The 119390-nt window shown below is 53.0% G+C and overlaps 1 protein-coding gene across 1 annotated transcript; it reads left to right on the forward strand.

Annotated features, from left to right (window-relative positions):
* The first annotated feature begins 17537 nt into the window (after positions 1–17537).
* PGBD5 (piggyBac transposable element derived 5) lies at positions 17538–102827 on the forward strand. The gene is made up of 7 exons (XM_069484576.1): positions 17538–17871; positions 74160–74587; positions 80696–80830; positions 92157–92339; positions 95735–95930; positions 100283–100388; positions 101832–102827. The coding sequence occupies exons 1-7, from the start codon at positions 17538–17540 to the stop codon at positions 102025–102027; spliced, it is 1578 nt and encodes a 525-aa protein (XP_069340677.1). The 3' UTR covers positions 102028–102827.
* Positions 102828–119390: the final 16563 nt, after the last annotated feature.

Here is a 119390-nt window from a genome sequence, read left to right on the forward strand (position 1 = left end):
TTTATAAATTATAAACTTAATTTATAAATTTATAAATTATAAACTTAATTTATAAATTAAGTTTCTATTTAATTTTCATGTCATCCTTTAAAATATTTTTTTTTTTTTTTTTTTTTTTGAGACAGAGTCTCACTCTGTTGCCCAGGCTAGAGTGAGTGCCGTGGCGTTAGCCTAGCTCACAGCAACCTCAAACTCCTGAGCTCAAGCGATCCTCCTGTCTCAGCCTCCCGAGTAGCTGGGACTACAGGCATGCGCCACCATGCCCGGCTAATTTTTTTCTATATATATTTTTAGCTGTCCATATAATTTCTTTCTATTTTTAGTAGAGGTGGGGTCTCGCTCTTGCTCAGGCTGGTCTCGAACTCCTGAGCTCAAAGGATCCGCCCACCTCGGCCTCCCAGAGTGCTAGGATTACAGGCGTGAGCCACCTCGCCCGGCCTTAAAATATTTTTTGTATGTCATTTATAATGCATATAATAATTTAGTGCAGCAGTATGTCAATAACCTATAAAAACACAAATCTGCATACATAAATAAATATGCTTACATTATTGGTATATTCTCAACAAAAGTCTTTTTGGAACGAGGTGCATGATAAAAAATGTTTGGAGACACTGCAGTGTGGACCCAGGTATAACTTCCCCAGGCCCCGTTTCCCTCTGTCCACGGTGTGAGTCACTAGAACAGCTTCACCACGACACCTGCTCCCTGAAATGTGTCCTGTGCAGCTTTGGCACCTATCTCCACTCAGGCCGTCCCTGCAGGCTGTGCCGAGATTGCCCTAAGGACAGGGACGGGCCAGGTGGGCGTTCCCTCTCACCTCCACCTGCACCAGGGTCCCACACCTTGAAAGGCCAGCTTAGCCCAGTGTTTGCAAACATAGACTCTGAAACCAGAGTGGGTGGAGATGCCAGCTGGTCCCTCTGTAGCTACGGGCCCTTGGGAGAATTGTGTGACTTCTCACAAACTTAGAGCTCATGTGTAACATGGGGGTGAAAACAGCACGTCCCCCGTGGGCTGCTGGGAGGACTGTGAGGTCTGCCAGTCGGAGCTCAGCAGCCCTCGGTGGACGGAGCCGTCCCCCACCAGCAGCTGTGGGCGCTGCGGTCATGATGACTCACGTAATCATGATGGAGCCCATTTGAGATGACTCCAAGGCAAAGTCTCTGGCTGGATTTCCGAGATTAACCTGTTTTCGGATGAATTCTGCTCTGTTGGGAAGAGTGACTCAGCTCGCTGCCAGCGGGTTTCTCTGGAACCCTTTCTGAACTGCCGGATCCTTCCTGCAGAAAGTTCTCAAGGGAGACAAAGTGGAGAGATACTCTCTTTTCAAAGGAAATGGGGAAATGGTTATTTGGCCAATTAATAGTGCCTTGGACATAGAAGATGCTCAAGAAATATATTTTATTTGATAAATTATGGCTTTTGAATGAAGCCTGTCTCTCATATCTAAAAATAACACAAATAGTAATGATAATTTCAAAAAGGCACATTGTGGCCAATGACATGTAATTAACCTGATCTGCTCTATGAAACCAAGAGCTTAATTAGGTTTGGATGATTGAGTAGAGTATGATTAAAAACAAACACTAACGAGATGCCCAAATGCACGATTCCTCTTTTCCGTTAATTTTCTGCTAGAACAAAAGAAAGGCCCCAGGGAGGTTTATGTTGCTACTGAACATAAGGTGGCCAAATCCCAGACTAGGAAGGTTTGGCGTTTGTTTGATTGCGGACGTGTGGAATTATATGGGCGCGCTGTTTGTTTATTCCAAAGGATGTTTCCCTGTAAGATTGCAAATAATCTCAGTCTTTCTACTAAGGGGCACAAAAAAAATGATTTCAGTTTTTTAAAATGTGTTGAAATTTCTATTTCAAGTGCAATTTTGCCTACTGTTATGGGCTGCATGGTGTCTCCCCAAAATTTATATGTTGAAGTCCTAATCCCCCAAATTTAGAACGTGACTGTATTGGAAGACAGGGCCTTTAAAGAAGTAATTAAGTGAAAATAGGGTCATTAGGTTGGGCACTAATCCAATATGACGTATGTTCTTATAAGAAGAGGAGATTGGGACACACATAGAGAGACCATGGGGGACACAGGGAGAAGATGGCCATCTGAAGCCAAGGAGAGAGGCCCCAGGAGAAACCAACCCTGCTGACACCTTGATCTTGGACTTCCAGCCTCCAGGACCGTGAGATAATGAATTTTGGTTGTTTAAGCCCCCCAGCCTGTAACTGTCCCGGCAGCCCTAGCGCATAATACACCTCTGCATCAGAAATGGTCTCTCTCAATTTGAGGGTCTCTCCCTTTATCTAAGGTTTTGTTTCAGTGGGGGGGCCTGGGTACCAGGCGGGCAGGAGCTCACCGTGTCTGCTCCACTGGGCCATCCAGCCACCGCACAGCTGTCCCCAGGGCTGGCCGCAGCATGTGCAACCCCACTGCAAAACCAAAATAGGAGGCCCTTTGCTCAAACAGCATGAAAAAAGCACTGTTAAAAGTACCAAAATAGAAAGCACTTTCCTTTCTTCTGCAGTCTCTCTCTTGGCTTGTTATAGTGGTTTTTATTTGCTATTTAATGTCATTCTAAGTAAAGAACAATTTTAAATTTTAATTATTGGCATGAATTTTACCATTCATCTTCAGAGTTTACGATGCTAGTTCTTAATCACTCGTATGTGGACCCGCCAGAATTATGCGATTCAGTTTCACGCAGGAAAAGGCGTACGTGTTTTGTTCTTGCTACATAAACCCTGCCCAAAACTAACTCGGCCACTTTCATTTCAGCTCCTGATGCCCACACCTTCTACCAACGAGCCTGCCTTGACTGATGGGTGAGCGAGGAAGGGCTGGAAGGACAGGAACGGTGGCTCCTTTCCTTCACGTGTCACCACTGCAACCCCAAGCTGTTGGCTAACACGGGGACGTCACCTGCGTGAAGAAGGACACGATGGGGTTTTTGGTTGTTCCTGCATCTTAGAACGCCATGGCCTTCCTTCTGAGTTCAGTGCACGTTCCAGAGTGCGGGGAAAGCGTGGCCTCTCGCGGTCCCTGCCCACATTACTGAGTCGCAGCTGCAACTCACTGCGTCAGCACCCGCTGCCTCCCGCACATCCTGGGTCCGCGAACGCTGCACTCACCACGAGGAACTCGGGACATGCATCGCCCTCCCTCTGCTATTGAGGCACGTGCTCCCCTGTCCCACAAACTTCACTCCAAACGCAGGTTCAAAGGTAAAATCACCGGGAGTGTCCAGACATCCACCAGAGAGCATTAAACCATGCTGCGGGCCCCTCCGGGGACAGGACTCTGTGTGACCGGGGTGCCCTGCGGTGCAGCCGGCCCTGCCAGTCTCTCCGTTTCCTCCCCAGCCACCCTCAGGCCTGGAGAATAGAATCAAAACTACAGGAATGTCCAGTCGATTTACCGCGGTGAGATGTGTGTTTTCAATATGAATTGACAGTTTTTTCTCAGTATGTTTCAACCCCCCTCCCCCCAATGCCCAGGTTTTGCCTTTAAGTAATAGCACAAGACAGGACATCGCGCGCTCCAGGACTGAGGGAACAGAGAGGAGGGCAGGGAGCGAAGGAATATTAGTCTAGTCTCAGCTTTTGTTTCCAAAACTTAGGCTCTTAAGCCAATAGAAACGAGTGGTGGCATAGACAAGACATTCGGGAGAAAACATGTTGATTAAGAGTTGTCTTGCTGGTGCGGTGACACACACCTTAGTCCCAGCTACTCAGGAGGCTGAGGTGGGAGGGTCGCTGTAACAGCAGTTCGAGGCCAGCCTGGGCAAGAAGGAAGAAGGCAAGGAGACTTCGTCTCCTTAAAAAAAAAAAAAAAAAAAAAAGAGTCGTCTCCTCGCCTGAAAAATATGATCATTCCCAAGCAGAGAGAGGATGGGGGTTGCAGGGGAACCCCCAGAAGGCAGCCCTCAGAGGTTCCCCTGGAAATAGGCCCTTTTCCTTGGGCTGAGCCTGGGGAGTCCGCAAGGGTCGTCCACGATGGTGCTCATCACAAAGACCACGGTGGTAAGAGAACAGCCACACACATGACAGGCTGAAGGTAACTTAAGGTAAAAGCATATTTGAAATATATTTTCTTAAATCAAAACAAATGGTAAAGCCAGGATACAGAGAAGATTCTGGAACACGCGTGTGGTCGGTTGAATAATGACCCCCTGAGATGTCTTTGTCCTGATGCCCTGAACCTACGCACGTGACCTCACATGGCAAAGGCGACTGCAGATGTGACTGAGTTGAGGATGTTGCGGTGGGGGTTATGCCGGCTTCTCCAGCGGGGCCGCAATCCAGAGATAAGGACCCTCGCACGAGAGAGACGGAGGAACATCCGCCTGCAGACGAGGAGAAGGCGACGTGGCGATGGCGGCAGATACCGGAGTGAGGCACTTTGCAGACGGTGGAAGGGGCCGCGAGCCCGGGGACGCAGGCGGCCACTGGGAGCTGGAAAGGGCAGGGAAGTGCATTCCCCTGGAGCCTCCAGAGAGGACCAGCCCTGCCCACACTTGGCTGTAGCCGGGCGAGCCTGCTGCCGGGCTGCTGACCTCCAGGACTGTAAGAGAACACGAGAGCTGTGTTGACGCTGCCGAGTTCGCGGTGATTTGTTACAGCAGCGGAAGGAAACGAACGCAGCTCGTACGTGTGATCACTGAAGGTGGCGAGAGAGGTGAGCCTGAACGGTTCCTCTGCGACGCACGCCTGTGTGTGCTCCCTTCCCGGGCAAAGCCCGGCGTCTCCTCCTGGACTGGTCTCTCAAGGGGAGGAAGTTATTACGAAACCTCAGAATGAAGGAGCCGCACAGGGTGTGTGGGCGGAGGGGACAGCGGTGGGTCGCACAGATCACACGTCCTTGCAGCAGAACACCCCACTCACTGGCTTTTCTCTGAGCCCTCTCCCCGGGCCGTCTCTTACAGAAGGGGGCGTTTGCTGCTTGCTTTGCGTTGCACTCGGTGGGCTCTGCGTGGTCTCTGGACCTGCTTTCTCAAGGGAGAGGTGCCGAGGGTGCCACCCGGCAACATGCGCCCGATTGGTGGTCCAGTGACTGTCCCGTGGGCTCTTTGCCCCGTAGCCAGGCAGGCTGAGACAGTCAATTCCCAGCAGACACGAGCCTCGTACTGAAGAGGGAGAGGACCACGATGAACATAGCAGCTCTGTTCTCCATTCTCAGGTTTCCTTCTAGATCATTCCTGCTTTGTCCTTGGGAAGTCTCTGGCAAGAACGGTTTGGGGATGCGTAGATCCTTCCATGTCAGCGCTGATTTGGGGGGTTGGAGCAGAGACAGGGCTGGGAGGGGAGGAGGCCAGAGTTACTCCGTCTTGTGAAGATCTCACACTGTGCGTTTTTTCAAGTTTCTCCCAAGGTGACCTGTCTCTGCCCATGGAAGGGACACTTTCAGATGAGTCAAGTTGCCTGGAAAAAAAATTTTAAAAATCTACTTCACCATCTGCTGTAGCCCTGCGTGAGCGCCCCAGGGGTGAAAGCTCTTTGTGCTGAGGCAGAAAAGTTCCTCACAGGTTGCTGCTTCTGCACCAGCAGGAGCTCACGGAGCCCACAAGGCCGACCCTGAATCTCACCGGGACGGTTCCCGAGTCTGTGCAAAACCCACCGCTGTTGGGGAGGGGAGTGCTGCATCTTGAGATGTATACAAATATGTATGTTAGCTTTTTATGCATACCTTTATATCTATATTTACATATATTTATATGATATTTACCCATGTAAATATAAAATATAAATATTATTGAAAATGTTGATTTGCCCTCTATTTTGGCAAGATGGGACCCATGGTATCCAAGAACACACAGCACTCTTCCCAACTCCGTGATGTCCACATAACATCGCTTAAGCCTCACACCCTTCCCACCTTTGAGATACTGCAATTAAGGCTCAGCGAGGTCCAATCACTTGCCTGAGGTCAGACACCCAGTACGTGTCCTCTAACTTCGGTTTAGCAGCCCACATAGGGGGTTTCGCTTGGTCTCCTTGGCTGGGGGATGGGGGGGGACAGACACACTGGGGTGGAGTTGAGGGCAGGTCTTAATTGGACTTCCTGGGCTAAACAAAGAGAGTCCGGCCACCGAAGGAGGAGACATCCGCGCTGGTCCTGACCGGGCAGGAGCCTGAGAGCAGAACTCTCGGAACTGGGTAGGGTGGGCACGGGGGCATCCCTGGGAAATGGGGGCATGGGCTTCTCCCCCCACAAGTGTCAGAGGCTCCCTCTCACCTGGTATCGTTCTGCCCACTCGTCCCTTTCCCCTTGAGCAGCATTCTCAGGAAAGGGTATTTCAACCGCAGAATCACAGCAAGTGGCGTAACATACGGACCCATCCCGGGAGCCTTTGATGGTTCCGAGGGGCAGGTAATCCCAGGACAAATTCATGCATTTCAGGCACCAGCAAAATGACTCCGGTGCTAATGTGAGGGCTGGCGATCATTAGATTAGAAATATTTCTGGGAGTTCCTCTTAACCTGCCTCCTCCTTCCTTCTCTCTGAGTGCTATGCACTTAGGTTTTCTGAAAGAATACGGACGGCACAGTAGACTGCGAGACCCCTGCAGCTCAATTCATCCCTGAACAACAATTAATGTTACGGACCTCACAGTTCTTGGTCCCTGAGTCCACAGAAATTGGCACAGAGACTGAAAAAGGCGTATACACAGGTGAGGCTTCATGGGGGCGGGGGGTGGGGAGCAGTTTTCGGGAACAAAAGGGAAAAGGGCTGATTAAGGAGCAGCCAGACTGGCTCTCCCAGCAAAGGGCTGGGGGACTTTTAAAAGGGAGAGAGAGAGAGTTTGACGCCAGCACTGAAATCACAGCATGTAGAGGCGGAGTTCTGATGGCAGCCGCCCACGGGCGATCATGCTTCTTCATACATCACATGTCTCATTAGCATGTGAAAGCTTCACCCTTGGGCGTGATTTTTAGCATTCAAATGAGGCAAAAGGTCTAGGGGCGGTCAACTATTGGCTTCATTTTGGCGGTAACCAGTGTGCGCTGGCTTTGACTGGGGCCGGGGGACCCTGTTCCAACGGTTGCCACGTCCTGTTAGAGAGCAGGGCCACCCTCCACTGAAGCCAGGTGTTCATCAATTCAAAGCTTTCTGCTGTAAACAGACTGAAGCTGTGGCTCAAGGCTCAGGCCCCTCCTATACTATCTCATCCCCCTTGAGAGACTTTATCCTCCTTATTCTTGGGGGAATAGAGTCAGAGGTCTTGTCTTCTGTGTCTGCTTCCTGCTAACAGTAAGGCATCGACCTGCCTGTTTTTGGAGGTTATAAAAATCTCTCTCTGCCTGATCTAAAGCAGTGAGTGGACTTGGGTCTCCCTGAGCTGGGCTCAATGGGGGTTCTTGGGTCTCCATTGTAAGTCCCCCCACCCGAGCTGTGTGCTGAGAGCCTACACATGGTGTTGTTAGCCCGAGAAAGGGGACTCCAGATATTTAAGCAGGGTGGGCAAGGAATAGTATCGGGCGCATCGTGACAAAGGACTTCAGTCCTTACGTCCAGCAAGGGTAAAAAGATTCTTTTCCCAAGGGAGGAGGTTAAGTGAGGTGACAGTAATAGCAAGATGCTTTACATGACAAATTTTATTCTTATTATCCCCAAAGCAAGGACCACACCACTTATCTGACAGTGGCCCATTTCCCCGGGGAGCCTCACAGGCTCACAGGGATGGGCCGGCTCTGGCTGGTCCAGTTGGTCGGTGGGGACTTTTTGAACAAACACTTAAGGTCTCTTGCCAGCTCACAGGTGTGCCTGGGTGGCAGATGCTACCTGTGAAAAGTCAGATGAGATTGGCTTTATTCTAGTTCGGTGGACCCAGCTGGGGTTTCCTTGCACTGAACAGGTGGCAGCTGTTGGGGTTGCTGGGATCACCTGGTAGGGTCCTTTCCACTTAAGCTGTAATCGGCCTTGTGATGACCCTTCTCTCCAGGTGTGAGTAATAATACTCAGCACCCTGGTTTGATTGGTGGGGGAGCATTCGAATCTTGAGTAAGGGCAGGTCATATTTGGTTCCCATATTTTAGAATAGCCCGCTGAACCTGTCCCAAATTGTTTACACATTGCAGCTTTGCCTGCGTTCCTCATCTACTAGAATATCTGTAGTAAGGAAAGGTCTTGTGTACAGCATTTCAAAAGGACTTAGTTTTAAGTTACTCTTAGGGGTGGTTCGTTTTCTAAGAAGGGCCGTGGGGAGCAACTTAATGCAAGATTTGTGCGTCTCCTGGCAAAGCTTAGCGGAAGTTCCTGTAGGATTTGTATGATCTGCCTTCTCAACCTTCCCAGAAGACTGAGGATGCCAGGAAGCAGGTAGTCGGTAGGTAATTCCTAGAGAGGAAGAAAGTGGTTGGGTTATTTTGCCTACAAAAGAAGCTCCGTTATCACTCTGGAGATATTTGGGGGTCCAAACTGAGGGATCACTTTCTTTAAGAGATATTTACAAGCCTCCATTGCCTTCTCGGTTCTGGAAGGGAAAGCCTCAGTCCCTCTGATGAAAGTGTCTGAAAACACCAAGAGATATTTAAACCCTGCTGGGGGCGGGGATTTGAGCGAAATCCATTTGCCAGTGCTCTCCCAGGTAGATCCCCTGTGTTGGACCGGCTGGGCTAAGGAAGCGGGAGTTGGATGGTTTGGGAGATTATTTTGCAGACCCAACTTGCAAGCCCAACCAACTTGTTTCACTCCCTTTCTAAGGCTTTTCCCAATAAAGGCTTTTTGTACAAGATCCCAGAGTGCATCCCTCCCATGATGAGTGGCTTCATGTACACGTCTAATACTTTGCCATTGTTCAGCCTCTGCAATAAGGACTTTGTGACCATCACTGAGAATATATCCTAATATTTCTGAATTTCGCCTCTCTGGGCCTCTGGGGACTTAATACCAGGGCCATAATTGTAAGAGTTTTGCAAATTTCAATGGGAGTTTGCTTCTTGGCTGCCAACTGTGCTGTTTTGCCAGCCTGCTTGTTACCCTGGCGCACTAAGGATCCATGTCGTTGAGTTGATGGCCCTTGCAATGGATTACAGCCACCTGTTTAGGAAGTTGTACCACCTCCAAGAGAAGTAGAATTAAATTTATATATTTGATAGGGGAGGTTTTGGCCATAAGCATCCCTCTTTCTCTCCATGTGGTAGCATGGACATGGAGTATAAGAAACCCATACCTGGAATCAGTGTAAATAAATATGCAGGACCTTGTCCTTCCCACTGCAATGCCCGTACTAGTGCCACTACGTCCGCCTTCTGGGTGGAAGTGTGGGGGGAAGGGCTCCAGCCTCCACTACATCACGTGACCCTATGATTGCATACCCGCCTTTCGGGTACCTTCTTTCATAAAACCACTCCTGCCAGTATACCATTCTGCCTCAGGGTTTTCGGGAGGTTTGTTTTTAAAACCTCACCTGCTGGAGTGTGTTCTATGGTTTCCACACACTGGTGCTCCAGGTTCTTTTGGTTGGAGTAGGGTGGCCAGGTTTAGGGTCGGGCATTCTCTTAGAGCCATATCAGGGGTACCTAATAGGAGTGCTCGGTATTTGGTCAATCTTCCCGCAGGAAGCCAGGGATGTCCCTTAGCTTCTAGCATGGCCTGGACTTGGTGGGGTGTTTGCACCTCAGTGTGTTGTCCCAGAGCCAACTTGGAGGCCTCATTAACTAGGAAACAATGGCGGCGACTGCTTGCAAGCAACTGGGCCACGCTTGGGCCACGGAGTCCAGCTGCTTAGAGAAGTAGGCCACTGGCCTGGGTACTGGGCCCACCTTTTGGGTTAAAATGCCCAATGCAATCCCAATTTTTCCTGTACGTAAAGAGCAAGTGGCTTTTCTAAAGTGGGGAGCCCCAGGGCAGGTGGATGTCCCAACTCAGTTTTTAATGTACCAAATACCACCTGGTATTTTCTGGTCCAACACAGAGGCTCTTTCTCTTTAGTGCTTCACACAAGGTTTGGCTATTGAGCTGTAGTTTGGTATCACATACAGCAGAAATCTGACATGCCCCGAATCCTCGCAGTTGCTTTTTAGTTTCTGGGGTGGCTAGGGAAGGGGCTGCTCTCTGATGATCTGGGACCGAGTGTGGGCTCCTGGTGTCAGAACAAACCCCAGGTACTGGACCTCTTGAAGGGAGGTTTGTGCCTTGGCTTGGGGTGCCCTGTGTCCCTGTTTTGCCAGAAAACAGGCTACCCATTACACTGGGACCATACTTCCCCAGGGATTTAGGGACAGCCCTCATCTCTTTGGCACCTCCCTGGCTAGGGAATTAAGGGAATTACCTGTGAAAGAGGGAACTTTACTGCAGCATGTAGATGACTTATTATTAATATTTGTTAGTTCAACCAAACAAGACCCAGACTATAATGCTATAACTACTCTCAATTTTCTGGCAAAACAGGGACCCCAGCCAAGGCACAAACCTTGAAGAGAAAGGGACAGAGAAAGTTTGACGTCAGCATTGAAATCAGAGCATGTAGCGATGGAGTTTTGTTGGCAGCTGTCCATGTGACAATCATGCTTCTTCATACATCACATTCTCATTAGCATGTTAAATCTTCACCTCTGGGCATGAATTTTAGCATTCAAATGAGGCAAAATGTCTGTCAACAGTCAACTTTTGGCTTCATCCTGGCAGTAACCAGTTTGTGCTGACCTTGACCGGGGTTGGTGGACCCTTGCTCCAACGGTTGCCACGTCCTGTTAGAGAGCAGGGCCACCTCTTAGTGAAGCCGGCTGTTCATCAGTTCAAAGCTTTTGCTCAGCATTGTAAGCAGGCTGAAGCTGTGGCTCTAGGCTCAGGGCGGTAGCCACAGTCCACCTCCTGTACTATCTCATTGATGCTAACGGCTCGAAGGATGGATTCGTGCCTGGGCAGACGAAAGAGCTGAAGCAGAACGTATGCGTCAGCCCGTCCACCAGGGTCTGCATGATGGAAGCCAGTGGACACCATCATGCACAGCCCCTGCGATTAGGTACTGCTGGCTGTCCTTAGATGGGAATAGGCTGGGGAGCAGGTGACAGTTAAAAACCTGTGGGCAGCCAACATGAAGAGCTCAGTCTGGCATGAGACTGCCTGAGTGCTGACTCCATTGTCTACGAGCTGTGTGATCTTGGAAAATTAACTTCACCTCTCTAAGCACATGTGTTGCCATCTACAAAACGGATCATGAAAACACTAACCTCTCGGGGTTTGTTGCAAGGATTAAATCATATACTCCACATAGACCACTGAGCACAGTTCCTGGCACACAGAAGGCGTACATAAAAGCTGACGATTATTTTTATGGCTCTCCATTTTTGTTTAGCCTTCAGTAAAGAACCAAATGTTGTTTCTGAAAAATATCCACTACTTGGAATGTCATGAGGAAGACATCTCTATCTGTGTCAAAGTGGGGAATTCTTTTTGTTTCAACCTTGTGGAGATTTTTCTAACCTCTGTTAGTAGTGCTGCTTTGGCAATGAGAACAGACATTAGAGAGCAATGTTTTTCTGATAATTAAGTTGCTCATTGTGACCAAGGGCATGTTTAGTCCCAACATTAATGCTCATGAAAAACAATTACTGAATTGTTTCTCAGTAATAAAGATAGAAAAATGGTTGGCGGTTGTGCTACGTTTGATGAAAGTCCCGATACGAGTGTTTGTCCTCCTGGTTCTCTTCTGTCTCCTACAGCGGTCAGGCAGACGGCCTTCGACCTGGCTGGTGGCTCCAGATTTGCTATGTGAGTTTTGGAGGTGACTGGCCTTTCGCAGACAATTTGGTAAGAAGCATTCTTTAGTTATTCTCATAGTAAGAAACCTGCAGGACAGATGCAGCTTTATACTAAACCCACAACAACATATCCGTTCTATAATTTAGATAGAATTTGACCCTGAAGATCCAGTGTATACTTTAAATTGTGTCCATGCCAGCACGGGTTTGTGGATTTAGGAGGGTTGAGAAAGCCTCCCAGCTAGCAGGGAGCTATGCTCTCTCTTTTTGAAAACACCTGAAATTCTACCACTGAGCAATCCTTTCATTTGTGTTAAACACCAACCTCCTCCTGCAGTTTCCCTTTTAAAGGCAAATGCACTTGGGGGATGGTACTCTATCAGACCCCTCTTTTCTCTGGAGAGCTAGTGCAGCGGGGGTGGGTGTGCTTACAGAGGGAAGATGTTGCCAAGAGAGCAGGGAAGAGACACAAGACAAATGTACAAAACTGTGGAAAGGGCTTTGGAGACAACACCGACTCACTGACGTATCCCATTAGCTAAGAATAAGAAGATTTCACTTCCGATGTGTATTTTCTTCTTTGCTCTAAACATCTCATGATGTTCACTGGTTGGGAAAAGAGGTAGGTTGGAACACTAATCAGAGCTGTTTGTGCTGCTTTGCAGGGGTCTAGCTGCCTGAAATTAATTCATGGAAATGTTAATTATCACTGGAAGAGAAAAAAATTCCTGTGATTAGAAGCTATTCACCCACCTCCTTTTTAGTGTTCTTTAATCCTCCCCCCAATTTCCCACGTGCCCCGCTGCTGTAGACTCCACGCCCATCACTATGGTCGCTCTCTGGTTCCCTCCAGCTCTGCCATGTGCATTCCTGTCGAAACGCCACTTGGGTAAAACCCAGCCTTCTGTTGACACTGTGTCCGCCCCTGGCGACTGAACATAACTGGAGGCAAACACAGTGATGCTGGCCCACTTCACATTAAATTCTCGACTATAAATCCAGATGTGTTTCTCTGGCCACCTAAGTCTTACTCTCCTGGATAACCACTTCCACTGCTCTTCACCTCCTTTCCTCTAACTCCTAGCCCAGGGACCCTCAACTTGGCTGCGCTGTTGAGTCACCTGGAAACCTTGAAAACACATCTCTGCCAGGGACCCACCCCCAGGGAATCTGATTTAGCTGATGTGTAACCGGGCCCTGGGTGTGAGTGCGCTTTTAAGACTCTCCAGGTGGTTTTGAGGTACACACAGCCAGGACAGAAAGCTAAACACCTGTCCCCCTGCATCGGGGATAGCTGATGATCTGCTTCCCATTTCACTGGGGAAACCAATCAGAGAGGAAAGGATGCTGCAGACTCCCACTGACCCACGAACACGCCTGCACGGAGTCTACCCTGCTTCCTCTGCGCGAGGACCAAACCTTCCGCTAGTGCGTGCCAGCTCACCGCCTTTCCAGGCATCGAGGACCTGCTTTGGCAACTGTTCCCTTTCTCACCAGCATCTCTCCTATAGCCTCTCCACAGAATCATTCCTACAACCATTCAAACATCTGATTTAGAAAAAAAAAATCTCTTCCCCCACCGCTTATCTTCTTTGGAACCTCCCCTTTCTCTCTTCTCTTTGAAGCAAAACTCTTCATAATTTGTCTTTACTCAATACCCCCATTTCTTTTCCCATTCTCAAATCCACTCCAATTGTAGTTTTGTCCTCTCGTTGACAAACCCAGTGGTTAATTCTCAGCCCTCTTACTACATCTCTTAACAGCATTTGACAGTTAGTTATTCCCTTTCTCCTTGAAATACTTCCCTAGCCTTTAGGACCCTGCTTTGTTCCCAGTTATCCAACCTTCTCCATCTCCTTGAGTGATTTCTTCTCATTTCCCTGATCTTTAAACACAATGTGCTCCAGGAATCATCCTCGGACCTCCTCCCTATCTGTGCTCAGTCCCTGGGGTGGAGGTGGCGGGTCTCACCCATTATGTATCTGCCATCTATCTGCTGATGACACTCACATTTTTATCTCCAGCCCAGACCTGGTCCTTGAACTGCAGATTCCTGTCTTCAACCTCCTGCTTTCCAGACCCGGATGTGTTAAATCCTACACATCCAAAGCCACGCTGTTGTTCCTCCCTCTAATCCTACTGCTCTTGCAGCAGCTCAAGCAAAAAGAACTACGGAGTTTTTCTGAACCCATCTTCTCACACTTTCATATTTTTTCTTTTTTAGAGACAGAGTCTCTGTCATCTAGTCTGGAGTGTAGTGGCACGATCATAGCTCACTGTAACCTCCAACTCCTGGGCTTAAGAGATTGTCCCACCTCAGCCTCCCAAGTAGCTGGGACTACAGATGCACGCCACCATGCCCAGCTCATTTTTTAATTTTTATTTTTTGTAGAGGTGGGGTCTTGCTATGTTGCCCAGGCTGATCTTGAACTTCTGGCCTCAAGCGATCTTCCTGCTTCCACCTCCCGAAGTTTTGGGATTATAGGCATGAGCCACACTGCCCAGCCAGGAATTGTCTTATAGATGGTTCTGGGCAGGTGGAAATCCCTGTGCAGTTCGGCATTATTCCTAGGGCATGCCTGGCCTCATCACCCCTTGATGTGCCAGGCCACAGGCCTTCTGAGGTCTCTTAGAAGGAGGAACATAAATCTAGTTATTGTGTAAAAACCTTGGATTAGGTAAAACAAAACAGAACACAACAAAACACCAGCATCAGGCCATGCATAATGAGAGGCCAGTTGCTTAGATGACCTAGGAGCACTGTAGTAAGAGACATGGCATCCCAACAGCTCTGGGTGACTCAGAGAAGCACATTGTGGGAAAATCCTGGGCATCAACAACTCTGAGTTAGAAAATAAATAAGGATAGTGAGATTATGAGTGCACAATTAGCAAAATTTTAACCGATTACTTTAACTTACATTTTTATATTTATGTATGCATTAGAGTGACACATAAAAAAAATCTGTCCAACTAATTATCAAAGAGCTTTCTCAATAAGTTTAAATTAAAATTAGAAGTAAAAAGAAAACACTGTATCACAGTTTTCTATGGTAGCACTTTTTCTTTTAGTGATACAGAAAACAATTGTGCATTACACCATGAATGGAGGCTTAGGCTTAATGAAATATGGCAATTAGGCCCAGTTATGTGAAAGTAAGAACCACTGGTTTAACAAAACCTAAGGAATCTACTACACAATGAATTGCTTTTACTACCTAGTGCTCTTTGGGAAACTCATAAACCAGAAGCTCAATATCAAGCTAAAATTATTTAATTATATTTTATAGTTAAATTATTTGGAAAATGTTTTCAAATAACTCAAAGTTAAAAGACCTCAGTGTAATATGGATTCTATAATTATCCTCACAATGTTACTAATAAAAATGATGTAGAATGATAATGGCAACATCATGTAGGAGGATGCCAGCCAGATGAGAAAGTTTTTTGTTTTCCAATCGTTTTGTCTCCTCTCCCCTCCTCTCATCACAATGAGAAGCAGTCACCTGTCTTCACAGGTTGGAATATTTTTACTTTTCTTGTTTGGAAACACTTGCTTAAATAAAGTAACATGCTAAACAACTCTAAGCTGAAATAGACATCTAATTTTTATTTGACAAGCTTTGAAGCAACAATTTGATTTATCAGTGGGTTTCTTTTGTGACCATATAATCCTGTTCTCAATGTTGCATCCCGTGTGAGCTACAAACATTTGTGAGCCTAGGAAACACAAAGGCAACACAGTTTCCTTGGGATTGGTACCAGACAAGTGCGAATTAGGGACAATCCTTATAACTGTTACTGCTTTGCTCTCTGCTTGCTATAGGTAGCAAAGCAATTCATTGCTTTTAAAACACACACCTTAGCTGCTGACTTTTTCACTGGCTAGCTGGAGAAGAGAAGAAGGAACTCATTCATATAGATTTTAACTCTCTGGATCACGTTCAGTTATTTTTAATAGATAACATGAAAACTTGTAGGAGTTTTACCCAATTCCTAATCGCAAAATTTGAACTCGAGCTATAGAGTCTTATTTTGCTCCTGGCATCTTCAACCTATGTTTCACCATGACCCTTTCTGATAAGTCTTCAAAATCTTCAGGATGGTTATTAGCACAGTATATAGGTATGTTGGAAACCAGCCCTTTTCTGTGGCCTAGTTCTTCCAAGGGGGTTGAAATGCTTTGCAAACACTTTATCAGTCAATCCATACAGCCAGCAATGGATGTGTGTCCTTTCCTGATAATATATTGTCTGTTAGTGATTATCCTGAAGGCACGCCTGTGTAGAGCGCCTTGTTTCGGGAGGAGGACCCACAGGGACTGGAGGGGGGGCGTGCGCGAAGGTTCCTGTTTGACACTAGGATTGACCTCATGGTGGCAGGATGGTCCTTCATCCTTTCATGCCTGTGTAGAAGTAGCGACATGCCTCTCCCTTTTGTGTCGTTGTTATTTAGTTAATGCCCAGGAGGATTGCAAGCCCTTTACATCTCCACGGATTTATTTTATTTCAGAGTGAAAGTGACTTTATGACCCAATTACCATTAACGCGACTCCCTGCACTATTTAGGGGAAGGGGAGGCAGCACGCAGACAAAGTCTGATCGATGTTTGGGCCGTCAACAGGATGACCACACACGTCCCTGCCCAAGAGAGAGGGCGGAGGGAACATTTCTGCTCTATTGTTCATCGAAGCACTGGAGCCCGGGTGACCGTGCAGTATTTTAATAGATGAGTGTGTCAAGTGTGTGTGTGAAGGAGACGTTCAATAGATGTTTTCGAGTAACAGATATTTGGTAGTAATGAATATTTTGAGTTCAAGACATGTCAAACATCAAAGATGATGAGAAATGACTCTACCTAATTGCGTTGCTGCCACCCTTAAATTATGTGGACATTGAAGCGAGACTGAGTTAGCATCTGACCCAGAAATGGACCGGCGAGGCCGGCTCCTAACGAGGGCAAGACTCCGGGAAGCCCGACAGCCCCGGTGTTTACAGGAGCGCGCGGCGCCGCGGGGGTGACCCACGGGAGGCAGCGGCAGCAGCGCCAGAGGTGACCCTGGGACCCGCGCCTACCTGGAGCGTCTCCGCAGCGCCTGGTTCAGAACCACCGGCGCGGACAGCTCCCCGGCCCGGCGCGACTGCGGGAGGACGGACAGCCCGGTGGGCCGCGCTCGGGTCCGCGGACTGGCGGCAGGAAGGCCCCGCCGAGCACCCCCTTCCCCGGCCCTCCCGGCCCAGCCCTCCCGACCCGGCGGCAGCGCGGGGCCTGCGGTGGCCGTCCTGCGCGGCGCGTCCCGCAGACCCGCCCGCGGCCTCCGCCTCCGCGCCTGCCCGGCCGCTCCCCGCCCCGCCCCGCGGAGAGGACGGGCGTCCCCGGCGCAGGCCCCGCCCCGCCCCGCCGGCCCCGCCCCGCGCCGGGCTCCCCATTGGCCAGCGGGCGGAGGTGCGAGGGGGCGGGCCCGGCGCCGGCGGCTCGCGCCCGGGAAGGTCGGCCGGCGCCGCTGCGGGAGGGAGCGCGGAGCGCGGAGCGCGGCGGCCGGCGGCGGAGCCAGGAGACGCGGCGGCGGCGCCCGGTCGCGGCCGCAGCCCCAGCCCCAGCCTCCGCCGCGGCGCGCAGCCCGCGGTGCCCGAGCTCCGAGGGCGCTTCCCGGGCCCCGGGCCCGCGGCGGCCAAGACGGCGGGCCGGCCGGGCGCCGGGCGGCGGGCGCTGTGCTGCGGGCTGCGCTGGTGGGGGGCGGCGGGCCGCGGCGCGGGCCCGGGGCCCGGCGCGTGCGGCTGGGAGGCGCTGTGGGGCGCGGGCGCGCGGGCGGCGGCCGGGGCCATGGCCGAGGGCGGCGCGGGCGCGCGGAGGAGGGCGCCGGCGCTGCTCGAGGCGGCCCGCGCGCGCTACGAGAGCCTGCACATCTCGGACGACGTGTTCGGCGAGTCGGGCCCGGACAGCGGCGGGAACCCCTTCTACAGCACCTCGGCCGCCTCGCGCTCCTCCTCGGCCGCCTCCTCGGACGACGAGCGGGAGCGCCCCGGCCCCCTGGGGGCCCTCGCCGCCCAGCCGCCGCGCTCCGCGGACGCGCAGGGCCCGGAGGACGACGAGGCCGGCGCGGGCTGGAGCAACGCGCTGCGGGACCGCCCGCCCCCGCGCTTCGAGGACACCGGCGGTAAGGGGCGGCCTGCGGGGCGGGGTGCAAGGGCGCGGCGCCGGGACCCCCGCTCGGACGGCCGGGGGCTGCGCCCGGAGGGTCGTGGGCACGGGCGGACGGACTCCAGATGCCCCCGGGGCTGGCTTGACTGTGGCGGCTGCGCCTTCGAGAAGCAAATGCGGTTTCGGGAGCGGGGATTTAGTTCGAAATTAGTCTGGCCTAGGGGCTCCACATCCGTGGGCGGAGGGGATGAGACGGAGGCCGTGGCCGGCGCTTCGCCGACGAGGAGGGTCTGTCTGCCTTCCCTCGCTGGAGTGTCCCCGTGTGCTGCCCTGGAAGCCAGTCACACCTGTGGGGTCGGACTTTAGGGGACGCTTAAAGTTAGGCTGTCCTAGTGGCGGGGATTCTGAGCCTGTCTTGGCTGGGCTGGGGGAGAGAGGGTGGGAGGTGTTTTGCAGTGATGGCCCCAGAGCAAGCCTTCCCCAGGTGACCCGGTGGGTGAGGCAGGTAGCAGAGCTGAGGGAGGGGCCTCCCATGGCGCCTTTATTGGGCTTAGCGTTCTGTTAATCTCAGAAACTTTCCCTTCTAAGAACCCGGAGGAAGGAAGGGACGGATGCAGCAGCGTTGATGCAGGTGCATGCTCTTGCCCCAGCAGGTCCCGTCCTGTGTGCTCTGCCTACCACTGTGGTAATAGCCCAGCCCAGAACACCTGGAGAAGGTGGCTGAGTGCAGGCAGCTGCGGCTGCCCCGAGGCTTCCGTACTGCTTGTTTTTGTGGGAGTTGGCTTTATAAGAACAGTACTCAGCGTAAGCTCAGCAGCTTCTGCCTTCTTTGAAAAAGGTGGAGACCAGCCGTCTGCAGCCACCCTCGGAAGCTATTTTCCTTGCTCCACGGCCTTCTGTGGCAGGCCCGTGTTCCTGCACACCATGTTCTTCCGTGGAAGTGCACGCAACCAGTGTTGATAAAGGCCAGGGAGTGGCCTCTGTGGGCTTTGTGCGGCTTTTCCTGTGGCTTTCTCTGATTATTGTTCAACCGGTCAGGAACATGGCACACAGAAGAGCAGGCCCAAGGGACCTCCGGTTCTGGGACTTGGATCTGGACATGATGCTGCAGCCTGCTGGGAGGCTGGGAGGGCTGGGTGGACTCTGTCAGTAGGGAGTGGTTTGCAAACCTTCGGCAGACTACAGCTGGGCTTGCAAAGTCGGAGTTAGCTGTGCAGTGCTGTGGGGTGGGTAAATTTTAAAGCATGTGCATTTGGGCTGTGGTTAAGAGTCTGGGAATTTTCAGAATCACTGTGTATGGTCCTTTTATACCACCATACATTTTCCAGGATGTGATTAAGTTCCTCCTGTGCTGGACAGCTGTTTTCCATATTGGCTCTTTAAGAATTGTACCAGTCCAGAGCCCTGGTTTGGCAGACTTTATGCCTTGAGTATCTGTGGTACAGTTTTGGTCTTGGAACATTTGAGAGACAAGTCCACCTGGGAGAATATGGCAAGTCTGCTTGTATCTCAAGGCAAAATAGGGAACGTGTGCTAGGTTAAGCCTGGTTATGAATAAGAATCATGAATGTGCTGGTGCAAAAAGGGTGAGCACACTGAAATACCTTTAAAAGCAATCTTATATTTCTTGGTAACCTTTAAATCGGTGAAATTCTGCAGCACAGACATTTAATCTGGCCACTGCAGCACTTATGGTCATGAAGAACAATACTGTGTGTCATTTGGCGTTAGGCTCCAATTCTGCTTCCCGCAGATGCCCACTGAGTTCACACCTGGACCTAAGCATCACGGTGAAGCCCTTTAACCAAAGACTTTAGTGGTTATTTGTTTTTTATACGCAGTTTCGTTTTCCCGTCCTGTGTGGGAGCTTGCCTTTTAAATCCAGTTCTAATTTAGAATTTCTTCTTTGCAAATTTCTCCCTGAGGGAAATTTGGGGTGAGAGGGGTGGAGAGATGAGGTTGATGGGTTGTTAAGTTTGAATTCAGTCTTCCCTGAAACACTGGAATATGACTTATGGGGGCTGAAAATAGATGCAGAAGTATGGGGTTGGTCAGAGAAAATCTTTGCACCTGCCAGCGTGGAGAGAGATGGATGTGTTTGTCAAGAGGCTGAGAGCTGCACCCCAGCCGCTCTGCGAGCCAAGAGGCTCAGCCCGCTAGGTTTACCAGAGTGCCGTATCTAAGACACTCCAACAAGCAAGCGTTCCGTACTTGCAAGGAATGCAGCCTGGATCTCTCTTCCATCTTGCTGCCCCAGTTTATTAACCAATCTCACTGGGTAGGTAGAGTGGGGTGGGGAGGAGAGTAAACTGGTGACATTTCCTGTGTAATCAATCAGGCTTTATAACAGAAAATTTGTAATCCAAATAGCTATTGCTTCTGGAATCAAATGAGGAAAGCACAGGATTCTAGATTTATAGAGGAAGCTTCTTGCTTTGCTCCCACTGTGAAAACAGGTGTGCGTGTACGTACATAAATGTGTATTTTATGTAAATGTGCATGTAAGTAAATGTGTATGTGTAACTGGATCATATGTAAACTTGTACTGCTTGTGCTAGTTTGGGCTAAGCAGGGTTTTTTTTTTTTTAAATGAGAAAAAGGTAACTGGTATCTCTGAGCTCTCAATGACCTAGAAACGTTTGCAGAGAGTGCTGTGCATGAGGGAGGTAGACACTGAGGACCAGTGTTGGAGCCACCATATGCCCCGCCTTGTGGAGGGTGTGCGTGCAGTGGGGATGCACTTGGTGCCCAGCAGAGAGGAGGAGGGGGAGGGATACAGCAGTTCTAGATCCTGTGCCAGCCCTACTGGCAGCATTTCTGTACTTGAGGCTGGAAATCCCAGCCATTCCTCAGGCTGTTCCAGTGTTCCCAGCCACTTCCTTCTGTTTTCAGCGTATTTTGCTTCCTAGATCAGCCCCTCGGGAAGTGCAACCAGCAATTACTGGTGGAGAAGGGCTTCTGCCACCCCTCTATCTCCTTTCTCGCCTCCCCCAGTTTCTGGCTCTGCATTGAGGTGTGGGTCCCCTTGGGATGACTTAAATACAGTGCCTGTGCTTTCAGGGCTGGCTTGACAGGCTCTTAACCCATGCATGGACGGGGGTCCACCTGGGAGCTGACATGCTGACTGGGAGTGCGGAACCCATGACCCCTCCCTGAACCAGACTTGCTGCACATCCTTCTAGAATAGCCCCTCAAGCTGTCGGCCGCCTGCCCACTGCTGATAACCAACACAGCATGGGAGCTCACTCTTTGGAAACAGCATGAAATTCAGGCCCGGCTGCTTTTTGAGCCTCTGCCCTTTTGGTTTCTTATTCTGAGCAGTCTTGTGATTTGGAGGAGGCAAAGGAACTGACAGATTCACAGATGCTCAAGGACTCTTGTCTGCTTGGCTCTGTCCGTCCTTTGTCGTGACTGGCTGGGATCCGAGCTGTTCGCTCTTTCTATTAGGGATTGGACTTCATAGAAGAGGTTGGTTCTGTTGTTGTTTTGGTTTTTTGCCCAAGCACCATATTGGCAACCCTCTAATCATTCAGCGGGGAGGCATGACCTTGAGAAGCTGGAGAGGAACATGTGGCTTTGGAGATTCGCATGGTTGGATGTTTTTTCTTTAGAGTTTGATTTATGTGGTTTAAAGGCATTTTGACAAGAAGAAAAAAAGGGGTTTGTAAGCTCAGAGACCTGGAGCCCTGTCTGTGGTGTGAAGTATAAGCAGCTGCTCCTGCCTTTAGCTCTGTGCCACGTTCTGTGGTTCCAGGGAGATCTTTGAATCCTGGTGAGCCAAGGCAATGCTACATAGTAATTAAGCTCAAGCCGGTGTCATCTTGCAGCGGCCACGCAGAATTCAGAGAAGGCAGCTTCCTGGGAGAGCTGTTTTGCGCTTTTCCCAGGAGTCTGTCCGGGTGGGGGTGACCCTTGAGTTGCTGCCGCTGCTAACAGCAACAGTTCTCGTTTGTCACTTGCGTTTTCACGCGTTGTCACACTTAATCTTCGCTAGGAAGTACTCCATACTGAGTACTCATCACCCCCACTTCACAGAGGAAGGACGGAGGTGTCTCTTTGGTCAGAGTCTGGGGGTGCTGAGATTACCTGGTTAAGTGATCGCTGTCCTACTAGTCAGATTCAGTAAGTCAGGAAAGGGAATGCTTTTTTTTTTTTTTTTTAACTAGAACTTTTTCAGTCAAAAAGATTTATTTTCATAGTTAAAAATGATTGCTTTTAACTTTCTGGGGGGAAGGGTATATCGTTCTGTGAGCTTTGACACATGAATGGATTTGTGTAATCAACACTACAATGAGGATACAGAAGAGAAGATTCTAGAATTTTATCTAGCTCCTTATTTAATCCTTGCTAATCTTGAGCCCTGCTGGTGGGAGCTCAGAGCTGTTTTGCAGGAGGTGGGGCTTTGAATACACTGGAGCAGAGTGGTTCACTTGCGGTCTGATTCACGATTTTAGCGTCCGAAACTCACGTTTCTTTTTTAGAGCCGTGATTATATATTTTTTCTTATTAGTAATATACATTTATTTTAGAAAAAATTTAAAAATACCATTATCTTTCATTACCCAGAGATAACCACAGTTGACATACTGAACATATACTTCGTATATCTTAGGTTACATATTGTTGGGTTATCTGATTTTTAATTATAATTAATATACTGTGAACATTTTCCATTTAAATTTTAAGAAGGTATTTTACTGAATCTGTAATACTCTGCAGTTCCCTTTGGTTAGGACTGAGTTTATTGCCCCACTTTCCCCCTCTCTTTTTTTGCTATTAAATCAATGCTATGATGAATATTATTGAAGCTTAAATTTGTGTACACATCCTTAATTTATTTCTTAGCATGAAATGATCAAAATAGAATTGAAGTAAGGATTTTGCACATTTTTCGAGGCTTTTGATATCTGTTGTGAAAGAGCCTTCCAGAAATGTACCTGCCAATGCTCCTGCCAACAGTGTACCGGAGGGTCTGTTAGAGCATCCTTTTGCTTATGAGGCAGCAAACCAGTGTGTGATTCCCACCAGTAGGGTGGCTTGTGGAGGCTTCATTTGAGGAAGCTTATCGGGGTATAGCACACAGATAGTGCATGAGTCATTAGTGCACAGCGCAGTGAATTCTTACATGGGTACATCCAGGTCACCACCACCCAGATCGGGGTAAAGAACATTCCCAGCACCCTGAAGGTCCCCCCTCGTCCCTCCCCACTCATTACCTCCCTGCTCCCAGAGGCAGCCATTATTCTGAGTTTCATCACCATAGGTTAGTGTTGCCCATTATATTGTTTTATCTGCAAGATGCATCCACATTATTGCGTGTAGCAGTCGTATCTGTACATTGCTGTGTGGTATTCCATTGTGCAAATATACTACGGTTTATCCAGGATCTCATCAGTGGGCTTTTGCGTTGTTTCCAGTTTGGGGGCTTTTATGAATGCAGCTGCTGTGAACATCCTTGTACGTGTTTTTTTGATGGACGTACGCATCATTTCCCTTGGGCGTATGTATATAGGAGTGGGATTGCTGGGGCATAGGTTAGGTGTATTTCAATATGGGCGTGCTGACATTTTGGGCCAGATGATTCTTTGTTCTGGAGGGCTGTCCTGTGCATTGCAGGGTGTGTAGCAGCATCCTGGGCCTCTGCCCGCTAAATGCCGCTAGCACCCCTTCTCCCCAGTTGTGGCAACCAAATACATCTCCAGACGTTGCCAAATTTCCCTGGGGGGCAGAATCACCAGTTGTTGAGAACCACTGCTTAGTAGATGCTGCCAAACAGTATTCCAGTTTATACTCCCACCAGCAAGGTGCCGGGCGTGCCAGGCATTAATTCAGCAGCACGTGAACCCTGCTGGGGTAAAACAGTAAGTAAGAGATGCCTCCTGGGGTCCAGTCGGAGAGACCAAGTGAAGAAAAAGAGATAAGAGTCTCTGGTGAATGCTGTGATCAGGGTAAACACGGATTTTTACAAGATTCCGGAGGTGAGACACCTCCTGCAGCTAGGCTAGGGAAGAGGCAGTATTTCTAGCCCCTAAGCTGCATTTTGAAGAATAAATAAAAATTAGGTAAAGAGAAAGGAAAAGTGTCTCCAAAAGAGAGCAGTTTGGGCAAAGGCAAGGGGGGTGGAGGGAGGAGAAGGTGTGTCACTTTGCTCGTCGACAGCTGCTAGCTCTGTTCCCCACCAAACTGAGCTTCCTTTCTTGAGGGTCTTCTTGGTGAAAAGGTCTTGAAATTTGACACTTGTAATTGTTACCATTGCAAGTTGCTGCAGCAGGAATCCAAACTCCAAGTTCAGGTATTGATACAGATTTACCTAGCAAATGCTGGATCCCGTGGGGAGGGGGCTTTGGCAAGTTTCTTGAGAAGTGAGTACTTTGGGTGGAATCGTGGAAAAGCACTGGCGTCCTTCCTTTAAGGAAGGAAGACAGAAAGTGACAACAAAAGGAAATGTGATAAAACCTTTATTCCTTTATTGGTGAGAAGAAGTACAGTATTATCTTCTGGGGTTCGTGAGGGGATGTCATGCTGGAAGAATAATAGAATATCTAAAATACCTTCTATGGAAAGGTGGCATTTGCCCAGCCTCGAATGTGGTATAAAAAGCTTTCTTCCCCATTATTTGTGAGTTCCAGGAAGAATTATTACAAAAGGATGAACAGCTGGCCAAATTTAGATATATATTTAAGAAATCACTTTTTCTAAGGAGCTTAGAAGCACAAGTCCTTCTGCTTCTGACATCGTTGCCGTTGCTGGCGGCTGTAACCAGGGCAACACTGCCCCTTGGCCGGGCGGCTGGAGCCTTCGCCTGCTTGGATTCTCGGCTCCTGCTTGTGCCCACCGCCCAGCCCCGTTTCTCTTTCCCCAGGCCGCGGTGGAAAATGATGTTTCACAAACATGAGTCCATCCACTCCCTTCTCTGCTTAAACCCTCCCACGGCTTCCTGTCCAAGCCAAAGGGAAATGCAGGCTCCCGAGCGTGGCCTCCAGGTCGCCAGGCCCACCCTAGCCTTCCTCTCCAGTGTCACCTTGCGGCACTTGTCCTACCATGAAGTCGATCCTCTGTCTATCTCAGAGACTGTGCCTGCCAGGCCCTCACCTGGAACGTTCTTCCTGCTGGTGTTGGAATGGCAGCGCTTGCTTGCTGGTCTGGTCTTGGTTCCAGTGTCACTATCTCTGTGGCTCTAAAAGCGCCACCTTCCCTCTGGTCCCTCCCAGCACCCCTTGCCATCCACCGTCAGCTAGTTCACTTTCCACGTGGGCAGAGACCGTGGGCGTTGTGGTCACGGTGAGAACGTGGTCAGTGCTCAGCTTTTGCTGAACGATTGAATGAACGAAAGAATAGATAGTGGAAGCAGATTTTTAAAATGCATCTGGGAACTGGCACTGATAAAGAATGTTTACAAGGAGCTGAGCATCTGTAACACCCCAGATAGCAGAAGAGCGGATGAGGCAGCTTCACAAAGGACTGAACTCCTTATCCTGGAAGCACCAGTGTGTGATACGGGGATTTCTGTCTTGGATAGAGGACCGAACTTTCAGGAACAACCCAATCTTTGGGCTTCTACCACTTGCCTACTTGCTAGTGGCCAGAGACCCCCAAGACAGGACTCTATTAGGGTCCTGTCGAAAAGGGTACAAGCCAGCTGCTGGTGTGTGTATCACTCACTGTGCCAGATGCTGTTCTAAGCACTTTCTAACCTGTGTAATCCTCATAACCGTCTTGTGAGCTGAGTACTATCATTGTTCCTATTTTTAAAATGAGGAAACTGAGTCACAGAGTGGTTAAGTGACATAGGGTAGGCTGGGTGCTTTGATTAGGGTACTAGGCAGGATCGATGAGGAGGACCAATGAGCAGATGGGTGAATGTGCGACACGGTTTATGCAGGTCAGACTGGCTAATTAATAATGAGTCCCTTGCAAGGGGCTGTGAAGCACAGATGATCACTGTTCCCAAACCCGTCTCCCCTGGGTGCCTCCCACCCCAGGCAATGTCAGCACCTTCCCAGCCCCTGCCGTGAGATGGGGCTGCTGCCTGGATTGTGGGCAGTGGGGAGCGAGCAGAAGTATGGAAGAGAGACCCCGTGGGCAGGTGGCTGAGACCTTGGTGAGACGTGGTCACTGCACTCGCCCCTGCCTGGTCCCATCCTCTCCGAGGTGGTGGACAGGAAACCAGTGGATAACACAATTTTGACATTTCAAAGCTTCCAACATGGGCTGGGTACAGTGGCTCACACCTGTAATCCCAACACCCTGGGAGGATGAGGCAGGAGGCCAGGAGTTTGAGGCCAGCCTGGGCAGCATATCAAGACCCTGTCTCTACCAAAAAAAAAAAAAAAAATAGCAAGGCATGGTGGCGCACACCTGTAGTCCCAGCAGCTACTCAGGAGGCTGAGGCAGAGGAAGATCACTTGAGTCCAGGAGTTCGAGTCTGCAGTGGGTCATGATCACAACACTGCACTCCAGCCTGAGTGACAGAGCGAGACCCCATCTCAAAAAAAAAAATAAATAAATAAATAAACACCCCCCAAACCCCAAAAGCCTCTAACAAGCTTCCATGGCAAAAGCAACTGAAAATGGAGACCTATTTTCTCAAGTTTGAAACAGGGTTACAGTGAGACTAGAAAGGATCAGGGTAGAGGACGGTTTTCTGGGAGGAAAGAATGTCAACAGGTGGGATCATCCACAGAGTGGTTAGTGACAGTCCTGGTTACTCGAGCACTTTGTACCTTGAGGAAGGCGACATCTTCCGCCAGTGCCGTCCTAAGTACGTGTTCCCAGGATTCCACTGCTGAGTTTGTTGGGGGAGGGGGGGTTACCTGAAGATCTGAGGTTCTATCAGTTCACATTCACTTCAGAACGCACAGGACAAGCAGTGTACACCTCCTTCCAGAATTTCCTGTTTTCCTTGGCTGCGTTTTCTTAGGCGAGCTGCGGTGCTGACCACAACCTATGGCATTTTAGGGGGACGTGCATTTGGAATGCCAGTGGAGTCCTGGAACAGAACCTATTTGGAAATCAGAGACAATAGTTGCTTTTCTTTAAGATTGAAAGAGATAAATTTTAGGTAAATGATAGCAAGGGTGAATTCATGCTATGTATTGTAAATCTGTAGACTCATTCTGTTTAAGAAGTATAGCAGATAAGAAATACAAAAATTTCGGACAAGATTTTAATAAATTCAGGAGGACAGCAGATTCTATCAGGGGAATGGGAGCATGTTAATAGTTGAAAGAGTACAGCCCCCATTTCTGAAGGTTGCGTGCAGGATGCTTTGGTGGGAAGGAGTGACGATCTGCCTTCGATTCCGCCTCTCAGAAAAGCATTGTGATGTGCACAGAGCTTTGGAGACGCTGCCCCCTGGATCGCCTTCTCCTGGAGGGGCAGCTCCAGGCGCCACATGGGATCGTGCAGTCCCTACACAGGAGGCCTTCAACTAGGTGCGCTTTCCATGGTCTCTGCCGGGCTCCTAAGGGCCAATGTCCCGCTGCCGAAAGGCAAACCCAAGTCGTGTGCAGCGTGGGGAGTGCTTCACCCCATCAGTTAGTTTATCAGTAGCGAAGGTAGAAATTTTAAAGTGAAATTGCCTGGGAAACTAAAGCAAAACAGCCCTGAAAATAAAAGTTTTTGGGCATAGACTTCACATCTTCTTTTGAGTACACTTCATACATTTGGCAGATATTTATAGAGTGCCTGCTGTGTGCCAGGCACTGTGTTAGAAAGTGGGGCTTGAGAAGTTAATAAGAGATCCCCGCCCTTAAGCATAAATCCTGGTGGCGAAGACAGGCAGCTGGTCCACAAATAACTGTGATGCAGTGTAACAAGTGCTGTCGTAAGAAGGGTGTCCTGGGTCCTAAGGGAACCCCCAGAAAGAGCCAGCGTGAAAACTTCTTTAGGGCCACAGTCAGCGTGGTAGATGCAGCTGGTACCCAGGGAAACCAAAGGGTGGCTTGCTGCAAAGCCTGCTCCTTTACGTGTCTAGAGGATCTCCCTCTGAGACAGACCAGCAAGCTTGGCGAGCCGGGAGCCTGCTCCGGACGGGGGTGTGGGTGGCTCTGCCTGAGTTCTGACCTGCAGCCGGTACTCCGATTGACATTTCCATCAAGGAGTAGAACTGAGGGTAATATTGCAAAGAAGTACGGTAAGTCCTCTCTTAACATCAATAGGTTCTTCGAAACTGTGACTTAAAGCAAAATGACATAGCACAGGCCCTTGGATAATGTTTCATTATAATGTTGATGAGGAAAAAAATTGGTTTTGTTATAGGTCATTTTGCTTAAAGTCACGATGTCCAAGAACCCACTGATGACATCAAGTGAGGACTTTTTGTCCCTGAAATTTGGCCTGGGAAGGTACGTGATGGCCGTGGAGTTAGAAAAGAAAGGAATCCCTTTTTTTTTTTTTCTCAGCAGTTTTAATATTGTGTGTGATCTTTTCAAAATTATTCATGTCAAAACATACACAGTCGACCCTGGAACAACACGGGTTTAACTGCGTGGGTCCACTTATATGTGGATTTCCTTCCGCCTCTGCCATCCTGAGACAACAGGAGTGACCCCTCCTCTTCCTCCTCAGCCTGCTCGGTGTGAAGATGATGAGGATGAAGACCTTTGTGATGATCCACTTCCACTTAATGAACAGTAAACATATTTTTTCTTCCTTATGATTTTCTTGATAACACTTTCTTTTCTCTAGCTTGATTGTAAGAATACAGTACATAGTACATACAGCATACAGAATACAGTACATAGTACATACAACATACAGAATACAGTACATAGCACATACAACATACAGAACATGCGTTACTAGACTGTGTGTGCCATTGGCGAGGCTTCCAGTCAACAGTGGGCCCTTGGTAGTTAAGTTTTGGGGGGATCAAAAGTTATATGTGGACTTTTGACTGCTCCGGGGGTTGATGCCCTAATCCCCATGTTGTTCAAGGTCAGCTATAATTTTAATGATAAGCATTAAAGTAATACTATAGCATAGTTCTTGACTGGAGTCCTTTTCTTACACTTTTCCCTTTTGTGTTGGAATTCCCCTCCCTTCTCTTTCTCTCCGATCTCTGTCCGTATAACCAGTTGACAACTTGGTGCTCATACACAGACGCGTTTGTTTGGGTTTTCCCTACCCCACCGCCCCCTCCCCCGCAGACACACTTGTGCATACGCATACGTGTATAGTTTTTTTTTGGTGGGCAGTGTCATTTAACAAGGGCTCATTTTGTACACCTTTTATCAACCGCTTCTCACTCAATACTTCATGAATAACTATCTTCTGTTTCTGTTTTACTTAATTTTTATAAGGAATGCCTGCTAAACTTTTGTCAAATGCCTCTTTAGCATTTATTGCTATGTTTCTGTAGTTTTTTCCACATTTAATGTATTGAGGAAGTAAATTTTATTGATTTCCTGGTGTTGAGCTATCTCTGTAGTCCTTGGATAAACCCAGGCTGGTCTCAGTGTGTATCTCTTCGGTATACGCTTGAATTCTGTTGTTGGCTAATATTAGTTCAGAGTTTCTGTAACTAAGCCATCATAAGCCTGATTTGTTAATAATTTCTCATCTCTCAAGCTTGTCAGGTCTGGGCATTAAAATTCCGCTTGGCTTTTTAAATAAGTCAGCTTATTTTTAAGTTTCCTGTTGCCATGTAACCGAATTATGGGTTAGATAGAACTTAGGTGTGAGGCTGCGTGGTCTTGGTGCCTTTTCTGAATTTTTCTACTTCTCAAGTCAGTTGGATGATTTGTTCTCCTGAGACATCATCTGTTTCTTCCAGGATTTTCAAATCCGTTGGCGTGAAGTTCCATGCAGTATTTTTTTAATGATTCTTTCAATCTCTGCTGCGTTTGCTTTTCTCTGTCCTCAACAGTGATCTTGTCTGTCTCTGCACATCCGCCCTCTTGCCCCTTTTCCCTTCACCCTGTCTTCTCTTCCTTCTCTCCCGCCGCCCACCTTTGCTGTTTCTTGTCCTTATCTGGGCACAGGACGTGTTTTTCTATTTTATTGATCTCTTCAGTGCCCCAGCTTTGAATTTATTTGTCCTTTTTATGTTTTTTATTAGTTTGAACCTTTATCTTTTTAAAATAACTTCTTCCTTTTGATTTATTGAGCTGTCCTTTTCTAATCGCTTAAGATTAGTACAAAGTTCCTTTTTATTTTTAAAATATTTTCTCTACTGTTTAAGGCGTTTGACACTAAAATCTCCTCGGAGTACAACGTCTGGTGTGTTCTGTAAGTTTTGATACAAGTGCTCTCTTTTCCACTGCTTTCAAGGTTTCCTGCAGTTCCTCTTTTGACTTACTCTTTGATCTAAAAGTGTGTTTCTTAATTTCTGAGTACTTAAGATTTTTTTGTTACCTGATTAATTATTCCTAATTTTATTGGATTCTGATCACAGAAGTCTCCTTTAAGTCTTTAATTTGAAAGGTTTGTAAAGGTTTTCCTTGTTACCAAATATGTAATTAATCTTTACAAATGTGCCATAGGTGTAAGAAAAAAATGTGTGTTCTTTATTTGAGGGAAGTGAGGGTATCTGTTAATCTATTCATCTTCTTTTTGTCTTTATTTTGTTCTCTCTGGGAGATACTCTCATTTGAAGAGAGAAATTTTGACCATGTTCTTGCATTATTAAGAGTTTTTAGTTGCTCATTGTTTGGTGCATACATATTTATACCTTTTATATTTTCCTCCACTACTGTGCCTTTAATAACGTCACTCTTTAAAGTCCAGTTTGTCTGCTATTAATTTTGCCATTCCTGCCTTTTCCTTCTTTGCATTTGCCTGTTATCTCCTTGTCCAGTGTGTTATTTTCAGTCCTTTTTGTCATTTTAGGTGTAGCTCTAGAACAGCACACAGATGGATTTATATTTTTAACACTACCTGATAGGCCCTTTAATTTAGTTGGACAGATCAGTCTGTCCACATTTAAAGCAATGACAAACAGGCTTGATTTTATTTCTTCTGTGTTATCTTATTGATTTAGCTTTTTTTTTTTTTTTCCCTCTTTTCCCCATTTTTTTTTTTCTTTCTGAGACAGGGTCTCGCTTTGTCGCCCAGGCAGTTCAGTGGTGCAGTCATAGCTCACTGCAGCCTTGAACTCCTGGGCTCAAGTGATCCTCCTCCCTCAGCCTCCCAGGTAGCTGGGACTACAGGTGCATGTCACTGTACCTGGCCAATTTTTTAATTTTTTGTAGAAATAGTGTCTTGTTATGTTGCCCAGGCTGGTTTTGAACTCCTGAGCTCAAGTGATCCCCTCACCTTGGCCTCCGAAAGTGCTGGGACTGCAGGTGTGAGCTACCATGCCTGGCCTCTTTTAACCATTTTTGATGTTTTGATCAAGTTGCAGTTGTTCATCCTTTTTGTGTTGTTGTTGTTCTACTTGATAATGTGAATGTTCTCTGTTCATTTTTTTAGTAACAGCTTTATTGAGATATAATTCAAATGGCTTCACCTATTTAATGGGTACAGTTCAATGGCTTTTAGTATATTCCCAGTTTGTGCAACCATCAGCGTAATCAATTTTAGAACATTTTCATCATTCCCAAAAGAAACTTTAGTTATTACCCCAAGCCCTAGGCAACCACTAATCTCCTTTCTGTCTCTATAGATTTGCCTATTCTAGACATTTCATATAAATGGAATCATGTAATATGTAGTCTTTTGTGGCTGGCTTTTGTATCAGTATTTCATTCCTTTTTGTTGTTAAATAATATTCCACTGGGCTGGGTGTGGTGGCTCACGCCTGTAATCCTAGCAATCTGGGAGGCCGAGGTGGGTGGATCATTTTGAGCTCAGGAGTTCGAGACCAACTTGAGCAAGAGTGAGACCCTGTCTCTACCAAAAAAATAGAAAGAAATTATCTGGACAACTAAAAATATATAGAAAAAATTAGCTGGGCATGGTGGCGCATGCCTGTAGTCCCAGCTACTCGGAAGGCTGAGGCAGGAGGATCGCTTGAGCCCAGGAGTTTAGGTTGCTGTGAGCTAGGCTGATGCCACGACACTCACTCTAGCCCGGGCAACAGAGTGAGACTCTGTCTCAAAAAATATATATATTATTCCACTGAATGGCTATACCACATTATATACCACAGTTTATTTGTTTATCAGTTGGTGAACATTTAGGTTGTTTTTACCTATTGGCTATTATTTATAATAACCAAAACCTTCATATATAAGTTTTTGTGTAAACATTGTTTTCAGTTTTCTTGGATATACCTAGAAGTAGAATTGCTGGGTCTTATGGGAACTCTGGGCTCAACATTTTGAGGAACTACCACGCTTTTCCAAAGTGGCTGTCCCATTTTATAATCCACTGGCAATGTATGAGGGTTCAAGTTCCTTCACATTCTCGCCAACGCTTGTCTTAGGTTTCGGTTCTAGCCATCCTAGTGTGTGAAGTGGTATCTCATTGATTTGTATTTGCTGAATGACTCGTTATTTTGATCATCTTTTCATATGCTTATTATCTATTTTCATATCATATTTGGAGAATTGTCTATTCAAATCTTTTTGTTAAATTGAGTCATTTGTCTTTTTATTATTGAGTTGTAAGAGTTCTTTATATATTCTGGACATGTTTCTTATCAGACATATGACTTGTAAGTATGTCTCCCATTTAGTGGGCTGTCTTTTCACTTTCTTGATGGTGTCCTTGGAAACACAAAAGTTTGACATTTTGTGAAGTCCCATTTACCTATTTTTTCCTTTGGTTGCTTGTGCTTTTGGTGTCAGAGCTAAAAAATCATTGACAAGTTCAAGATAATTAAAGTTTATCCCTGTGTTTTCTTCTAAAAGCTTTATTGTGTTAGCTCTTACATTTATGTCTTTGATCAATTTTGAGGTATGTTTTATATATGGTGTGAGGTAAGGTTGCAATTTTATCCTTTGCATGTTGGTATTCAGTTGCTTCAGCATCATTTGTTGAAAAGATGATTTTTTTCCCCATTGAATTGTTTTGACACCCTTGTCAAAAATCAATTGACTTTATTTATTTTCCATTTTTATAATTTTTCCCTTTCTCCTCCCCACCTCATAATTAAATGTGTATTTCTCTATAGTCATTTGAAAATAGCCTGCTGTTTCCCCAACTAAGACTGTTTTTCTCAGAACAAGACCTTCTGTATCAAGAATCCTTATTAAACTTTTTGTCATACTCAATCCCACAGATTTACTACTATCTTTTTGTATTAAACACACACACACACACACACACACACACACACAGGAGATACACCAAGTATACATTTTGTCCAAATGGCTACTGAAGTCCAGACTGAAGCCAACTGTAGAACGAACTTACAGGATACAAGAGTACTGTCTAAAGTTTTGTTTAAGAAATCTTATACTTTATTAAAGATTTTAGGAGTCAAAATTCCAAAGGTTGACAGTGTAGTACAGAAATAATAATTTCTCATGATGTCAGTGGCTTGATTGCACCTGTGGACACTCCACTGCATGTTTGTGAAAATGAAGAGGTGTTCATTTCAGGCTGGGCACTGGACAAGGCATTTTTTACTATATCTGTTAAAATAGGGTATTTCTACCAGTGATGTCCTCACCCTCCTAATAGTAGCTCTTGAAGGTAAAGGCTTACCTTCTTTTCGTCTCCTATACTCGAGGATTTGGTCAGTTCATAAAATGTTGCAATTTCATTGACACAAACCCATGAAGTAAATCTTGGCTCACCACTTAAATGTGTTCTTTGGATATTTTTAGGAGTAAACTTGATATGTTGCCCTCACTTACAATTTTTCCTTCTAACATTTCTGCATGCAATGGCTACTTCCTACAGTCACTTGAGAAAAACTAGGAATGTGGCAGTGGAACAGTTTATTTTTCTTTCAGGATAACAAAATTATTTGGGAATTTCTGTCTGCACCTCAGATGCCAGTATACGAACATCAGTTTTGGTGTCTTCCCTGAGGGGACGACAGATATCACATACGGAACTCTTGTGCTCTCCTGCCACATCCGTTTGGTCACTCAGAAATCCCTGGCCAGCAAACCAGCAAGGCAGAAACGTGGCTGAGTTCCTCAGTAATCCAGCAAGCTGCAAAGCCTGGATATGTTTGCGCAGCTTGTCTGTTGTGCAAGACACAGAAGGAGCACGTTAATTCAGGGCAAAATTTTTTTCAGTAGCACATTTTCCAGGAGGAACTTAACAACCAGGATTCATAGTTTGAGCAAATCTTGGCAATTCTTCATCTTCTAACTACTGAAAATGGCAATTTGTCCATGGCAATCGTTTTAACATTCATTTCGAGTATAGTGTTAGTCTCCATGGACTGAAAACTCTAGAAATTGTTTTCTTAAAGCATTCTTGTAACGTCTGTTATTGTAAAGTTTGATTTATGAAAACAAAAGTTTTCTATAATACTTTTTTCTTTTCATGCTCTATATACTCTCTTTTAGGTCTAGATTGGAAGTGATTCATTACGCATGTTGTCATACATGATTGTGAAATTTTTATCTATTCCTGAATTTCTAAGGTGGCACTGTTGACTTTTTGCTTTTAATTCATTGTCCCTCGGTGGAGAATTCCCAAATAGGACATTTTCTTGAAATAGTTATAGCCTGAATGAAATTAAATGACTGTAAGATTACATTAAATTCTTAAGGGCTATTTAGCTTGGTTATGAAAGCTAAGACATGAAATAATTCTGCAAAGATTATAATTATGATGTAAACTAAACTCTATTATTCTGCCTTGTGTCATTATTTAAATTTTATAACTGTCAGTTCTAAAAGGATAAATACTCTTTTTAAAGTTATCTGGGCAACATACTCATATTATTTGTCATATTTGTACTAACTGTCATTGTATTACTCAGTTTATGTAGTCGAAAGCCCTTAATTTCTTAATACTTTTTGTTTTTAAAATTAGCAGCTATTAGAGTCTTTAATTATTATAACATTTACTCTTGTAATAACTGAACATTTATACTTTAACTTACAGAATTTTAACCTGTAAAGCACATAAGTATATTTTCAGTCTGATGAGTTATATCTAGAATGCTTAATTATATGTGAAAAAATTAATTTAAAAAATGAATTGCATGTCTTGTGCATATCACTGAGATAGTTAAAATGCTTAGGCATGACGGAAATCTACATGCTTAAATGACATTGACCACCCATCAGATCAAGGGCGTCAGAAATGACATTGAAGGCCCAAGACCCTTTGCCTCACTGGTCTTCAGTTTTCTTTCCTCATTTCTCACCATGGAGTCTTGGTTTTGGTCCATGTGTTGTTAGAGACCTTCCATTGTTGTTGTCCTCAGCTGTGGGGCCTGTTGATATGTGCAGTTGACCCTTGAACAATGCAGGGGTTAAGAGTGCCGACCCCCTCCCCGAGTTGAAAATCTGCGTATAACTTTTAACTCACCAAAAAGTTAACTACTAATAGCCTACTGTTGACCAGAAGCCTTACCAGTAAGATGAACAGTCTATTAATACGTATTTTATATGGTGTATGTCCTACATACTATAGTCTTACAGTAAAGTGAGCTAGAGAAAAGAAATGCCTGTAGTCCCAGCTACTCGGGAGGCTGAGGCAGGAGGATTGCTTAAGCCCAGGAGTTTGAGGTTGCTGTGAGCTAGGCTGACGCCACGGCGCTCACTCTAGCCCGGGCAACAAAGCGAGACTCTGTCTCAAAAAAAAAAAAGGAAAAGAAAATCATAAGGAAGAGAAAATGTACTTACTATTCATTAAGTGGAAGTGGATCATTGTGTAGGTCTCCATCCTCCCTGTCTTCACGTTGAGTAGGCCCAGGAGGAGGAGGAGGAGGAGGAGGAGGAGGGTGGGCCTTGCTCTCTCAGGGTGGCAGAGGCAGAAGGAAATCCACGTGTAAGTGGACCTGTGCAGTTCAAACCCGTTTTGATCAGAGGTCAGCTGTACTCTGAATTCTTTTCTTCAGGTGTCTTTTATCTTGATAGCTGAATGATACCTTGTCTGGGGAAGCCACGCTGGAGAGCCATGGTCCCACCATTCAGCTAGTCTGTATCCATTCCTTTTTACGTGTGAGTTCATTCTGCCTGAAAGATTGCCTTTCCCCCCTTTATTCTTAGGTTCAGAACCTCTGCTAGCGTGTGCCCCTGTGTGTGTTTTCTTACGGCCCGTGCAGAACCCGGTGCCCGTCACCGCCCCTCTGTCATCTGTCCCTTCTGTTCCTGGGTCTCGGGATGCAGCCTCAGTGTCCCAGCGTGTCCTTTCTGCCCCCCGCCTCCTTGTGCTTCTCTCTGCTCCGTGATTCCTTGGTCCTGATCTTCTGCGTTAGGGATTCAAGAATCCTATATGACCACCTTCACCTTCTCTTTGTCTGAAGAGCTGTTTAGTTGGGAAATCATGTTTTCTGGTTACAGGAAAGCTGTTTTTTTTCCTCCTGTGTGTTGCAATAGAATCCCTTTGAGCACTATAATTATTTTAATTAAAATTCAAGCCGTCATCTGCATCCTCCAGTAGCTTTCTCTTTCTGGGTGTGTGTTATGTTTCTTCTGAGCTGTTTTCCTGTCTGTGTTGCTGAGACCCTTAGCAAGGGGCTTATCACTCTCTGTAGGCTCACGGGGTCTGCGTCTGGTGGAGTACTGGTGGGCTTGGCTGGCCTGCCGTGGTGATAGAGAGAAGCCGGCCCTCCTGTGCCCACGGTGGACCCCTGCCAGGCCTCCCCGTGCTGCCTGTGCTGCTGGCTCACGGGCAGGGTGCTCCGCCTCCGGCCCAGCTGCTGCTTTGCCTTCGGAGCCTGGGACCCTAGACGAGCACTCAGGTGGGGACCGCCTTCTTCCAGGGTCCACAGCTCTCCTGAGACCCGTGGTCCTAAGATCCCCCCTCTGGGGCACTGGGCGGCTCTGAAGCCCCACACCGGAGCTCTGCTGGGAACCACAGCGTGTGCACCCAGCCACCTCTCGTTCTCAGCACTGGGGAGACGGAGTGGGGACAAGTGGAGGGAAAGGTGCAGTGTTGGGGGCACCACCTTCATCCAGAGAGACATGTGAAAGGCTTGATCTCAAGGCAGAAACATTTATCGGGTAGCACTTTACTTAAATTATTTCATTTCATACTTGCATATTGCCACCCCCATTATGCAAATGGAACGGACTTCGGGAGATCAAGTAATGTACCCAGTGAGTATTAGTGATAGAGTCGGGAATTGAACACTGTGCTGAAAAGCCGCTCGCCTGCGTCTGGTGGGGAAGGGGCTGGAGGCGAGCGTGGCACACGCAGCAAGCGCCGTGATGTCGTGCGGGACTCCGGCTTCCTCACAGCCAAACACCTGCGGGGCTGGGAAGAGCGACGGTGTGATGGGTGGGTTGTACTCGGATTTCCAAGCTCCTAACACAGACTTGGTCTGGCGCATGCTGGGATGAAGACCAGGAGCCCGTAAGGGCAGATGTGTCCCGGATCAACCTCGTTCTGAAATGCCAAGTTCAGTGGCTGTGCAAGTGGTGGCTTGAAGCTACTGTACATTGGCAGAGAGTGACCTGTGTTCTGCTCGGCTAAATGTGTCATAATTGAGACATGTTAAGTGTTGCTGTCACGATCATTAAAGGCTTTTTGTCTTGGGCTTTTAAGATAGTTTCTTACTTTCTACCTGGGGCTTAAGAGACCAAATCCTCGAAGTCACGAGGAGGTGGCCAAGGTTTTCTGAAGTTTTGCCTTGGCCTGGTTCAGTGACCTTCACCCAGCCACGTGTCTGCATCAGCCAGATAGGTTAATGGGGCTAGATGCAAGGGAGTTGAGGCAGTTTCTAACTTTATGCTGGGTTAAGGTTGAGAGTGTAAAGGACGTGGATTTTTGAGTCAAAATTCCTGAGTCTGCTTCGAGTCCAGCCAAATCCTTTGAATTCTCAGATTTCCTAGGCTCTACTACCTTACTTGGCAAAGTAACTTAACCTGAGCCTCAGTTTTCTAATCTGTAAAATGGGGGAATGATAAATAAATACCTCACAGCCTTGTAGGGATGAATCACATGACGTAATGTTTATAAAGCATCTGTAATGTCTGGCGTGTAGCCAATCCTCTGTGAGTGTACTCCCATTCTCCCCCTCTCTCTGTCCCCTGAACTCTTGCTGAACGTTTCTTAAGGGTAAAGAGGGAGATGTCAGGCCACGTGGGCTGACGTAGTTGCTTAGTCAGTGGACTCCTCCGTCCCTCCTTTTAGGGCCGTCGCTCGTGGGGACGTGGTTGTTGGTTTCATTTCATATCTTGGGATGTGGAGCTCACAAGAAGTGTGGTTATAGAATATGCTTGGTAACGTTTGGCATCATTTCTTTTTTTAAGGAAAGACTGGGACAATCTGAGACTTGAAAGGTTTCAGCTGGACTCGAAGGCAGAAGCCCTTCCCGCCCACAGACACAGACACACACACACACACACACACACACACACGTCCTCTGTCACGTCATCGCTTCCTGGCAGTGGCTTTGGCGTCTGAGGGTCCAGCTGTCTCCCAGAGGGAGGCAGTTCAAGAGCCTCCCCCCTCCCTCCCCCAGCTCACATTCCTGTCCGGAGCCCACTCAACTTTCAAAGGCCGGCAGGCCTGCCTCTCCCGGTCAGCCACGTTAGCTGCCGTGTGCCAAGGGGTGTGCCACGTGGGGGGAGCCATCAGGGCATCTGCCCTATAGCCAGGGGGCCTCCAGACAGACAGGCCCCCCACAGGTGAAAGCCTGACCCCAGGGATGAAAGGCTGGTGCCTACAGGTCAGCGAAAGTGGCCAGAGGCGTGAGGTCTCGAATTTGGGGAAAGCCCAGACAGCAGCAATCCCAGAAGGTCAGGACATGTGAAACCTGGTCATTCGCTAAGGTGTTTCCAACGGTTCTTTAACCCTCTGGAGTCAGAGGTGAGGGGAGATTTTGTACAGACACTATTTTTCTCCTTCTGGGTGTTGGTGCCTTTTGAACCTGGCTTGGGACAAGAGTCTGCTCGTGGGTCCGTTCTCTGAGCTTGCGTCAGGGCTGTTGCTGCTCAGCTTTCGCTCTTGCCGTGAGCAAGGGCAGTTGGTCCTAAGGTCGGGACCTCATGTGACAAGTCAGGAGCATCCCGTGAGAAGAGCTACCGAGACGCGGATGAGCAATCATTGAGCACACACTGCATGCCGGACACTGTGTCATACCTGTTCTCACACCCTGACCTCACCTGTGTCCAGTGTGCGTTGTCCACGTGCCACAGCGGGTGGGGGTGGAGCCGGGATGTGTGCCCATGACCCCGGTGCCAAAGCCAGTGTCCTTAACTCATGCCACAGAGCCCCCTAAGGGTGAGTGCGGCCCAGTCGCTGCCTGCCAGTCTGCAGAGGACCACCCTGCTGGGAAACACAGGTATCGGTGGGAGGGACAGCGAGTGCGGAAGGGGACGGGGTGCTTCCTAGGTAACCACAGACAGTACGTGTGCTTCTCAGGGTGGTGCTAGAATCTCACGGGCTTCAGACCTCGGTCAGAATCCTGAGTGTCCTGAGTCAGTGTTCTCCTTTATCAAGTGGAGAAACTTCAGCCTGACTTACAAGGTGATCATGAGCATTAAATTGTGCAACTTTTTTGTTCGTTTGTTTTTGGAGATGGGGTCTCACTATGCTGCCCAGGCTGGAGTGCAGGGGCTATTCACAGATGCGATCAGTGCACACGATAACCTTGAACTCCTGGCCTCAAGTAATCCCCCTGCCTCAGTCCCCTGAGGGGCACCACTGCACCTGGCTTAAATTGTGCAACATTGATAAAGCCTCTTTCATAGTGCCTGGCACGTAAGAGGCACTCAGTACACGTCGGCACTTTTCATGCTGTTGTTCTTACGTGTCCACAGGATGGCTGACGAAGTGCGTAAGTATTAAGTCTTTATCGAGCTCCGTTGTGTCTCAAGCTCTGGTTTAGGCTCTTGGAGTACAGCGCTAAACAGCACAGGTTCCTTCCTTCGTGGAGCACGCGTTCTAAGTGGCGTAACAAGGCAGCACGTAGTGAACACCGTAAACAGACGGCTGTTAGGAAGGAGGGTTACGGAAGAAAGACACAGTAGATAGGATTCAGGGGGCATGAGGGTGATGGAGCGGGGAGAGGGCTCAGGTGCAGGATTAAATAGGGTAGACAGGCCTCTTGAGCAGGTAAGATCTGAGCGAAGACTTAGAGGAGGCAAGGGGGTTGGACCAGCTCATACGTGGGGAGCGGACATCCCCCCCCTTCAGGCAAAGCCGCTGCCAGCGCAAGGCCCGGGGCAGGAGTGCGCCTGGGGGGCGAGGGACAGGGAAAGGAGGTTGGAGAGCTGCAGGGTGGAGGCAGGGTGCGGGGGGGGGGGCCTTATAGGCCACTGTAAGGACTTGCGTGTCCTTTGAGTGAGGTGGGGAGTCTTTGGTGGTTTTTAGCAAAGGGGTGACTTAGCTCAGTATAAATTTTTTTTTTTTTAATTAGAGACGAGGTCTCGCTTGGTTGCTCAGGCTGGTCTCAAACTCCTGGCCTCAAGTGATTCTCCCGCCCCAGCTTCCAAAGAGCTGGGATTACAGGCGAGTGCCACCGCGCCCGGCCCCAGTATAACTTTTAAAGAGAAGCCACGGGTGCTGGGTTGAGAATGGACCAGGAGGGGACAAGCGTGGGCTGTGGCTGCTGCCGTGATCTGGCAGGAGATGGTGCAGGCGGTGAGGGGTGTTCAGATTCTTGGTGTGCTCTGAAGCCAGAACCTGCCGAGGACCCTGACGGGCCGAGTGATTTGGCCTTGGGAGCTGCATGTTGGAGGCATCTCTAGCAACGTGGGCAGGAGAAATAGGCATCATTTCGCCAAGTTTGGGTTCGGCATCGAGTACAGGAGCTCAGCAGCGTCACTTGACCCTGCACCTACTGTGTGTCATTACGCGCTGTGCTCGCTGGTGACGGTGGGAGCAGTGCTGGCAACAGCTGTCTGTGGGGCCAGACCAGGAGGCCTGGAGTACGGCGTCCATGAAGGCTGAGTTCAGGGGCGTCGAGGAGACGGGGCATAACTGCTTTCTCCTGTAACGCGAGCGTAGGTAGGGGGTCACCAGACCCATGGAAGGCTCTAGAAGGGGGTGGGGCCAAGGTGAGGGGTTGCCTCTGCTGATGGTCCCCTCCTGCAGGGATCGGCTCCCCGGCCCGGGCCATCCCTGGCAGGACCTGCTGCTCTGAGCGCTGGCTCCTGCGGGAAAGCAGGTGCCAGGTGTGCGTCAGCAGAGCAGGGAGGGCCGGCCCCGCGGAGTGGCGTAGCCAGACAGAGCACAGGACACCAGTGAAATCTGATTTCAGACAATAATCTTTCAATGTTGGCTGGTCCCAAATATCACATGGGCCATACTTATATACGAAAAAATTATTTGTTGTTTATTTGCAAGTTCAATTGAACTAGGCATCCTGTATTTTAATTTGCTAAATCTGGCTGCTGTCTTGGTGTAGGCTTGTTTGTTGATGAGCTGCACCTGAGACTTAGCCTGCCACCTGAGTCACCTGTCAGGGTTGCCAAGAAAGAGGACTTTGAAAGAGTCACGGGTTCTGCCAGGCTCCTGGGTCTGTCTCTCCCTGTCTGAGCTGTGAGTCGGAGCCCGACGCCGCACACTCCCTGGAGCGCTCTGCTTCCTGCCCTTCCGCTCACAGACCAGCTCCCCAGGGACTCCACGCTGGCCCACGGCTAGGTTTGGACGTGGGCGCGTGGGCCCCAAGGGAGGTGCTGCTGAGGACTAAGAACAACACACCCAGGTTCAAGGTCTTCAGCCCCTGTAAACTAGTCCCGAGGGCCATGGGGCTGGGCCAGTGCCAGGAGCCCAGAGGCTTTAGGTGATCTCTGCCCACTAGGGGCTTAGGGTCTGTCCTGCTGGGGAGATGGCTCTGCCCAAGACCCATGTTTCTGGTTCCGTCCTGAGCATCTGGTCTGCTAAACATCACCTCCTATCTGTCACGGCCGAATTGTGCACCCCCCAAATTCCGATGCTAAAGTTCTAACCCCCAGTGCCTCACAGTATGACCTTACTTGGAGGTAGGCTCTTTAACAAGGTAATTACGGTAAATGAGGTCACATGGGCGGGCCCCAATTCCATGTCACTGGTGTCCTCGTTAGAAGAGGAGATGAGGACACAGACCCACACAGGGGGAAGACGGCCGTCTGCAAGCCAAGGAGAGGCCTCTGGAGAAACCAACCCTGCCCACACCTGGATCTCAGACACCCAGCCTGCAGGATTGTGAGAAAATGCAGTCCCGTTGTTTAAGCCAACCCTTCTGCGGTGCTTTGTTTATGGTAGCTCAGCAAACAAAGGCGCCGTCCTGCAGGACAAGACACAGAAAACCAGGCAGGGAGGCTGGACGCCAGGGCCGAAGGTGCAGTGGTCTCAGCTGTGTGTGCCGCCCAGCTCTTGGCCAGCTGGCCCTGTTTCCAGATCCCAAAGCAGTTTCTGGGGCCAGATGTGCCATGTCAGACTTGAAGGTGATCCATGGAGGCTGCCCCTGCAGATCTGTGGGCGCGGAGTGAGCCCCTCTCTGGGGCACAGCCACCCGCTGGGCGGCGATGGCTCCTGAGCTGGGGACGCTGCCCCTAAGGGTGACTGTGCTCTCACGTGTTCACGGCTTTGGAGCCAGATTCTCCCTGGCAGATCTTGTGGTTAAGTGCTACAGAAGGCAAGTCACACAAGGAAAATGTCATCCTGCCCGGAAACCACGAGCCTGCCGATCTTCCTTGAGGTCTGACTGCGTTGTTTTCTGAGCCCCAGCGTCCCTGCAGACGACCACAGCACCTGCAGTCACAGCTCGGCGATTTGCATGTGTGTGCCCACGTGCTCCTTGAGGAGGTCTGGAAAAATTAGCCTAGAGCTATCACTGCTAAATGGCAGTGCATAATTAATTTTTATATCATTGTTCGTAGCCATGAACTTGAGAAATATTCTTAAATCCCCTCTGTTGCTTGGATTAATGTGCCATTTAAAGATTTGTCTTCCTTAAAAATGTCACCTCAAATGTCAAAAAACTAGGAATGAGATGACTGGGTGTATTTGAGGAAATGACCAAAACTTGATTCTGGGTAATTGGTTTTATTATGCTTTAGAACTTCAGATTATAAAATTTGTGTTTTTTCTACTTGAATGTTGTCACAGAATTTTTGCTTTGAATTCCACAGTCAGGGAAACGAGTAGAAAAATTTAGCCAGCGAGGGAGGCACCGCCAGCGTGGTGGTTCCCCTTGACCCGTCGGTGTGGCGTGCGCGGTGGGTCCCTCCTCACGGATTCCCGAGCCGGAGCAGCGCGAGGGTTTCCTCGGCAGCGGCTCAGGCGAAGGTTGGGTGTGAGCGTGAACACGGCCTTCGTGTGCAGGTGGACAGTGGGGGCGGTCGATCCCCACGGAGCGTTGATTCCACGGAGAGGTGAGGGTTTGGCACAAACCAAAGTGGAACGCTCTCTCTGGTGGCACCGGTGTGCCTCCCAGCTGTCCTGAGAAAGGACCCCAGGGTGCGACTCCCAACCCCTAGAAAGGGCCTGTAGGTGTGGAAGTTTTAAGGAGCCTTCTGCTTGGCAGCGTGATTTCAAGGTGTGAGTGACTGTTCTACATGTTTTGGTGAAAAGCTAGATGTTCTTTGAGAAGCCATAGGTAGAACTGAATAAGAGAAGTCCAGCCTTCTGCAATTTGCATAGCCTGGTCGGAGGCAGACAGCCGGGAGGGAGGGGGAGGCAGAAAGCAGAGCCCGTGCTGGGGCTGGTGGGCGGGGTGAGGGCCGGCTCTGGCCCCCGTCCCCCCCAGTGGTGGACTCTAGAGCAGGAGCCAGTGGGGACGGGGAGGAAGAGAATGCTTATTCTAAGGTAATGCTTACTATCTTTCCATCTCCCTGCACAGCACCTGCCCCTTGGGGGTGATCTCCATGCAGGCAGCCCCTCCCCCGTCAGGCCCGCGACCCTGGGCAGAGCGTGACAGTGAAGCCTGCGCAGTCACCCTCACGAACCCCAGCTAAAGGTTTCCCCGGGGACCAACTGTGACTCCTCCCCCTCCTCCTCCGCAGCGGAGGGGCAGCTGTCCCCCTGCCATGCTCCAGGCTCTTTGGCGAAGCCACAGCGTCAGAGCTGCCAGCCGGGCCTTGTTCCCGCAGGCAGGGTGACTTTCCTCTTGGCTCTGCCCCTTCCCAGGCCACAGCCAGCACAGTGGGCCAGCATCTGGCATCGTGGGGTGACCATCTGGGCCTTGTCGGGGAGTTCCCCAGATGACAGCCGGAGCAAGCTGGAATGTGGGGAGGGGACAGCGGCTGATGAGCCATCCAGGCCCTGGGGACACATGGTCACACCTGGACTTGGGAGCTGAGCAGGGGACACAGGGTCACGCCTGGACCCGTGGGCTCTGCGGGCCCAGTGGGAGCCAGGGCCCGTGGAGCAGAGGTTTTGGAGGTAGGAAATCTAGAGGATACTCTGGCAAAGGACACGGTTCCAATGGGCCCCGAAAGGAGGACAGACAGGAGGATGAAAGGGCTGAGCAGCCTCGAAGTCCCAAAGGCGCCGCCCTCCCGGGGCTCCTGCAAGCCAGAGATAACACGACAAAGCTCTGGATGCTTTTTAACTCAGCTCTGGAGGGGAAAAGAGCTGCCTGGAATTCAGTGACATTTGAAGCTTTCCCGTCAAATAGGCTGTCATCAAAGCCTCTGTCTCATCAGCCGGGCTTCGGGCTCTGGCCGTCCAGCGTGACTGTCACCCCGCGGGACAGCATGGGGCAGTGGGCCGCAGGCACCCTCCTATCGAGACACCCGCCTCCCCCAGGCCTCGGCGCAGCCCCTGCGCGGGGCGGGCCCGGGAGGCTGAGGCCACCGGAGCTGCTCACCAAGGTGCTTTAGGAGAAAAAAAAATCAAAGCCAGTGAAATCTGGAGATCTGGGAGCGAAACTTCACAGTCCTAGTAGCATCAGGCCAGCCTTCTCCTATAAAAAGTTTATTTCATCTCCTGTTCCTTTCCAACCACATGATTAAAATGAGCGGATGTGGAGCAGGACTCCTGAGTCGGGCTCCTTGGGGGGCAGAAGGGCTGCTTGGCCCCCTTCTCCGGGGAGGCCCAGGCCGCGCTGAGCGTGGAAGAAAGGCTCGGAGCCTGGGCTCATTTTGTCTGGTCTGACAAAGATCAGGGCCTAGTGTTCGGGCTGCTCATTGATTGTGAAGCCTCTTCTATTTATTGGCTACTAGAAATGGCGGAATGAGGTTTCTGTCTCTGGAAATAGCACGTTCTGTTAATTGCACCAAAAATACAATAGGAGCTGCGTTTTATGGATGAGCAAATACAGCTCTGTGTCCTCAACATCTCACTGTTTGGTTCTAGAAATTGTTTTACTGCAAGAAGCAAATGCTCGTTTCTTAGCCTATAAGGTGTCGAGGAGGAGGAGGAGGAGGGGGCGAGGAGAAGGTGCGTGATGTCACGATTGCAGAGAATGCTAGACTTGCCCGGGTCCCAGCACCCATACATGAGTGGCACCTCAGTATGTACCGTTTAGCAGTGATGCAGCTTGAGAAGTTCTCTGTCTGTAAAAGCTCCGTTTCGTCCCTGCCGGGAAGGAGACAGCAAACCCGTATTTTTTCCCAGGGGAGAAAATGAGGAGGCAGAATTGGAAAGTTGCTAAGCTGGAGTCCCTGCCACGTGCCGCTTCTGATTCCTTCCTACATGCTTTGATGACTCGCAAGTGGGTGAGTCAGGACCGTGTCTTGGACCCTCACGTGGAGATGTTGCCATCAAGTCCCCACCTTTGGTTCCAGATGTGGACTGTCGGCAACTGTGACAGGCTGGGAGCAGCTCCCCTGCCCAGGCCGGCTGTCCGTCTGGCGCTGTGCCAGCGCTCTCCTGGCGGACGGAGCCCAGTCCTGTGACAGTCAGTGTGAACTGGAGGTGGGTAGAGACGGGCACGGAGCCCCCTCGAAAGCCCACAGCCGACGAGTCACAGCCAGCTTGTGGCCCGGTGCTTCTGCGCTGCGGGAGCGAGCCAGGCCTCGGGAGAGGGCCGGTCGGGCGGGTGGGATTTGGAGACGGTGATTGCGATGCTACCCCCACCCTCGGGGGGAGACGCCCAGCCTTTGACTTGGGCTTGCCCCCACCTCAAAGCCCCCTGGAGAAGACCACCGGGAGCACAACTGCTCGCCAGCAGACGTAGGTGGCCTCAGTTTGCCGCAGCCCAAGAGGACGCACAGCGGGAGGGCAGTGGGGTGTCCAGGTGCGAGGGGCCGGGAGGAGCTGAGCATGGGGGAGGGGGGCTTCTGCAGGGTGATTGGGGGGGCGGGGCGGTGAGGGAGCCAAGGCCAGGTCTGACTGCAGGCTGTGCAGACACAGGGGCACCGATGGTGACAGAGCATCTGGCTCCTTGTCACCTGCCAGAGAGAGGGTTGCCGTGGCTGATGGGCAGCAGTGAAGAAGCAGTGGCCACCCACTTGTGGACAGCGCGAGGGGTGCTCAGTTCTTACGTTTGCAGGGTGCTCCCTCCCTGCTGTGTCCTGTCGTGTCACAGAACAGTCTCATCTGGTGGTCACTGCATGTGGGACGTTGTTTGTGCTCACTTCCGCCTGCCCCAGCCTGGCTGTGAGCTGCGAATTCCTGGGCCCTGTTTTAGTTTCTCACCCTCCCACCTCCTGGCTGTGTGATTTGGGCAAGTCACGTCTCCCCTGGGCCTCAGTTTCCCCCTTTATAAGAGGGAGGGGGCTGGGATGATGCCTTCCCTGGCCTGGCCGCTCTCACTTTGGGAAGGGGTGATGTCCCCGGGCCCCCTCCAAGTTACTGCAGACTCATTGCGTTCTCCCACACCCCAGGCCACGTGTGAATTCTACACAGTGTGTGAGCTGGGTTGCTGTCGACCAGTTGGCGTAAGGCTAAACTTTGTATTTTAAGCAAATATTTACTTACTGGGTTTTTCAATCTACTTTTTGTATCATGGAGTCAATAAAACCGTATTCCAGACTTGCACATTTCCATGGGCCCTTCTCAGCTTTAGTTTCTGGACACGGTGCGTGAAGTGCCCAAGGAGTGAAAGGACCTGGCTTCCGCCTGCAGACAAGGTGAAGGCCGTGGGTTCTTACAAGGCCAGGACAAGGTTTGGGGAGTCCTAGGAACCCTTAATATTTTACGGAAAGTTGTACACTCACATGTGCATATGTATGTTTGTAAGAGGAAGAATGTCATTCTGCTTTTGCGGAATCTCCAAGGGTTTTGCGTAGCAGCAGAGGTTTGCGTCAAAGCCTTGTGACACGCAGAGGTCAAGGGCCAGGCCCACGCTGCCTTGGCTCGTGCTCCAGCTGCCGAGCCCAAGCCGCGTCCGCCCGGTGCTCCCAGGATGGCGGGGCTGAGTGGGCCCAGGAGAGAGCCGGCCCGACAGGAGCCCGTGTCTGGGCCCCCAGCCCCTGCCCCCTCCGGCCTGCAGCCCAGGAGGCCTCTCCTTTCCCGTTGCTGTGGCCTGACTCAACCAGAGCTCAAGGTGGTGGAAGCTCCTCTGCTGCTTTTCCTTCCAAGGGGTCCCGGCCTCCCTGAGGGTGATACAGGTGGCTCCCCAAGAGGGCAGCCTCGCCCTCTCTGGAGTTCATCCTTGGCATTTTAAAATGTGGCCGCCCAGGGGAGGCGGCAGTGGTCCTCAGGTGCAGCCCAGAGGACGATGCGGTGCACATTCTAGCGCAGGAGCAGGGCTGGCCCCACAAGCCCAGCCATCGCTGCTCGGCCTGCGGGGGGGCCAGGTCCGTCCTCGGCCTGCTGGAAATCCACACGCCCTGCCTGGGCGCAGCGGGGAGAGCGCCACACTGAGTTGTGTCCAGTGTGCTGGGCAGCGGGCAGTGGCAGCCTTGGTGGCACACAGTGGCTGCCTTTGGCCTTTGGAATGAAGTCAAGACTTGTGACCCCTCCCTTGTTGCTACGTCCCTCCTCATAACTTCTCCAGTTACGCCAGCCTCCTGCCTGTGCCCGACAGCGCCCTCCACCACCTGCTCTGTTTGGCCAATGCCTCGTGACCTTTCTGGACGCACTTGCACGCGGAGCCCTCCCCTAGGAGCTTGTCAGAACTTTCGGAATAAGGTCATGGGACAGTTCAGGCGCCGTTGAGACCTTAGCGATTCCACTTCTTCCCGGGGGGCTGTGGGCCTCCTGGCCCTGCTCACCACCCTCTCCGGGCTGTGGCCTGTCTCTGAGTCTCTGAAGAGGTGCAGAGTATTGTTGAGGGCAGAGCCAGGTACCTGCCAAAAGAACAGCTGAGCCTCTTTCCCTGCCAGCCCCTGACCAGGGGCCTGCCCAGCCCCCGGCACAGCCTGCGGGCCTCCCTGCCCGCACACGGCTCAGTGAAGTTGCAGGTGCTTCTGTGGAGCCCACGGGCCATTTTGGGCCGTCTTGTATTCTGCTCCCTGTGTCCTTTATTCTAATTCTGAATCTAAACCACAGTGACTCCTTAATAAGTAATGGAATCAGGGTCAAGATAGAAAGGTGCCATCAGTAAGCCTAATTTATTGTTGGCTCAGGAATAATGAACCCTGGAAATGAGTTATAAGTAAGGGCATTTAGAAACATGAGCAGCTTTAGAGCACATTTCTTGCGTGCCTCTGCCTGCTCGCCATTTGGAAAGCTTAAATTTTTATATCAATGACACTCTACATAGTACTGCCTATCTGCTAGACTCCAAGGTTTATTAGAAAAGTAAGCAGTGCTTCTAGTGCCGTGCTCTAAAAACCCAGCATCTGAAAATAACTCAGTGAGGTTCTTTGGGCCCCTGAGGTCGCAGGGACAGAGCGTCTTGGTTTAGAGTTGGCAGGTTAGGAGCTGGAGCTCACTTCTCCCGCAAGCAGTGATTTGTTTGCAGGTTCAAGGAGGAAGGGCTCTGTGTTGCATGTACCATCCCAGTTCAGGCTTCCCTTGCCAAGTCCCTTCCTGCCTTTGGAGCATAGCCCAGTGCTGGGCAAGACACAGTGTTTGAAATTGGGACGATATCTGTAACACATTGCAAAGAGATAATGTCTAAATATATAGAGATTTCTTACAAAATCAAGAAGAGAAATGATAATCGCCTCAAAGGAAAAACCAACAAAGGACCTGAACCATTTATATAATCCAGACAAAAAGCCAGTAAGTACATGAATTTATGTTTAGCCACACTAGTGATCAGACCAGTTAACCGTTGGTGGGGAGGTACCATTTATTTCTATTAAGCTATCAAAGATGGCTGGGTGTAGTGGTTCACGCCTGTAATTCCAACACTCTGAAAGGCCTAGGCAGGAGGATCACTTGAGCTCAGGTGTTCAAGACCAGCCTGAACAAGTTCACGACCCAGCTGTCTCTACTAAAAATAGAAAAATTAGCCAGGTGTCGTGGGCCGTGCCTGTGGTCCCAGCTACTCAGGAGGCTGAGGGAGAAGGATCGCTTGAGCCCAGGAGTTTGAGGTTGCTGTGAGCTAGGCTGACGCCATGGCACTCTAGCCCAGGCAACAGAGTGAGACTCTGTCTCAAAAACAAACAAAAAAAAAATCAGAGATTTACAAGGATGGGTAACTGCCAGAACTGGCATGAGAAATAGGCACTGAGGCTACTGAGCAAAGTTTAGGAGCCTTCATCAACTCTTTTAAGCGGGGCACCCTCTTCTAGTGTACCTGAGGCAGGTAATCAGGCAGGACAGGAAGACGTTTGGTGTGAGGATGCCCATCACAGTACTGATTAGAAAAGTGAAAACTCATGTAAAAGCTAAGTGTTCAGATGGTAAGAGATTATCTAAATCATAGCACCTTTACAGCACGCGGTATGAGGCAGCTGCTTGAAGTGACGTGGCTCAGTGCTCCTGAAACTACAGCGCACGGCAGTCACCAGGGATCTTGTTAGAATGCAGATTCTGATTCGGCAGGTCTGGCGTGGGGCCTGAGAATCTGCATTTCCAACAAGCTCCCAGGCGATGCAGATGCGCCGGCCCGAGGACCACACTTTGAGTAGTGAGGATGGAAATGTGTATTTACTGACGAAACACTTGTTTACTGTTTGCTGTTAAAATGTTGTAAAAAAATAAGAGCAGCAACTCGTCTTTAAACTACACACATGCACACGCTCTTATACTCTTCCATCTTATCTGGAAAGATATTTACCAGAATGCAAACAGTATGTAGCTGAGAGTGATGGAGATTTAGGGTATTTTCTTTTTGCTTATTTATATCATTTCCTCTGCAGTAACTGAGCCACCTTTGTGTGCTCGGACGGGAGCGGAGGCAGATCAGCACTGACTCAGCACAGCTGCGACACCTGGTGCCCGTCCAGACGGGCCTTTCTTGTCTTGGCTTCGTGTCCGCGGAATCTGTCGTGGGTCCTTTTGCATCAGGGAGGGCTGTGGAAGTACTTTAAGGAGCATTTCATTTTTCCTGTCACGTAAAAGCTGTGTGTCTGGCTCTTTAAAATACTGCTTAAAATTCTCCCTTAAAAAACAAGGCAATTACTTGCCAATCCCCTGCTGTAGGAAGGAAGCCTTGTAATTGCCAAGCATCTGTCTCTCAATTCAAGTCAAGGCCCCACAGCCAGAAGACGTTGTGATTCAGCAAACAAGAAGGCAGAGTGAGTTACGGGGGAATCTACATCGAAATCCTAAAATACCACGTGATGGAGACTGGAATTTCAGCCCCAGGGTTGGGCATGTATACATCATATGAGAAAAAGAAAGCCTCTTCCATGTGGCATGCTAGGCTGACTGGCAAAAGAAAAGGCAGCAATTTTACTGTCACCTTTGCTAAAAGCAGAGTTGAGTTCGATGACTAAAAACATATCAAAGACAGTCCTTTCACCAGGCTCCTCACGACAGCTCCGGGAAGAGTGAACAAGCCATGGCAACCGGGAATCGGCAGCCCCTGGGCCGGCACCGGTATTTCTGGACTCAGCTTTTTAGAGCAATGGTTACGTCCTCCTAAAAGAGGAAGGGAGGGGTGGGGCAGGCAGCCAACACTGAGTCAAGCCCCCGTGTACAGAGAATTGCGTTAACGGCTTTCAAAGGCTGTTGCTTATAATCACAACACCCGTGTTGCAGGAACTGAGGTGGAGAGGCAGCGTGGCATCGTGGGAGAGTCAGGCCTGGGGTCCTTGTTCTGCCCCTCGCTACCTGTGTGGCCTTGGATGAGTTACTTCTGTCCTTTAAGTTTCCATTGATTTGTGAAATGTGGGTGATAAAACCAGCTCCCGTACTCATGACGCTGTGGCCATCGTCCGGCAGCGTGCCCAGCGCTGGGTGGGCGTTCGGCAGATGCCAAGCACCACTAGGGGGGATCTTTCCTTCTGCAAGGGCCCTGTGCAGCCCACATACCAGGGCCGGGATTTGAACCTGGTTGGTCTGTGCCCGGAGTCCCTGCGCACTGTGTCACTGCAGCGTGCTGTGTGCCCGGCCAAGTTTCCGAACACGCACCCTCCAGCGGCCCTCTCCCCTCCCTCGTCTCCCTTCCCTTGCAGTCCAAACCTGCATTTCACCGAACAACCCAAAGCTAGAACATCAAAAGTGCTAGCATATGTTCCCTCTTTTGACGACTGCGGTTTCTTGTTTTTGTTAATGTGATATTCAATAATACTCTAAATGGAATCTAAACGTTGAACTGTGTGATCCAATACTTCCCCAGTTGCCATTCCCCGGTTTCCCAGTGTTGGAGAGAGGGTTGCTCTTTCCAGAAAGTCTTCCCCCAGAGAAATCAGGAGTCTTTCTGTCCGCACAGCAGACGGCTTGCTAGTTTAAGTTGGGAAGCTTCTCAGCTGGGCCGGGCCGGGCCGGGCCGAGTTTATCTCTGCAGTCTCAGGGGACGACGAGCCTGCTCTGCCCTCTTCACCTGGGCTTCTCTCAGCCCCACCATCCGTGTCCTCTGCTCACCGCGGCTGCCCACGCAGCCTTGTGTCCGAAGGCATGAGCAGGGCGCGCCTTCCTCCGGAACAGGTTTTAAGCCAGAAATGGAGGCACGAGCCAGGGAGGCCAGCAACGGCCAGGCTGGAGCCCTCAGAAACCCACACAAGTCGGGCCCTTTTGGAGGCCCAGACGCTGTGTCCCTGTTGCTCCCCAACTTCGAGGCATTGTGAGTCTCGAGACGGTGAGGCGGCACAGAGCCATTGCGCGGACAGCTGCCCCCAGACTCCAATTGGGGAGTTTAAACGGAGCCGGCTTTGGACCAGTCACAACACACGACGTTTAAGGAGCCCTGCACGCCGGCACACGCTGCCACAGCTGACTCGTCTCCTCTCCCTCGGGTGACCGGCTGTCCCCGTCCGCTCAGGACTGTCCTGGCTTCAGAGCTGGAAAGTCCTGGGCCCAAGGAAACCCCTCGGCCCCATGCAAGCCTGGACAGCTGTCACCCTGTCCCCTCGCAGCAGTGGATGAGTGAGCCAACCGCGTGACATCATGCGTGTCCGAGATACAAAAGCCAGAGCTGCCCCTGCGCACTGTCACCGCGGCCCGTCCAGGCCAGACCAGGCCCTGACAGCACTTCTTCCGCCAACGTGGAAAATTCCCCACGAGTGGACGTTCCCGAAATCCCCTCATTAGGAGTTCATTCCTCTGGTTCAAGATGCTTGTGTCGTGTTGAAAACTAAAATACTTCCAAATGCTCATGTAGACGGACAAACCATCAGATTTACCTTCTCCAGTAACCACAGGTAGTTCCGCAGCAGGCGCTACGGGGCTGCCTCGAGCGGGCACACACTGGGCTCCCGCTGGACCCGGAACCGCGGTGGGAAGTGACCGTGCGGGCTCACAGGAAGCGCTGGGCAGGACCACAGCTTCAGTACCAGAGTCAGGAATGGGAGTCTGCAGTAGGAAGTTAAACTGTGTGGGGGAAAGACGTATAGTGCTTGAGAATCCAGAGGAAGCAGTGAGGTTTTTGCTTGTTTGTTTGTTTTTAAGATGTGGATGACAAGAAAAGTTCCCAGAGTCACAAGGGAAGATGGCAGCGCGGGAGGAGGCTCGGGGGACCCTGGGCGAGGAGGTGGCTGGGGTTTGGACCAGGCACAGAAGGGCTCCCTGCTTACACAGCAAGGAATTCAGCCGGGTTGGCAGGAAGGACGCTGATGGCACAGAAGTAAGTTGTGGTTGGTGTTCTTGTCCCACTCTGCTAAGTGCCCGGGCCAGCCAGGGAGTCTGCCTAGGCAGGGACGGGGGAGCCCAGGCTGGCAGAGGGACAGCGTCTGCCCGGAGTTGGGGTGCACGGCTGCTGGGCCACCTAGGAAGGAGGCCACAAGGATGGGGGAGCCGCCCCAGCATCCAGGCAGGAGCTCTGTGTGCCTTGTCCCCAGGGAAGCCCGGAGAGGAGGCTGTTGGCACCTGCCCGGGAGCCCAGTCTGCTCACACCAGGATGGTGCTTTGTCTAAGTGCATTCACAGTCTGACAAAGGGACGTGTTTTCTGTCTCCAAGCCTAGAGAAAGTGCGCTGGGCTTGGAGACAGACAGCCCAGGTTTAGTGCTGGCTCAGACTTCAATTCCTCAGTCTCCTCAGTTTCCTTATCTCTGGTGCAGGCAAAACGATGGGAATTTCAGAGGTGGTTGTGGGAACAGTGTGTGACGGCGGTTTATAAACGGTAAGCATTGTGCGCGTGGAAGGTGTTTGTCTCATCATCAGTCCTCTCCAAGGGCTGCTGGCGGCCACCTGCTCCTGAGCTGTCCCCTCTGGAGCCATCTGTGTCCCTGGGGGCCTGGCGCTCTTTCCTGACTTTTCCTTCTCCCGTTTCTGGGTTGATTTGACCCATTGCCGTCTCTTGGGCCACTTGAGCTGCTCTTATCTTTATCCCACTTAAACTCTCTCTTCCTCTTGACAGTTGAGCCCCTTGGTGGACAGAGCCCTGCACAAGCTGCCGTTGAGCGCGAGGCTTCAGGTCTCGAGGGCAGAGCTCGTGCGCACGGGTCTTGGGCGCAGCCGTGGCTGCCGACTCGCACAGCTGCCCGCTTCTCTGGCTGCGCATTTGCTCGCAGGATTTTCTTCAGGAAGCCCAAAGCCATGACCCGTGCCCGGCGTGAATGGCACATTGCATCTCCTTTCTACAGATGCACAAACTCTTGGCCACAAGGGTGAGGGGCTGTGGCTTAGGCGTCTTGGAGACTGGGGAGGGGAGGGGGTGCTGGGTGGAGTTCTGCCCAAGAGGGTGGCGGTGGGTGTCAGTTTTCTTCACGAATGACCCACCTTCAGAGTGGACTTCTGGAGGGACCTTGCAGGGTGCGGGCCCCACCTAGGTGTGCCCAGCCCAGAGCGCCCAGTGCAGGGAGGCAGAGCTCTCTGTACCTGCCAATGACACTGATTTGGCATCTGAATGAGGAACTCGAAGCAGGGTTAATTTCTCTATGTAATTAACTAAAGGAAAATGGCATGAAAGTATTGCCTTGTCTCTTCCACTTGGGGTTTTGTTTTCCGTCCTGCAATTACAGGGGAAGCCCATTTGGTTTAATTAACTTGGAAAGTACAGAGCAGGCCCACTCATTTGGGGCTGGCCTCCTGTCTGCTGTTGGACAGACGCCCCTCCAGCTCCTGTCAGCTTTGTGTCATTTTCTGGGCTCTGGGTCTGCAATGTAAGTAGCACATGTTCCCTGCTGTGCAGAACTGCCTGGCCTTGTAGTAGATAAACATGGAATCAGTAAGTGTAATCAAGTGTGCTGAGGGTAGTAATTAAGAAATGAGGTACCGGTGCCAGACTCCCTGGGTTCAAATCCAGCCACTTAGGCAAGTCACTGGAATCTCTGGCTTCAGTTTCCTCCTTTTATACAATGGGGATGATGATAGGATCTTACAGAGAAGGATGAAGATTAAGTGAGCCTATCTGTATGTGTCAGTGCTTAGCGGAGCACCTGGCGCTGTCAGGGGCGTGCTCTGCAATTGCCGGCTCTGTTTGTCATATTAGAGGCATGGGTCGATTGCTACAGCAGTGCAGAGGAAGGAGTGACTGCCTCTGGGGTGCCGACGGCTAGTTGGGCTGGGTATTGAAGTGGGAATGAATGTGCCGACGGGCTAGTTGGGCTGGGTATTGAAGTGGGAATGAATGTGCCGACGGGCTAGTTGGGCTGGGTATTGAAGTGGGAATGAATGTGCCGACGGGCTAGTTGGGCTGGGTATTGAAGTGGGAATGAAAGTGCGGAAGGTGGGAAGTTAGCGATGCAAGAGCAAGGGGGCCTGAGGGACATCTGAAGGATGTCGCTGCTGATGAGCATGAGTGTTTTCGCGAGGCTGAAACCTTGGAATAACAAGAACAGAAAGTGGAGGTAGCCGATGAGGAGCCCATGGGGCATTCCCAGTAGGGGTGTGGCGTGGTGAGCATTGTGTTTTAAACATTAATTTCAATAATGAGGGTGGAGACGGGAGGGCCAGTGAGAGGGCTGTTAAAGTCAGCCTGAGGAGATGCAAAGGTGGGAGCAGGTGTTCTGGGAGGAGAGAGGAGGCTTGGAGAGAGTGGTTTGGACATGGAGGTGAGGGAGAGGCAGGGTTGCCAGGAGGGTTCCAGGGTAGTGGCTTGAACGACTGAGCGAATGGGGTGCTAGTCACAGGCGGGGGAGCAGGTTGGGCAGGTGATGGCAGGTGGTGGTTTGGTGTGCTGGCTGTGATCCTGCCTCCCTCCGAGCTGGACATCTGGGGCTTGGCTCAGGACGGTGGCTGGACTCGGAATAAGAATCGAGAGTCATGTGCACGTAGGCCGTGGTTGGTGATGAGGCACCAGATGTGTTCCTTCAGGGCCCCCTGGTCCTTGGGCTGGCTTTGTGGACCAGAAAAAGGTCCCCTGAGGGCAGCTGCTGCCCCGTGGGCTTGTGGCTTCACCATCAGATCCCTCCACCTTGTACATACGTCACCTGGGAACCTTGAAACACAGTTGCTGTCTTTGGGTTGACTCATCGGTGTCGTCATAAAGGAGAATAGTGTCAGCCATACTCCTGGGGTTATCGCAAAGATCAAAGGAATGAAGGTCTGCGAGGGGCTCCGCCTTTCGTACAGACACATGGTCTTTGTGCAGTTTCAGAAAGCGTTGTCCAGTTTCAGAAAGCGTTGGCCGTGCCGAGATCTGGCAGGCGGCAGGGGAAGCCTCCCTGCTCAGGGCTGTGTCGCGGCTCAGAGGAAGAGCTTTTGCTGGGGCATTTGTCCTTGCAGAGAGCAGACAAGAAGCAGGCGGGCGGTTCAGATGGGGCGGAGAGAGCTAGCACCTTCATCCGGAGAACCACACACAGTCGGGAGAAATCCAGCTCCCCTAACTCCAGGTTGGACCCCTGGTGCCCTTTTTCCCCAGATCCTAAGGCATGCACGCGTGTGTGTAGGTGAGCACGTGTGAACCAGCCACGCGGCTCCAGGTGACAGGGAGATTCTTGAATGCACAGGGAATCGGTAGGGGATGGGCAGTAGGGAGAGGCTATTTTGTTTGCTTTGCAATCAGCATCAACTTGACCGCAGATCCCGCGTATGAGGGAAGCACCCAGTGACCATTTCCCTGAGATCCTGCAGAGGCGATGATGTGATTCCTTAGTGCTGTGTCAGATCCCGTCTCTAACGGAGAGGTGAGGGGAGGTGGGTGCAGAATTTGTCTAATATCGTTTCCCGGGTGATGGTTTAAACTCATCCTCGTAGCCCCAAGGCCCGTGAACAGTGGTCCCCAGAACGACCTCAGCCACTGCCGGTTTCAGCAGTGAGAGCGTGTGTGGTGTGTGTCTGCTGATCTGTGACGTGCCCCGCCGAGCTCCCCGCACTTGGACTTGGAGGAGTAGCCGGAAAGAGATGTCAACGGGGAGTCTGCGTTTTCCATTACTGGCCTCTGTGGGTGTCGCATCCGTCCTCCTCAGACTCAGAATCAAGCCAGAGGTGCATCCTTCCCTGGCCGCCCCGGTCTTTGAGAAGGAGCCTCAGACCTAATTCCCGTGTCTGCGCCGGGAGGCTGTGGCCGGAGCCAGCGCCCGGCAGGCAGCACCGGTGGCGGTCAGAGCCAGTGCTCCTCCCACGCTCAGGGGGTCCCCGACGCTGCCCTGTGCCTCGTGCAGACCTGCGTCTTATTCCCACGGTTTCTCTCTGGGGTGGGTGCTCTAACCACCGCGTTTCCCAGGTGGGAAGTGAAGGCTTTGTGGGGTTGCGCCTTGTCCCGTAGGTCGGCGTCGTGACTGCAGAGCCCAAGCTCCCGTCGTGCAACGTGTCTTTGGAGACTCCGGGGGCCTGGGCCGCACCTGCTCTGTGGTCAAGCGGTCCGTTCCCAGGCAGAGCTGTGCCAGCAAGGCCCTGACGGCTGTGGGCACCAGGTCCTCCTCGTCATTGCGTCATCGGCATCATCGTCATCACGGCTGCTGCCTCTGCGAAGGACGTGTCATGTGTTGGTGTCCTCACTTTGCCCGGATTGCCACTTTGTGCCTGTGGTAGTCCCTGCTCACCTGCCTCTCTGATTCTGCAGACCACAGTGGCTCACAGGTGGGACTCAGGACCGAGTCACCTGCAGGCCGTTTGTCCCTGTCTGCTGTTGGAGGTAAACCACCGTCCCCATCTCAAGGCGTTTGCTTCAAGGGAGTCAGAACTCAGCACCTCCCACCTGTGCGTTTGAGCTCTCACTCCTCTGGGGGCTTTATGCACCTGGAGTTAGGAAGGGCCTTTCTCCTGTGCCCAGGACTGACCTCATGCTCTGCACCAAAGGCCGGTGGCTGTGCCCTCAGAGAAGTGCTCCTCCTACGTGAGTGGGCCCTTACTTGCTAGCTGGCCATAATTGGAGCCACTGTTTATTGAGCACTTAGCTTGTGCTGGGTGCTGTACTAAGCATTTTACAAATACCACCCTGTCCTCTTTCTGACAGTCCTGTAACTGCAGGAACAGTAGCAATGAGGTTAGGGCCCACTACTTGACTAGGGAAAGCAATTTTTTTTTTTTAAAGCCAGAAAGAACCTTAGTTATTCTTAGTCCAACCCGTTTATTCTGCAGAGGAGAACGCCGAGTCGTCTGCCCAGCGTCACGCTGTTCATTGGTGGCGAAGCTGGACGGGGACCCGTTTGTCTCCACCCGCGGTTCCCCTCTGCTCTGCTGGGCCCATTTGCTGTCTGAACACCCACCTCTGCTGCCCACCCCGGCCCCCGCCCCCACCCCCGCCCCCGCCCCCAACCCCCAGGACAATAGTCTGCTGGGTCCCACCCTGGAGCTGTGTGTTTGCAGTGAGCCTTGGGGTTAGAACGAGAATTTGGAGCAGTGGTGATAGGACAGACCATTACATGGTGACACTGGCCGCCCTGGGGCGGCTCTGCAGAGGGCAGGGGCTACCCAGCAAGAAGCCAGGGCCCAGGACCTCAGCTTGCCCACTTGCAAATGAGGGTTTGGGTGGTGATTCTGTTTTCTGTAGTCGTCGTGGACCTCAAAGTACAAGAATCGTGGAGCTCAGCTAGAGCAGGGAAGAGGGGCTGGGTATAGGAAGGTGGGATTTCTCTAAAACGTGTTAGATAAGTTAGGGAGCAGCCTCCTGTCCGCCTGGAATCCTCTCCTTAGCAAAGTGTGCTGATAAAATTACACAAAGCGTCTCCTCTCTGTAAAGTATTCCTGTGGAACTGCGCCTACCTAGAAAGGAAGGGGTCGGCACGTCCCGGTTTGGACACTCCGTGGCTCTGCCCACGCTCTGCTCTCTGTTGACTCCGCATCAGACAAAGAGGCTGACAGTGAAAGATGGGATGACAGTGAAAGTAAAAACAGCAACAGTCAGAACAGCCGATATTTCCTGAGACGCTCACACGTCCAAGCCTTCCAACTCTGCAGGGTGGGTGGACGGGGGCGTCTCACCCAGGGTCACGCGGCTCACAGGGGCAGATCCACACCCAGGCTGTTGGTGCAAGAATCTGCACTCTCAGCCGCTCTCGTGGCCGTGGGAGGATGGAAGGATTTTAAGAACAAATCTTCTGTGGAAACGCTCCCGACATCTGCTGAGACTGGTGCTTGTCGGGGAGGGAAGAGAGCTCTCTCCTGCGCCTGCCAGCGACCTCCGGGATGTTTTGCTATTTCATTGTGAGGTTTTATGTACATACATATACGTCAAATAGGAAGCTCAGATGAGCTTGTGTCTTTGGAAACTCAAAATCTAACCTGACCATCTATTTGTTTTGCATATAAGGGCTTGAAGGATGCAGAGTTATTTTCCTTTGTACACCTGAAGCATCCAATTTAGAAATTTCACCTTGCATTCTGGGTTTAGGACCAGCTCACAGCTAATTGGGAGACAGGAGTGCAGTGGGGGGGTGTGACTTCCTTTGGTCTTTGGCATTTAGCTGCTGCCCCCCCCCCCCATTTCACACCCCTCCAAGCAGGGGATGGGGCAAGGGGTGGGGGGGAGGGCCTTGCTTGCATTTTGTCAACATCTGCCAACAGCTCCTTTTCCTCCTGGAAGACTTGACAAGCAGTACCCTTGGTTACAAAGAGGACTGTTTATAACCAATGGAAAACACACACAATTGTTTGACTACCATATTAACATTTTTGAGGATTCTTTTATTTTTTTCAACCTCACTAAAAATTCATGCCTCCCTCATCCCCAGGTCTGTACTGCTTTCAGCCTCCACAAATTGAGGTGCTTTTACTTGTTTGCTTCCTTATTTCTTCTGGGAAACTTAGGGGGAGGGGGAATTCCCCGAAAAGAAAGCCCTGAAATCTCTGAAAAACTTTCACCCCTGGGGCTGGGCGGGGAGCTACTTTGGGTGGGGGGCTGTGCTGGGGGCTGGACTCCAGCCTGCTCTCTCCTCCCGGACTCTTGTGGCCTCCTGTTAAGGAATAAGCGTTTATTTAAGGAATGAGGGTTATTGCAAGGATGCAAGCTGGTGCTGAGACAGGCCACGTGCACACTGTATCACAGACCCCCGATCCCGCTCTGCGGTTCCCAGACGAGACCGGCCCCTTCCCTGGAAAACGGTTAGAATATCAGGACCTCTGGTGCCCGTTTCTGTAAAATGCACTTGCTGTTCTTCTTCTGCCTACAAAAGCCACATATTTCATGATACCAATTATTTGCGAAAATCATTCAGAAAACCGTAAAGAACAAATTGGAGATCACCTGTGATCCCGCCACTCGAAGGTGGTCGTGGTTACCTCTGCCTGGTACCCTTTCGGTTACTGTGGTTTCACAGGCACAGTTTTTGAAAACTCTAAGTAAGGTTGGATCATACTGTTTGTATTGCTTTGTAATCTTTGTAAAGATGTTCTCATGAACGTGGGCTTTTTTTTTTTAATATTCTTAAATATTCCCAAAGACCATTCCTTTTAATATATAGAGAGTTCCATATCATGGATGTTCCAGGCGTTTTTTTTTTGTTGTTGTTTTGTTTTGTTTTTTTGGCAGAGTCTTGCTTTGTTGCCCGGGCGAGAGTGAGTGCCGTGGCGTCAGCCTAGCTCACAGCAACCTCAAACTCCTGGGCTTAAGCGATCCTACCGCCTCAGCCTCCCGAGTAGCTGGGACTACAGGCATGCGCCACCATGCCCAGCTAATTTTTTCTATATATGTTTTAGTTGTCCATATAATTTCTTTCTATTTTTAGTAGAGACGGGGTCTCGCTCTTGCTCAGGCTGGTCTCGAACTCCTGACCTCGAGCGATCCACCCGCCTCGGCCTCCTAGAGTGCTGGGATTACAGGCATGAGCCACCACGCCCAGCCCCAGGCTTTTTTCTATTAGTTCCCTGTGTGGGGACCTTTCATTTATTTGCACTGTTTTGTTATTGTAAAACTCACTTGCATCTCTGATTATTTACTTAGAATAACTTCAGAGCTTATGAACATTTTGCAAAGTCATATTCCCCTCAGAAATGCTGTGCCTGTTTATACTTCCACAGACACAGACTACGTTTCTCCAGCTCTGCGTGGCACCGGGGGCTGGTCTTTAAGCCCAAATGTCTGGGGAGAAACGGAGTCTTCCCGGTTTGCCTCCCCGCTGCGCACGGCGGGTCCACGGCCCCCGCCCCCGACGGGCTTCACAGTCCTGCTCCGTCGCGTCCGCAGGCAGCTCCTGACCGCTGGGGCTAGCACAGGAGCCAAACCTATTTGCCACGTCTGGGCGAGGGACTGGCACCTATTCTGCAGCGCTGTGCGAAGTTCTGCTGTATTCAGTCCTGGAGGGGTGAGTGTGCAAAGCCTGGGAGATACGGGGCTGGCACCTGCACAGAGTGGTTCTGGAAACACCCTGAGTGATGTTTCTGTGGGCACCAGAGCAAGAACCCAGATCCACAAATCGTAGCCTTGCTCGCTGTCATTGTCCATGCCTCGTGTCCACCCTGTTCTCACCCCCCCCCCACTGGAGTGATTGAGGAAGGTGAAGCCCTTGATGTTCATGAAGCCTTTATTATTAGAACGAAAGCTCCCTTGGGAAGAGGCAGATCTGAGGTCTTTATCCACCGGTCTTTCATTCTCAACCCGGCTCTTGGCAGAGCTGCAGAGTGTGAGTGATGGGTGACGTGGGGAGGGGGGTCACCGCAGAGAAAGGCTGGGCAGGGAAGGAGGCAGGAGGACCAGGACCACCTGCGGCAGGGCCAGCCGTTGCCCAGCACCTTGGTTGGCCCCAGTGAGGATCTCTGGAAGGACACACACAGCACGTCTGCTGATCCACTTCTGCCCAGGAAGCGCCCGCTGGTGTGAAGGGAGTGAGTAAATAGCTTCCATCTCCATCACTTTCGCTAACAGCGTCTACTGAGGAAGATGGGAGATAATTAGAATTCATGCAGAAGTGGGACAGCCTTTCTTGCTGCATCCCTCACAGCTGGAGAGGTGTGTTCTGTGACCCGAGCGTTTCTGTGGGGTGTGCCCTCCGGAGCAAGCTCTTCACCAAACGAGGGAACATCCGTGGGATGATGGTGGGCAGGACGTTTATCTTGCATTTGCTAGGTGTGGTTTATGGTGTTCTGAGTCTCCTAGCAGCCGTCGCTTTTAATTGTTCACTCTAGATTTTTTTGTCTTTTTGCATAGAGATCAAGAATGATTGTGTGTGTCCTTTGCAATTGACCCATACAGCGTGGGATCCCCTTCAACAGGAAGGGAATCTAGAAAAACCCGACCGCGAGGAGACTGCTTCTCAGTGTGTTCACCGTGCAGTCCAACCTGGGCGACTGGATTTGGTGGAAGGTGAATGCTGAGCTCCGGAGCACCCTGCCTTTTCTCTTTTTTTGGAGTCAGAATCTCACTCTGTTGCCCAGGCTAGAGTGCCGTGACGTCAGCCTAGCTCACAGCAACCTCAAACTCCTGGGCTCAAGCAATCCTCCTGCCTCAGCCTCCCGGCTAGCTGAGACTATAGGCATGCAGCACCATGCCCGGCTAATTTTTTCTATATATGTTTTTAGCTGTCCATATAATTTCTTTCTATTTTTTAGTAGAGACGGGGTCTTGTTATTGCTCAGGCTGGTCTTGAACTCCTGACCTCGAGCGACCCTCCCACCTCGGCATCCCAGAGTGCTAGGATTACAGGCGTGAGCCACCGCGCCCGGCCTGCACCCTGCTTTTTCGATCATAGATGCCTTCAGCTTGCCTTTTCCAGGACTTACGGCGTTAGAAATGCAATTGCCTTGTGTGTCACGGCAGTTGTCTTGCTCGCTGCATAGAAGACCGGCTTGCTGTCACTTACGCCGTGTTGGAACACATCGATGATGTGGGTTAGTGCGTGTTGCTTGGGTAGGATTCCTGCCCATGGAAACCTTTCACGTTCCCATCCTGTCCTCCCAAACACCCACCCGGCCGCCTCATCTCTGGGCTCAGGTAGCTTGTTCACAGCTTTGATCGGTGCTTAAGTTCCTGCATGGAGGTGGTGTGCCTGCATCACTGGGGAAGGAACCGACTTGGGCCCAAAACCAGGCTCTGCCACTTGGAGGACAGCATCGAACAGCTTGGCAAGCTCTGGGCTTCTGTTTCCTTACCTGTAAAATTTCTCTTAGACAGGCGGGGTCAACCTACATAAATCCTTGGTGATGTGCCTGGGGTGCCATCAGCTCTCAGTTAAGGTTAGGGTTCCCTCCTTGCACCAGACACCGCAAAGCTAGGTGCCTGGTGGAATTAAAGAACGCACTTTGAGGCTACCTTCCTGAAGGAATAATCTCACCCTTGAACAACTTGTACAAGTCTGTTGGGAACAAAACTGCTTGCTCTGAAGTTCTTTTAAGCACTGAAATGCTTGTGTCCAGGGCCCAGGTGGTCACCCTTGTGTCCTCAGTTCCCCGAGCAATAGGCATTTCTTAGCATCCCTGTTGACGTTAGAGTTCGGCTCCCAGCTGGTTGCCGGCCTGGCCGGCCTTCCTGCCCGGGAGCTGGTGTCATGCCGGGGCCCCGACTTTGTCCGCTTTGTGAGACCCCCATCCTGAAGCTGCGTAATTTAAAGCTCAGGAAAAAATAGCGTTGCCGAGAGGCAGGGCAGTGGGAATAGCTTCTGTCTTTGAAAGCCTGAGCTGCGGTTTAGGAAACGCACAGAGGCCTGTCCAGGCTCGGCCGGCACAGCCAGAAGCCGCGTAGGCTGAGGAGGGTGTGGACAGATAACAGCAAGTCCTGCTTTTGACGTGAGCAGGGACCGTGCCCTGTTCGGACTCAGAAGGGACGAGGGAAGTGCTGTCCGGCAGTCATGTTTGTCGAGCGCCCTGGGCCTGTGGCCACGTTCTAGCTCGTGTGTGGGGCCGGGGCGCAGACGGGTGGCCTCGTGGACGCGTGTGAGTCGGGCCCTTGGCTCCCTGTCTCGTCTTCGCAGCGTTCTCCTTCAGGTCTCAGCCGTGTGCGCTGGGGCTGTGGGGTTGTGTTGTGGGGGGCACTGGAACAGGGAGAATCTTCTAGTAAGACGTGCCGTGGTGCGGTGGTTGGGAGCACAGACTCCGGAGCTGGGCCTCTAAGGTTAATTCTGGTTCTACCACTTACTCGTCATGTGACCCCAGGCACGTCCCTTAACCTCTCTGTGACTCAGTTTCCTCCTTGGATAAATGCGGGTGAATGACAGTACAGATCTCACGGGGTTGTCATCAAGGAATACGTGAGTCGCGTTATTTTTAAAGCAGACAGAGCACGTCCCTGTGGATAAATACGTAGTCTGTGTTATGCTTGTTAAATAAAATCAATAACATGTTTATATTTATTGATAAATAAATGGAGTGTTTCCCTTGGCAACACCTCTGGAGCTGGGCTCTGGAAGTGTGACCTTGATAGGGGACGGGGATGGGGGGGCAGGGTCATAGCTTACTGCAACCTTGAACTCCAGGGTCAGGCGATCCTCCTGCCTCAGCCTCTCAAGTAGCTGGGACTATAGACACTCACCACCATGCCCGGCTAATTTTTTCCATTTTTAAATTTTTTGTAGAGACAGGGTCTTGCTGTGTTGCTCAGGCTGGTCTCAAACTCCTGGCCTCTAGTGATCCTCCCTCCTCAGCCTCCCAGAGTGCTGGGATTACAGGCGTGAGCTGCCGCTTGGGCAGGATTTCTGCCCCAAGGCGGCGGCCTTCACGTCTTTCCTCCCACGCCCGTCTGGGTGCACCTTGTGGTGGATTCTTCACCTCTTCGCTGGGTCGCAGAGGGCCAGGCCCTCTCCTCTGGGGCCCTGCGGAGACTTCTGGCTTCTCCAGAGATTCTCTCTGTCCCCCTGGCCTGTGGCCAGGGCTTTCCAGAGATAAGAATGGGCCGTTGCCACTTCCTTGCAGTTTGTGTGCTTCTTTGGGCTCCCAATATTATTTTTCAGATGCTAAGACTTTAAAAAAAAAAAAAAAGGGTTACAAAAATGGTAGCACATTTTTTATGTATCACCCATTCTGGGCATCCCTGGACTATATGTTTAAGCTCATTTGTGCGTAAGGACAAAGGTATAAATCCAGGGTCTCGGGGATTGTGACGCCTGGGCTCGCAGGCTCACACACACGTGCCCCACACTCATCCGTGTGGGTCCTGCCCGTGCCTCGGGCTGCTCAGAAGGGCCCCTCGCCCCAGACCTGGCCCAGGCGCTGCGGGCTCTGTCGCTCTGTCGTTTTCCTTCCTCCCTCGTGGTCCTCCAGCGAGCACCTCCGTGCGTTTGGCCTGCTGTGCGCCGCGGGGACCCACGCAGCGAGGTGCCTGTTAGGTGCCTTGGGAACAAGACAGACACAAATCCCCGCCCCTGTGGACCTCATGCACACTCTTTTAACTTCTCCCTGGGGATGCACCGTAAATGCCCAAATCCCTGCTGACTTTCTCTAAAAAGTACCCAAGGTTTGGTGTTTGCGCTGTGGCAACCACACTCCCCGGTCCGCCCTGCGGGGCCCCACGCCCTTCCCAGTTGCTTTCGAGGGAGGAGCCGTCTCCCTTGAGCAGCTCACATTTCTTTCTAAGAGTTAGTTCAGTCATGAAAAAATATTCCCAACTCATGTATATTTGAGCAGTCAGCATCTCCCCAAAGCCTCTCCTCCTTCCTCTGCCTTCTCCTCGGCGCCGTCTGCGTGCTCAGGGCTTCGGCGCGTACCTGGCTCAGCAGCAACCGCAAAGCTGGAGAGACCGGCCGTCTGGGGCGCGTCTGTCCCTGCTGTGTGATGTGCAGCGCGGCACGGGGACACTGCCAGCTCCTTCACCTCCCAGCGTGCGTGACCCTGAGCAAGTCCCCTGCCCTCGGCGCGCCTGCAGTGTGGCAGCCGGCAGTCTGGGGTGGCCCTGTGAGGGGCGAGTGGCCCCTGAGTGCTCACTGCAGCGACTGAGACAGAGGCCCCCCCGAGACACGCCGGGGTGTTTCTCCTCCGTCGCACCTGGAGTGTTCTCTAACCTACACGACTGCGCGTCCTCACTGCTCAGACTCTCCTGCGTGGCTGGTGACACGGTCCCTTTCTCTGTTGCCTTTCTTGGAGGGAGCAGTGGGGTGGTCCTGGAGGGGGGCGCGTGTGCCACAGTACATGGTGTGGCAAGGTGGGGACGTCAGTGGCCTCGGCTGAGGTCCGTGAACAAGAGGAGGGAGGCCTGGGGAAGCCGCCTGAGGAAGACACAGCGTCCGGGTGGGTGGGAAACTGAGGCCGACCGGATTCGACTGTGGTTGAGGAGCCACAGAGGGTGTAGCTGGAGCCATAAGTGGGGAGGAGAAGTCACGGAGGAAATCATCGAACTGCCCGGGGACCGTCCGAACGGCGGGTGCGGGCTGGGTGGGGCCTCTCTGCACGCCAGCCCCGTGGGTCGGGCTGCAGACGGGCAAACCCTGCGGCCGTCCTGTCGGGCCCGCGCAGGGGCTTCCACGGTCCAGCCTCGTGTGAAAGACAGACTCGGGCCCCAGACGGAACGTGCGCTGTGGCGGCTCAGCTGCTGTGTCACGACAGCCATGTGTCGGCCGGCTCCCGGGGGCAGGGCTGGAGCCGTGAGCAGGGATCAGCCAGCGCTGCCGCGGGTGTGCGCAGAGGCCATTGACTGGGCGTTCCCGGAAATCAGGCTCCGTGCGAGGCAGCTCGTGGATTCCCACACCTGCCCTGTGAAGGTGACGCCGTTGCCGTCTTCGCTGTACCAGCAGGCGACCGAGGCTCAGAGAGGCTGAGTAGCTGCCCTCGCGAATCGTGGGCCTGGAGCCTCATCCAGTGCTTGGCTTTGCTGGACAGCAGCTGTTCCAGGATAGTGATGTGAGCCTTTTGTGTGACAGGTTACCTTCCTCAAAGTGCTCACACCATCGTCTTACGTAGTGAGTCTTAGAAGGTAAAGAAGACGAGGTAGGTAGGCGGGTGACCAGGGAAAAGACAGGCCCAGAGAAAACGCAGCTTCTCAGAGGTCCGAGCAGTGAAAGAACCAGGAGCGGAGCCCGGATGCCGCCGTCCCCAGCTGTTGGTGACCCCAGCTCCGTCTTGACATCTCTCTCGCGCTGCGTGGTGGCTCCAGACTGCGGTCTGGGTGGCAGAGTGCCCCAGTGGACGACCTGGCCGAGGTTCCAGTCCGCGGCCTCGGGCAAGGCTGGAGTGGGTGAGCTTGGTCGAGAGGAGATGGATGAACTCCTCGTGGCAGCAGGGACTGAAGACAGCCGTGGCACACCGAGGCGTAGCAGGACCCACAAACTGTCACGCAGTGGCCCTGTCACCTGGCCTTTTCGGCTGCTGTTGCTGAGGGAGTCGAGTCACAGTGGGGCTGTGCCTGTCATTCATTTGACTGACGTTGGAGGGTTTGCTGTGTAGACATCCCGGGCGAGGCACCATGCTCACAGCCCTTCGTGGGCTGCTGTTTACACGGAAACCCAGATGTGGTTGGAGGGGTAGAATGTTTTGTGCAGTCTGTGCGCACGTGCATGACCCCATCTCTCTGTCCGCTGGCAAGGTCCAGAGGATCATTGGCACACACGACACGGAATGTCGGGTGCCACTACTCCAGACAGAGGGGGCGCCCCCAGCGCGAGGCGGTGCAGGTGGTGCGGCTTTGACCGCAGGGCCCTCGGGGCAGGCATGTGGCGCGCAGTCCTCACGTCCAGAGGACTCTGCGAGCTGCTACCTGTCAGCCCCTCCACCCCTAACTCGGTGCCCTCGGGGATGGTCAGGGCCACCTCTGCCCAGCAGAGCACTCTGGAGAGAGATTTCCAAGCAGGTCATCTGTGGGTGGCAGGCACTTGACTGTCACACGGAAGCGAAATCTTCCGTTTTGGGTGAGAACGGCTCTCCCTGATACTGCGTATCTGTGCCTTGTGCAGTGCGTGGTTTTGCGGGTGAGCTGTCTTCCGATGTCTGATACCGTGGTCTTCGGGGGCACGTCACCCTTCTCAGTGCATCAGCTCTTTGTCACATGACCTCTAGTCAAGGTTGTGGATTTAATGTCTGTATCAGCCAATTGATTGGCTTCTTTCTAATCTGTAGAGACTACATGTAACTATTCTGTGGTCCATATTTCCTGTGAACGGCTCAGTTCAGATGCCTGTTCTAAAATCGTTTTCTTTTTATTGCCAACCTCTTTGCCAGCGACTCTGCTGCCTTAGCGTGAGGAATAGTTTGCACATGCGCGCGCGCACGCACACACATACACACACACACACACTCACACACAGTTTATGTCTTCCTATGATAATCAGTTAGCCCTGCGGCTAACACAGTTATGTAACTGAAGCTGTACTTGGGTTTTTCTGGCGCAGTGCCTGTGTGTTTCATAAGGGCTCTAGAGGACCGTTAGTAGCTTTGCGTGGCCTGTTGGAAGATACCATTTAGGGGGTTCACGTTAACCTGGACGTATGTTTGGTACATCGGTAAGCAGTGCAGAAAGCTGTCGTGCTTTGCAGCTGCCCAGTGAGTGGTGTGAGAGTTCTCGTACCTGGCTACCCAGAGGAGGGCTGCCCAACCCCCAAGAGTGTCAGAAGGGCAGCCAGGACTCACACCGAGGGCTCCTACCCCTGTGGGAACACCCCTGGTCCAGCTGAGAATCGAGTTAGTTGCTGGTCACGCAGTTGTAAACAAAGAGGTTAAACAAGGAAGGCACCTTGGCAGCACTTCCTGGCTGAGTGGCTGGACTGGGCAGTGGGGCCTGGACCCCAGGTGTCCACCAGATAGACGACAGGCTCGTCCTGCACGTCAGCCACGCGAGGGAGGAAAAAAGGACACCAGAGAAATGGTGATGAGTGTAGCTGAAGACAAGGACCAGCTGCAGCTGGCACTGAGAACAATGGGATTGGATATTTTCTGTAATTACCCTTTTGCGGAATGTAATTTTCAACTTCTCAAAAGAGAGGAATATTTTTGTGGTGATGCAAGATATTCTGGTTATATTTTTATACTTGTTTGATTTAGCCTGGAGATATAAATGATTCCGTTCTTTTAAACCTTTCATTTAAAATATTGGCCAGGTGCATTGGTTCACGCCGGTAATCCCAGCACTTAGGGAGGCTGAGGTGGGAAGATTGCTTGAGGTGCCAGGAGTTCAAGACCAGCCTGGGCAACATAGCAAGACCCCATCTCTAAAAAAGGAACAAGTATTAGCCAAGCGTGATGGCCTGTGCCTGTAATCCCAGCTACTCGGGAGGCTGAAGCAAGAGGATCGCTTAAGCCCAGGAGTCCCAGGCTACAGTGAGCTATGATCACACTGCTGCACTCCAGCCTGGGCAATAGAACGAGACTCTGTCTCTAAAAAATAAAATATTAATTGATTGATCCTCATCTGTATCACAAAACTTCTAACAACTTGTACCAAAAAGTACTAGTGTATGCAAAATGCCATTCTCCTCCCCCTAACAGAAGTGCCTGAGTCTCTAAAAGGTCGCAGTTAGAAAGCACACAAAGCCACCGTTTCCTTCTTGACGTGGTGACGGTGGGGACCATGTGGCCAGGCTAGCAGAGTGGACCCTTTCGAGCCCTGTCTCCACTGTGTTTCCCACCCACCCACCCCACCATGTGTACAGGCGTTCCCGGCTGACCTACCCTGTCCCCAGGCATTAACACGGGACTGTTGCCACAGAGGCCTGACCCTCCCACTGGACTCAGAAAAGATGCCTCCCTCCTCCCCTTCCTCATTCTGCATCCATCATTCAACAGGTGTAAATGTTGAGCACACCGTGTGTGAGGCTGCGAGGGCACAGAGAACACAGCAGCCTTGACCTCTGCCCTCACACCAGTTGGGGTCAGAGGGCGGCAGCGGAGGCAGACCAGAAACGAGCATGAGTAGCTGATAAAACCACCGCGAACTGGGATCCAGGCAAGGAGGACACCAGGTGGGGCCGAGGTGGTGAGAGCCGGCCTGGGGGTCTGCTAGGTGGACCACTGGTCCGGACAGCCCTGAGGGGGCGATGCTTAATGAAGCCAGAGCCCCCCGGGGGGCTTCCTTCCTTCCAGAAGGAGCTCGCCACAGCCCAGCCTGACATAGCTCTCCCTGCACAAGCCGGAGGGAGAGTGGCCCAGGGTGGGTCTGGGGGTGGGGGCAGGGCCGGCCACGCAGGCCCTGCCCAGGGTGGGTCTGGGGGTGGGGGCAGGGCCGGCCTCGCAGGCCCTGCCCAGGGTGGGTCTGGGGGTGGGGGCAGGGCCAGCCACGCAGGACCTACACACGTCCTAGGGACTGTGGCGTTTGCTTTAAGTGCCGTGGGAGTCATGGCGGTGATTTAAACAGAACTGTTGTTCTTGCTGCTGTGAATTGTTTGTTGGGGGCTGGTCAGTGGGAACGCCCTTGGGGTAGGCTATTTGTCATCCAGGCCAGAGGGTGGGTGGTGGCCTGATTTGGAGGGGGAGGTGGCAGGGCACGCGGATGGGCTGGGTGTGGGTCGGGGGAAGAAGAACAATTCACGGGTGGCCCACGGGGAGGACCCATGGAGGGGGGAGCACAAACTGGGGACAGTGGGGAGCCTGGAGTTCCACTCCAGACACGCTTAGTGTAGGTGCCAACCTTTTGCATGTCCTGGTACAATGGAAGTGAGACTGATGGATGAGGCCACTGTGGATGGAGGTGACCGGCCCACCTCGTCCCACCTGCCACGCGCTCCTGCAGGGAACAGGCACGTGCACGGAGGGGAAGGAGCCAGCAGGGGACGTTGCTGTGGTCACCCCCTTAGTCAGGTCCCTGCCAGGTCTCACCTGAGTTGAGGAACAGCCCCCAGATCCTCCCCCGACTCCGTGTGCGGCGGAGCAGCACGAGTGTGGTCGCTCCGTGCTCAGGGTCCTTCACTGGCTCCTCGTGACCTTGGACAAGCCCAAGCCTGTGACAGCGTCCAGACCCCGAGCCCCACTGATGCTTCCAGCCCCTCTGTCTCTCTCCTCCCTCCCCACATCCTTCTTATTTCTCTCCTCTCCCCCGACCTTTGCACAGTTGCACTAAACTCAGGTGTTCTCTCTGGCCACAGGGCCTTTGCATGAGATGTTCTCACTGTCTGAAATACCCCGTAACTCCCCAACAGGGCTGGTGACATTTTGCCCAGGCCCATCCCAGACGGCCCCTCCAGGGAGCCTCCCAGATCCTGCGTCCCCTGAGGTCTGGACTCGGGTTCCCTCTTGTGGGCACAGCTCTCCTCCAAGTCTCAGTCCTTACCTGCTGCCTGCTCCTCTTGCCACATGGTCAACTCCTGGGGAGAGAGTGTGTCTCGTCTTGCAGGGTCAGTATGGGGCTCAGACGTCCACTGGATAAATGGTTTCCCTCACTGCCCCCGTGTTGCGATCCCCTGTCTAATGGAGCGTCTGGCTTTCTGGTCATTGCTGAGGAGAGGGGCCAGTTTTGTCTCTTGGGGGTGGGGAGAAAGGGAGTCCCTTCGGGGGACTGGGCATCCCTGAGCCAGTGACTGCTGCCCTGGGTCTGAGGGACCAGGTGGGTGGCGGTGGCCTGGTGGGGAGGGAGGGGAGGATGGTGTGCGTTTTGCCGGCAACGCAGAACCCTCCACCCCAGCCCAGGCACTGGACTTACCCCGGCGGCACCTCCTCTGGGTCCCCCCACCTCCCTGCCCCCAGTTCCATCTGCCTTTGGGGTTTTGTGTTTTGCCACATGGCCCCCCTTCCCCTTCAGGGTTGTGCTGGCTGGGCACTGTCATCCGGCTTTGCCCACGTGACACCCTCGCGTCGCAGAGCTGGGGGGAGGTGGGGGAAGACCGGCATGAGACTGCAGCCCTGTGCGTGTACCAGGTGGGAGAGCCGCGTCCCTGTGGTCCAGATGGCACCGGAGGGGGTGCTACTACTGACGCAGCAGGCGCACTAGGATTGGCCCTGGGCCAAGGGGCAAAGGTCACCCTGATGGCAAGCCATTTAGAACGGGGCTGTGTCCTTCTGCTTCTGAGCTCCTGTTTGCTCACCTGCCCAATGGGACGAGGCCTCATGGGGATGCTGTGAGGATTCCGTGAGAAACGTCTGGAAAAGCTCCTCATAAATGGATCCAACGTAAGGGAGTCGTGCCTTGGCCGGGGGCCCTGCCACGGTAATACGTGGACACGATATCCACTTGTCGGGATTGAATCTTTCCGATAGCCCTGCCTGCCTTCCCTCGCTTCGCAGTGCGTGGCCTGTGCCAACGCTGGCAAACACCAGTGGTCACAGCCACTGAACGAGGCCGTGGGGGACGCTTGTAAATCAGAACCAACAGACTCAGGGCAGCCGGCTGCTCCCCGGTTTCTGCATGAAGCAGTTGCCAGGCCGGCTAGGATTTGCTGTGGGGATTTATTTCGAAATGGCCTGGGAGGCAAAATTACTTTAACCGTAACTCTAGGAAGAGAAAATTCCATTCTGCTCAGCACGATGTAGCATCACAACGCTGCTGCTTCTCTGAGCACCGACCCTGAACCATCTGTGGCTCCGCCACCGAAGGCTGCCAGGCTTTGCTGAAATGAAACCATTTTCAGTAAAGAGCTTCAAGCTCCTCCTGCGGACTCGGGGCCCCTCGGTCGTCCTGGCCTCACTGTCACGCCAGCCGGGGCCACCTGCTCCTCCAAGACCAGTTTGGTGCCCAAAAAATGGTTAGTGAAAGTGAATGTGGTGGTCAGTTTGCTTTCCAGGCTTCTGTTTCTTCTGCAGAATGGGAAGAACTTGAGTGTGACTTGGACAGCCCTGGCCTGCCTGTCAGCGGATCTCTGTTGATAACGTGTCGGAGGAAGTCGCCGAGCGTTAGGAACCTCCCTGAGGGCGGACGCTGTGCCGGGCGCGTTACTTGAGTTACTTCATTTATTTGCCTTGCGTGACAACCTGTCAGAGTAGGTGTTTCTGTGCCCATGTTGCAAGAACACTAGAGAGATGAAGAAATTTATCTAAGGTTGTGCAGTTGGCTAGAAATAAATAGGGTGTCAGCTCTCCGAATCCATCAGTCTGACTCTAAAACTTGGGCTGTCTTGTGTACATTATCTGTCTTAGTTTTGCTGTAGAAAATTTGTTTTTCAGAAACTGTCTTAAGACAGTAGTAAAAAGAAGGATGGGGGGAGTGGTAATTCAATGTGAAGAACGTGTACAGCTTTTACTAGGAATTGCCCTACGGAGGCAGCAGAAGCGAATCTCGTGTCCTGCAAATCTGTACGTACTGTCAGCCTGCCTTAAGTTACCGCAGGGAATTTGCAGGCCACGGCTCTTTAAAATATATTAATGCACACCGTCCTGTCGTGCATCACTTAATGATGGGGATATGTTCTGAGAAGTTCGTTGTTTGGAGCTTTTTGTCTCTGTGTGAACATCAGAGAGTGCACTCAGACGAGCCTAGATGGCGTGGCCTGCGGCATCCCAGGCTACGTGGGATGGGCAGTTGTGCCCAGGCTGCAAACCTGCACAGCGTGTCACTGTGCCGAATACCAGGCGGTTGCAATAGGTGGTGTTTGTGTATCTAGACAAGGAAAGTGCACAGTAAAAATACGGTGTTACGATCTGACGAGACCACCGTCGTACATGTGGTCTGTTGTTGACTGAAACATCATCATGTAGTGCGTGAATGTGTGTGTATGTTTTTTCCCACAGGGCTGCATTAGTTATAAATGGTGAGGTTTTATCCCATTGGTGAAATGATCTAAACAAGCCCTTCAGATTTATTGGCTAATGAGTTTAAAGTTACCACATAGGGAATGCTTAATAAAAATCTCTCTTTCCTGCGTGGAGTTTTTCAGGCTCCAAGTGGTGAAAGCATTTTATTTACACAGTGAACTTACAAGAAAATGAAAGCCAGGAAACCACAGCTAAACCCCATGTAAAAATTCTGCGTGTCTTGCATCTCCTCCCCTCCCCTCATGCGTCCTTTTTTCTCCCGATCGGTATTTACCGAGTGTGCCGACTCGTGAGGACGCGCGTCCTGCCCGTGTGGGGGACACAGGTGCGGGGGGGGGGGGGGGCCTCTGCCGGGGTGGCGCGCTGGAGCCTCCTTTCAAAACACAATATTTATATGTATTCATGTATTTGTTTGTACATTTGTGTACTTATGTGTAATATGTATATGTTTATTTTTACATATGTATGTGTGTACATGTGTGCATGTATGTATGTGTGCATATACAGGTAGCCGTAGACACGCTTTCTTCCCCCACCCTGGACAGAGGTGTGCCCCAGACTGGCAGGCGGTGCTCCTAATTTATGTGTGTAGACATGTATATTTTATTTTTAACATTTATGTATGGATATGTATTTACGTAGGTTATGTATTTCTAAAACTATACAATTGTGTGTGCACATTGCATTTCTAGCTGTGTCTTTGCTTGTGCCCTGTGTGCGTGAGACCCCCAGAGGGACAGACCGAGCCACACCGCTCTCGGGAGCAGGGCTTCCCCAGGGATCTTGCGTTCCATGCGGACCCACGAGTGTTGCCCTCTGACCTGGCGTGGAGACCCAGGCTGCGCCTCGCAGCGGGTGTCCGGGCGTTTGTCCCGTTTGTGTTTGGGAGGGGACGCGCTGCCACGCTGGGAGAGGGCAGAGAGCCGGCTGCGGAAGCCCAGGGGACCCGTGGCAGCAAGCGGCTGGGGCGCCTTGAAGGGTGGAGGGGAGGCCGTGGCGTTGGACGCGGCGGGAGCCCCGGGCAAGGGCCGGGACTGGCGAAATGCAGCTGTTCCCCGTGGAGCCGGGAGGTGGTGGTCGTTGCCGTAAGAGCTCCGCCTGTCTTTGGCTTCCAGGTCCGACCCGAAAGATGCCCCGCAGCGCCAGCGCCGTGGACTTCTTCCAGCTCTTTGTCCCCGACAACGTCCTCAAGAACATGGTGGTTCAGACAAACATGTACGCCAAGAAGTTCCAGGAGCGGTTTGGGAGCGACGGGGCCTGGGCGGAGGTGACGCTGACGGAGATGAAGGCTTTCCTGGGCTACATGATCTCCACCAGCATCTCCCACTGCGAGTCCGTGCTCAGCATCTGGAGCGGCGGCTTCTACAGCAACCAGAGCCTGGCGCTCGTCATGAGCCAGGCCCGCTTTGAGAAGATCCTCAAGTACTTCCACGTCGTGGCCTTCCGCTCCAGCCAGTCCACGCACGGGCTCTACAAGGTGCAGCCCTTCCTGGACGCCCTGCAGCACAGCTTCGACTCCTCCTTCAGGCCTTCGCAAACCCAGGTGAGGCCAGCTGCGGGGCTCGGAGCTCGGCAGGGTGCCCTGGGGCTCACGCCCGTGGGTCACCGTGGCTGGTGGCAGGACGCTGGGTGTCCCTTCCTGTCCTGCCTGTCCTCTGAAGTGACTTTGTGGCCACCTCCGCTATTCTTCCATTCTGTCAACCCATAAAATCCGAATTACACTGGAGGTAACGGTAGCAAAAGCTCCATCCCACAGACAGGTCAGAGTTCAGTCCCGTTGCTCTGAGGTACAGTTTCCCTCCTCTTCTCCCCATCCTTCCTCTCCTTTAGTTACACTTTCTTTCCAGATTGGGTTTTGCTCAGGCTGATGTTCAGTTTCTTGCTGTATTTTCTGAGTACGTTCTCACCTGTTGGTGGCCAATAGGGGCGAGAAGGCTCCTGGGAGGCGGGGGTGGGGGGTGAGCTGGGATTTAAACGTTCTCAGGCGATCGGGGGTTCCTCACGTGCCCCTGGCCACCCCGGGCGGAGGCTTTGCAGGAGGGTTTGGAAGAGCCCAGACTTCATGGTCAGGGTCCCTAACACCTTCCCCAGTGTCCCTGGCTGCTCTCAGCTCCCTCCGGCCTGTGCCTGCGGCAGCCGCACCACCTGCAGTCACACCGTGGTGAGACGGAATTCCAGAACCCTCCTCAAAATTGCTCTGCTGGTCTAGCAAACTGAGGAGCTGGCTGCTTTCTAGAGATTTCTCTAACCAAAACCTGGAAGATCTTAGCCACGTTAGCCCAGTTTCCCTTGACTGTTCAATGTGGACAGAGATGCTAACGTCACTTTTATTTGGGTATTTAAAGACCCATCATTCCATCTCTTCATCTTGTGCTTTTCCTGTAAGCACCTTCTAAATACAACTGCAGTTCTTTCCGAGGTTCCCTTCTGCGTCCTGTCCCCAACTCCAGACGGTGCCTCTTCCCCCCATGGCTGCAAACCGCAGGGTTTTTGTGGAGGCGGAGATCGCCTGTCTCAGGTCTGTGGGAGCCTTAAACCAGGTCTGAATAGTTCTCCCTGCTGTTCCGTGCACCTGCCGGGCTTGTGGTGCCTTCCAGGTGTCTGCCACACGCTGTCTGGCCTAGGATGCTTCTCCTCTTCTCTCTGCTTTGCAGGTTTACCCGGTCCCTGGGGCCCAGTGTGACGCCCGCATTCCCCTGTGCTTTGAATCCCCCGCTGTTCACACAGGGCAGCCGCACACCCTCGTGTCTCCTCTACCCGGGTGCCGCTTGCCTTCCTAACAAGAGGTGGAGACTTTCGGGGCCAGGAGTCCTGCCTTGTAACAGGCCCCGTGGTACCAAGGACAGGCCTGGGCACATTGTTTTTTGTTTCACTGAATACTTGCTTGGTTGAAAATGATCCAAATCAGAGGCGTGTTGGCTGGACACAAGGAAAAAAAAACACATTCTGACCATCCTTGGGGTCACATGTTTGAAGAGCTGCCGCAGAAGGCTCTAGGCTCACCGTGCCTCAGTGTCTCTCAAGAATCAAACAGCCAGCTACTTGGATGGTTGCTATTCAACAGCCTCGAGATCGGGCTGCTGAAGACCCTTCCAGCTCCAAGCCGAGGCAGGCCTCACCCGCGTCCTGCTCACACCTGTCGCGTGTCCCCTGTATGTGCCGAGCCCGTGCTGTTTGCGTGTCCTGGAGCACCGGGTCGGGGCTCGGGGAAGAGCGGCCTGAGACGTGGCTCGGTGTAGGGACGGGCTCGCAGGTCACATCTGGAGTTTTTTCTACCTCCCACTCCTTTACTTTTTCTTTCTTTTCTTTTTTTTTTTTTTTTTTACTTTGTATTTAATTTTTATTTTTCCTTTATATTTGCAAAGTTATGTTTTCTTTTTGCTACGATTTTCTACTCGGTGCCCCTCTGTGTTCGTAAAGATCCCAGCGAGAAACAAGCGCCGTGCTCTGGAAGTGCAGGTGAAGACTGAGCGTAGGGAGGGTTCAGGGAGACCAGGAGGGCGGCGCGGCCCCCAGGCCAGCTGCAGGGGGAGGGAGGGAGCCGCCAGAAGGCTGTGTCCTGGGGGGAGACTGGGGACCAGCGGGCGGGGAGCAGGAATAGACCCCTCACCTCACTCGCGCACTGTGACCTTTTGCTGATGCCTCTCATTGGCCCCCAGGCCAGCAGCTAGAGGCAAAGGAGCTGGCCGGGCAGGTGGTGGCACTTGGTCTCCAGGCCAGGGCACAGGAGCGGGGTGGTGAGAAGGGGCCCCAGGGGATAAGCAGGAAACACCTGGTGCTTCCCAGTGCTCCCATGTCACAGCCGGGGGCAGGAGGCCTGTTGTCCCAGCTGGTGGCAGTGGGTAGGGAGCCGGGGAAACCGAAGGAGAAGGAACCGTAACTGCCGCGTGCGGTTTGGTGTTTAAGGTGACTGGGCCTTCGTGGTCCTGGGGCTTCCTGCAAGGCACCGAGCCCCGTCTTCCCGGAGCAGGGCCTGTCCCTGTCCGCTGAGGGACGGGCCTTCCCTCGGCTGCCAGCATCGGCCACGACCCGCCTGGCTGCTGCGTCTTTGCGCTTCTCAGAGACACGCCTGCCCCTTAGAGAGGGAAGAGGGTTCTTGTCTTGATCCTCGCTCGGAGAAGCCAGAAGCGCTCAAGGTTTCCTGGTTTCCCAGCTTTACCCTGCTGTGGAAGTCCCCGTTTGGGCTCTGGAACATTCAGTTCAAAGCAGTGGTGTGGCTGTGAGTTGCCGCTGGCCGCCGAACGCCTCAGGGTTCCCGGAGAGTCTTCGTTTCTGCCCGTCGGTGCCTGTTGAGGCGTTCTTCTCCCACCTGTCTCGTCGGACGTGCGTGGGTGGGTTTGCTCAGACTCCAGGGACTGCTCTGTGCCCCGTCCTCTTACGCCACCCCTCTGCGCCCCACCCCTCTGCACCCCACCCCTCTGCACCCCACCCTGCGCCCCACCCCCTGTGCCCCACCCCTCTGCACCCACCCCACCCCTCTGTGCCCCACCCCTCTGCACCCACCCCACCCCTCTGCACCCACCCCACCCCTCTGCACCCACCCCACCCCTCTGTGCCCCACCCCTCTGCACCCACCCCACCCCTCTGTGCCCCACCCCTCTGCACCCACCCCACCCCTCTGCACCCACCCCACCCCTCTGTGCCCCACCCCTCTGCACCCACCCCACCCCTCTGTGCCCCACCCCTCTGCACCCACCCCACCCCTCTACACCCCACCCCTCTGCACCCACCCCACCCCTCTGTGCCCCACCCCTCTGCACCCACCCCACCCCTCCGTGCCCCACCCCTCTGCACCCCACCCCTCTGCGCCCCACCCCTCTGTGCCCCTCTGAGCCCCTCTGCACCCCACCCCTCTGCGCCCCACCCCTCTGTGCCCCTCTGAGCCCCTCTGCACCCCACCCCTCAGTGCCCCACCCCTCTGTGCCCCTCTGCGCCCCACCCCGCACCCCACCCCACCCCTCTGCACCCCTCTATACCCCACCCCTCTGCACCCCTCTATACCCCACCCCTCTGCACCCCACCCCTCTGCACCCCTCTACACCCCACCCCTCTGCACCCCACCCCTCTGCACCCCACCCCTCTGCACCCCACCCTTCTGCACCCCACCCCTCTGCGCCCCTCTGCACCCCACCCCTCGGTGCCCCACCCCTCTGTGCCCCTCTGCGCCCCACCCCGCACCCCACCCCACCCCTCTGCACCCCTCTATACCCCACCCCTCTGCACCCCACCCCTCTGCACCCCACTCCTCTGCGCCCCACCCCTCTGCACCCCACCCCGCACCCACACCCTCCGCCCTGCATCCTGTCGAGCGCTGCCTTTTGGTATGGGTTTAGTTTTTCAAAGTCTTCAGAGGACTCCCGGGATCTGACAGTAACAAGAGCAGCCGCGTGTGCGTGTGCGTGTGTGTGTGCACGTGTGTGTGTGTGTGTGTGTATTTACACAAATACAAAATGGGAATGCACTACATTTCCTCAAAAGTAGAGCCAGATTTATTAGACAAACATTTTGGAGAGGGATTATGCAAATAAATAAATGGCTGTTTTGTCTTTTCCATCTTACACACCACCTGTCACACCCCAGCTAGCTCGTCACACAGAAGGGCACCGGGGACATCCCGCCGGGTAAGAGACATGCTGACCAGCCCGCAGCCTTGGGGAGACGAGCGGCTCCTGTGGCCCACGGAGCGTCCGGAGCTTTGGGGAGCAGGCTGTGGGCTGCGCTTAGTGACAACCCCTTCACCGTTCATCTGATGATGACAGAAGAGGGAAACCACGTCACTGAGGGCTGGAAATCCTTGCTGGCCTTTTCGCTTTGATGAGACGTGTGATTAAATATCAGTTTGTACCTCATGATCTGTTTGGTGCAAACAGAGCCGAGGAGTGCGCTGTTTCTGACGAGGGAGCTGGGAGAAGGCAGCTGCGTGTACTGTGGCCTCAGGGGAGGAAGAGTAGGGTGCTCGTCTTTGGCAGGGGTAGTGGGCGGGGAAGGGCAGGCGGGAAGGATCTCTCTGTGCCTTGCTTTCCCTCCCCCATCCGCTGCCACCCCCCTCCACGCGTGGGGCTTTGGTTCCAAACGGGGCTTCGAATGTTTTATGAGCTACCAAGAGCCAGCGAGTGCCAAACGCAGGGCGTGAGGACCAGGAGGCGCTGCAGCCAGGCCAGCCCCCAGCCCTCCCTTCCTGAGCACGAGGCGGGAGGCCAGGCGTGATGTCCCCATGCTTCCAACGATAAAACTGAAGGGGCAAGTTGCACAACTAAGACCGAACCACATGGTGTTATTTTTGAAAATGGAACTCGAAGTATTGTGGACAGAAGAGTGGAAGGATGCCGTCCACCTCACAAGCGGTCGGTGTCACCATCTGCTCCGCCCTCGGGAGGCGTGTTCTGGCCTCCCCTGGGAGCTTGCCGGGCACTCGAGGCCTCGGCGCTGCCCCAGACCTGCGCAGTCAGCATCCGCATTTTAGCAAGATCGCAGGGGATTAGTTTGCTCACACGTTTTCTGTAAATGGCCAGGTGGTATTTTAGACTTTGCATGGGCCGAATGATCTCTGCTGCATCTTGTCACTTCGTCATTGTGGCCCCAAAGCAGCTGTAGATAACATGTAAACGAAGGCACGAGGCAGCGTCCAGTGAAACTTTGCTCACGAGACAGGTGGTGGCCGGACTCGGCCGTGGCTTGCTGACCCCGACCCAGCGCATCCTGTAGAGCTCTTGGAATCACGCCATTTCCTAAACTCCTTATCTCAGTTAACTATACACATATGCTCTAATTCATAATTAAGCTTGAAATAGTATTAGGGAGGGGATCGTAGCACATTCCTAAAACCAGAAAATCTCACAAAAAAGCTTTAGCATGAAGAAATAAAACTTTGACGCCCCTCGGAGCCTATTTGCATTATGCCGTTTCTTTTTACTTTGTTGTCTTGTCATTGGAAAAGTCATGTAACCATGTTGTCAAGAAGTTGAAACAGATACATTTGAAACCCGCCCCGGGAATCTGGTCAGAAAGGACAGGGCACCCAGGGGGAGCCGGAGCCGCGTGTCGCAGCGAGGCCGCGGGAACTGGGTCATCTGACAGGTGGTTTCTGGAAGGAGGGTGCTCAGCCTGGAAAAGGGAGGCTGTGGGCTGACAAGAGAGCTGTCTCGAAAATCTTTTAGAAAGTGTGTTTCATTGTTTCTCTCAGGGCAGAAGCCACATCAATAGGCTTCAGTGAAATACAGGTAAATTTGAATCAGTGCGGGAAAGAACTTTCTAGCAGCTGGAGTGGCCCAGCTGTGGAAAGGGCATCCTTGAAACGAAGCAGGTGCCCGCCCCTGGATGTGTCCAGCCAGAGGAGCCCTGCCGGAGGTCCCGCTACCAAGTGAGAGTCAGACTAGGTACCTTAGGCCAATAATAATAACAATAATAATAATTTCCATTGACAATGTCTGCCGTGTGCCAGGCTCTGTGCTAAGCACTTTGCATACAGTTTCTTGCTGAATCCTCCCTAAAACATCAGTGTAGATACTGATACTACCCTTTCATAGGCAAGGAGAGCCAGGATCAGAGAGGTACAGTAACTTAATTAAAGTCACACAGCTGCTCAAAGGCAGAGACTGGATTGGAGCTCACGCTGCCTTTCATTAGAGCCTCTGCTTTTCCCTCCTGGTAGGTGCTACATGAACCCCTGATCGACGAGGACCCCGTGTTCATTGCCACGTGCACAGAGCGGGAGCTGCGAAAGAGGAAAAAGCGGAAATTCAGCCTCTGGGTCAGACAGTGCTCTTCCACTGGCTTCATCATCCAGGTGAGCCCGGGGCCCGGGCAGGGTCAGGGGAGGCAGGCAGGGGACCTTGGGCTCATTCGGTGACCAAGAACTTGGTCACTTGGCCTTTTCCCTGTGTGCCAAAGTCCACCCAGATGCGCCAGTGGGGGCTGGGACTGGGCTGTCCCCCTCCCCCACCCCCGAGGCCGCAGGGTAGCCGGCACTGGCAAGGCCACTGCCATGATCGCCTGCGTCTCCTGCATGTTCCTTCGCTCTCCGGCCCACCTGGGTAAATGACTCATCAAGGCTCAGGCCCTGGCAGCGTCGGCCAGAGGCGTCACCCAAACCTATAGTCATAAGGGGTGACTCCGATCTCCCTGGAGGCTGTCCCTCAAGACTGTGGACTTGTGGCTTTGAGACTTGTGGCCAGGCAGTCCCTCCCCACACCCCACCCCTGCAAGGAGTCTGCCTACCTTCCAGCGTCCAGGATGTCCTCTTCCCAGCCACTAGCAGCCAGCTGTGAAATGCGCCTTCCCCAGGGCACGTGCCTGAGTCCTCGGCCCTTTGAGTGGGTGGCAGCCGTGGGCATGGTGGACATTGGCGTGGCGGCCGTGGGCGTGATGGCCGTGGGCGTGTGTTTTGGGAGAGGTCTCCGAGCTCTGCCCAGGAAAAGCGTCAGAGTTGAGCTGTCGGGAGCAGTAGGGTCCATGAAAGGAGAGGGTGGGGAGGTGAAAACCAGAGTGTGGCACCTAGGTGACACCTGTCTGCCTGCGCTGGTGTCTCGTGCATGCTGCTCAGGGACGCTGCTCTCACTGGACAGGCAGGCCGGCCCTGTGGCGACGGCCGACCCCACTCGCTGCTCCTGCTTGGCAGCCCAGGACCGAAGGTGCAGGTTTTTGCTCTTCCTTCTTCCCGGAGCCAGAGCAGGAGTCGCAGGAAGAGCGGCTGCTCCCCGCATCCCGGCACAGCAGGGACCTGACGCGCTCCAGGTTTACCTGCCCTCGGCAGCGCCGTCCCAGCCGCCTCCTGCACGTCGGGGGCCTCCGGGCCGGGCCGGGGCTAGGATCTCCCGCAGACCGTGGGGCTCTGCTGGTGCGTAGGCTTTGGGGAGTTGCCAGAATGGGGTTCGCTCACTCCTGGATGTACAGCCTGGGCCCTGGCATTCTCCGGGGGCCTCTGCCACTTCTGTGGCGTCCTTTGCAGTGTACCCGTACGTAGGGTACAAGTGTATCAGTTCGTTTCATATAAGCCCTCCCCAGGCACATTCGTTCTTTCAGTAAATAGTGACGGCGTCCCTGTTACCTGCAAGCACCGTGCTGGGCACAGGGTGTGCAGACGGGGCCCTGCCGTCCTGGGGCGCTGCCTGCGTAGCTTGTGAATAAACGTTTGCGTGCGGTTCTGTGTGCCTCTGACACCATGTCCTTCTCGCTCCAAAGCTGGTGAGTGGCTGGAAACCACGTCCGTTCCCTGGCAAGGCCACAAGTCCCTCTCTTTCAGTACAGGTCCTTTCTCTCTTGTATAACATCGATAAAACCCCCATCCTCACACCTCCAGCCTTCACACCCCGAGCTCTCACACCTCCAGCCTTCACACCCCGAGCTCTCACACCTCCAGCCTTCACACCCCGAGCTCTCACACCTCCAGCCTTCACACCCCGAGCTCTCACACCTCCAGCCGTCACACCCCGAGCTCTCACGCCTCCAGCCGTCACACCCCGAGCTCTCACGCCTCCAGCCGTCACACCCCGAGCTCTCACGCCTCCAGCCGTCACACCCCGAGCTCTCACGCCTCCGGCCTTCACACCCCGAGCTCTCACGCCTCCGGCCGTCACACCCCGAGCTCTCACGCCTCCGGCGGTCACACCCCGAGCTCTCACGCCTCCGGTGGTCACACCCCGAGCTCTCACGCCTCCGGCCTTCACACCCCGAGCTCTCACGCCTCCGGCCTTCACACCCCGAGCTCTCACGCCTCCGGCTTTCACACCCTGAGCTCTCACACCTCCAGCTGTCACACCCAGAGCTCTCACACCTCCGGCTCCTCCCATCTCCCTGGGAGATGCAGAGTCTGCGGCGTTTAGCCCCATTTCCCACGGAAGGCAGCTTAGGCTCCCAGAGGTTACCTGCAACATAGCGAGACCCTGTCTCATTTTTTTTTTTTTTTTTTTTTTTTTTGAGACAGAGTCTCACTCTGTTGCCCAGGCTAGAGTGAGTGCCATGGCGTTAGCCTAGCTCACAGCAACCTCAAACTCCTGAACTCAAGCGATCCTCCTGTCTCAGCCTCCCGAGTAGCTGGGACTACAGGCATGCACCACCATGCCCGGCTAATTTTTTTTTTTTCTATATATATTTTTAGCTGTCCATATAATTTCTTTCTATTTTTAGTAGAGATGGGGTCTCGCTCTTGCTCAGGCTGGTCTCGAACTCCTGAGCTCAAACGATCCGCCCACCTCGGCCTCCCAGAGTGCTAGGATTACAGGCGTGAGCCACCACGCCCGGCCCCTGTCTCATTTTTTAAAAAAATTTAAAAAATTTTCAAAAGAAGAACTCCAAAATATTTCAGTTTCAATATTTTTATAGGTTTAATGCTCCTGAATTCATTTGAAGGGAAATCTTAGACTCAGCACTTAATGCTGCCTCTTCCCTCCTCGGCCCGCTGAGCACATGGGCAATGCCATCGCTCCAGACCTTGGTGTCCTTCTCTGGGAACTGCGGGGATGGGATTAGGTACCCAGAGGGGTCCCTGCTATTGCAAGAGTCCGTGGCGCTCTGTGTAAGTGTCACACTGGGGCTGCATACACAAGGATGTCTTCGCGATTGTACTTTCTCAGATGCGTTGAGCTCTTCTGGAGGACTTTCCACTGGAGCAGCGCAGCTGCTGGCCGGCTGTGTTCACGGCCCTTTGCCGTTCCACTGTGCTGCTCGCTGGCGACGGCAGCTGCCCCCCGCCCCCGCCCCCCAGCGTGGAGATTGCCCGTATGTTTTGCCTTGGCCATGGGATGCAGGGTGCGTGAAGGTTGAAGGGTCACATGCATGGTTATCCTCCTGTGGTTTCGCTGCCTTGGCCGTGAGAAAACGCCCAGGCAGCATCACCTGAGTTCTGAAAACCCAAGAGCTTAGTGAAAGGTTAAAGATTTCGTGGTGGTTTGGTGTGTGCCATAACCGACACAGGGGCCTGCGGTCACGGTCTGCACAGCTGACGGGTAACTTCTCCCAGCTACTCTCCGTTGCAGACCAGGAAGGGGCGGGCCAGGAGGGACCGAGGTCTTGCTTCAGCTCTGTGGCTCCATCCTGCCAGGACTCTAAACCTTTGGCCCGACTGTGTTCTTGCGAAGTAGGGCCAGAGTGACGATAGCTCCACGTGAAAGATTCTAGATCAAGGGGTAAGTGAGAAAAAGAAATTGCAAATTGGTCGGTGGTCCCAGAAGAGGTCAGCAGGAAAGTTGAGCAGGAGCTCAGAACAGCCCGTTCGTCTTACCTGCTGCTCAGACGGGGTGAATTCATCCCACAAAGGCATCTGGGTGAGGAGGCTGCAAAGTGACAGCTGGACAGAGAGAATGACGATGATGGTGTTCAGAAGAACTCCAGTATAGTGGCTGGGCGCAGTGACCCACGCCTATCATCCCAGCTACTCAGGAGGCTGAGACGGAGGACCGCTTGAGCCCAGGAGTTCAAGACAGAGGATGAAGCTTCCAGTGTTGGGGGAAAGTCACGTGATCGGGTAGTTGCCATTCCTTAGTCCGAGATGTCAGGGTTGCTCATCCTGGAAGCCTCATGACCTTCCTGGGGGCTGAGCAGGGACCGTCCCTGGAGACGCTGCAGTTTGGGCTCTGCAGCGTCAAGAAGATCGAGAAGCCAGTGGGGAAAATCAGCCAACAGGTTAGTGACCGCCTGTCCACCTTCAGTGATGAATGGAACCCTGAGATTCTCTGGGGGGGGGGAAGAATGGTCTAAAGGAGCAGGTGTCCCCTGTCCGACTGTGCTGGGCTCGGGGCCTGCCTCTGCAATGCGAGCCCTGCGGTTTCCAGCGAGGGCTGCCGGCCGGCAGCACCGAGAAGCGCCTGGCAGAGGAGCAGGTGCCGGGGAGGCGCCCGGAGCTGCCCTGTCTTCTGAGGGTTGGTGGCTGCTGTGTCCTGGAGGGGCAGAGCGATTCTGAGTGGCACGCCTGCTCGGCGCAGGAGGGGTGTGGGCTCACTGTTGGAACTGGCGTGCCGCGGAGCGCGTGGGCTTGAAGGGAGAACTTGAGATGGAGACTCAGCAAAGGACCCTGCTTCCTGCCTGCTGCGGGCATCGTGGGCGCATGGGGCGCTCTGAGGGGTCCGCGCGCCCCGTGTGGCCAAACTAGCTGATCCGGAAGCCCCTCTCCTCTCTGCAGCCTGGTCTGGGGATCGTGGCAGCGTCCGGCGTTCAGGAGAGGAGGGTTCGCGGGCTCTGCCGTGCACCAGGCACCGTGCTTAAGCACCGCACATGCACGGTGGCCTTCTGAGGTAGGTGATGTCACTGCCCCTGTTTCCCAGTGAGGAGACCGAGGCACGGAGAGGTTGACTCCCTTGCCGAGGTCACGCGTGTAGAGCAGCAGCCCTGGGGTTAAACCAGCCTTTCCTGCCCCGACGCCCCCCTGACCGCTCGCCTCTGTGGTCGCCCCGAGGAGGAAACTTTTCCCAATTTAGACCAAAAGCCACACATCGCGTTCTCGCTGGTAGGATAGTGTTCTGGCATCAGCCGTCACTGATTGCCCTTCCGCTGAGACACACAGGGCTGTCTGGGAGCGTCCAGCCACTGCTGACATGACGAGCCGGTTGCGGGCTGGATGCTGCCCGGACAGCCTCGTGCTTACTGTGTGGAGGGAATTTAGTGAAGTTGCACAACAGGGGTTCCCCACCGCCCCCCCCATTTGACTCTTAATCTTTTTGTATATGAAGTGAAGGAGATCATTTGCTCCTGACATAAAACTAACCGGGTCAGCTCGGAAAGTGGGGGCCAGAGCAGAGCCGATGGGCTAGCGCGAGCTGTGCTTGTGCACTCGGACGCCGGGCAGGGCAGGACACTTGTCCGTCTGTCTCATGGGGCAGCGCAGGGGGCGCTGGTGCAACCCTGTCTGCTCCCGTCAGATGTGGGGTGTCCCCGGGTGGAACTGGCTGGGTTACGGGACAACACTGGGGACCTCTCCGTGTGTCCTTGAGTGAGTAGCTGAGAATTACCTTCTTCCCTGGTCTTTCGAAGGGGGTTGATCTTCCCGGGCCTCCTTACCAAATAGGGGTTCAAAGATAATGAATTATTAATGCCCAGATAAGGGCGCCAGCCCTGCCTGGATCAGACTAGACCCTGGGGCTGTCCCCGGGAACCTAGACTCTGTAACCGCACTGACATGCGTGCAAACGAAGAGCCCGGGAGTGCTGGCACCTGGCCCTCCTCCGCCCCGTCACTGTGGAAGAGCCTCCCCAGGCTCTGAGCTCTGGGACGAGGGGAGAGCCAGGTCCCGCAAGGGTCAGTAGCGCGGACGGTGCAGCTGGGGAGGAGGGGGCCCGAGAAGAACCCGGCGCACGGCTCTCCCCGGTCTGGTCAGGGTGAGAGGCAGCGAGAGAGAAAATGGGCCACGAGAGACAAAGTTGTCCGTGCGGCGGCAGCTTGGAGACTTTGCTGGAAACCGCGGCTGGGGAGGCAGGCTGGCATCCACAGCACCGTCCAGTAGGACTCTCTGCGATGATGGGAGTGTTTCATATCTGCGCTCTCCACGACGGCAGCCACCAGCCTCATGTGACCGTTGACTACTTGCAGCGTGACCAGTGTGGCTGAGGAACTGACTGTTTCATTTTAGTTTATTTAAATGTAAATTAAAGCAGTCACGTGTGTCTAGAGGTGATCACGCCGGGCAGCGTAGCTGCAGAGCTCTGCTGCATTGACAGTCGCTTCCATGTGCACGACTTCCACTTAAAGGCAGTGGCCTCGTGAGGCCCGTTCAATAGTCCCGTCCTTGCCGACGAGGAAACCAAGGCTCGGAGCAATCAGTGACGTGCTCCACGCCCCACAAGCCAGTAAATGACAGAGCCGCCCCCACCCGCTCCCACACTCAGCCCCACTGTCTCCAGCTCCTCTCGTGGTGAGTATCATTTGAATTTCGTGGTTGTGCCCCGCAGATGTCCCAGGTGACAGCCGCGCGTGTCTCCGCGATCTTGTTCTGCATCCTTTCGGTGCAGGCTGCTCACGCACTCCCGTGCTGTTTCCCCACGGCCCCTTGCACAGCCACCAATGAAAGTCCCCAGCAAAGGACCACCAGTCCCTAATACGTGGTGTCCATGTCCCCAGATGCGCTCTGTACCGACAGTGTTTCCCCCTGATTCCGTTTGCTGGAAGAGAAGCAGGGCCACTGGTCACGGCCAGTGCAGCTGAACAAGGTTTTCTCCAGTTGCTTAGAGAGTCAGGAGGCCACCAGCACTCTGGCGACGGCTTCGTGGAAGTATCCGTTGATGTGTCTTGATGACCTCTAGGTCCCTCAGTTACTGCCACTGGCCCCAGTGTCTTCTTGAGAAGCTGGGGGGAAAGATGAACTGGGTCCCGCCTCTCAGGGTCTTGGGGCATCTCAGAAGCAGGGCTAAGATAGATGCCGTGTGTCGCGTGTGTCCCCGGGTGCAGCTACTATAGTCTGTATTTCCTAAGACTCTTTCTGTGGTAATGTCAGTATGGAATACGCAACATTGGTAACGACATCCTGGGGCAAAGTTTAATACCATACATCAGCAAACTTTCACCCCTCCTTTAGAAATTACGAAATCACAGGAGCAAGAAAAGCTTCCTTAGGAAAAGTGAAAGCTCGGCAACCGAAAGGTACGTTCTCCTGCCGTGAGACACTTGTCAAACGAGCCTGCAGCCCACATAGTGAAAGTGTCTGTACAAACTCCATTTTGCCCAGTGATGGGAGATCACCTGTGTCTGTGCATGTTGGTAGAACTGTTTAGTATGATGGTTCTCTCTGAAAATGTGTCTAGGGACAGACCTAACTTTTGCAGACTAGCAGGCTGGCGAGCAGTGACACGTCCAGGCGAATGGTGTTTCCTTCCCTTGTTGTTTTTGGGGAGCTCTCACAGAACTCACCCAGCACAGCATCTGAGTGTGCGTGTGGGTTTCCAGCGACGCTGCCTTTTCCCAGATTGCCGACAGGCTTCTTGGGGGTAGTCTCAAATCTGGACACAGCCCTTGGTCTGTCTTTAGCAGTCGTGGCAATGTGCCTAGTTGGGCGAGACTCCATTGGAGGTCACCCACCTACCTAAGGGAAACACATTGCCGTCTAGACTGGCTGAAGTTACTCAAAGCAAATCAAGACCCATGGGTGCTGGACCTGGGTGACCATCAGACCATGCAGCACATGTTGGGCTGAGCCTTTTCTTGGCCAGATTTGGACTGCCTACTAACGGTGCTTTCTAACCATGCTCCTCAGCTGGGACTTGCAAGGTTACCATTTTCCGTTACTTATTTAAATGTAGGCCGGGCGCGGTGGCTCACGCCTGTAATCCTAGCTCTCTGGGAGGCCGAGGCGGGTGGATCGCTCGAGGTCAGGAGTTCGAGACCAGCCTGAGCAAGAGCGAGACCCCACCTCTACTAAAAATAGAAAGAAATTATATGGACAACTAAAATATATATATATACAAAAAATTAGCCGGGCATGGTGGCGCATGCCTGTAGTCCCAGCTACTCGGGAGGCTGAGGCAGGAGGATCGCTTAAGCCCATGAGTAGGAGGTTGCTGTGAGCTAGGCTGATGCCACGGCACTCACTCTAGCCCGGGCAACAGAGTGAGACTCTGTCTCAAAAAATAAATAAATAAATAAATAAAAAATAAAATAAAATAAATGTAGGTTCTATTTTTATATTCACTTTTTAAAAACCTCATTATTTTATACTAATGTATACCACAAATTGGGGACTCTCTTTGGACTCTCACCGGTGCCCCTTTTTGGCCACAGCTTTCTTCCAGGTTCCCTAATAAGAGCAGGGAGGCTTTTGGCTCAGTGACTGTTCCCTTCTCCTGTGACCTCCCAGCTGAGTCTGCTCCATGGGAGGAGACTGGCTGGAGTCTGGAAAAATGCCAGTGTTCAGACGTGCCTGTGTGGACGCAGGAGGCTGAGTAACTGGAAGGCGGTCCCACAGCAGGACTGCCCGACCGCCCCAGGGTCATGAGCTCTCAGCTGCTGTCACTGGCATCAGGGAAAATGTGCTCATCTCAGGGGAGGAGAGGCTGCCCTCATCCTAAGAGCCGTCGTCTCCAGCCATGTGCTAAGCACAGGGCACAGTAACGACGTCTCACCTAGATCCTGCAAGTACTGCAAGTTCCAACAATGCCTATGCTGGGGTCACCCCCATAGGGAAGTTCTTTTGTATTTATATTTAGTGTCTCTTCTGGTGAAATGGTATTCTATGTTTAGCATCAAAAACAAAAAAAAGCCCAGAATATCTATAATTCCAATAAACACCTTGTTATGCAGAAATAGCCACTCAGATATAGTCAACATACATCTACAAACACAGACACACACATTTGAACCATTTTATAATCTGGCCACTTCACTTCCAAGGATAGACTATGAATGTTTTCTATGTTATTAAGTACTTTTTCTACATGATGATTTTTTTAAAGTATATGAGATTCCATTATACCTGCATGTATAATTTTAACCAGTCTCCTCTTCTTTAGGTTATTGCTAAATTTTTTACAATAATATAAATCTGTAGGATGGACATGGTGTTATATATATAAATCCTCTGGCACATTTATGATTGTTGTCTTGGGTTGAATTCCTAAAAGTAGAACTTAGGAGTAAACTAGCATGAATATCTATTAAGATTTTTTAAACTTATTTTTAATCAAATAAAAATTATATGTGCTATGTATAACATGACATTTTGAAATATGTACACATTGTGAAATGGCTAAATTAAGCTAATTAACATGTATTATATCACATACTTATTTTTTGTGATGAGAACACTTAAAATCTACTCTTTTGGCAACTTTTAAGAATACATTGTTACTGACCAAAGTCAGCATGTTGTATGATAGATCTCTTGGACTCACAACTCCTAACTGAACTTTTGTGTCCTTTGACCAACATCTTTCCCACCCCACCTCCACCCCCCCAGTCCCTGGTAAACACCATGCTATTCTCTACTTCTGTGAGTTCAGGTTTTTAGATTCCACATGGAAGTGGGTTATTATGATATTTATCTTTCTGTGCCTGGCGTATTTCACTGAGCTTAACATCCTCCAGGTTCATCTGCGTTGTTGCAAATGGCAAGATTTCCTTCTTTGTCAATGAGTTGTATCCCATTGTACATACCTACACCACGGTTTCTTTATCCGCTGGTTCACTGGTGGACACTCGGGTGGACTCCGTGTCGTGGCTGTTGTGATTGATGTGTCGGTAAACACGGGAGTGCAGACATCTCTTCCACGTACCAATTTCATGTCCCAGAAGGGGGGTTGCTGGATCATGTGGTTGTTCTATTTTTAATTTTTTTAGGAACTTCTGTACGTTTTCCACGATGACCATACTTCAAGGTTTTTGATTCATATGGCAAAATTTCCCTATGGAAAGATGATACATGTTTATGTGAGATTAACTCAGTGCTCATTTCCCCAAATCCCCACTGTCACCGGGTGTTTGGGCAGGGAAGGTGGTGTTCACTGTTGGTCTACATGGAAGTTTGTTGAAATCAGTTTCCCAGGGAATACCACTGACATCGTCCCCACGCTGCTGGTTTTAGTGAGATGGGAGGGCACGCCGTCTGTCACCTGTGGGTTTGGGGTTTCAGGTGCGTGGGAGTGCCTGGTGTGGCAGCAGTACGCCCAGCGCGTGGGGGACGGAACTCGGAGATAGCCACGAGACTCCTGCCCGCTGGTGCACACCGACGCAGGTGCTGCTGTGAACGGGTTCTGAGTTTGCAAGTGTGTTATGTCCTAAATCAGCTACAGGGAAATTACCCTGTGTGGGCCGACCTGACCAGGTAAGCCCTTAGAAAGAACTGGGCTCTTCCTGGCAGAAAAGAGATGGCACGCTCGGGAGGGACTGTGTGGCAAAAGGAGTTGCCTTCCTAATCTCAGTGTTTTGATCTCCATCAAGAGATTCCTTCGGGGAAGTGAGGTCATGTTTGGGAAAGGCACAGAGACCCAGACAGAGCACTGAGATCTGCCGAGGTGCCTCCAAAAACGTGCAGGACCACCACGCCGTGGCCTGGCAGAGAGTCGCCTCTCCCCAGGGACGCCCGGGCGCGTGTTGGGACGGGGTCTGCCCTCCCACGGGAGCTGCTGTAGAATTAGACCTCTGCTCGCTTGCTCTCCTCTGCCTTAACAGCCTCAGTCGCCCATGTTTTGCAAGTGATCCCTCAGAGTCATTTGACCAAGGACAGGTGCAAGTGGGTGAACTGGGTCCTCCATGCGGCCACCTCCGTGTTTCTCAGCGGAGGCATCACTGGCGTTTTGCACGGAGCAGCCTTGCACGGAGCCGGTCTGAGCCTCCGGGACAGTGTGTTTCACCGTGACACCCTGCAAGGGTCGGTGTGCTCCCCAAACACAGGGACAGGCGCAGGCGAGCACTATTAGTTTGTGGACTGCTGCCAGCAAAGGCACCCAGAACATTCCATGAGAACAGCTGTCCTCCCTAAAGGAGGTGCCAGTTCATACCCACGTGGTTAATTCCTCATGGCCCCATGAGCCATCGGGAGCGCCGGGAGCTTCTCGAACCCATTCCCTTTCCCGCGCCTGCCCCTCTGATGTTCGTGGGCAGCACGGGACACGGTTTAGCAATCACTTACTTTACATAAGTCCACAAAGAGACCTAATTTCTTACCAAGTCTAACACGTCCTCTTCGCTGACCCTGAGCCCCCCCCCATGGATCTTTCACCTCAATCCTGTTTGCTCCGCTACCCCGGGGGTGAATCCCCCTGCCTGGTGGAGTCACCATACGGAACAAACAAAACAGCCACCGTGAACACACTTTGCAAATTAAAACGCTGTGTTCAAACAGAAAGTGCACAGACAAGTGTGTTCCTGACAGGTGAGCGAGGCTGTAGTTTTATTTATGGCAAATTCAAGTCACTCTCGTGTGGCAGAAGTGGGGGGTGGGTCTGCATCGCCCTCGACCTGGCCTGCTGGGGTCCTTGTAGCTGCTTGTCCTCTTCCTTCTCTGCCCTGGGCTGTCCAGACGGAAGCCTCTGCGGCTGAGTCACCAGCCTCCTGCGCTGCGGGGTGGCCTCAGGGGTGACCTGAGGCCTCTGTGAGCTGAGGGGACGATGGGGGTGGCTTTCCCGCGAGCTCTTGCTTAGGCAGAGCCCTGCGCTTCCCAGGCTCCTGGGCTCCTGACCTGTGTGTGTGTGTTGCAGATTTACGTCCACCTGAAGGAAGGCGGGGGCCCGGACGGCCTGGACGCGCTGAAGAATAAGCCGCAGCTACACAGCATGGTGGCCCGGAGCTTGTGCCGGAACGCGGCGGGCAAGAACTACATCGTCTTCACGGGGCCCAGCATCACCAGCCTGACCCTGTTTGAAGAGTTTGAGAAGCAAGGTGTGTTGAGTGCGGGGCCAGTGGGAACAGGGCCCCGCCTCCCCTGGGGACGTGGTGGGAGAGGTCCGGGTGGGGTGCAGGTGTGGCGGGGCCGGGACACGCCCCAGGATGCCAGGCCGGGTGGCCCTTCCTCAAGGGAACAGATGCATGTGCCACCCTGCGTGCCTGGACCCTCCGGCACTAGGATCTCAAGGTGTGAGAGTCGTGGCCTCCCAGCCTGGAGGACGTGTTGGCACGAGGCCCAGTCCTCAGGGCACTTCCTTGTGTGTCCTTTGTCGTAAAGCTGCGGCCACGCCTGTGTTTCCCAGGCCCGGCTCTTAACAGGGCTCTAGGAAGGTCTCCTGAACTCACCCACCACCTGTAGTGTGGCCCTTGCCCAGTGGACAGACAGGACCTGTGTGAAGACAGGGAGTGACACAGCGGCCTCGGAAGGGTCTCGGGTCCCTGGGTTCTAAGATGTTTGGTTCGTTTGTTGCAAAGAGACTGGGCAGGCCCTCCGTGGCCCCGGCAGAAATGGTGACCGCAGCGGAGGAAGATCGGGACCGGGTCAGGGAGCCCTGTGGCGGTAAGCGGCGTTCGTCTCTCTGTCCTGCATCTGGGATTTATGTCCAGTCCACGCAGGAGACGCACAGAAAGCGCCCTCTCGCCAGAGCAGCCGCCAGCGCTGCAGACCTCTGGCTCCGCACAGACCTGACATCTGGCCCTAGAACCAGACCCTGCTGAACAACAGGGAGCGGACGGCTTACGTCCTGGGGCGTCGGCAGCTGCGGTGGGGGAGCAGCCCGGGACCCTGCGCTCCCTGCCGGCCTGGGCTGCATCTTACTCACCTGCAAACTGGTGCCCAGCACGGCCCGATATTTATTTGTTGAAAGAATCAAGCGTAGAGAGATCAGACTGTGTGACGAGGGACGGTGGAAGTAAAGTTAGAGAAAATTGGCCCTCGTGCACGTTAACCCGTCACTTTGGAAGAACGGTGGGTTCTCCGTGTTCGGGCACATGGTGAGAACCGGGGCTGCCACCCTCCCCTGCTGCTTGTGTGAGCCGCGTACAGGCACAGCGTGCGTGGCAATGCCGCCCTGGTAACGTGCGTGTTACGGGGCCAACGCCCTGGACCAGGAGCCGGGTGGTGTGCTCCGTGGCAGCTCATTGTGTGCGTGTGTGCGCGTGTTGGCCAGAGGTGATGTCCTGCAGACGGGCTCCCGGAGGACGGCAATGTGGGGATGCCAGAGGACGGTCCTGGGCCATCAGTCCTGCTTCCCAGAGAACTGGCTGCTGCTCCTGTGATTCCCAGAGGAAGGGGACACTCCCTGGTTCAGGGAATTCAGGAAAGATAGAGAATCTTCTAGCTGGAAGAAAATAATTAGACATGGAATTTGGATTTTTTTCCCAAGAGGTTAGGTAATAGATTTAAAAGATCTCCTTGCCTATTTTTAGAAGCATCTGAAATTATTAAGCGCCTCACACGTGGCGTCACATGTTCCTCTGTGATGACAGAGAGAGGTGGTTTCTTCGGGCCACACCCACCCCCCGGTCTCGGAGCACATTGGTCTGGGCTGCTGCGCCCACCCTGGGGTTCTAAAGGGCAGCCGAGGTTGGGGAAAGATGTCATAGCAAGATTCTGGCTGTCCCTCCGGCGGCACACGCAGACTACTCTGTGAAATAAAAGCCGGAAAGGACACTCAGAGCATAACCCCCGTTTTCCTGTAGGGTTGGATGCAGGAAAACTCGGGGTGCTGCCTGCGTGTTCTCTCTCTCCCATGAAAATGCGGCTGGTAGAGGAGACCGAGCCCAGATGTGCGATTCAAAACATTCTTGTTCACATAATCCTCCTCCCTGTTTTTAAAAACAGATTCTTCTTTTTAAATCTTGAGATTAGAGTAGTTTGGGTGGTTCCATCCAACTGCTGGGAGCGGAGCTACGAGACGCAGAGAGGCCTCTTCTTCCAGCAGCAAGACTCGAGCGTGCTGGGCTCGAGCGTGCAGGACTGGAGCGTGCAGGACTCCAGGGTGCTGGACTGGAGCGTGCAGGGCTCGAGCGTACTGGACTCGAGCGAGCGGGGCTCGAGCATGCGGGGCTCGAGCGTGCGGGACTGGAGCGTGCGGGACTGGAGCGTGCAGGGCTCGAGCGTGCAGGGCTCGAGGGTGCTGGACTGGAGTGTGCTGGGCTCGAGCATGCAGGACTGGAGCGTGCAGGACTCCAGGGTGCTGGACTCGAGCGAGCAGGGCTCGAGCGTGCGGGGCTCGAGCGTGCGGGACTGGAGCGTGCGGGACTGGAGCGTGCAGGGCTCGAGCGTGCAGGGCTTGAGCGAGCAGGGCTCGAGCGTGCTGGGCTCGAGTGTGCTGGACTCAAGCATGCCGGCCGCTGCACGCAGGGCAGGGGCTCCGAGAAGAGGAATCGGGAGAGGGAAAGGATTCGTCCAATTGTCCTCCCAGTGCGGGGGAGACACAGTAATGCGGAAGGTGTGTGTGGGGCGCACACAGTGTGCTCAGGTGACTGATGGCACCGTGTCGGTCCTCATTGAGCTGAGAGGAGCGGGCAGGAGCCTGTCCCCAGGGTCCCCACGCCCCCTCTGGGCAGTCAGTCTGCCTGGTGGCCCGGCAGGCTGGGGCAGGCCCACGAAGCGAGCATCCGGGGTGGAATTTAGCGAGTCCTAGCTGGGTTCGTTCATACTGGTCCCTGTGACCCACCCGCGACCCCACGGGAGTCTCCGGCTCTGAGAGGCCAGGTTGCAGCTCCTCGTCCCTCAGGGAGCTGTCCGCCCACCCGCGGAAGGAACACTTGCTTTTGTCCATATTGTCCGATGGTTCTTGCTTTTGCATTCCACTTGGGGGTTCCGTGAGACACAGCTTCCTGGGTGCTGTGTGGACCGGCCGTGGCTGGCCAGGTCTTGGCGAGGCTGTTAGGGTGACAGCCATGGTGAGGTCTGGACGTCAAGACACACCTGGCCTCCGTGCCTGTCTTTGCCCTCCTAGCTGTGAGCCTGGGAGACCTCACCTTCTGTGGGTTCCGTAACCTCTGGAGTTGCAGAAGCTTCCGGACGCAGATGGGGTGATGGGTGCACGTGCTTAGCGCTGTGCTGGCCCCTAATGAACAAAGGCTCTAACGAGAGCTGTTGTGCTGTGGACCCATTGCTTATCCTACGGCCTCACACAATCTTAGTACACTGTGTGTTTACGAAAGAACCTGGGGAGATTGTCACCAGGGGAGACAGCAGAGGGACAGAAGACCTCACAACTTTGGCAGTCTCCTCTAGAGGGACTTCTAGAGGACCCGTCTCCCAAGCATCAGCCTCAGGCAGGGGCACTCTGGTCCTTTCCTTGGGGAAGCATAGGGCGAGGAGCCACTGGCTTCTGTGACAATGGCATGTGTGTGACTCTGTGTCCCTGTCCCCGCAGAGATTTACTGCTGTGGCCTGCTCAGCCCCAGGAAGAGCGACTGCACGGGCCTCCCGCTGTCCATGCTGACCAACCCGGCCACCCCGCCGGCCCGGGGCCAGTACCACATCAAGATGAAGGGGAACATGTCCCTGATCTGCTGGTACAACAAAGGACACTTCCGCTTCCTGACCAACGCCTACTCCCCGGTGCAGCAAGGTGAGCGCAGACCCGAGAGGAGATCCTGTGAGCCTGGTCCAGATGGGGGGGGGGGGGGTGGAAGTCCGCCGTTGACCTCGGTCATTCGTCAGCTCTGGGTCCGCGCCAGTAACAGGACGGGGAGGACAGAGCTTCCCGAGCCATTTTCTCCGTCACTCGTGAGCTGTGGAAGATGCCGGGCTGACGGGCTTGCGGGTGACTCACGCAGCTTCTGAGCCCCCGGGCTGTACACGGGGAGTGACAATTGGCTGCGTTTGAGTGGCATTTCACTTTATCATCTGGGATTCTGCGAAAATCCATTCTGATGGGAGGGAAAAATCTACCGTTCTTCTCTGTCAGTGTCTTCCGTGGACGTTCAGCACCTGGTTTTCTGCTTTGCCAACTGGTCCCTTGATTTCTTCATTAATTTTCTTCGGGATTTAAAATCCATTCATAACAAAGGGACTTACTTATTTAGTAAGGAGTCTGTATTTAAAGTAATCTGCAGCAAAAACATTGGGAAAGTGCTGAAAAGAAAGTTGAAAGGATAAAGGGGCATTTTGGAAATAGTTACAGTCGCGTAGTGTAGACAGAGCAGTCTTGCCTGCCGTGCGCAAGGGGCCTCCGGGGAGCACTGTCGAGGGGCTCAGTGGTGTGTCTCTGTGTGTGTGTGTGTGTATGTGTAGTGTGTATGTATATGTGTGCAGTGTGTGTGTGTGGTGTATAAGTTTGCATGGTGTGTGTCTGAGGTGTATGTGTGTGGGGGTGTGTATATGGTGTGGTACAGTGTGTTTAGTATGTCGTGTGTTATGTGTGTGGTGTGTGCAGGTGGTGTATGTCTGGTGGTGATGTGTGTGTGTATGTCTATATACGTCTTGTGTGCTGTGGTGTGGTGTGTATGTCGTGTGCTATTGTGTGCATGGTGTGCATGTTTCCATGGTGCGATGTGTGCGAACATTGTCCGCTTAGTCCCACCCTCCCCCCCACACACGTTGCGTTACGTTGGAGATCACGAACGAGGGACTCCGGCAGGCGGCTGTCCTCGCCCTGCGGAGGCCTGGAGGCTGGCCGAAGCTGGCACTCGTGACAGCTGTGTCCAAGGCCCTTGGAAGGAAGGTCAGAGTTGGCCTCGCACGCTGAAGGCAGAGTTTGGATTGGACTCTGGGACTTCGGTGGCCAGTGCAGGGCAAGGGAATTGGGGGCAGCATGTTCGGGAGTTGGGGACAAGAGCCGATTCCCACCGAGTTATGGGAGGTCTCTGAAAAGGTGTCCCAAAGCCGGACGTTGCACTCGTCGGAGCTGAGTGAAAGAATGCCCTGGAGAGAAAAGAACGCGTCTGGACGGTTGGAAGGGAGCCGGAGTAGGGTTCACCCCAGTCTGAAGGACGGGCTCAAAGCAGACAGCAGGGGGACAAGTAGTGGGGGCTGACAGGGGAGCAGGGAAAGCTGCTGGGGCTGATGTCTAAATCCGCTGAAATTCGGTGTTGATTTGTGTTTAATGTGGTTGCAACTGTCAGTCCCAAAGTACTCTACTTACATCATGAAGTCCCGAATCCTAGACGCCCTCAAACATCCTGAGGAGCATTTCCACAGCATCGCTGCAGGCTGACTCCCCACCCCCGGGGACCCTGGGCCGCCCCCAGTGCCTCCAGGAAGTCCCCTGGGGGAAGTCGAGGCTCAGGTGAGCACAGGCCAGGCACGGCTGGACCGAGGCAGGAACCGCCCGGGGGAGGATGAGATTCACAACTGCCCCTCCGCAGTGGAAACCTTTTTCTAGTTCGCATCTTAGAGCTCTTTTTCTTCTTTAGTAAAGAGAGAGAGTTTTCTTAGTGTGCTGTAAAAATGTGGTTTTCAAAAAACCAGCTAGAACTCCCTCTTTTTAGATGTGCCGTAATCTCTCCTACTCCGCCGTTGGCGATCCGTATTTTCACAATGTGAATGCGACACAGCAGGTGTCTTCGCACCTAAATCTTTGGGTTCATCTTTGACTGTTTCCTCGAGATAAATCTAAAAGTGGGAGCGCCAGGCCAAGGGAGGAACATGGTTAGGGTCTGTGCTCCATGCCAATGGGTCTCCAGGGACCGACGTCCCCAGCTTTAGCAACAGTGCATTTTTTCTTGTTTAAATTTGTCAGTACGGCAGGTGACGATGCTCCAAATTTTTAAATAGAAAGTGCCATGGCTGTGGGTCGGGCGGAGCAGATTTCTCCACGTGTTTATTGGCTGATTTCAAATGGTTTCTTCATGTTCTTTACGCTTTTCCTTCTGAAGTATTTGTCTTTTTCTCATTAATTTGAAGGCAAATGTTCTGCCTGCAGCAATTTTTCCTGTATTTCTTTTCCTTCTGTTGTTACCTATGATAAGTATCTTTTACCCTGCAAACCTTGTCATTTCCACACAGGCGGGTGGGCGGGTCACGCCCACTGCTGTCATGGGGTAAAGTCTGCCTGGTGCCAAGGCCAGAGAGCCTTCGTTCACCAGTTTTGCAGCGTGAGTTCGTGCTTGTCACTGTAATCCACGTCAAATTAACTTGGCACGTGGCATCACGTGGGCTTTGACCCGCTGCTGTTAAGTGGCCCCACCTCTGTGTCTGAACCATTTGTCCAACGGTTGCCCCTTTCTCTGCTTGTTTAAATGTCACCCAGGGGATACACTGAAACCTCACAGACTCCGAAGACGGCTTCTCCGCTTTGTGTTGCATGCTGTTCCAGGATGACCACGTGTGCTCTTCTTGAAGTTGCGCAGAATTTCCAACCTTAGCAGATAGATAACCGGGTATGAACGTTTCAGGAAGTGGTTTCTCATCCTTCACTCCAGGTTCCAGGGGAGCATGAGCCGCCTTCCAGCACAGACACGGGCTTTTTAAAAATTCAGTGCCTTTCCACTGTGGGCAGACCCTTTTGCTTTCCGTCCAAAATCCATTTTGAGTCTGTCTCCTCCCTGCTGGGGTCTTCGCCCACGTGAGGTTCGGATTCACTAAGACCCATGAGAATGCAGGTGTCTGCGTGTGAATGGGAGTCAGGTCTGGACCGTTCGTTCAGACGTGCAGAGCGGCGGCAAAGTCAGCCAAGCCACCGAAGGCTGAGGAGGGTGGCGGAACAGCTGCTAGAATGAGAGGACACAGCCGTGTAGACCTGCAGTGTCAGAGAGAGAGACAGAGAGAGACATGCGTATAAATGCCTGTGCTGTATAAACCTGTGGGCGAGGTGTGTGCCGTTGCCGGTTGTGAAGTCAGCAAAGACCACGACCATCAGGCCACCTGTCGTTGGCATTTCCAATGTTTAAAGCTCATGGCGGGGGTCGTGGTCCCCTGGCACTTGGAGAACTTTAGGAAAGGCGTTGCCCGGGCCCTGGCTGGGCCGCTGGACTCCCCCAGGGCTCTCTGGGTGTTTGTTCCGCGTGAAACGCCGCCATTGCTGGGGCAGAAGAAAGGTCCCAGCTCGGGCTCTCCACGTGCACCTGTGCGACCCTGGTCGTCTACCCGCGTCCCTCAGTGAGAGGCGGGAGGGGCTGGCCCCAGATGGATGTGGGCCTGCAGGGACATGGCCGTTTTACTTTGACCTTGTCCAGTTAAGTAAAAATTCACAATCCTGTGAACTAATCTCTTAAAGCACATGCAAAAGACGGTACCATGCCCGTGACCTCGTCATGCAGAAGGGAGGGCTGTCGGAGGCAACGGGAGGTCAACCCCAGCCGCGCGTGGACCCATCCTCCCCATCTGCTGCGTGGTCCGCGGGGGACCGTGCGTCGGGCAGGCCTGGGGAACCCTGGGCAGCAGCAAGAGGAGGCTAATCCGTTCCCATTGGCTGCCCAGGCCCTGCTGGTGGGATTCATGGAGCTTGCTGTGCCCCTGGGACCCCCACACATATACCCCAAAGTCCTGGGAGGCATGGGAGGGTGGGGAGGGCAAGCTCCTTGTTCTGCTGAGCCTCTAAAGCCACCCATTGGCTTCGATCGAAGCAGACAGAAATGGTTCTGCGGTGCCCCCTGACCTCGGCCGCCTCCTGCTCTTCCCAGCACCGCCTCCCCCAGCCTGGCAGAAGGGTTGGGGGGGGGGAGAGTAAGTCCTGTGTCCACTCCCTGCCCCGTGCCGCTCCGAGCCACCTTTAGGCCTGTCACAGCCCTGGACACTCTGCACCGCCCCTGTGACTTGGGCACTGTCCCAGCCAGCGCACACCTTTGCACCCGCCTGTCTTCGATGTTTGCCTCGAGTCCTCCGCGGCATCCGGTGGCTGGTGCTACTGGGTCTTCACCCCCACCTTCCGCTCCTCATTTCCAGTCGGGGCAGCCGGGCTGGATGAAGCAGGCGCGTGTGTAGACAGGTGTTGGGAGGCAGCGGTCCGCGCAGGGGCTTCACCTTCTCTCTCCCCTGCAGGAGTCATCATCAAGAGGAAGAGCGGGGAGATCCCCTGCCCGCTGGCCGTGGAGGCGTTCGCCGCTCACCTGAGCTACATCTGCAGATACGATGACAAGTACAGCAAGTAAGTGACCACGGTCTTGCAGCCGCGCGGACACGGGATAGATAAGTTGGTGGGTTGGGTGGGCATTAGCTTCCCCAGTTTGAGAAGTCAAGGATGCAGACCCTGGGAGGCAGAATCCTGAGCCTTCCCGGCTCGGCGGGGGGTCCTGCCTCTCCCCTCCCCCTGCTCCAGGTTAATGTTCCCTTTGCCCAAAAGTGCCCTTCCCTCCGCTTACTGAAGTCTTGCCGTCGCAGCAGCCGGCGCAGACCCGAGCCCCCCACGCCCGAAACACACAAGCATCAGCCCGGGGTCTTACCCGGAGCCGTGTGCGTCCCAGCTCCGGCTCCTCAGTGTTCTCACATACGGATGCCGCCAGGGTCCGTGTATGGCCTCATGTTAAATACATGCATACATGCTAGTATGCGCATGTGCACACGTGTGGGATGTACGTGTACCCTCGATGCTGTCCCCTGGCTGAGTGTCACAACAGCCATGACAGGAACTCAGAAAATGAGGATGACTATTAAATCGCAAGGGTTGAGCCTCACAGCAGAGAACAGGGTCGGACTAACTCTCAGTCAGACACTGACTCAGCCCTCCTTGAGGCTGACCTACATTTCCTGGCCTTTTCCATGGTGGGGAAGGAAAAACGGGGGCCTGGTTCTCCTGAAACACTCGGCCTGCGCGTGCAGGGCGGCCCCGCTCCCTAGGGAGTCACGGACCAAGTCTCACCGAGCACCCACCCCGTCCCGGCACGTCTCGGGGTTCCGGGAGGGCGTCACAAAGACACCAGCACTGGGGTCACTGAACGCCTGTCACGTACCAGCCGCTTGCCAGTTCCAGGAGGCTGCGAAGAAAGTGACGTTTGTTCAGCAGATGTCCGTGGTGCCTGCCCTGCGCTGGGCATTTTGGTCGTATTGCGGCTGCCCGTCCTCAAACACTTCACAGTCAGGGTGCAGAGATGAGGACACAGGCAGAGAACACGGACAGCGAGTGGGTCCTAGGTGGCTTCTCCCGGGAGGAGCAGCGTCCTCAGGGTCCGAGCCAGCTTCCCTGAACGGGGACCTCCGTACCTTGATCTAAAGGGAAGGGACGGCAGGGGAGGTTTGCTCTGGGGCAAGGAAACGCAGTGCAGGGACCTGGAGCCCGGGAAGGACTTGACCTTGGGGAGGTGGGAGCAGTTCAGCGTGCACAGAGCACGGCCCGGGGCCTGCAAACCGCCCCGCGGAGCACGTGGCCCCCGGCGCCTCCTCCAGCATCCAGTCTGCCCTTCTGATGCTGGGGGAGGAGCTGTCTTCACTTCCGTGTCTCCAACACAGTTCACGGTGGCAAAGCCCCGAGCCCGAGCCCCCCACCCCGCCCCGCCTGCCCCGCCCTCTGCGCGAGGAGAGTCGGTGGCATCGCCGTGGCCCTGGCCCGGCGCCCGTGAGCCACCCGCAGCCCTGCCCGTCCGCTTGCCCGCAGGTATTTCATCTCTCACAAACCGAGCAAGACCTGGCAGCAGGTCTTCTGGTTCGCCGTCAGCATCGCCGTCAACAACGCCTACATCCTGTACAAGATGTCGGACGCCTACCACGTGACCAGGTACAGCCGGGCGCAGTTCGGAGAGAGACTGGTCAGGGAGCTGCTGGGCCTGGAGGACGCCTCGCCCGCCCACTGAGGCCGGGGGCGCCGGCCCAGGCCGAGGGAGGGGAGGAGGAGGAGGGCCGGCGATCGACCTGCCCCGTCAGAGACGCGGAGACACCTGGTGTGTGGGCCGCACCCAGGTCCCCAGCGCAGGGTCTCCTGTGCCCCCCGTGAGGCCTGCAGGGCAGCCTCGGCGCCTAGCACAGGTGACGGTGGCGGAGGCACCGCGGCAGGGTGAGCTGCAGCGTCCAGAGACAAACGGCTGCTTCCTGAGGATCTACGGGGACTGCACACGTTCAAGTTCAAGGTGCAGGAAGCAAGCGGGGACTGGCTGTGCTCGGTCAAGGTGGTTCCGGTGTGGGGGAGGCCACAGGGGCTTCCAGCAGCTTCTGGCGGGTCTCTCAGAGGAAACACAGCCCGGGGGCGCGGTGCTGAGATGCGGAACTGAGTGAGGCCTTCCTGTTCCTCTTCCTCTTGTGCGGCTGGTGGGTGGGGGGAAGGGAAACGCCAAAAGGATTATAGTGAAGGGTGATGCTATTTTTTATTTTTAAATATATCTTCAGGTTATTTTCTTACTGTTGCTTAAGATCTAATGTAAGAGGCAGATGTCCCCCCCTCCCACCCTCTCGGCCCCGGTCACGGCTCCTTGCATGATCGCACCTGTGCGTTCCGGCCTGCGGCAGGCGGGGAGGGCAGCTCGCCCCCAGAACAGCCCTGGCTGCGCTCCGTGGACGTTTGTCACAGGCGCTGTCATCCCTGGCAGAATTACTTGTTTTGAAAAACACGTAGCGTTGCTAAACAGGCAGACTCCGCGGGGACCGTGGGCACCGGCCCTGGCCGGGGCTTGCTCACCGCGTGACCAGCGGCCAGAAGCCAGGGCTCCGTCATCTGGAAACATCTGCGGCTCTTTGCCAACCAAGGTTTACGAGTCTCCGTGGGAAACCTCAGCACCAGCGTGGCCGACTGGTCTGGCTGTCCCTACAGACGAGAAACAAGTGGTTTCTGGAATTACCGGTTCTCCTTCCACCCCACTTTATGTAACCACCTCATTTTTACACACGCACATCTCCTCTACTCAGGCTTTGGGACTCTGTCGTCCACGCTGGTTGATGAAGTGTCGCTGTCCGCATGCTCCCCAGCCCGCCCTCCCGCCCACGGCCCTCCCCTCCCCCCGGGTTCCGTTTCCGTGCCGCGACTGTAGGCCAAATTTCGGAAAAGGTGTTTCCGGACACCTTTGCTGTGCCCTCTAAAATTGGATTGAAAGCACTTTTACCACATGGAGAAATATATTTTTAATTTGTGATGCTTTTCTACAAGGTTCACTATTTCTGAGTTTAATGTGTTTCCGACACTTTAGGGAGACTCTAATGAAAGCCGATGAATTTTCTTTTCTGTCCAAACAAGTAAAATAAAAATAAAAGTCTATTTAGATGTTGATTGATTGTTAATATGTGAATCTGTTTAAAAGGTCAGGGAACAAAAATACAGGCTATGGTTTTTAAGACTTAAGACTTGATTTGTTGTTATATAATCCGGTGTCTGTGCCCTTAACCGTGCTTGGTATGTGGAATCGCTGAGCAGATTATGAACGCAATCCGGCTGAGTGCTGGCTCCCCGCAGTCCATGCCGAGGCTGCGGTTGCACGAGTGCGGTTGGATCGAGGCACCTGTTTCCCTGACACGCTGCCAGCCCGCCTTCCAGCCTCTCTCCTTCTGGGGGTGTCATGTTGTTCCAGATTAGCACGAAGGGACACCGCTCCGACAGGGCATGGGTGACCTTGCATTCCCAAGTAATTAATCACACAATGTCAGTGCTCTATTCTAAAGTGGGGGCCACCTGTTTTCTGGTAAGTGCTAGAAAAAGCCATTCAGCTGCTCTAGGGGAGACCGTGTCAGGCTCACGGGCGTGTTGTTAGAAAAGAGTTTCTCTCCCCTCCCAGAACGGCACACACGCGTACTGATCGGGAACCCTCCAGGCCCGGAACCTTACCTTTCGGCTGTGATGTGGAGTCCCTTGAGGAACTGAAATGCATCTGGCTCCGGTATCTCTCCCTAGGTTTGACGGCTCTAGGGTTGGCACTGCTTGGCTTGTTCAGTAGCTGGCCGCCCCTGGGGACCCGAGAGGACCCAGCGTGTGGCTCGCATGAGAGGGACCAACACGGCCCCGGCCAAGAGTATGAGGCCAGTGAGCACCTTTGCGTCCCACGGCTGGTGACGGCCTTTCCACTCAGGTCCCGCCACTGTGACAGACTAAGCCCCTGTGAGGACCTGGAAAAGAAAGACAGAACAATGAGCTTCCCAACCCTTATGCAAAACCAAACACCAGCAAAAGCTTCCAGGCTTCTCCGGAGAAAACCCCCGTTAGACCCCACCGCTGGGGACCGCACCTCGCTCAGCTTTGCGTGGTCTGTGAGCCCCGTGGCCGCAGCCGTGTGCTGGGTGGGGTGAGGGCGTTCGTAGCCGAACCTAGATGAGTGAACAACTCTTTCCTGCCGCCTTTGTCAGGGTCCGCCGGTGACTTGCATCGTCTCTTTCCCCACAATCTGTTCCCAAAAGAGCCTCAGTTGTGAACGCTGTCTTCCTGTGGCCAACGGAACACTAGGCTCAGGTCATCTTCCGAAACTCAGACGAGTCACATGGGGAGATCGTGGTGTCTGAGTCATTCTAAGCAAAGACGTTCAGTTTACCACGTAAATTAGACAAGGCCTGGCCACCACAATTGAATCAACTGTGCAGCATGCCAGAGGCAAGACGATCGCAGGCCCCCAGGACAGGGCCCGGAAGGTTCTGAGTCCTTCACGTGTGACCCACGCACCGCCATCCTCCCCGAGGACCCAGCCGTAGCGTCTGACCGCGAGGGGGCCCGAGCACCAGGCCGGGGCAGCCAGGCAGACCCACGGCGGACGTGGGGGCTGCAGCTCCTCCAGCCTCTGGCTCTCCCAGGCTGCATCCGTGGCGCAAAACGTTCCCCACAGCCCCAGAAACGGTGAGAACAAGCCAGTGACACGCTGATGGGGAGGGAGGAGGTGACTGCGGGTGCCGTACTCACCTCCCTGATGCGCGGCCTGCGCCCCTGCAGCTCTCTGGCCATAGCTGCCGAGTTTGAAAGGTGCGACAATCGATCGTGGCCGACAGGCTTCGACCTGGCTCAGAGCGGTCCCCCTGCACCCGCCCTTCCTCTGCACAGGGACCCCGACGAGGCAGGCGCTGTCCTTGCCCCCAGGCTACAGGTGGAGGGGTGGCCGTGGGGAGCGGTCCAGGGGCCGACCCGGTGAGCCAGCTAAGGGGGAGGGTCTCACGCCCAGGCCGCTGCTGGCTCTCCGGGTCCATCGGGGGATGGGATGATTCATCCCCCATTTACGCAGTGCCCTTGGAGGGGGTCTCCGTCTTTCCAGAGCCTTGTAGAAAGGAGCCCAAGCCTGTCTTGGGATCCAAATACTGCGAATGACCGTGAGCTCCAGGGTCTCGCTCTCCGCCCCAGTTCTTGCCTAGACCGGGGGCGGGGGGTGTATTTGGGGCCTTAGCAACTAGTGACGCCTGAGTGTACCTGGCAGGGAGCCGCAATCTCAGAGGACACCTGGACGGGGACAGTTCCTTTGCTGCGGTGGCCCTGAGTCGAACAGCCAAGCTTCCCTCCCCAGACAGCCCACGGCACCAGGGAGGGGGTCGGGAGGTCCAGCCGTGGCATCTCACCACGGCGCCCTGCGACCCGGCCAGAGTGGCTGCTCTCCAAAATGCCACGGTTCGATCCCTCAAGTCTCCACCCGCTCGCCAGCCTCCCGGTGCCGGTGCCGGCTCTCCCTCGGGCGAGGGCTGGTCAGGGTCTCGGGCGTCGGGAGCCGTGGCCTGTGTCGTCGGAGGACCAGAGGAAAGGACTGCCCAGTCACAATGTCGTCGTCACCAGGGAGCGTGCCCCAGCCCCCTCCGCACGGTGGCCGCTGCAGCTGCTTTGGAAAGGCTCTGTCTGAAGAAACGTCCCGTCAGGGCCCCGGGCCAACCGTGTGGCTTGGCTGTCTTCCCAACACCTGTCTTCATTAGGAATCTTCCTAAGACTTCTCACTTTTGACTCCATTATTTAGTCCTTTCTTTAGTGTGGCTTCTGTGTGTGTGTCATCTTTGAAAGTATTTCTAAAACTTCTAAGTCCGTCATTCTCTCCCGATAAGAAATAAGAGTATCAGGTACCAAAGTGGCACTTGGAGCTGTGGCCAGAAAACAGCAGACGGTGGGGACGCGTCAGTCGCCTGTGGGCCGGCAGCTGCCCACCGGTGTGTGCCCGTTGGCGGGGGTGTGTCCCTCCCCGTGTCCCTGCACACACTCCTGGCTCTCACCCCTGTCCGGTGGCGACCTGGAGCGTCCCTGGGTGCCGACTGGCGGGGCTGGCTCGGGCACCCGCTGTCTGTGAATCGTCCCTGCTGCTCCTCCACACCCCGCGGGCGTGACGCACGTTTGCCCGTCAGCGTAGCACCACGTCTGGGTCTCCTTGAAGAAGAGATGCCCATGAGATGTTGGGTCGTACGTTGTCATCTTCACTAGCTGCTCTACGAACAGAAAAAATTGAGGGGCCCGGGCCGCGTGGGGTGGAGGTGGCGGGGCCGGATGGAGCAGCGCCCACACCCTCTGGAAGGAGAACACTTCACCTTGGCCGCCTGCACGCCCCGGGCTCAGCTCCTCCTGAGAAAGCACGTCTGAGCCTCCGCAAGGGGCCGCCGCCAGACCACTGGGGACCAGGACCCGCCAACCTGACAGCTGGCCCCACTGGCCGGCCACATCCGTGTCCTGGAGAGGCACACCATGGACGTGGCAAGGAAAACGTGGTCCCTGCGCTCCCGCACCCAAGCTAGCGTGAAAAGTTTATCTCATACAACCTAACAGAAGTTACAAAATTTTACTCATTTCGCCAGTGGCTCGTACTTGGTTCTGTTTTTCCCCAGGGAAACAGGTCACCGACCTTCAGCCTGGCAGTCAGTGGGAGGGCTGCTCCCCGCTCCCAGGTAATGCTGCGTTTCCTTGTCCCCAGTCAACGTCTAGTGGTCCGCCTTCCTCCGCCAAGAAAGAGCCGCAGCTTTGGCAAAGGTAGTGGTAAAAGAGAAAAAAAAAAAAATAATTGGGCAGGTGAAATTTTCAGCTTTTTGATTGGTCCTTTCCCTGGACGTTGCTGTCTGGTTAAAGATTCATCTAACTTCCCCCTTGGGAGCGTCCTCCCGGGGAGCAGACCGCAGAAGGCACGAACAGGTGCCGGGAAGAAGGGGATGGGGGTCTCTTATTTCAGTAGGTTGGAAAGATGGACCCAGAACAATCGTATACATTTTTTTTTGCTATAAATTGAAGATCTGGAATTTCAGGATTTTTGTTTGAGGCATTTTTTTTGGTCACTTTGATCCATCTCAACATAGTGTCATAGTATAACGTGACTTTTTAAGTTCATCACCTTATCAGCATCAACAGAAATACAGCGTCCACTTAATTAAAAATATATACGTATACACACACACACACACACACACACAGTGCAGAGGGCAGAGTGCGACAAGACTCCGCTAGGTCCCCAGCGGTCTAGGGCGTGTGCAGTCCCGGCCCCGCCCTGCCGTGAAGCCCGCATGTGCAACAAGAGGTGTTGGCCAGTGGCCAGTTGGAGGGGCTGGGAGATCGAGGACGGGGTGATTCTCCCGGGGACGCACTGACTCCGGGGCACGCGGCCCGCCTGGCTCTCCTACCCCCACCCCCCCCCCCTGCAGTCAGACTTAGCCTGAGGGGCTCCCCGGCCCAGTGGGCAGTGCTGGGCGCGCCCCCCTGGGAGGCAGCCTCCGGCTCGGTGGGGAGAACAGTCCCAGCCCTTAGAGCTGCCCAGCGTCGGAAGGGGCGTCTCAGAAATGGGACACTCTGCCTTTGCCAACTGTCTCACCAGAGCCAGCTCGCCCCAGGGGAAGCTCCCAGAAGGTGCTGGTTCTCGGTGGGCAGGGGTGGCCCTACCTCCAGTGTGTGGGCCGGGGCAGGACCCCCGGCTGGCAACGCCTGTCGTAACTAACAGGAGGAACCAGCCAGGAGGCCAAGCCCCGGCTCCTGGGCAGGTGCCAGTTGGGGTGAAGGAACCAAAATCATGGACACAGGTGACTCTCTCCAGGGGGTGCCCTCCCCTCCCCTCCCCTCCCAGTTCTGCCGTGGATGGAGGGTCCCACTTGCTCTAGCTCCAGGGAGCCGCCAGCTGCAGCAGGGAACTCTGAGTCAAAGAATCTGGAAAGATCGCTCCTCAGTTTGAAAATCTTATTCCCACCATTGCATTGTTTTTCCTCGTCTTCCCTCCCAATTTCCATTTAAGAATCTTTCACAGAAAATTCCTAATCTTATCAAGAACTGCGTAAACGTCACACAACTACGTTCCCATCTGGTGACACAGAGCATATCTGATTTTACACCAAGACACACTCGCAATAAATTCCTACAAATTTTGTACACCACGAGCCGAGCTTGGGTTCTCAAATGTAAAGTGTGGCCAAAAAAAAAGATTTAAGTCAGGTATCTTAAGTGATTAATCCCGTCATGTGGTTTTTAGTTCTTCAACGAAGTTTGTTTACATCAGCAACTTTGAAATACAGTCAGGTACATTCCGCTGGCTTCTCCCTGGCAGCTTTTCTCTGGGGGGCTCCTGAGGGAGTTGGGGGGGCGTGGGCAAAGACGCGGTGGGCTCTGCTGCCCACTGAGAGCCTGGGAACCGCCCTGGTGCCCTCTGGAAGACGGACAGGGGATGACAGGTACAGGGGTCCCCCGTGCCCAGGCCTGTGCAGACACCTTCGCCGCCTTCCTGCCACGGGTGCTGGGAGAAGTCGGGGCTCCCGCGGGGTCCTCCCCCGTCTCCCCTTCCCCTCTACGTGCAGGCAGGCCTCTGCCATCCTCCTCCCCTCCTGAGAAGGTTCTGGAATCTGGGGTGAGCTGCTGTTGTCAGAAGCTGAAGAAACAGGAGGAAGCAACGTCTGAAAGCACAGGTGTCTGTAGTGTCAAAGATGCCACAAGAGCCTCCACTGCCCACTCGTGACCATGGGCGTCCCCGCTGCCCCCACCTCTGGGAGACAGCCCCGAGCAAGTGCCACCCCAGCAGGAGCCTTTCGTGATTGGGGATCAACGAGAAAAAGGCCGTGACTTTGGCTTTGATGGCCATGCCCTAATAGGTCATGACGTGGGAACGGTTTTCATTGACACTGAAAACCGTTACGTAAACCGAGACGGCTGACGCTGGCCCTGTGGCTGAGCTCTTTTTTTTTTTTTTTAAACACAGCATTTCAGGAGAATGAGATTTTGAGAAGCATGTGCTTTTCATCCTAAAATAGGAGTTCAAATCTTTTTACAGCACATTATAACAAGGCTTTACGTTTTGCTGTAAGCCAAAAATAATTTCCAAATATCCTTTTAAAATTTCAGTGACTTCAAATCTTTGTTCACCAGACCTGCTATTAGGACTAAATTTACCTTGTTTTATTCGTGACATCATAATTTTTAATAAAATCAGCGACTTCCCTCTGCCACTACCTTTTCTATCTCTTCCTTTCGTCTTCCTTTTTTCCTTTCCACAGCTGCCCCGACTCTTCACTGTGCAAATACCTGCTCCTTCCCTTCCAGCCTCGACCCCCCACCCTCCTCCTCCTCCTCCCTCGGTCCCTTCCTCCTGCCCTCCCCACCTTCCCTTGAGGAGCCCCGAATAATCAGTGTCCCAGCCTTTCCCCGTCTATTCGGGGGGCTGCTCTGTGTCCCCACCCTACTGTCTGGCGGGCAGGTCTCAGGCCTCAGGGTTCCCACAGTCCTCGGGGCCGTGGTTCGCTGACCCCAGGGGCCCAGCCTCTGTGCCACGTTTGTGGACTGTGATCACGCGTCCCGGTGCTGTGGGCCACTGTGGGGCCAGCCGGGGCACAGAGAAATCCACCAGCTGTGTGCCGGTCTGAGCGAGAGCAGGGGAGAGGGCGAGTGGACTGCAAGTCACTCGTGAAAAACCTGCTGAGCTCTGAATCCCTCGGCCCTATGCTAAACAGCGGGTGGAAGGACAGTCTCCGCCATCACGGACTGTCCAGCTGGAGAGACACACACAAACACCCCCTGTGGCCAGCGTAGTGACAGTATGTAAACAATAAGCAAGGAATGATGACCGTATTTTCTCAGCCACACACGGGGCGCGTGGGCCGAATGATGCCCTGATGCAGGGACAGAATATTCGCAAAGGACTTGCTATGGGGACCCGCAGGGGTTAGAGAGGGCGGGCTCGGATGCTGTTTCATGTTGGAGCAAACCAACACGACACTGGCTCATTTGGGGCCAAAGAGCCCCAGGATTTGCCACTGGGGGGATCTTGGGCCAACAGGTACCAGCCCGACAGTTCTGCCCCTGATGCTACAGGGCAAGAGGAGGCGGAGTCCGGACACATTAAAAATTTCTGATTAAAGCAGTAGTGACCAGTGTGGAGGGAGCAGGCTCTGAATCCTGCAGAAGCCGACGGTAACCAGACCAGGACTCCCTGTGCCAAGCTGCCAGGCAAGAGGCTGAGGTAGGCTGGTCTCTGCCTCGCTCCATCCCGCCCAGCCCCAGGGCCCAGAAACATCATGGTGAGGCTGTTCCCCGAGAGTCTGCCTCGCCGGCTGCCCAGCCTTCAGCAGGGCCCGACCTCCTGCGGCCTGAGCTAAGCCTGGTGGTAGCGGGGGCTCCTGGGTGGCAGTCACCACCCCACAAGGCAGAGAGTAGAGACCAGCACGGCGTCATCCACCCCCAAATTGAGATCTGTGGCCTGCAAGCCGAGGTGTATTCGTGGAGATAACAAAATGCCATATTTAACAATCCAGGATTCCCTGAAACTATGTACATCCATTATGTACCAATAAAAAACATTGTTTCATTAAAAAATTTTTTTCATGATAAAATAAAAATCCAGGATTGTCGCTGGCATGGATGAATTGAAGAAGGGCCTGGGAAAGTGGGGAGGTGTAGGCAGCTTTGTCTGATTTCAACAGTGTTAGAGCAAAAAGGAAATACTTAACCACCTGGTCTTACCTGGCTCTCCCAAACCAAATCCCCGCCCCCCCCCCCCCTTTTTCGGAATCTGTCCCGGTCCTCCGAGATGACGCTTGTCCCGGCAGAGGGCGGCAGAGCGCAGCTCATGAGCCTGCAGGCGCCGCCAGCCAGAGCACCCACCGCAGGTGCCCGCGGGCGGCCACTGGGCAGCGCTCCGGGCGCCGCAGACACGGCGGAAAGCGAGACACAGGGTCTCCCCTGGTCCAGAGGGAGGAGAGAGAACAACGGGCAAATCCTCAAGGCCGCAGCACTGTCCAGCGACGGGGGCAGGATGGGGAAAGGGACTTGCTGATTGTGACATATATTCATCCAGCCAGTACCCAACCAGGGCTTGTGAGGGGCCGGGCACTTCTGGGGACCCCTAATGACAGGGACGTTCCAGCAGGAGGCCGGCGTGCAGGATGAACACAGAGAGGGCCGTGTACTCTCTCCAAGGATATCAGGTGCTATGGAAAAAGGAAAATGCAGAGCAGATTTGGGGTGGGAGCAGCAGGATGGGGTGGTCAGGCTCCCCGCGAGGTCAGACTGGAGCACGCTCTAAGGAGAGGGACAGCCGTGCAACTCCACGGAGTCACTGGGCCACTGCGGCATGCCCGGGTCCCACCCCCAGGCCAAGGTCAAGGCCCTCTGCCCTAGAGCAAGGCCCCTGGGCAGCCCCACCTCTTGCTCCCCCCTACCCCGTTCTATAAGTGACAACAGTGATGCTCAAACAGGCCAACGGCTGCTAATTAAACACAGGTCAGGATTTGAACCCAGAGCCATTCAAACCCTGAGCTCACCAGTCACCCAGCATCACTGTGATGGTTCCTCCTGCCACTGCACGGCACAGACACTTGGATTGTTCCGTGTCCTTGGATAGCCTGCAGGGACACCATCAAGAGGGTAGCGGGGCCGTGCCTCCTGACACCCCGGGACAGCTCAGCCTCCTCCGCCCACAGGGTGCTGTGACAGGCAGCGGGGACAGCTGGGCATCACACAGGCCCCCAAGGCCTTCCCTGGACAGGCTGCTGCCCGCGTCGCACCTTCGTTGTCTCCAGCACACAAGAGGCCAGAGAGCTGAGAGGTCTCGGAAGACGAGCTCCAGAGGGGGACGGCCAGGCTGCTGCCGGCACAGTTGGCCTCAGCGAAAGGCAGCTTTCAATTGATTATTTGCTTTGAACTGCAACTCCAGCAGCTCAACCGAGGGACTCTAGTCTCATCTTCCAGACTCGCCTTAGCGACGTGGTGACGTGGGCAGGAGCCAGACCGGCCGCACCCACAGACTGGCGCGAGGCAGCGAGGAGCACAGCCTGGGCTCGCGGGACTGGGGGCCTTGCCTGGACCAGCGCCGGCCCCTGGGGATTCTGGCCACGTGCAGGAAGCCACGCAGGACCAGGAGCAGGTGGCCCGGGGCCTTGTCAAGCCAAGTGCTGGCTTGTCACTCAGCTGGCTGAGCCCCAAGGTGCCTTTTAATGGGAACACCAGTGCCTGGACGTTCAGCCCCTGATGTCTCACAGGACCCTGGGCAGGTGCTCTCCCCATTTTACAGGGGGGACCTGGACAGTCTGGGGACCCTAAAGAGGCTCGAGAGCTCGTGTGCGGTGAGGCTGAACCCGAACTCAGGGCCAAGATGCAGCCTCCAGCGCTTGCCACGTGCACGAGCAGGTCAGCCAAGGAACAGACACGCATGTCACACCCTTGGGCCACCGTGAGACCCAGGAGAGTAAGGGCTCTGCAGGCAGAGCTCTCACTCCCTCCTGTGTTGAAGGAACTGTCAGGTGGCACAGCGCTGGGACTCTGAGGTCACAGCGTTTTGGGTGCACGCTCAGCCAGGATCACAGTGGTTTCCCTCTGGGCGGTGCTCACCAGGTCACCCGAGGCTGCGCAGATCCCACCCGGGCCTGTGGGCACCGGGACAGGGTGCAGTCTGCAACGGGCCACCTTTTGGCATGAAAAACTAGACTTTCTAAAAGATTCCATCCCAAGGAGGTCTCTTCTGTGGTCTCTTTTCCTTCCAAGTCACCCTCCCGGCCCCGAGCAGCAGAACGCAGTGGCGCTGAAGGACAGACCACTCGGCCCAAGGCCTGGGCAACACAGCAAGAGCCCATCTCAGAAAACAAAACCAAACCCACTTTGCCTGAGCTCTTAGGTGGAGACGGCGTGGAGGAAAGGCAGGTGTGGACGTGGAAAGGCCAACCTGGGGCCACTGTCCAGGCCCGGGGAGGCCAGGGCTCCGTCTGGGTTAGCTGAGGAAGGGGGGGACCCCCGAACCCCGTGAATTGAGATCTGTTTTGGAGGAAAGAGTAAGAAAGGGCAATCTCCAGGCCCTGGGCAGTCTGTGCAGGCTGGGGCCAGCAGTGACGCTGAGCCTCCGTTTCCAGACTGGCAGGAGCCTGGCTGCGGCGCCTCGAGCACATCACTGAACTCCTAGTCAAGTCGCTCCATCTTGCCTTGTAGCTTGGGGCACCACTGAGGGCCCCTGGAAGACTTCCTAGTTGTCAAATATTTGAAATGCTGTCAGAGAAAAGAGGAATTGGACTAATTCGGTACAGGTCAGTGGTCAGAATTAGAGGCAGGTTTGGGCTCCACATAAGAGAATCTTTGCTAATAGTCTGAATTATCTGCAGTGGGTTGTACCACCCCAGCTGTTGTGAATCTGCTCCTGGTGAGCTATCAGCATGTTTGAGAGGAAGAAAGGGCAGACTGGATGGATGATGAGGTCTACTATGACCCCAGTCTCACCATCTGTAGAATGACAGTTGAGACTAGTTAATGTGGAAAGATACACAGGTGCTTTCGCATGGTGCTACAGCTTCCAGACCTGTTAATAACTACTGATTGAGTCCCCAGCACAGCTCTGAGTGCTTACAGAGAAGTTTAAGGATAGCAACAGCTGACATTGTTTTACTGCCACTGATTAAGAACCACATTGGCTTTAACACACATCAACTCTTCTTAATCCTAACAACCCTAATGAGGTAGGAGCTATTATCATCACCGATCTGCAGACGAAAACCCGAAGCACAGAGAGGTTAAGCAACTAGCTCGAAATCACACAGCTAGTAAGTAATCAGCAAGGGAACAAATGCAAGCAGCCTGACTCCACGGCCCACCCCCTTCATTATTACGCCGCATCACCAAGATGTGGCTTCAGGTAGATTTTAGCCAACTTGGAAAAACCTGATCTCATTCTATGAAACCATTTAGAAAATACACGACACAACATGAAATTTAGGGGTAGTTGTTGTGGCTTCTTCAAAGTGCAGTTTGAGTTGAGAGAACTCAAAGCTCAGAGCGCGGATCCGGGGTTGGCTTTCCTCACGAGGAGGGGAGAGGGAACCACTGTGTCGGGGCCGCCCACCCGGGAAGAAATTCCGTAAAGAAATGGGCAATTTGGAAGAGCCTTTGTGGGCCTCAAATCAGCTCACTGGAGTCCCAGGGAAGGGTCTGGAAGGAAAGAGTGCTGACATTTGCAGCATGCTGAAGTACTGCAGTGGGCACCCCCAGGCACTCTTTGGGGACATCTCCATTTTAGTGGGGGGGACCTTGTTTTATAGAGAGGGTTCTGTGACCTTCCCACCACCCCGCTGTGCCAGGCCCTCCTGCAACAAGGAACCAGCAATCCAAAGGCCACCCCTGTGGCAGGGCGGCCCTGCTCCCCGGGACACAGGGACAACCAGCTCCCCGCTCCCCAGCAGACTCCAGAGCTCGGGCGCGGGAGCCCACGGGGCGGCCTACCTGAGCCGAGGGTCCCCTGACCTCAGAGGGGAGCCGGCCTCCCCGCAGAACGGAGTTCTCGAGTCGTCCAGGGGGCCAGGCCCTGGGAGGCCACAGCCCTTGTTGGGGGCGTCCCGGGAGCCGTCGGTGGGTGACTAGAAGCGCTGCGACTCTTTGCTGCGCCCAGTCCCGCAGGTGCAGGCGGCTGCAGGCGCTGAGCACCGCCACCTCCTGGGAGAGAAACTTCACGTGCAGAAACCCCTTGCTGTTATATTTCTTTTCTTTTCCTTTTTTTCCAAATTAGGAAAATAAAGCCATTGTCTTTTTCGCCAGTGGAAGTTCAGAGTTCAAGGCCGGGGAGTTGGAGAGGGAAGTCCTTGGACCCCGGAGGCCGGAGACTGGGGCAGCAGGGCCTGGCTGCCCTCGGCTGCACCCACTGTGGGGGTTGCTCTCCCGCTCTGCCCTCTGGCTTTCTGGGCGCCTGCTCCCTCCTGCCCTGCTCTCTCCCCGTCGGTGACCTGGCAGTGAAGGGAACAGCCCCTGCTCAGCGGGTCCAATCGCCTTTTATGCCCCAGCCAGACGCACCCTTGCAGGGCGCTGAGTTCGCCGCGCGGCCACCATGGGACAGCCCGGAGCTGTCCGGGTGTCGTCCAGCAAGAAAGGCGGGCGGCCTCTGCGGGCCTTCCCAGGGCACCCGAGAGGGACGCGAGTCTGTGCCTGAAGCGGGCACAGCTGGGAGACAAGGCTTTTGTTCCCACCCAGCACGGCTGAGCGAGAACAGCTTCACCTGCCCCTGTCGGGGCGGGGCTTTCCTGAACAGGTGCCCCCGGACCCGCCCCTCTGCCCCAAGTTCACTCCAACAGGAACCAAAACCTCAGAGCCCAGTGGCTGTTGGTTTCTCCTCCTTTCCTAAAGCTGCATCCACCCCTGAGCACGAGAGAAATCTGCGTCGCCTACCCTTGGCTTCCTGCGGAAATTTCCAGAACCTCAGTCTCTCATCACACTGTGGCCACGCCCCCGCCCCGCCCACCACCAGTGGGCCAGTGAGTGTCCGTGGTTAATGTATTGTCCCTCCTGGGAACACCCTCGTTTCAGTCGTGCCCCCCCGGGACAGCTTGCCTTAACGCAAAGTGCGGGGGCAGAACGGTGACCCCAAAACGTCCACCTCCTGGGCCCTGGAAACTGAGGCTGCGCCACCTTACAGGGCAAACAGGAATTAAGGCAGCAGATGGAGTTAAGGTTGCTAAGGAGGCGACCCTGAGATGGGGAGAGGAGCCTGGATTACCCCGGTGGGCCCAATGTCACCGCAAAGGTCTGAGTGAGAAGCTGTGAGAACCTTTCCCAGCTGCGTTCACAGAGATGCAGCTACAGGAAAAGTGCAGGAGTGCAGAGTTGCTGCCTTTGACGATAGACAGGGCCACAGAGCAACGGACATGGGCAACGTCATGTTGTACTGAATTTTACAAGAAAACACCAATTAATCAGGCATGCAACCTTGATTTAAATATGTAGTATTTCAGACATTAGAATTAGGGAGATCAATTTCATTCGATGCAGGCATTTAAAAATCAAATGCATGGAAAGAAAGGAGCAATTTCACTTGCCTTAACGTTGGCCCAGGATTGGAGACTAAAGCATCTACAGACCGTTAGCTCTAGTACTTCACTCTTGAGACCACTTGTTGTAATCAGCTGTCGATTATTGTGCATCTAGGTGTAGTTAAAGGGACGACCGGGCTCGCAGTGCAAAAGCCAACATTCATGAACGTGCAGGAATTGAGTTACAATGTGGTGGTTCGGTGAGCACGGACTGCGTCATGTCCCTGTCTGGGTGCCGTGTCTGGTCTCTAAGAGATTTCAGTGTCCATTAAAAAAATAAGAAACAGTAAAAATATTACACACTTGAGAATATCACTACAGTTTTTCTGTTCTTAAAATACAGTTTGGGAAAAGTTTTTTTTTTTTTTTAAACAAGTTATGGATCAGTATTTCTTTATTAAACAGGCAATGAATTAGTTTCAACCAACACTTGGAGAAGACTGGAAATTGGAGATATTTAAATGCGCCTTGTCTTTTTTATATGACTTAGCGAAGTTATAATCTATTGAGTGTATATTCTTTTTATCTGTTTATCATTAGTTTCTGAACAACGATTGCCTTTTCAAAATCTGTGTACTTTTAAAACACTTTACTACAGCTTGTTAGTATGGCATAACTGAGTAATATTTCATAGTTTTTTCATAGTTTAAGATGCCTTTTCCTTTGACTTTGCCAGTTCTAAATGATCACTCTGTTAAGAATCTCCTGAAAATCCAGGGTTTTTTTTTGTTTGTTTTTTTGACATTTCAGGTGTTTATCTTGTTCTGAAGGCCAATATTTGGTATGTGAAAAGTTCCCCTTAAATTTCTTTATTATTTTTTTTTAACACAAATACCTGCTTGCTGGAATAAACAATGTGGATGAGTAAAAAAGTAAAGACTTTATTTAATTCCTCCCACTTTCTTCATTCTCATAGTCTTCCCTAGAGGCTGTCACCACTGACAGCTTGGTGACTATGTCTCCAGATCTGTCATCCAAACGTTGACAAAGACAGGTAGGTGGGTAGACGCTGACACACACAGATGAGAGCTGGATTTTCCTATAGAAATGACCTCATTTCTTCCAAATAGGATACATAAAACAGTATGACACAGAAACCTACAGGTACGTGGCTCTCACATTGCATGTAGCTATCACATGCAGAAATTGGCAAACTTTTTCTGTCAAAGGCCAGAAAGTATCTCTGCCGTTGTGGGCTGCACAGTTTGCTGGGACCACGGCTGAGGCTGAGTTCCAACAAATCTGTTTATGAACACTGAGATTTGAATTTCATAGAATGATTATGTATCATGAAATAGTCTTCTTTTGATTTTTTCCAACTATTTAAATGTGTGAAAACCAATCTTAGCTCATGGGCTCTTACAAAAGCAGATGGCAGGCTGGATGCAGCCCCTGGGCTACAGTTTGCCAACTTCTGGTCTAGAATATTTAAAAAAAATCATCTACAAAACTATGTCTTACGTTTTTAAGAGGTTAATATCATAGTGGTTTGGTGAATTAAGGCAAATAAGCAAAACACCTCTTTTAAAATTTTATTTGAAAAAAATCTATAGGGTATGATTGTAATTTTGTTGTGTGGGTGTATTACGTAGCGGTACAGTGAGGGCTTTCAGGGTGTCCATCACCCAAATAACGTGCGTTGTGTCCATTAAGCAGTTTCTCATCCTCTGGCCCCTTCTACCCACCCCCCTCCCGAGTCTCCACTGTCCATCATTCCAGACTCTACGTCCGCGTGTGCACAGCACTCAGCTCCCACTTACACGTGAGAACATGCGGTATTTGTCTTTCCGTATCTGAGTTGTTTCACTTAACATAACGGCCTTCCGTTCCATCCATGTTGCTGCAAAAGACATAATTTCCTTGTTTTTGTTAGTTTCCTTGTTTTTATAGCATTCCATTGTGTATATACACCACATTGTCTTTATCCAGTCAGCCACTGATGGTCACCTCGGTTAATTCCGTATCTGTGCTATTGTGACTAGTGCTGCGATATACATACAAGTGCAGGTGTGTTTTTGATATAATGATTTCTTTTCCTTTCGGTAGATACACAGTAGTAGGATTGCTGGATTAAATGATAGGTCTATTTTTAGTTCTATGAGAAATCTCTGTACTATTTTCTGTAAAGGTTGTACTAATTTACATTCCCACCGTGTGTGTATTCCCTTTTCTCCATATCCTTGCCAACATCTTATTTTTTTTTCATTTTTTTTTGCCAGAAAATACCTCTTCTATAGAACAGTCATTTGATACTTTACAGACAGTGAATGAAAAAACAGTATTTCCGAAGCAACCAGGCTGGGTGTGATGTTTCACACCTGTAATCCTAGTACTTTGGGAGGCCGAGGCAGGAGGATCACTTGAGGTTAGGAGCTCGAGACCAGCCTGAGCAAGAGTGAGACCCAGTCTCCACAAAAAATAGGAAAATTAGCTGCGTGTGTGCACCTGGAGTCCCAGCTACTCGGAAGGCTGAGGCAGGAGGATCACTTGAACTCAGGAGTGTGAGGTTGCCGTGAGCTATGATGACACCACTGCACTCTGTCCCAGGCAACAGAGCAAGGCCCTGTCTCCAAAAAAAAAAACAGAAGCAACAAAGTTAAGAGAAAAATGGCAGAGAGTGAGCTGATTTGGGGTCTCAAATACTGGAGCATCAAAGAGGGTCTTGGTGTGATGTCCATTTCATAAACTCCTGTGGCCATTTCCCAGGGAGAAATATTCCCTGATCCTTTTTAACATTCTGCTTTCTGTGGAGACTGATATTTGCATGTATTATCTTATAGGAACTTTGTTTTACAGTGTTAGTTGACAAGAATCATCTTCGTAATGGATAATTTTTATATACCCTGTATTGGATCTTTAAAAGTTTATTAATTATGAAGTATTTACATTACTTATAAGCACACAGAAAAGAAACACTGAAGATTGCCTAGGAAATACATTATGGTATAAGCCTCCCCAAATAGATGCTTTCTAATGGTAAGGCAGCCCCGCTGATTTATTTCAAGGGATGCTCTCTGAATGCCTCTGATGCTCTTGACCCCATCAGCTCACCAGG

The sequence above is a fragment of the Eulemur rufifrons genome, chromosome 11, assembly GCF_041146395.1.
Source record: "Eulemur rufifrons isolate Redbay chromosome 11, OSU_ERuf_1, whole genome shotgun sequence".
In the NCBI taxonomy this organism is placed as follows: Eukaryota; Metazoa; Chordata; class Mammalia; order Primates; family Lemuridae; genus Eulemur; species Eulemur rufifrons.

Bases quoted from the DNA above. Each gene is read 5' to 3' on its own strand.
- PGBD5 (XM_069484576.1), top strand. From the start codon at position 17,538: ATGGCCGAGGGCGGCGCGGGCGCGCGGAGGAGGGCGCCGGCGCTGCTC. The intron at 80,831-92,156 runs GTGAGCCCGGGG...TGTGTGTTGCAG, and splicing joins CCACTGGCTTCATCATCCAG to ATTTACGTCCACCTGAAGGA. The intron at 92,340-95,734 runs GTGTTGAGTGCG...GTCCCCGCAGAG, and splicing joins AAGAGTTTGAGAAGCAAGGT to ATTTACTGCTGTGGCCTGCT.